We start from the raw sequence: 144,179 nt of genomic DNA on the forward strand, positions 1-144,179 counted from the left end.
GGGTTGAGGTTGGGTGATTGTGGTGGCCAGGTCATCTGATGCAGCACTCCATCACTCCCCTTCTTGGTCAAATAGCCCTTACACAGCATGGAGGTGTGTTGGGTCTTTGTCCTGTTGAAAAACAAATGACAATCCCACTAAGCGCAAACCAGATGGGATGGCATATCGCTGCAGAATGATGCGGTAGCCATGCTGGTTTTGTGTGCCTTGAATTCTAAATATATCATAGACAGTGTCACCAGCAAAGCATCCCCACACAATCACACCTCCTCCTCCATGCTTCATGGTGGGAACCACAAATGCAGAGATTGTCCGTTCACCTACTCTGCGTCTCACAAACACATGGCGGTTGGAACCAAAAATCTTCAATTTGGACTCATCAGACCAAAGGACAGATTTCCACCGGTCTAATGTCCATTGCTCGTGTTTCTTTGCCCAAGCAAGTCTTTTCTTATTATTGGTGTGCTTAAGTAGTGTCTGTTACTTGAACTTTGTGAAACATTTATTTGGGCTGCAATTTCTGATGCTGGTAACTCTAAATAACGTATCCTCTGCAACACAGGTAATGTGGCGGTCCTCATGAGAGCCAACTTCATCATAGCGCTTGATGGTTTTTGTGACTGCACTTGAAAAAATGTTCAAAGTTCTTGACATTTTCTGGATTGATTGACCTTCATGTCTTAAAGTAATGATGGACTGTTGTTTCTCTTTGCCTATTTGAGCTGTTCTTGCCACAATATGGACTTTACCAAATAGGGCTATCTTCTGTATACCAACCCTACCTTGTCACAACACAACTGATTGGCTCAAACACATTAAGAAGCAATTCCACTAATTAACTTTTTGCAAGGCACACCTGTTAATTAAAATTAATTCCAGGTGACTACCTCATGAGCTGGTTGAGAGAATGCCAAGAGTGTGCAAAGTTGTTACCAAGGCAAAGAGTGGCTACATTGAAGAATTTGTTTAACACTTTTTTGGGTTAGTATATGATTCCATATGTGTTATTTCATTGTTCTGATGTTCTTTTTCACCAGGTTTTTATTTTATTTATTTACTTTTATATCCTATTCATTCTCTAAATGTAGAAAATAGTAGAAATAAAGAAAAACCCTTGAATGAGTAGGTGTGTCCAAACTTTTGATTGGCACTGTATATTATCCATGTCCTTGCTCAGCCATAACTCCAAGAAACATAGGATATCACAATTATTCACTTCCCTTTGATAGGGTAGTCTCAAACGGAGCTCGTCCAGTTTGTTCTCCAGTGATTGTATGTTTGCCAATAGAACGGAGGGTAGAAGCGGTTTATGAACTCGCCGACATAGTTTCTTCTGGGTCCCCAGTGCCCATACATCAGCTTCTCTCACGTCGCCATTTTCTTTTCAGAGTCTCTGAGATTAGGGCCTGGCCCGGGGTGAGCAGTATGTCCTGCGCCTCCGATTCTTTGAAGTACAAATCTTCATCCAAATCGAGGTTAGTGATCGCTGTTCTGATGTCAAGAAGGTATTTTCGGTCATAGGAAACGATGGCGGAAACATTATGTAGAAAAAAAGTTAAGATCAGCACAAAAAAAACGCAAAATAAGAGAATTGGTCAGGAGCCCGTAAAAGGTTGACTATTCATTGCAGCACCATTCTCTACCAGTTGTCTGTGTGGTTGGTCCTTCAGCAGATGTAAATGTTTGACAAAATATCAACAGGAAAATGTTATTTATTTAGAGTGCTGGTAGCGTCGTTGAAATTTCTGTCACCTGGCACATGCGAAAAACCATGTAAACACCAGGAAGACTTCAGTTAGTATGCATGCATTGCGTGTATGAACTTTAGCCTTGGGCACGTGCCTTAGCTGATGAGCAAACAAGTATTGATTGCCACGCACAAAGGCCCATGTTTAACTGACGCAAGCAGTAAAATTAGATTTAAAAACAGATTAAAAAAACACCTTATGGAACAGCGGGGACTGTGAAGCAACACAAACATTGGCACAGACACGTACATACACACATACACACACACACACACACACACGATAACATACGCACTATACATACACATGGATTTAGTACTGTAGATATGTGGTAGTGGTGGAGTAGGGGCCTGAGGGCACACAGTGTGTCATGAAATCTGTTAATGTTTTGTAATGTTTTTAAAATTGTTTAAACTGCCTTAATTCTGCTGGACCCAGGAAGAGTGGCAGCAGCTAATGGGGATCCATAATAAATACAAAATACAATACAAAATGTTTTGAAGTCGGTTTAATACTACTCCCAAGAGGCGCGGTGGTCTATGGCACTGCATCTCAGTAATAGAAGCGTCACTACAGACACCCTGGTTTGAATCCAGGCTGTATCACAACCGGCCGTGATTTGGAGTCCCATAGGGCAGCGCACAATTGGCCCAGCGTCATCCGGGTTTGGCCGATGTAGACCGTCATTGTAAATAAAAATGTGTTGTTAACTGACTTGCCTAGTTAAATAAAGGTTAAAAAAAATTACATTCAATATTTTGTCTCAAATTTCGACTTTACTATGAACCAACCACACGAACAATCAGCAGACTATGTTTATTCAACATTCATGACAGACAAGGGAGTTTTAGTTTTTTATTCTATGTAGCCTAAATGTGCGTGGCTATGCCATACGGTCAATGGAAAGCTTCACCACAGTCAGTGGAAAGAATCATCACATTCGGGACTAGCCTAGGCCTAGTCTGATTAATCAGGCTGACATCAGGGCTGTGTGCTGAAATTGTGTAAATGTTCCTTACAAGTCAGAATGTTGAATACAATTACATTTAAACTTACTCTACTGGTTGTCTGTGAGGATTCACCTGCTGCTCGAAAATTGAGACAAAATAGAGTAGTGTTATTACTCCAACTTTCAGTAGCTGGTCTGGATATCGGTTTGTACTTCCGGTTTTTATTTTCAGTACTGATACAATTTGCAAACAAACACTTGCACAATATGGCCGAGCCTAACCAAACCACAGACCAAATGACAAACACGTCCAGCTGACTGCGAGGAAACATGCTTTGGTTGACTACATCACCTGCAATGAGTCAAGAGATTTAATATATTAACATTCTCTCTCTCCCTTGCAGAGACTATTAAAGCGACTCTCCGTAGAGAATATTACAGCCACTTCTTTCACACTGATATCGTGGAGTAACCATGGTAACATCAGATGTTTATTAAGCAAGCCTAGGCCGACCTACTACCTGTTTATAACGCAGTAGGCTACAACCCAACCTAGGCTACCCCAAGTATTTTATTGATTTACTGACCATCTAAATTCTCAACTTTGTGGTGTCTAATGTAAAAATATAGGGTTTTATCGACTTTTGAACTGTAGGCATATTCAATAATCACAGTTTGAATTGATGACTTGAACTTAGCGTAGCCATACATGCAGACAACCCATGCTCTGTGTGCTTTCTCTTTGTTAAAATGACCCAGGGATTTAACTTCGGACAGACCACACAATACTGTACTTTTGTCCGTTTTCTTTACTCATTAATTCGGTCGGACAAAACACCATTGATTCCTCCGGACTTTTCCCTCTAGAACTCTGCGCTTGCCAGTTCACCCGCTCGACTGATTACTGTTACGTCGCAAGGTCCAGTTTTGTCTGTGCATTGCGACCCACATTGGACTGGACTGCTGTATCTCGAAAGTTGCTACTGAGGTCTACAACCTGATAACTTTATTCACCATCATAGTGAAGAGAAATAGCTTGAGATGGGTAAGTGAAATACAATTGTTTTCTTCTGGTTTATAATTTATTGGCGACGTGTTGATGCTACTTCCGAACAATGATAACGGAACGTGGGTTTGGGTGCTGCGGTGATTGACACTTTTTGGATGAACGACTTTAACAGCAGAGCGTTTGAATTGTTGATTCGGGAAACTGTTTAGAAAATTGTTAAAATCATATTGCTAATGCATACATTTTAGAAAGAGGAATGCAATGTCCCCGCATGTGGAATATTTTTTTTTTCATGATCTATTAAATAAACGTCAACATGTTTTGAACCAAATGCTGGGGAGGGATGGGTAGCCTGTGTCCAGCCTTTATCAATCAGAATAAGAATTTGATTTGATACAAGCAACAGTTTCTTTGTCTTGTGGGAGCCTTCTGTAACAGTATCTATTGAGTAGCCTTGGATAAGAATGGATGGTTTGAACTCCGTAGCTTTCCTGGGAAAGGAATGTGTGCACTGTGCATGGAAGGGATATAATTAAAGTGCTTTCAATTGAGTTGCGTTGCCAGACGCCTTCAACTGAGTGATGAAATGGTATTGAACACACACGCAAAAACACGCACACACACACACACACACACACACACACACACACACACACACACACACACACACACACACACACACACACACACACTGCCCCCCCCATACACACACAATTTCCTCAAAACATGTTGTTTTATTTACCATGCTGCTAATATGCTATTAAGTAGTCCAGTAAGAAGCTCAGAATCACATCATGCTGCTTGTCTGTTTGCTAGATATGAGGAAGTGACAGAAGCTACGGTGAGATTTTTAACGCAATTACAACTCACTGGGCACTAGATTTACAGCTACAATCTGGGATCTGGGAATTGGTTCAATGGTATATTCATTATTTTCCCAGCCACATCCCTCAGCTGTATAGCAAAACAAGTGGCAGGGCTGCCATTTTACTGAAAAACGGATTTTACGACTGCTCATAATGACTGGATACATTTTATACTGGTTTATACCACTGTTGTGTGGATGTCTAAGGATGCACAGTCCAATTGAAAACAAAGCAATGTATATCAAGAGCTTTGCCTCTTTTTCAATTGAACGTGAAAAGGAAACGCAAATGAAAGGTAATCATAAAGAATAGCCTTCAAAGTACGTTTGTGTGTCAGATTCTCCATTGTTCCAATGATGTCAACCCAATGTTTAATTTCCCCCCTGAAGGACAGGGCCGGCTGCTATTTTCTTTGGTTCCCCCCTCTCTCTGTCTCTGTCTCTGTCTCTCTCTCTCTCTCTCTCGCTGCCTCTTTCTGTCTTGCACTATCTTTCGGTCCTGCTCTCTCTTTCTGTCTCTCTCTCTCTCTGTCTCTCTCTCTCTCTGTCTCTGTCTCTCTCTCTCTGTCCCTCTCTCTCTGTCTCTCTCTGTCTCTCTCGCTGCCATGTCAATTTGCTACTGGTGGAACACAAACAGATGTGAGGAAAGGAAAGAACATTACAGCTACCAGGAAAAACTAATCTTGAATGAGGGGAAGTGGCCTTGAGCCTCACCTGGCCCCTTGAGGAGAGTGTTTGTCACAGGTTCAAAGTAGTTTCTAATTGGTTTGTTATTGGTTTGTCTTTGTAGGCCTTGGTCAAAGGTGCTCATCAATCTAGAGAATGAAGGAAATAAACAATCTGGATTATGTCATCTGTTGTTGTCTATGGTTGGTCTTTTATAAGGATACCTTTTTTCATGGACATTTGGCACAGATTAATTTTAGTGGGGTATATTGGCAGGGATATGCACCCTGAAAACGACTGCCATTTCATTGTTTGGAGTGTTTATAACCCGAGCAGCCAATTCCCCATTGTGCATTATGTCTGATGAAATCTCATAGAGAACAGACAGACAGACAGACAGACAGACAGACAGACAGACAGACAGACAGACAGACAGACAGACAGACAGACAGACAGACAGACAGACAGACAGACAGACAGACAGACAGACAGACAGACAGACAGACATTGTTACTGTGTAACGGCCATTCATTCTTTCAATCATTCTTTTTTGCATCATCCCTCCATTATGCATCCAGCAAATCACATGGGTGCTAAATGGTGGTATTATGCGGTTGTTCTGTGCCCCCTCCAAGCATTCTCCTCTTTCTGTGGGGCCTTTTGATAATCTTCACAAGCGTTGCAGTGTTTGTGGAACAATTTCACTTCATGTCCTTTGAATCCCTGCTCCAGCTGAGAACCGGGAGGATTTGCTAATGTGAATAGCGCTGTCTGTCTGTCTGTCTGTCTGTCTGTCTGTCTGTCTGTCTGTCTGTCTGTCTGTCTGTCTGTCTGTCTGTCTGTCTGTCTGTCTGTCTGTCTGTCTGTCTGTCTGTCTGTCTGTTGCATTCCAAGCTTTGCTGGGTCTGGATCTGACCCCATGGGTTGGACACAGACACGGAGACACACACAGACACTGACAGAGACACAGACATATGCACGGCTGCACACACACGTGCACACTCCTGGGCTCTATAGGCGGGAACTCTTGCCACTTTTGCAGCCTTAGATCAAGTGTTATCAGATGGCATGAGAGTATGAGGCCCACTAACAGACCCCATCCTGCCATGCCAATAACATGTCTGCCTATCTCATTCCATCTGGCCAATAAGTCACCAATATGCCAATATGCTAAATATGCCAATATGCTCAAACGCCCAGGACGCAGCTGTTCAGCCTCTACGTTGGTGAAACATTAGTCAGATGTTGTACAGACGTTACTGTGTGAAGAGTATGCAGTGACAGAGAGTTGGACACTAATGTTGCATGCACTGAATTAGAATACAGTTGCAGAGTTGAGTGATTTTTCTATTCTACCTGAACCTGAGAAGTTTATCCGCACCCTTATACCCTCAGCGAGGACAGATTACCCAGTGTGTGTGTGTGTGTGTGTGTGTGTGTGTGTGGAGGAGAATGATTTATTATGTTACAACAGCGCTGTCAGCATTATGCTGTATGGTATTGCAATCATTGGCAGAGACCCAGGGCTAGAATCCCCCGTTGTTCCAAACTCCTATCTCCTTAATCGAAGTTCTCTCTATGTGTGTGTGTGTGTGTGTGTGTGTGTGTGTGTGTGTGTGTGTGTTTGAAGAGAGGTCATTTTACTTTCCTGTATGGAATGACTAAAGCTCAAATCTCAATAACAGACAATCTACCCACGGCAGCAGGCGGTGCCGGCCAAGTTTTGATGTGCGGCCCATCCTGGCGCCATCTTCCGTGTTTCTCTTCTTTCTCATCGTCCCGTCGGACTCCACGGTGTTGGATTTCCAAGCAGCAGTAAATAGTGAGCAAGCACTTGTATGTCTTGAGGAGGGGGGGGGGGGGGGTGAGTCATTGAGCCACCCACCTACCCCTGCTCTCCTGTTCTGCATCCCTGCTTTCGATTTGGATGGAGTTACGGGTTGTGAGCTGTTCCTAGATCAGATTTGGCCAGAGAGAGAGAGCCTGAAATACAAAACTCCCTTCCACCGTCACTAACTCACTTCTCCAGATGCTCTGAGACAGAGAGAGACTGAGCGGGTGACATACAGTTCGTACTGAACCAGTGAGAAGTCTCCTCTCTAAGTCACATGGACTATCTAATAGTGTATAACCCCTAGCAAGGTCTAACTGGCTGCTTCCTACTCTCCTTAGATGATCCTTCCCATCATAGGTTCAAATTCTGACCAATTGTCTGTCCTTTCTCTCTTTCTCTATTGTAAAGACCTTTCTGCTGTTGATTCCCTATAGGCCAAATCAAATCAACGTGTGTTGGTTGCGTACACAGTTTGGCAGATGTTATAGCGGTGTAGCGAAATGCTCAAGTTACTAGCTCCTAACAACGCAGTAATATGTCAAACAAGTACCTACACAAAACGTTACCAAATAGCCAGCGCTTGATCCACCATTTTTCCTGGTGAGGCTTTAGCGGAAAGTAGGCTCTTTTCCAACTTACCAGTGGCCAAAGGGGTTTAATCTAAAATCCAGACCCTCTCTATCTCTATCTTTGAGTCACATGGTCCTTCATCGTTGTTGGCTCCACTGTCTTGGTGCTATTACATGGTGAGCTAGGCTGCTATCTGTTCCTGTTTATTCCCTCAGGTGTTACTGTAAAAGAGGAACACATTGTGTTCTTCATATCTGTAGTGCAGCAGTGTACTGTAGTGAACACCTGAGTGTACACTTGTTGAGTGCCCTTGAGTGTAGCAGACCAGCTAAGTGTGTTTAGCACAGTAGCTATGTCCTGCCACCAAAACCGTTGTGGCTCGAGCAAGTGTACTTCACTGTTGCCAAGGCTCTCAGAACTCTCAGTGTCCAAACTCAATCCCCTCTGGAATGGAATTCAGTTCCCTTATGACACAATTGCCCTTTGACCTACCGTTTTCACCACACAATGGGTACTTAAAGAAGAAGAAGAAACATTCTCTGCAGGTTCAGGCGGGCTGTGGCGAAAACTTTATGGCCTCTGTATTGTACATTTCAACAGCCTCGGCCCGCATTTTTTGTGTATTGTGCAAAGTTACAACACACACACACACACACAACTTATGTAGGGGCTTGAGTTGCTCTTTAGATCTGTTAGTCTACTGTAATGAAACCGAGGTACCATGATCCAAGGTTTAGACAGCCTTATCTGTTCTCATCCCTTCAATATTACATGAAGGAAGTGGGCACATTCTGTGTGTATTTGTGCGTGTGTGTGCGTGTACAGTGGTGGGTACAGGTAGAGGGGAACCACGACCTTCAGACCCCCCACAGAGCTTCAACAGGGGGCATTCTGGGTAATCATATCATGCTTACATAACATTTTAGGACTAACCCAAATAAGACATGACGTCCTCATACGGAAAATGGGATGGAAACTGTTGTTATAAGTTAGAATTTCTTCTCCATATATCACAATACATGAAGTACTATGTGTAAAACGTAAAACATTTCTGAGAAGGTAGTGTTTTGTTGTCAGATTAACTGCGCGTCTCTTTCTGCGCGAAGACATAGACAGTAAAACACACAAATTACGCTAATCCTTCTTTTACAGGCTTATGTCCTGTGATTTGATCAAATAAGAATTGGGCAGGAAATGTATTCTTCTGTTTATTCTTCTCTCGTTCGCTCTGTTTTCTATTCCTTCCTTCCATTCGTTCACCTCTTAATGGAGTTGCTCTCAACAGGTCTGTATTGATTCCTGCAGTCTATTGTAGCGTAGCCTTGTGGACTCTCTCTGACTGCCTTGTATGCTTATTATGAGCCTGGTACTTACAGACACATGCAGGGCATGTTCAGTGTGTTCCGCGCCAGGTTACCATAGACCTAACATGGAGATATGCCTGTTTGGGCGTTTCAGAACTATAGAAGTCAGGTAGATTCTAACAGGTGTTTTGTGTGTATTTTTCTTCACCGGCAGACAAATGCATTTCTACCAGAGCACGTTGCCACGGTTACTGAGTACTACCAAGCCGAGAGTCTGTGATCAGCTAATTCCTTTAGTCCTTTTCTTCCTCCTTCTGTTCACCACCATCTAATGACTTGGCAAAGCAGTGTGTGTGTGTGTGTGTGTGTGTGTGTGTGTGTGTGTGTGTGTGTGTGTGTGTGTGTGTGTGTGTGTGCACATTACATCCACATGAGGACACTCACAGTGGTCATAATTCATATCAGAGCTTCCACTAAAGGCACAGAAAGAGCATTCCCCTGTCACTGAGGCATGGTGGCTATATGTGAGGAGAGGAGAGGAGAGGAGAAGAGAGGAGAGGAGAGGAGAGGAGAGGAGAGGAGAGGAGAGGAGAGGAGAGGAGAGGAGAGGAGAGGAGAGGAGAGGAGAGGAGAGGAGAGGAGAGGAGAAGAGAAGAGAAGAGAAGAGAGAGGAGAGGAGAGGATTCCCTCACTGATATAGCCCTGCCCCTTCCCCACTCTCTGTCCTCTCCTCCTATAATATGGCAGTATAACTGTTATCCAGGTCATGGGTGGGGCAGACCGTCAAGTTAATCACAGCCTGCAGCCATAGCGCTCTAATACACATACTACACAAAACACCATCCTTCTCAGATACACCAAATCTACCAACACAGCCCAAACGTCATTTAATATAATCTCATTGAATGTCCCTGAGACTAGAAATGCCAAAGTGACTACCTTGTATGTGTATTAAATGTGGAGGCAAGAGGCAGTGCATCACACATGAGAAGCTTTCTGGAGCGTTGCCTGTATGTATGTCCCAGTCCCAAATGGCACCCGATTCCATTTATAGTGCACTTCTTTTGACCAGGGCCCATAGGGCACTATATAGAGAATAGTATAGGGAATAGTGTGCAATTTGGGCCTGGGTCATAGCCATGACATCAGACTGTGATATGAGCTCCCGTCCCTCCGCCCCTCTTCCGCCGCCATCCCTCCATCCTCCACCTTCGTTGTTTCACTCCTCCATCCCTCCATCCTCACTGTTTCACTCTTTCTTCCTCTTCCACTCCTCTCATGGCTTAGCTGTTGTAGTACCAGGCTCAGGTACTGTATTAAACCCAGACACAGACAATACATATTTAGACATTGGGCTTGCTTCAATCGAAGCAGGTACAATCTTTTATTGTGGCGTGAAAATACAGGACAACAATCTCAACTTAATACAGCACATTACTTCAACATGCTAATTCACATAGCGGGAAATGACATTCACTTCACAGAAACCCCAGTCCCTGGTTTCAATACAATACAGTCATAAATATACATCTTTCCCTCTCATGGTACACAGGCTCACTTAGTCACTCATCAGCTCCCTTTCTGTCTCTGAAAGCGTTAGTGCCTCTCTCACCACCTTGATGGCTATATTTTCACACACATGCGCACGCACAACACACAAACACTCTGCTCTTTCCTTGTGGAAATTGGCCCTTATGTGTTTGAAGCGTCATAATGTCCCCGAGACACATTTCCATCCATTTCCAACATAATAACTTTTCGAACTGCAGGAGGGCCAAACTGCTAGTGCTGCCCGAGGTGTCTCAGTTACTGATCAGCACACAGTCACCTTAGGCTGTTGAAGAATTCCACCAACTTGAGGTCAGAGTTCACCTTCTAAAAGGTTAGCTCATTTCCAATATATAGAGATTTTAAGGAAATAACAGCAGAAGAGGAAGCGCTTAGCCTATATGTCTGGTACATCAGATGCTGAGAGCAAACAGTCACGTGCCGTTGCCTCGGTGATACCAGACCTACAGTGGCCTAGCGATGATGGAGCTGTTACTGAGCAGGTTGGTTTCAAAACAACCCAGATGTTGCTGGCTCACACCTGACGTCAGCGCACTCCACTCTCTTCAGCGTCACAAGGCAAACATTGCTTTGCATAAAAGATGCATGGCCATTTCTCCCAACTCCCCTGATAAGGGGTTTAAAATCGAATAAAAATGGGTAATTATGCTTTAAAGGCACAATCCTGAGTTTAATCAGAGCAGAATCAGGTTCAGGGGAGAAACAGCTTTCAGTAGATACATCATCTAAAGTGGATTGCGTACTGTAGGCTTAAAATAATAGAATAGGGCAGGTGAGACTGAATGATTGATAGGGTCTGTGTAGATATCAATATTGTTTGTGGTTGGGGTTATTACATTATCATAACACAACGTCATTTATTTATTTAATATATTTATTTATTGAAATATGTATTTATGTTGGTCACAGCTATAGTGGGTGGGAGAACCACCCTCTGGATGAATAATACATACATGTTTTACATACACACACACACGCACACACACACGCACGCACACACACACGCACGCACGCACAGACACACACACACACACACACACACGCACACGCACACACACACACATGCACACGCACACACACACGCACACACACACGCACGCACGCACACACACACACATGCACACGCACACACACACGCACACACACACACACACACGCACACACTATGCTGTACATATCCCTATAGATGTCCTTTTCAACAGGGCCGTTTAGAAAACAAGGACGCTACTCAGTCTTTTGTCAGTGTAAAGAGAATGGGAACAGGGAGGTGAAGGGAGGAGGGTTAAATATTTGTGAATTAAGAAAACAAGTGAATACATTTTTAATCCTGTTTTCGGAGAGCTATTTTAAACATCAAGGGAATCCTTGGGCACCGCGATGCATGCATGCTCTGACTGGTCGGGAAAAATAGCACAATGAGGGGGAGATGGAGCGAGGGAGAGGAGGAGAGGAGAAGGAGTGAGAGAGAGAAGAGATACAGAGAAAAGGAGGGGAGGAGAGGAGAAGGAAGGGAGGAGAGGAGGAGAGTCTGTCCACTGTCTCTGGCCTGATTTTTTTTCTATTTCTGTGCAGTCGTCTTAAAAGATGTAATGGAATTATTCCTGGATCCGGAATAAGGGAGGATAAGGAATCTTTTAAGTACTGTACGATGGACAATGAATTATAGCAGCCAAGAGAATGCATCAGACATTGTCAAAATCATATTACTAGACTCATGTTGTCATCGTTATTGTCAATGGCACTTAATGGCAGACTGAGTTTAATTGACCCGTGGGAAGATTTCATTATGTTATATTGACTGGCAGATAAATAGATTACCCCTCTTTGACTATACTGCAAAATCCAGTTTGGTATTGATAGTAGTTTATTACATCTTTACTAACCCAATGGTGGACAACTTGTGGTTCAGAATGAGTTCAATTTCTCCAACTGCCGCTGAGAATATGATGAGATATGAGAGGTGAGTTTGCCTATCTAGAAATCGTCTTTGCATTGGTGTGACAATTTATGACGCATGTACACAGCACAGCAGAGCGATCGTTAGTTTCAAGACGTCCCGTTTTTCACTCACAATTCCCGTGGACAGTTCTCTTTTCAGTCACTGGAAGTCACTGGAAGATAGAGGTTATTCACTTCTCAAACCAGGAAGTGGATCTCACGGTCGCCATGGTCGCCGTCTACCGTGGCGACCGAACTCGAGCCGACCGGCGTGTACACATACCAAGAGAATCTGTCTTGAATTGTTGTTTGATGTTTTGTGTCCCGTGGATGTGACCTCAGGGCTGTGTCTGAGAGCTTTAGAGTGTCGAGGCCATTCACTGACATGACCTTTTATCTCTCCTTCTCTCCTTCTGTCTTTCTCTACCTCTTATCCTCCTTCCTGTCACTTTTTTCCCTCTTGTCTGCTGACTCTCTCTCTCTCTCTCGCTCTCACTCTCTCTTCCTTTCCCACCTCTCTATCTATTCCCTTTTTTCCATCTCTCTTTCTATGCTTCTTTGAAACACCACTTGTCCTCTCTTCTTTCGATGCTGTTTTGAAGCCAGTTGGCGGTCGGTCTGACTTTCAGCTATTCTACTGTACTGAGAAAGATCTGCAGGACGCTGGAAGCACTGGTATACACATGCACGCACGTGTAAACACACACACACGCACGCACGCACGCACACACACACACACACACACACACACACACACACACACACACACACACTTTTAATACATAGGCTACATTGATCGATCTCCTCCTAACCAGGGTTCACAAAGAACATCTCTAGGAGCCCGTACAGTATTCACCGTGCTCTAACAGCATATCGTCTCGATTTCTAAAGAAGCGACTGCAGAGCCAAACTCTCTATGGCCGCCTTAAAACAGATTCCTGTCCAGCTCCTTCTCACGTCCTACTCAAACCGTGATGTAACCACTGTAACCGTTGTCACTGTTAATAATGGTGTGATGACTGACTATCGCAAAATTCTATTCTAGATTCGAGCAGGCACTTTTATCCAGAGTGACTTACAGCAGTGAATGAATAAATTTTTGTACTTGTTCCCATGCTGGTCCCCCGTGGGAATCAAACCCACAACCCTGGCATTGCAAGCACCATGCTCTCCTAACTGAGCCACACGGGGCCATATAAAACATAATTAAACATATTCCATTTAGCAGACGCTTTTATCCAAAGCGACTTACAGATGCGTGCATCTGTTTTGACGTATGGGTGGCCCCGGGAACCGAACCCACAACCCTGCCGGCGTGCTCTTCCACCTGAGCCACACATAGAAGAACTTGACTCTGTAACACTGTGACACGTTATATGACAGCACTGTATGATCAACAACCATCACTAATTATGAACCTACAGTATAACCTCCAGATGGGACATCCATGTGGTAGAACTAACTACAGGGGGATAACCTTGTAGGGCAGCCCCTGCTCAGCAGCCTGGTTGACTGTCACACCAGTGGAACGTGTAAGAGATTGAGGGTACGTTAGAACAATGCTCAGTGTGTTGACTGGTTGATTGACTGATGGCGTTTGTTGTCCTTCTTTTCACAGCGAGACTCCCGTCTAGCCGTTGTGAGATATAGTCATTCACTGCATCGTCCGATGTGAGTCAACTGAAGTCGTCTCTCTTTACTCCGCACATTGTGAAGCCCTTTAGGGGAGCCTGCCTGGGCATGGTCATTTGTCACACTATTGGCTAACATCACTGACTGACAGACAGTAGACAGTTAGTAAATAGTAATCCCACCTACCTACAACTTGGCTTAGAGAGGCTTCACAACCACAATCCCCACTGCTGTAATCTCTTGTAGACAGACTACGTAGACACAAATGGTACAGTTGATCTGTCATGATACAACGGGATGTGTGAGATAACAAGCTGCATTGGTCCCAGTACTTTGGACAATTCACCATTTCGTAGGTGTTTCGGAATTTCGGAAGGGGAGGGGACATTCGGCCGGTAACTTGCAGAGAGAGAGAGGGTGGAGCTCTTCGTTCCGGTTCCCCTCCTTTCTTCTCATAACACATATGGACCCAGAATTTATTCGAGCATCTGACCAATTACGCAAGACTTTAGTGAGCAGTAAGCAGGAAGCCGCGAAAAAAAGCCCTATCACCCCCTCCGTCACTGAGTGAAGCAACACATCACGAGTAGCACACACACACACACACACACACACACACACACACACACACACACTAGTCAATCAGCTGTCTCATCATCTTCTACATCGTCTGCTGACAAAAATAACAGCTCATCTTCTCATCACGTCGGTCACTGGACAGGGATCATATGTAACGCATGACTTGGATGTTTCATCTTCCTCTATATTATTCACTATCAGCCGTGTGTACACACGCACACACGCACGCACGCACGCACGCACACAGGCAAAAACACACACACACACACACAGGCAAAAACACACACACACACACACGCACGCACGCACACACACAGGCAAAAACACACACGCACACACACAGGCAAAAACACACACGCACGCACACGCACACACACACACACAGGCAAAAACACACACGCACACACACACGCACACACACACGATCACGCACACACACAGGCAAAAACACACACGCAGGCAAAAACACACGCGCACGCGCACGCGCACGCGCACACGCACACACACAGGCAAAAACACACACGCACACACACGCACACGCACACACACACGCACACACACACACACACACACAGGCAAAAACACACACGCACACACACACACGCACACACACACACGAACACGCACACACACAGGCAAAAACACACACGCACACGCACACACACACACACGCACACACACACGTAGGTGATATTGGTAATCATTACCTTTACTGGAGAGAGCACCACCCTCCTCATTGAGTGCAGCATTCAGTCTGGTTTAACCAGGCTATCTTGCACACACCAAGCCAGGCTGATTGGTATCCAAGGTAGATTCAGGCGGTGCACAATCCATTGTATGTAGGTCACACAGTATACAGTATATTAGAGAAGAGGAGAATCCCCCATCGGTCCTCCTTTTCTTTAGGCTAGTGCCGATGGGAATACCCAATTCATAGTGGGTGTGAGATACACTTATATATACAGTAGATGAGAGATGCTATTTAAATGCAAATTCCATGTTTTAATTAGTTTGTTTAGGTTAGCATTTATAGTTATTTATTGGGTTGTTTGTGTTAATTCACTTAAACAAATAAGCTATTTGTAGTACCTGTTATACACATACTGTACATATACATGTATGTAAGGTTATACATACTGTACATATACATTTATGTAAGGTTATACATACTGTACATATACATGTATGTAAGGTTATACATACTGTACATATACATTTATGTAAGGTTATACACATACTGTACATATACATTTATGTAAGGTTATACACATACTGTACATATACATTTATGTAAGGTTATACATACTGTACATATGCATTTATGTAAGGTTATACATACTGTGTATATACATTTATGTAAGGTTATACATACTGTACATATACATTTATGTAAGGTTATACATACTGTACATATACATTTATGTAAGGTTATACACATACAGTACATATACATTTATGTAAGGTTATACATACTGTACATATACATTTATGTAAGGTTATACATACTGTACATATACATTTATGTAAGGTTATACATACTGTACATATACATTTATGTAAGGTTATACACATACAGTACATATACATTTATGTAAGGTTATACATACTGTACATATACATTTATGTAAGGTTATACATACTGTACATATACATTTATGTAAGGTTATACATACTGTACATATACATTTATGTAAGGTTATACATACTGTACATATACATGTATGTAAGGTTATACATACTGTACATATACATTTATGTAAGGTTATACATACTGTACATATACATGCATGTAAGGTTATACATACTGTACATATACATTTATGTAAGGTTATACATACTGTACATATACATGTATGTAAGGTTATACATACTGTACATATACATTTATGTAAGGTTATACATACTGTATATATACATTTATGTAAGGTTATACATACTGTGTATATACATTTATGTAAGGTTATACATACTGTATATATACATTTATGTAAGGTTATACATACTGTATATATACATTTATGTAAGGTTATACATACTGTACATATACATTTATGTAAGGTTATACATACTGTACATATACATTTATGTAAGGTTATACATACTGTACATATACATTTATATAAGGTTATACATACTGTACATATACATTTATATAAGGTTATACATACTGTATATATACATTTATGTAAGGTTATACATACTGTACATATACATTTATGTAAGGTTATACATACTGTACATATACATTTATGTAAGGTTATACATACTGTACATATACATTTATATAAGGTTATACATACTGTACATATACATTTATATAAGGTTATACATACTGTACATATACATTTATATAAGGTTATATATACTGTATATATACATTTATGTAAGGTTATACATACTGTACATATGCATATAACCCTACATAATATGTCACTGCTACTGCAGAGGAGGCTGGAATGGAATGCATTTTATGGTATCAAGCAAATCAGACATATGGAAACCACATGTTTGACTTCGTTCCATGGATTCCATTCCAGCCATTACAATGAGCCCGTCCTCCTACAGCTCCTCCCGCCAGCCTCCTATGTGCTGCTGTGAAGACTCAGTAGGAGACAATGTCCACTACCTTTGGCGTCATTCATGCTATCATGTGACATGGCTTTGTCTTGTCTGGGAATAAATCCGTGACTTTGCCCTCACAGACATATTCATTTCACTGCATATACTGTAGTCAGCTATATGTGGCGGCTCGAGCTGGAAAGTGCAACCCCGCACCACTGGAAAAATCTTTCATTTTCAATCTTGAAAGTGAAGTGATGGTTCTTTGAAGAACAGCCCTCTAACTTACTTCTCTGTTAAGTAACAAGTCGTGATACTTCTGACTAAAAATCTAACTGAAAATCGTACAAAATATGCTTTGTTTATTCATTAGGTGAGTTTCTTAGGTTCACAAATGGTTTTGAAGCATCGCCATGATTCTGTGCGTCTTAATATGTCAACATACACACTTCCGTGCTTGTGAATAGCTTGCATATTTGTGTTAATAGCTTCCGCTCTCACGTAAACTAGCGACATTCAAGTTGTTCATTCGGTTGGCTGAAATGTCCAGGACGTTCAAAATAAAATCTTCAGAGTGAAGATAGAAATGGAACGTCTAGAGCTGACTTGATTAGGTACATTGCATTCTATTCTACGTAGACAGTCATTCCTGTTCTACACACAATATCATTTTTATTGGAACACTCCTAAACATTTCACCCCCCCTGAACAGGCCCCATATGCTGTAAGCCTGTGTTTCCCCACACATAAACACATACACAGAATCTACCACCAGTTGTTTACAATGGAAATAGCTTGTGGAATCTAAAATGTCTGTCTCTCTGTTTTCTGTAGGGTGCGAGCTCTAGTCTGTGCACCACTCCAGCACTACAGCCTCTCTATAATGGATAGGCTATGCAGGCCGGCAGTCCCGATTCTGTCACTTCAACACTCCTCTGCTCCCAGCAATCCGTTTGAGCAATGAACAGCCTCTGCTAGGGGAATCCTATGGGGGCTTTGGGTTCTCTCTCTCTCTCTCTCTCTCTCCCTCTCTCTCTCTCTCTCTCTCTCTCTCTCTCTCTGTATGTGGAGGGGAGAGTGCTTAGACGAAGACACATTCTCTATGAAATGTTTAGATACATGAATTCTTGAATATGTCAGAGAGAAAGAGAGACGTGTTTTTTTGTAGCCTGTAATAGATTCAGAAGCTGCCTCAGTCTGGAAAGAGACAGCGTGTTTGAAGTGGTGTGTCTGGGAGATAGGAAGTTGGTAGCAGAGCAAGCAGAGAGATACGCCCACAACAACCATCACACCAACTGGTTGCTTTCAGGATCAGTACAAAGCATCCAAATATACTTGCACTGTTGTGAGACTAGGCTATTTAAAGTGCTGGCTGATTTTGTTAGTCAAATAATGTGGTCATTGACAATATGGTAGACTACTGTCCGTTTTTGATTTTGCCTCAACTTAGATCTCAGTACTGAGTATCAGAAGAACAGAATATACTGCACACACGCACGCACGCACGCACGCACGCACGCACACACACACACACACACACACACACACACACACACACACACACACACACACACACACACACACACAAAGAGCCAGGAAGATCCATAGCCACTTGGTGTGTTATCATGTTACCTACAGGATCATATAGTGGACATAGATGACAGCAGATCCACATGTGGGGTCAAACCCCAGGTCTAATGCAGCCTGTTCTGAATTTCATAGAACCCAAACTAGATGGTTATCTAAGCCTACTGTATATTCTCAGTCAGAGAGACTGATGTAGGGCATACAATGGTCTTCAAAGTTGTTGAACCTTCATTGTATGACAACAAATACACAAAAGGGCTAAAATGAACACAGACACGTATGCATACACACACACACACACACACACACACACACACACACACACACACACACACACCATCTGTTTGATTCCTAGAGTTGGCGGCTGTTGGGACATTATTTTATGATAACAAGGAGGCATACTGTCTAATCTCCTTATACCACCTATCAGCTGCTGACTTACATACTCACAACTATTATTCCTAAAGTACATAGTAACATACATACTCACAACTATTAGTCCTAAAGTACATAGTAACATACATACTCACAACTATTATTCCTAAAGTACATAGCAACATACATACCCACAACTATTAGTCCTAAAGTACATAGCAACATACATACTCACAACTATTATTCCTAAAGTACATAGCAACATACATACTCACAACTATTAGTCCTAAAGTACATAGTAACATACATACTCACAACTATTATTCCTAAAGTACATAGCAACATACATACTCACAACTATTATTCCTAAAGTGCATAGCAACATACATACTCACAACTATTAGTACTAAAGTACATAGTAACATACATACTCACAACTATTATTCCTAAAGTGCATAGCAACATACATACTCACAACTATTAGTACTAAAGTACATAGTAACATACATACTCACAACTATTATTCCTAAAGTACATAGTAACATACATACTCACAACTATTATTCCTAAAGTACATAGTAACATACATACTCACAACTATTATTCCTAAAGTGCATAGCAACATACATACTCACAACTATTATTCATAAAGTACATAGTAACATACATACTCACAACTATTATTCCTAAAGTACATAGTAACATACATACTCACAACTATTATTCCTAAAGTACATAGTAACATACATTCTCACAACTTATAGTCCTAAAGTACATAGTAACATACATACTCACAACTTATAGTCCTAAAGTACATAGTAACATACATTCTCACAACTTATAGTCCTAAAGTACATAGTAACATACATACTCACAACTATTCAACTGTACATAGAAGTCTTCCACCCATGTTAGAGCCAATACAGTCTCTGCATAGTACTGTTTGTCAACCTTCTACAGCCCTCATTTAAAACAACAATTATGCTGCTATTTAATAACCTAGGTCCTAGAGGTAAGCAATGTTTAATAATGTACAATTAACCAAATAATGAATTCATAATTAATCTGTATGGCATATATTCAGAATGATTACATGACATTTTCTAGCCTATCGGTATGTTGAGTCTGCGTCTTGGCTTCAGTAATGTGTCTCTTGAGAAAATGACAACTTGTATAGTAGAGAAGATTTTATCGTTTTGTTGTTGGAACATTGTCTTGTTCTACCAGTGATACAGAAGCAGTTGTGAGGGTGTGCGGGCGCGGGCCTACGTCCAGGCCTGTGGTATGAGTCATCCATCCTGGCCCTAGGTTCTCAGAAACTCAACCTCTCTGCCACTCTAGCCAATCTCAGGTTGTCATGGCGCGGCTCTCCATTGTCTGATTAGTATGCGTGAGAAACAAACCCGTAGCTGAGATTACAGACATTAATCGCATAGTAATGGCCAGATAAGTGGCTGGTTCATAGCATAATTAGCAAAGGAAAAATAACTCAACCGTCTGCACTGTGAGTGTCACACAAAAAAAAACGTTTTTAATCTGTCGTTGTTCATTGGCGCGGTAGGCCTACATTCCTGTCACTTGAATTCTACACAGAAGCACATGGCTTACTTCCAGTATCTGTAGTATCTGAATCAATGTGATTCAGTATTTCATTCAGGGGCGGAAATCCCGGGGGGGACGGGGGGGACACGACCCCCCCATCCTGGGAAAAATATGATTTGTCCCCCCCAATATATCACTGAAACATAACTATGTAATTTAAATAATATTAATAATACGCAATGAAAGCAATTGTGCTGATTATAGACACTTAATAGCGCGTTTTTAAGTTTCAAAAGATTGCAACCCCCCCACCCTTTGCCTCACAATGGTTTGATCCACTGCCAGTTCCTTAGCTTGCTACGTAACTGACGTGAGGTTAATCCAGTCAATCGCGCACACACACTAGCTGAATATGCAGAGCTAGCGCGAATATTAACTATTAAGCTAGCTAGTACCTATTCCATTTATGTGGCGTCGTCAAAGATGGAATCAGCATGCAGATGATGTAAGTTAGTGCTTCAAAGTCCCTGTGATAAGGTTAGCAATAAACTGAAATCCAAACTGAACAGAACTACACTCTCTTCTACCATTGTCTTAAATATATTTAATGGTCTCGTTGCAAAAGCTAAATTGTCGCAAGTGAACTTTTATTTATTTATTTTATTTCACCTTTATTTAACCCGGGTAGCAAAGATTATAGCAAACACCACTGAAACTGAATTGGTGCTCGCTAGCTTTGCAAATTCAGCTATTGTTGGAAGCCAGCCAATATGAAACAAACTATTAAAATTACAAAAGGTTGCAGCATATGTTGTGTAAATGGTGAACTCATACAGCTGTCAACTCTTGTCATTTTAATACGTTTCACATTTGCTAGCTACCTTTTAGATCGAAGCCCAAATAGAATGATTGAAGATGATAGAAGCCCGTCTCCTACTGTAAATAACCTACACACTGTGTGTGTGTGTAGCCAGCCAGCCAGCCAGGTAGAAAAATGGCAGAAAAATAAAAGACGGACATCAGAGTATTTTTCAATACACCAAAACGCATAGTAAGAACCCTAGTAGCCTAATATCTCAAAGATTAGCTGATAAAATGTTCATAAGAAAGAAATGAAATTCTAATGGAAATGTTTCACAATGATGTCATTAGGCAGAGCAGGCAACAGATGGCACACAGACAGCAGAGTTGGGGACAGATATGCAGGGACAGACTGGCAGAGACGGAGTCTCAGGTAAGTTTGTTGAGTCTTTGTTTGGCAACATTATGAAAGGTTCTCCATTTTTTGACTTGTAAAATAGGAACATAATTGGAAAATGCCATGGATACCCCCACTCTCAACTTAAACTGGTGACTGAACTAAGATTTGTTAAAGGCAATGGTATTGCTGTTGTGATTAGTTGTGTAGTTTTGGGTACCGGTAGTTAGGAGTAAGGCAAACACCTTATTTCTTTGGTTCCTCAATATACATTTACCATATTACAATGTAGGCTATGTTTTACAGCACTACTTTTGGTGTCCCCTTCAGGAATTGCTCTTGAGAAAATTTCATGTAATTGTCCCCTCCAATGTTGATATCAGATTTTCGCCAATGATTTCATTCAGTATCGTTCTTCTATCTCTTATCCGTCTAGACTATCTGCCTTGTGCGTCTAGACGATCTGATTCAGTCCTGAGATCTTCTATCAGCTGTCAGCCCAAACGTATCTGATTCCACATCCACTCCGTATTCCTATCTACAGTGTCTTTCATCAACGTGAGCTCTACGCTCCCCTCAGACCATACCTGATGCAGGGTCACACCTCACTCCTCCCCTGCCCAGATCAACTCTGCTCTGGCACTACTTGCACACAATTATTATCAGCTGCGCTGCTTTTCTCTGGAGTCTGCGGCTCAATTTCATTCTGTTATTCCTTGCATTCTATCTCCTCTCTTCCTTCTCATTGTTAATGACCTGGCTGACTGCAGCCAATCATTTTCATCTCGGGCGCGGCCGCCACATCACATCTCACCGCCGTAGCCAGGCGCGCAGCTCGTGCTGGCGTTGCTAGGCTGTCGTACCTGCCGCTGCATGCAGAGCGACACGCGCCGTGGTTACCGCTGCCTCCGTTCAGTTCGTGCAGCCAGAACGTCTCCCACTTGTCTTTATGTGGACGTGCCACTGCTGCTGACGCCATAGAGAACGAACAGGATCAGATTCACACAGCGGTTAAAGACAGCTATGGGTTATTTCATCTGTGTGTGTTTTCATAATGAACTTGATTCATCGTTTGCATTTTCATCATTTTAATCATCATGTGCTTTTTTTTGTTACCATTCTATTGTCATCATTTAACACCAATTGCTAATATTGATTGATTGAGAGATCATTGATTTGGCTGCAGGTCTTATCTCAATGTGCGCGCCTGTGTGTATACGAAGCAGTACCACGCAGCGCTACATTTTTGCGCCAACTCTTCCGCCAGAGCGATTGTGTGTGTGTGTGTGTGTGTGTGTGTGTGTGTTGGCTGTTGGCCAGAACAGTGTGACTGATTAGTGCTGTGTCCAGCCCTGATTGTACTCGCCAACCATAACCAATCAGTGCTTCATTCAGACAGTTGCCCTCGGTAGTACTGGCTGGCGTGCTGGGGAACCAGGCAGAGTGGAGATACACAGCTCAAATCGATCTAGGTGTAACCAGTGATCGATTGTTTTCATTTAACCTTTATACAGGTTCGTCTCATTGAGATACAATCTCTTTTGCAAGAGGGACCTGTCTGATGACTAACCTTCTCTGGGACTAAAGCCTTTAGTTCAGAGGTTTAACATAGTCTTCTGGGGCATCGGGTTCAATCACAATTACTGCCTGCTTCCCTCACCAACCCTGTAACCCTATAGGGATCAACCAGCAGTGACTGTGTCCTGAGGCGCTATGAGAACCTGTCCCAGAGCTTTAAGACCAGCTACATAAGACAACAACCCCTAGGAAACGTTGTCATTCTGTTCTCTTTGTGTATAGGATCTCCCCTGTAAAACCCCTACAGCATCACCTATACTGTAAATCAGTCACTCTATAAACGACGGAGATATGTGTGTGTGTGTGTGCGCGTGCGAGCGTGCGTGTTAGGGCTGGGGATTGCCAAGGACCTCACCATACGGTATTATGACGATATTTAGGTGCCGATACGATAGGTATTACGATTCTCACCATTCTATATGCATTGTGATTTGATACTGTGATTTTCTTGTGATTTGATGTTCCTGAACATATTGCTCACTATTATGTCTGCTGCAGAGACAGGAGAGAGCATGGGTCAGTCAGGGAAATAAAAGTGCTGAAAACATGTTGGCTCACTTTTTCAAAAGAGTTTTGGCGCAGGTACAGCCGACTAGCGCTAGCAACAACAAAAAAGTCTCATCAGTACTTGGAGTCAAAGTATCGATATAATATTGTCCAAAATAATATTGCGATATGTAATTGTATCGATTTTTTTCCCCCTATCACTAGTGTGTGTGTGTGCGCCTGCATGTGTGTGATTGTGCGTGCGGACTCTTTGTCATTGAGAAAGGGGTTCTTTGAGAGCCACAGCACTGTATATCTTTGTGACAACACACAGACATACTGCCATCTAAGCCCAACACCGCAATGAAAAAGCAATGAACCGCAATGAAAAAGGCATAATTCAATATCAGAAGGTATAAACCTATATCCTCTTCCTTTCACTAGTCAGTGCAGCATAACTTAACCACAGGCGGGCTGACTGGCGGGCTCTTCCATTTACGCTAAAAAAAACAGGGGGGTTTGGTGGGGGAGGAGGGTGCGAGGGAGAGTGGCTGTTGGGCTGGTTACACCCCTCCATCTGCTCACAGTGTGCCGGGCTGCTGCTGCTGCTGCTGCTTTCACCATCCTGCTTCTAATACAAACCCTCAATCCCTTGTTTTTATGGCTGAACACCTGCTTATGTCTTTCTCCTTGTAGCGAAGCCCATTCCTCCTTTTCTGCCTTCCCAATTCAGCAGTATTGTTCCCAATTTCCATTTAAATAAAGACACAGGGAAGTAGAGTTTCTCCTTCCATTCCTCCTGGACTTCCCTTTACACTCCTTCCTTCAAAAACAGGGTTATTCATGTTTATGCTTAAGACATTTCAAGGGAAGAGGAGTTTGATTTTTCTCTCCCAGTCCAGTTATGTGCTTCCTGGTGTTGCGGTTTCTAGTAATGGACAGGAGGAATTGATCCTCATCAGAAGAACAGAAGGAATGAGATCAGGGGCTGCCGCGCTCTGAGAGAGAGAGAGAGAGAGAGGGTGGGGGGGGGAGAGAAGAGAGAGGGAGAGACAGAGAGAGAGAGAGAGTGAGAGAGAGAGAGAGAGAGAGAAGGAGAAGGTGGGGGGAGGTAAAGAGTGAGAGAAAGAAGAGAGAGGGAGAGACAGAGAGAGAGAGAGAGAGAGAGAGAGAGAGAGAGAGAGAGTGGGGGGAGGTAAAGAGTGAGAGAGAGAGAAAGGGAGAGAGAAAGAAGAGAGAGGGAGAGAGAGAGAAAGGGAGAGAGAAAGAAGAGAGAGGGAGAGAGAGAGAAAGGGAGAGAGAAAGAAGAGAGAGAAAGGGAGAGAGAGAGATAGGGGTGAAAGAGAGGGAGGCATGTGAGTGCCAGAGAGAGAGAGAGGAGTGAGGGAAGGGTGTGAGTGAGAGTCTGAGAGAGACAGCACAACACTGCTCACTGCTACAACGCCACAACTCACAGCTAGGGGACAAAACACACCCCAACACACACTCACACTGTACACACACCCAGCCGAGAGGAGGCTTTATCCACTTCTGACCGAAAGGCTTTGTGAAATTTCTGTGTTTTGAAATCGAAGTGGACAAAAACCCAGTCACAATGGAAGAGAATATGGAAGAAGGACAGAATTCAAAAGGTACGGTGTAAAATCTTTAAAAACATTTTTAAATATCTCGGAGCTATCCATTTTTCCTTTGTGTTGCTGCTGCTGCAACTGTATGTACTGTATGCCTATGTTACACACTCTCTCTTTGACACAGACATGTTTTTGGATGCTGCCAAGCAAAGAATAAGCTACTGATGCAGGCAAAGAAACACATGGATTGTAATTACTTGAGTGTTTTCGGGAGATTTTTTTCATTATTATTGATTGTCATCATCGTTCAGAGTTCATTGGAATTGCGCTGGTTTTATATTGATTTGAGCAATGCTGTTTTGAAGGGTGGAGGGAGGGGAGGATGGAGGGAGGGAGAGAGAAGGAGGAGGGTGTTTGGGGGTCCCTTGTTTGTTGAGTGGTGGATTGGAGAGGGGGTCCGTGGGAATTGTCTTGTCTTCTGCTTGAACGCTTCTCTTGGCGGCTCACAAGAGACAGCAGAGAAGTGAATTCACTTCCCTCCCTCTATCCCTCCCTCCTTCACTCACTCTCTCCATTTTCCCCGGGTATGGAAACAATGCAGCCATTACAATGCTATCTAAGCTCAAATCATCTCAAATCAGATTAGCACGCCTGTCTGTCCTCCTGTCCCTTTGACCCAGTAACAGTTGTTTGTTTAGTGGCGGGGTGTATGGCAGCTGTACCATTCATCTCATTTAACGGCACTGTGCTGGAGGATGGGCGGGTGTTGTCTTGTCGAGGGGGGATCAACAGAACACGTATGCAGCGCTAGCTAACACTATACACCCATTATGAATGAAAAATGTGAATGCGTTTTCTGTTATGGAGGTGGAATGAATATTTCTGACTGTTTTTATAGATGACGGACACTCTTAGCCAATCAGAGCAAAGCATGGGGACCCATCTTTAGCCCAAGCAGATGCTGCCCTTCCTTCCTTCCTTCCTTCCTTCCTTCCTTCCTTCCTTCCTTCCTTCCTTCCTTCCTTCCTTCCTTCCTTCCTTCCTTCCCCTCCCTCTCCTCCCCTCCTCTTTACCTCCTCGCCCACGCTGCTTTCACATACACAATTTACACATATGAACCACATACCCCCGCCCCTCCACTAAAAACAGGTTACAAAAGGTTACACTTGGGGTTGGAGTGTAGAGAGAGAGACAGAGGGGGAGAGAGACAGCGATATTCTTCCATAACAAAGGCATCACCTACAGAGAGATGAACCTGGAGAAGAGTCCCCTAAGCAGGCTGGTCCTGGGGCTCCGTTCACAAACACAAACAGATCCCACAGAGCCCCAGGACAGCAACACAACTAGACCCAACCAAATCCTGAGAAAACAAAAAGATAATTACTTGGCACATTGGAAAGAATTAACAAAAAAACAGAGCAACTAGAATGGTATTTGGCCCTAAACAGGGAGTACACAGTGGCAGAATACCTGACCACTGTAACTGACCCAAACTTAAGGAAAGCTTTGACTATGTACAGACTCAGTGATCATAGCCTTGCTATTGAGAGAGGCCGCCGTAGGCAGACCTGGCTCTCAAGAGAAGACAGGCTATGTGCACACTGCCCACAAAATGAGGTGGAAACTGAGCTGCACTTCCTAACCTCCTGCCAAATGTATGACCATATTAGAGACACATATTTCCCTCAGATTACACAGACCCACAAAGAATTTGAAAACAAATCCAATTTTGATAAACTCCCATATCTACTGGGTGAAATACCACAGTGTGCCATCACAGCAGCCAGATTTGTGACCTGTTGCCACAAGAAAAGGGCAACCAGTGAAGAACAAACACCACTGTAAATACAACCCATATGTATGTTTATTTATTGTCCCTGTTGTACTTAAACTATTTGCACATCATTACAACACTGTATATAGACATAATATGACATTTTAAATGTCTTTATTCTTTTGGAACTTGTGTGAGTGTAATATTTACTGTTCACTTTTTATTCTTTGTTTCACTTTTGCTTATCCATTTCACTTCCTTTGGCAATGTAAACATGTTTCCCATGCCAATAAATCCCCTTGAATTGAATTGAGAATGAGAAAGAGGGAGTGAGAGAGAGAGGGGGAAGGGGAAGGGAGAGAGAGAGAGAGAGGTTGAATTGAGAATGAGAAAGAGGGAGTGAGAGAGGGGGAAGGGGAAGGGAGAGAGAGAGAGACTATGACTATGAGAGAAAGAGAGGGAGGGAGGGAGAGAGAGAGATGGAAAGAGAGAGAGGGGGGGAGAAAGAAAGATAGGGGGAGAGAGAGAGAGAGAGAGGGAGTGAAGGTTCCCTGCCATGGTCATTGTCCTTCCAGTGGTCCCTGGCGCGTATTTAAGTAACTGTTCTGTTGCTCGCTCATTAGTCCCGACCCACTTCTGAAATAGAGAGAGATGGAGGGAGAGAGAGAAAAAACAGGGCAGCTTAAACATATCATTTTGTTTTTGTAGAACCCAAAACCTTTTCTTTCTTTTTTCTCTCTCTCTCTCTGTCTCTCTCCATCCCTTCTCTCTCTCTGTCTCTGTCTCTGTCTCTCTTCTCTCTGTCTCTCTCCATCCCTTCTCTCTCTCTCTCTGTCTCTCTCCATCCCTTCTCTCTCTCTCTGTCTCTGTCTCTCTCCATCCCTTCTCTCTCTCCATCCCTTCTCTCTCTCTGTCTCTGTCTCTCTCCATCCCTTCTCTCTCTCTGTCTCTGTCTCTCTCCATCCCTTCTCTCTCTCTGTCTCTGTCTCTCTCCATCCCTTCTCTCTCTCTGTCTCTGTCTCTCTCCATCCCTTCTCTCTCTCTGTCTCTGTCTCTCTCCATCCCTTCTCTCTCTCTGTCTCTGTCTCTCTCCATCCCTTCTCTCTCTCTCTCTCAATCTGTCTCTCTCCATCCCTTCTCTCTCTCTCTGTCTCTGTCTCTCTTCTCTCTGTCTCTCTACCTCTCTGTTTCTCTCTCTCAATTCAATTCAATTCAAGGAGCTTTATTTGCATGGGATACATATGTTAACAACTCTGTCTCTGTCTCTTCTCTCTCTCTATCCCTTCTCTCTCTCTCCTTCTCTGTCTCTCTCTCTCCCAATGCCAAAATAACTACAACCATGTGGCGATGGTACTCAATGTGACCAAATCCAAAATGTGCCCCATCACAGTTTGCCAGCAACAGCAACAGAGTCAGTCTATGTTTACCGACAAGGGTTGGTGGGATTTGATGGTTGTTTACTTCTGAGTGAGCACCACCCACCTCTGGGAGAAAATGTGTTAGCTCCGGCCTTTGGAAAATCTTCAACTGCTGGACTCGAACCATTTGAAGTTCCCAGTTCAATTAGTTGTTTCCCTGCGTGTCACCTCTTCATTACCATACTCTCTAGAGTCTAAAGAGTCAGGTGCTGAAAGCAGAGGGTCTGTGAATATTTGTCCAGGCAGTTGTTGCTTTCTTGAGATAATAATAGATGCCTTGGGGTGTTGGATAGCAGAATACTGATAGTCTCTCTCCCTCGTCCTCACTCTTGCTCTCTCTCTCTCCCCTTTTCTCTTTCTCTCTCTCCCATTTTCTCTCTCGCTCCCCTTTTCTCTTTCTCTCTCTCTCTCTCATTTTCTCTCTCTCCCCTTTTTTTCTCTCTCTCTCTCTCTCGCTCTCTCTCTCTCTCTACCTCCCTCTATGCGGCTGCGGGTCTCCTATACTTCGTTGCAGCATGCTTGGCTAACCACAAATATAGCCGAACCCACAGAAAAAAATGATCAATGCAAATCTCTTTAGCAGGCTGAGGGAAGGGACAATTGGAGGGAGAGGGCAAGGGACGACAGAAGGAGAGATGGAGGGAGGGAGGTAGCTGGGTGAGCAGAGATGTGCTGTGGAGAAACAAAACGACAGCGATGGTGGTGACGACGGAGAGATGGGAGGTGCTCTTTCACACTCTCTCTCGCTCTCTCTCTCTCTCTGATGGATGGAGGGATGTTGTTTTGGAGAAAGCAGGAGGGATAGCGGGAGTGGGTTTGAAGAAGGAAGGATGGAGATTAACAAGGTAATGGTTTCGATTTTTGAGAAAGCAAATACCTCCTACCCGTATATCAACGCGGCAACACACGCTTACACAGACATTAATCACTGTACGCACACACACACACACACACACACACACACATAAACACACACACACACATATCTGGTCTCCCCAAAAACTTAGATTTAGAAATACAGAGCATTAGGAAGTACTATGTGGGGGGGATACAATCTTGTTGATTGTATCAGGAAGTACAGCACTGTCATGTCTTTGGCTATGCCGGATTAAGTGATATGACATGCTAACTTATAAAATTATTTCTCTGTAATTAATATTACCTGATTAAGCTAATCATGTAAATGTAATTAACTAGAAAGTCGGGGCACCACAGAAGAACGTTTATAGAGCTGTTATCTTCCGAATAAACTCTTAAAATACTTAGTAATATTTTACATCGATAGCAGTCAATATTAACCCTTATCTTATTTTCAGTCTCATAATGAAAGTTGTAAATTCTTGGTTATCTTCACGAACCCTGGCTAACAAGTTGAATCAGCAATACAAAATTGGGATTAATTATTTATTTACTAAATACCTAACTAATCACACAGAATTACAAATACACAGAATACAAATGATGTCATACAGAAAACGTCCTGGTAGACGGAGCCTGTATCATGGCTGGTTACACAAAGAAAAGGGGGTTGGGCTTGAATGAAATAGCGGGAAGACTTAGGAACAAAGAAACAGCAGCTATGCTATCGTAAATACATTATCTTATGCATTCTAAATTACCGCCCATTTGGAAAAGGAAAATGCAATAAATATTTACTCTGAGCTGCGCTTCGGTAGATTGGTCATAGATGCTGGCCGGGTTGGCCAACAGATCTTCCTGTAGTGGAAGAATGTCAATGGTGGTAACTTGGATACGTGGTGGTATCTTCGTCTGGTTGTTAGACTGGATCCGTCGTCCGTCCTTTCCTAGCCCACGTTAGCAGCGGCTAACTCAACGGCTAGGAAGTATCACTTCTGTAGTGAATAAGCTCAAAGTTCATACCAGTTCATACCATAGCTCACGCCGAGGTTGGCTTAGTTCTGTCCTTGATATGTGTCTGTCCTTCTAACGTAGAGGCTGCAGACCTCCCGTACTGGAACATACTGGTTATCTTTTCGTCAAAGGCTTATATTGTGGAGAGGAGGGAAGGAGGTGTTTCATCGTTTATAACCCCTGTCTCTTCACAGGGTTGGCCACTGATCGGGCAGGGCACTTTCCTTATGAAAACCCAATTCTCTCATTTGGAAGCTAAAATTACATTTAATCTCCTAACAAACAATTTCAATATCAAACATTTCAATTGCATAACAATTCCATGTGACTCTGATAACTAGAGGGTGTATACTTTCTCAGGTACAGTTTATGTCGTCCTGTCATCAATCATAATGTCTCAGATAACAATGAACTGACATACATACTCGTTACGTTATCAAGCATATTTCCAACTGGTTTTATTATCAAAAGATGGTTCCTTTCCCCATTTGTTTGATGTTCCCAGACTCTCTATATTTAACAGGACAGCAGTCCTTCAGTAGGGTCAGTAAGAGAGGGGAAGGGAGAAAGGTATTTATGGGGGGGGTCATAAACCTTACCCACAGGCCAACGTCATGACAGCACTTCCACATTGTAAAGCATTCATAGCTTGGAAAATGGAGGGCTTCTAATATAATTCAATTAGAATCAAGCCGGTCTCTGATGGCAGTTTGAATATTGAAGCACTATTGATTTATCCGGGCGTGATAAGCCGCAGCGGAGTGAAATGAAATACCCAGGCTGCACTCCCCCATCTACAGCTAGCATCATGCTGCTGTTGCTACCAACAGAACTCCATGGTAAGGACGTATGAACATCCATCAGCACTCTCTTGGATTTTTGTAACAGAGCTGTGTGGGATTTTCGCGCCTGATAGATTTATGTTGATCCATTTGAATGACCAATTGACTCTCTTCCTTCACTTTGGGGTAACGTTATTGGATGTTGCTTGTCTTTTAGGACAGTGGAGCTTTTTTCTGTTCGTAAAAACAGTCGAGTTGAGACAATTGTTGTCACATTACTAACTCTGGTACATAAACAATCGACTACTTGCCCACCGTGGATTGCATCAATGATTGAGCCTGAAAATATAGTTAGAGAGTGTACTATGCTGTGAAACGGGGGCTGAAATGACACTGGTCCAAACTGAGGTTCTGTGACAAAAATACTCTCATTATGCGTGTGGATAAAATGTTGAACCAGTGTTTTCAGTGATATAGTCCTATAGAGATCCCTCACACTCTACCGACTACAAACTCACCTTAGGGCTTGTCTAGGCTCTTTCATTACATTCTGGATGGTCTGTGACTCAGACTGTGGGTTCCAAGATAAATATCTGAATCAACTTGATACAGTACCTGTGCAAGCCATAAGGTACAAATCACCGTCCCCTTCACCCACCAGTGGGTATTGGCTAAGAGAAAGTGATCCATAACTCTCAGTATCCAAGAGGCAGAGGGAGTTAGTGGGCCGTGGGGGTCATGCAGAGAAGGAGGCAGGCAGGGAGATAGGCAGGGAGAGAGGGAGGCGGGCAGGGAGATAGGCAGGGAGAGAGGGAGGCGGGCAGGGAGATAGGCAGGGAGAGAGGGAGGCAGGCAGGGAGATAGGCAGGGAGAGAGGGAGGGAGGGAGGCAGGGAGCAAAGGAAAGAAGCATGTAGGCAGGCCTATGAGAGGCAGGGAGAATGGGAGGGAGGCAGAGAAGCAACCCTACCGTGTTTCAGAAAAGGGTACAGGGAGGGGGGGAGGCAGGGCTGGGAGTAGTGTTCCGTTGCTCCAGGGTGATTGCTAGCCTGGCCTTGGCACTGATAGGACTTCAGTCATAAAACGTCCTGCCTGGCTGGTCCTAGTGTAGTCTATTTAGGCCAGAAAGACCCGGCCGGGGCTTCCCTCTCTTACCTTCTGTCTGCTCCACTCCTCTCCGTCCTGCAATTATGCTAACAAGCTTTATTGTTGTTACAGCTTGAGGAGCATGGTGACTAAAGTTCTGAGAGAAAGGTCAAGGTACCAGGGCAACGCCACCGATTACGTCCGATGAGTGTTCTGACTGGGAAAGCGGACTTTGTCTAGCGCTGGACTGGCTATAACTGGACAATAATTCCTCTTACAGTCTTGGAGAATTTTTAATTGTTTGCTTGTATTTCGGAGCAGAATTGTATTGAAGTAAAGCAACTGTTTTGTTGTGCTCTGTTCAGATGGGTACGATTGCTCACCTCAAGGCCTTTGTTGATTAGCCTAATCTACCAGACTGTATGTTCCCCAGGGCGCCACTGTATAACCCCATTGTTAGGCTAAATGAGGTGTGACACCAAGGTCATGGGTTCAACACCCAGCCAGGAATACAGCCATTTGTTGACATTACATCAACACTTACTGTCATTTAGGAAACATCAGCTGATTATGACACATTTAACATGTAGCTTGGAGTAAATTACTCTGTGTGTACTGTCAATCTAGAGCACAGTAGAACATACTAGAACTGCATACTCAATCTAGCTGGACAGGGTTATAGTCATTGGACTTTGATCGTGCACAGTGACAGACAATACAATCTATAGATTGGTGCAATGTCAGTGGTGTTTCAGGCTAATAGCAATTATCTAGCCTGAGATTTGTCATTTCCCATCCCATCGTCCTTGCGACAGGTAGCCTACATGCGACAGGTAGCCTAAATTGCACCACATATTTGTGTTGAGAATCGTTGTTTTACAATGATCGCTTTACGATTAAATTTTCATGCCACTGGCCACTTCTAAAAGGACCATCTTTAAATGTATAATGGAATTTGTCACCGGGTGAAAATGGGATGCTTTGTCCTCTATCGATTTTTGGCGTTCGTCCTTTTGTTTTTGGGGCAGAGTATTATTGAAGTCAAGCAACTCGTTTTGTTATGCTGTGTGCAGACAGCCAGCCAGACAGCAAACTGACACGGCCCACTCATCATCGCTCATTCTGTTCATTGTATTGTCATCATAAAAGGATGTCAGCTAAAGAACAGTCAATTCATTTTCATTTGCAGTTATCAGACGATACTAAGCCCTTATGAGGCGTTCATAGGTACTATAATGCATTATACCTGTTTGCCTTAGATAAAGTGTTAATATTGTACATTGTCAGTCTTTTGCAATGGAACAGGAAAGCATCATAGATGCTAGCTCCCTAGCAAGGCCACGAAATATGTTGTATACAACCAATAAAATGTGATTTGATTTCATTAGCAAAGCCATTAGCTGTGCTGCGGTGTCTCGCAGGATGGACTCCATAAAGAGACACTTTGTTTAATGCCGTTGCCGAGTGTTCCTGGTTTACGATGCTGCCTGTGCCTGTACTAACACAGAGGCTAATGAATGACCTCTAATTACAGTGCAGTTAGTACCAGCACCATCATTTAGCACTTCCTGTTTGTCCCCCCTGTAAGTGAACATGAATCAAACCCAGTTAGTAACACTATAGCAGGACACAGACATGAACACTTCTCATTCCCCAATGTCATGCTGGTGTTAGGAGATGGTTGTGGAATTGGTGGCTTAAAGTGAGACCAGAGGTGATTGAGGATAATGATGGGGAGGAGGATGATGTTGAAGAGGAGGAAGGGAGGGAAAGGAAAGGGGAAAACTAGTCAGTTGCGCAACCGCATGCCTTCAACCAAAATGTGTCTTGTTAGAGGATAGTGGTGTAGCGAGACTCTTCTAATGCAGGTGAGAATAAACGATGAGGTCGCAGTGATACATCGGTCCGAGCTTTAATACTCCCAACGTAACGACTGCAGAGGTAGCGAGTGCACTGTGTACTATGTTGATTCAGAATTTAAGATGAAGTACAGGGCCAGAAGGGAGAGGTCAGGGTTCAAAACTCTGCGTCTGTTGTTGTGACTGCTGCTCTTGAGGGAAGCACCCAGGTACTTAACCCCTGTGTTTTATTACGAGCCCTGGCTGACGCCGTTAAAAAATATTTATTTAATGCCTCTTTTGGTTGATAGCAGCCGCAGACCTCATGTATTATGGATGACATGTGGAAAGGTTGCTGTTGGATTGTTGGACTGGTAAAGGGTTGCCACGGGCACCGATGTCTGTTTCCAGCCATGGGTGTTTCGTCCAAAGACTATTTTCTTTACCACAGTTGCTAGAGAGTCAGCTTTGTTACTGTCAGCTCTCGGGGTGACGTGGTAGTGGAACTATCTATCTAAAAGCCTTTGAGCAATAGAAGGTAGCGTTTCAAAGGGACGAGATACATATGAGTGTGAAAGACGTTCCGCTTGATGAAAGACCGCATTCCTCTTGCTGTGCAGGTATACATTAAAATAGTTTATTGATGTGAAGACTGGAATGCATTGGCATGTCATTGGGAACCAACCTGTGGAAATGAATAGGATGCAGCTATCTTTTCCCCTCTCTCACAGGGATGTGATGACACAACTTACAGTCCCTAATGCCCCTGCTTAGTGAATGTATGGGGTGATTACAGGGTATCTGTTACTGGAGTGCATCACTTACTATGCTCTCACAGAAACACTATACACCGCTATTGATTATAGTAGCATCCTCGACACATAGCCCAAAGTTACATTATTCGTTTTTTGAGCACATTTTATATTTTATTTAGAAATATTTTCACATTTTTATTGCTGGACATAGAAGACTGTAAAAACACCAGGAAATCAGCTCCAAGTGGTTTTAATGTTGGAAATCTGTACCCAAGTATTCCCACGCATAATAGAGAGACACATGTAAGCAAGGTTTGAAACGATTATGCTTTAGTCAAATATTATATATGTTTGGGCTTCTTGCAGTCAATTTGCAGTCTATAATTTATTTGTAATTATGTTCCGGCCCCCAGACCAACCGCTCAAGAAAAAAATCGGCCTGCGGCTATATCTAATTGATCGCTGACAAGCTTTAATACTCCCAGTGACATATAGTATGACACCCGCGTTTATGCATGCTTATAACAAGTGATGATACAATAATAATGCATTAATCCGGTGAGCTTTAAGTAAAGTATTACCCAAAAAGCATACAGGTTTTGATTTATTTCAACGTTTATTTGGCCCATACCATGAGAGGTTAAGGTAATGGATATTAGATTAAGCTGACCCGGAATTAAAGCTAGTGAATGAATAATACATTTACCATGAGTCGTCCTTTGGAAAATGGTGCTATGGAATAATGCATTTGACAACACTTAAAAGAAGACAGAGCTGTTTTTCAGCTCCCCAAAATGGCCACTTTCCCCACACAGCAAGTTAATTGAGCAACACCATGTGGATGAGAGGACAGTGGTGCTTCTAAATTGTAGACAAAGACCCTAATCTGACACAACCCAAAAACAGGATGTGCTTTATACCATGATGCTATTGTTAGCGATAGCTTTAAGTTATTTAAACGTAGGTTAACCTGTTCCTATCCTATTAGCTGTTAGCCCAGATTCTGTTTAGCTACAGATGTAGGCTCTTCATTTGAGCCACTTTGCTACAGCAGGAAAATAATCCTGCAGCAACAGGAAATGTGGATTATGAACATTGGACATTTTTGTAGGGGTTGATAAATTTTTCGTTACGGCAAATCAAATCTGACATTTCAAAAGTGGAAACTTTAGAAGCCTCAAATACACTACACGTTTGCATTTCCTCCATTGCAGGAAGATCCGACATCTGTGCATAAACTGTAGCTAATGGTGCTAATTGACAGACATCCCTGACGCAGGACTTTTCCAGTGAAGTACCCTTCATGTAGAGGGGCTTGTGAGGGATAGCTTCCTGTGAAATGGCAGCTTGCCTGCCAGTACGCTGTGTTGTTGAGTTCTGTCAGGACTTAGCTTGTATAGCAGTTGTGGGATTCAAATCAAATCACATTTGATTTGTCACATGTGCCAAATACAACAGGTGTAGACCTTACAGTGAAATGCTTACTAACCAACAATGCTTTAAGAAGTTAAGAAGAAAAATGTGTTAAGTAAAAAATAGATAAGTAAAAAAATTGGAAATAAAAGTAACAAATAATTAATCAGCAGCAATAAAATAACAATAGCAAGGCTATATACAAGGGGTACCGGTACAGAGTCAATGTGCAGGGGCACCGGTTAGTCGAGGCAATTGAGGTAATATGTACGTGTAGGTAGAGTTAAAGTGACCATGCATAGATAATAAACAGAGAGTTGCAGCAGCGTAAAAGAGGGGTCTGGGTAGCCCTTTGATTAGCTGTTCAGGAGTCTTATGGCTTAGGGGTAGAAGCTGTTAAGAAGCCTCTTGGACCTAGACTTGGCGCTCCGGTACTGCTTGCTGTGCGGTAGCAGAAAGAACAGCCTATGACTAAGGTGGCTGGAGTCTTTGACAATTTTTAGGGCCTTCCTCTGACACCGCCTGGTATAAAGGTCCTGGATGGCGGGAAGCTTGGCCCCAGTGATGTACTGGGCCGTACGCACTACCCTCTGTAGTGCCTTGCGGTCGGAGGCTGAGCAGTTGCCATACCAGGCAGTGATGCAACCAGTCAGGATGCTCTCGATGGTGCAGCTGTAGAACCTTTTCTGAGGACCCATGCCAAATCTTTTCAGTCTCCTGAGGGGGAATAGGCTTTGTCGTGCCCTCTCATGACTGTCTTAAGTGTTTGGACCATGATAGTTTGTTGGTGATGTGGACACCAAGGAACTTGAAGTTCTCAACCTGCTCCACTACAGCCCCGTTGATGAGAATGAGGGCGTGCTCGGTCCTCCTTTTCCTGTAGTCTACAATCATCTCCTTTGTCTTGATCACGTTGAGTTCAGCTATAGGCTGTTGTCCTGGCACCACCCGGCCAGGTCTCTGACCTCCTCCCTATAGGCTGTCTCATCGTTGTTGGTGATCAGGCCTACCACTGTTGTGTCGTCTGCAAACTTGATGCTGGTGTTGAAGTCGTTCCTGGCCATGCAGTCATGGGTGAACAGGGAGTACAGGAGGGGACTGAGCACGCACCCCTGATGGACCCCCGTGTTGGGGATCAGTGTGGCAGATGTGTTGTTGCCTACCCTTAGCCCCTGGGGGCAGCCCGTCAGGAAGTCCAGAATCCAGTTACAGAGGGAGGTGTTTAGTCCCAGTATCCTTAGCTTAGTGATGAGCTTTGAGGGCACTATGGTGTTGAATGCTGAGCTGTAGTCAATGAATAGCATTCTCACGTAGATATTCCTTTTGTCCAGTTGGGAAAGGTTAGTGTGGAGTGCAATAGAGATTGCATCATCTGTGGATCTTTTGTGGCGGTTTGCAAACTGTAGTTGGTCTAGGGTTTCTGGGATGATGGTGTTGATGTGAGCCATGATCAGCCTTTCAAAGCACTTCATGGCTACAGACGTGAGTTCTACGGGATTGGTTGGTCATATAGCCGCAGAGCAATCCAGCTGGGTTGTTGTGGAAACAGCTTGGTGATGCTGTGAGCTTGTACAGTCAGGATGTCTATGTATTTATTTCCATCACTATAGTCTGTCTGTAGGCTACATGAGGATCAAATACTGTATGGCCATGGAGATCCTTTAAAATTCTATATGTAATTCTACGTGAATGGCTAATGGCCGTATTGCAGAGCCAAAATGAAACATCTCTGCAGTCAAACTGTGTACGTCACCGCACGTTCAGAAACGTTTATCGTTCTCCACCAGGCTCAAAGCAGTTAGTTTCTCATCCAAATCTACTCGATTTCAATTTTCTCTGACCGCCAAAAAAATCCCGATGGGTTAAGACGTACATCACCATGGCAGGGCGTTTTAAATGAACCTTTCCTTGGTATGTGAAGCGGCTTTGATATCATCCAGTCCCCCCCCCCCTCTCCTCCACTGTATCCTCTTTGTATTAATCTGAGTCTGTCTCTTAGCAAACGGATGATTGACAGTTGAGGATTGCTTTTAGCGGCGGGGGGAGATGCTATCAGCTAGAATCATACGCTCCCACAACAAAGACAATTATAGTCAAGGTCTTTTCTTTTCATTCCGCCTTGTGTAGATTCAATCCTTTGCTGTTTGACATGGAGGGATGGTCATCGTATTATGTGTTTAAATCAACAGCTTTTTGTTTGCATTCATCGTTTTATTTTAGCAGTGATGTTTGAGATAATTATTGACAAAGGAACTTAGATAATTATGGTTTGATTGTTTGTTTTGTGATTTTGGTTAGTCCTCTGTGTGCGGTGTGAGATGTTTTGATGTGTTGTTTTTACACACACACACACACAAACACACACACGTGCACACGCAAATACACACCCACACACATACACACACGCACACACACACAGTTTTAGTATCCTTGTAGGTACCAGAAAATGTATTCCCTTTCAAAATCGTTTTTTCCTTAACCCCTAAACTTAAACCTTAACCCTAGCCCTTAACCTAGCCCTAACCCTAAACCTAACCTCTAACCCCTAACCTTAATTCTAACCCTAACCCTAATTTTAACCCTAACCTTAAACCTAACCCCTAAGCCTAAAATAGCATTTTTCCTTGTAGGGATCGGCGAAATGTCCCTACTTGGATAGTTAAACAAACACACACACACACAAACACACACCACATATTGCTTTATAAAGTCCTGAGAGCATCAATGTCTCTGGGCTTGGGTTGTGTTTTCAGTCTTACTGTCAGTGGTGGAAAAAGTACTCAATTCTCATACTTGAGTAAAAGTAAAGATAGTAAAAGTAAAAGTACGAATAATTTAAAATTCCTTATATTAAGCAAGCCAGACAGCACAATATTATAATTACATTATTTTTAACAGATAGCCAGGGTCACACTCCAACACTCAGACATCATTTACAAACAAAGCATTTGTGTTTAGTGAGTCCACCAGATCAGAGGCAGTAGGGATGACCCTGGCACTGAATTGGACCATTTTCTGTCCCGCTAAGCATTCAAAATATAACGAGTACTTTTGGGTGTCAGGGAAAATGTAAATAACTTTCTTTAGGAATGTAGTGAAGTAAAAGTAAAAGTTGTCAAAAATATAAATAGTGAAGTAAAGTACAGATACCCCAAAAAACTACTTAAGTAGTACTTTAAAGTATTTTTACTTAAGTACTTTACACCACTGCTCACTGTAGTGGAGATCAGAGGAACTGTAAATAATACAATGGAAAGGTTGAAAAGGAGGAGAGAAAACACCGGACCAGGGCCAGGGCTTGAGTGAAGGCTGGGAGAACTGTTTTAGGGGAGGCTTGTAATGTGGCCAGTGACAGCTGCTATCACATACCATTCCCCAGGCAGTACAGTGCATGACGTCTCTGGAGCATCACTCTGATTATCCTTTTGTAGAAGAGTGATACTGTGTCAGGGACCAAGAACCTGCTACTGCCAGAGGAAGAGGAGTGGCACACTGCTAGTATCTGTGCAAAAGCAAATGAACACTATCTCTCCAACCAAGGTGCATGAATGGAGGAGCCAACAGTAGAGAGGAGAATATACATTTTTCCACCTTGCCTGCACAATTACCCCTTCTGGGATAAAGAATAAAACATTAACATTGAATTCAATTGAAAGAGGTATTACAGAACTATACACTCTTAGTAAAAAGGGTTCCAAAAGGGTTCTTCGGCTGTCCCCATAGTAGAACTCTTAATGGTTACATGTAGAACCCTCTGTATAAAGGGTTCTACATGGAACCCAAAAGGCTTCTACCTGCAACCAAAAAGGGTTCTTCAAAGGGTTCTCCCATGGGGACTGCCAAAAAACTCTTTAAGGTTCTAGATAGCACCTTTTTTTCTAAGAGTGTACCCTCACCTGTCCCCTGTGCCCATCAAATCCCTCTCATGTTATCTCCACCACTCTTCCATCCCTCCTCCATCACTCCTCCATCCCTCCTCCATCCCTCCTCCATCACTCCTCCATCACTCCTCCTCCATCCTTCCTCCATCACTCCTCCATCCCTCCTCCATCAATCCTCCATCACTCCTCCATCACTCCTCCATCACTCCTCCTCCATCACTCCTCCATCCCTCCTCCATCACTCCTCCTCCATCCCTCCTCCATCCCTCCTCCTCCATCCCTCCTCCATTACTCCTCCATCACTCCTCCATCCCTCCTCCATCACTCCTCCTCCATCACTCCTCCTCCATCACTCCTCCTCCATCACTCCTCCTCCATCCCTCCTCCATCACTCCTCCATCACTCCTCCTCCATCCCTCCTCCATCACTCCTCCTCCATCCCTCCTCCATCCCTCCTCCATCCCTCCTCCATCACTCCTCCTCCATCCCTCCTCCATCACTCCTCCTCCATCCCTCTTCCATCACTCCTCCATCACTCCTCCACCCCTCCTCCTCCATCACTCCTCCATCCCTCCTCCTCCACCCATCCTCCTTCATCCCTCCTCCTCCACCCATCCTCCTCCATCCCTCCTCCGCCACCCATCCTCCTCCATCCCTCCTCCATCACTCCTCCATCACTCCTCATCCACCCCTCCCCCTCCATCACTCCTCTATCCCTCCTCCTCCATCCCTCCTCCATCCCTCCTCCTCCATCCCTCCTCATCCCTCCTCCATCCCTCCTCCATCACTCCTCATCACTTCTCACTGTGTCCATGACTCGCTGCTTTATACAACACCATACATTATGGATGAGACACAAACGGATGCCTAAAAGTCTCAATCCGTAGAGCTATCGTTTTAAAATCCACCTCTGGATCTCCTGCCTGCCACAAGACAGTGTTAGCCAAACTGGGCTAAAGCCGATGGGTTGGCTTGGGGAGCTAACACAAGTGTTCAGGTACCAGGCAAAGTTACTCATCACTGTTCCACACTGTAGTTGATCCGAGTCCTAAGAGACGTCACATGTCTTGGATGCAGGACTGTATACCTAGAGAACAAGTCGAACATCTGTAAACCCTGGCATTGATTCCTCCTGCATCTCTCTGCACTGCACAGCGTAGTGCATGTTGATAGATGGACTTTAAATGCTGCAGAAGATTCTGCTGCTGTGGTTTCAACCCTAATGTCGCTTACTAGCTTTGGCTGCCAACACGGTTTTGTAATAAAGCCTAGAACCGCATTGAGCGCTTAGGTTATTTGATACTGACGTAGAGTAACATTGTAAGAACAGACACTTACAATAGGGGTAATTGGGGAAAGAAATCATGATTTATGAACATTCGTAATAGCACAGTATTACCACAAGATAACATTATATTAAACTATGTTCATTCAACCTATAGAAAACCCATGAATTGAAACGGCGGCCATTTTCAAAAAGATAGCCATCTTGGTGTAATAGCCTAGATAATTGGCGTCAAAAGTAACCGGGGGAATTATTGCTGTGAGGTGGGTTTTCCTTTGTGTTCTTTGTTGTTTACATGAATTAGTGATGGTATCATGGTTGCCTCGTCGCTAGCTGTTTTCCATGTCAGAGTTGAGTAAACACACGACAGACACAAAGGGGTCCGTTGTTATTGTGTTTGTACAATCTGAGGCCCACTGCTTTAGATTTAGACCCTCCTCTCTGACCTACAGGCCCGTTGGGCATGTGTGTGTGTTGGGACAGTGCTCTGGTTCTTATCATCAGGAGGGTTTTTGAGATGTTCATTTTCACATGGTATATAAAAAGGCCTTCTCTCTCTCTCTCTGTCTCTCTCTTTTTCCCCCTCTCTCTCTTCCTCTCTCTCTGTCTCGGTCTCTCTGAGGCTGGTAGATGTACATCTAGCTAGCCAGATAGGCCAGCTGGACATGGTGTGAATAAGCCAGCAGGCTATAGCCACCTGACAGCCAGAACCCTCAGGAGTTTGGCCATGAGACTCAACTCTCCCACCTCCCCAAGTGGGCTAACACAGCATCCTCAGAGATCGGGCCCTTCCCATCTCATGTCCTTGTTCAACCCCATCAGCCCAGCCTGTCATCATAGCATGTCCTGTTCTTTATGAACGGCCTATTGAATACAGAAACCTCTGAACATCTTAATTGCCATGACGAGTATTAATATACTGAATTAATTATATTCGCCTTGTTCAGTTTGTCTGCGACAACATACAATTAAGTGACCCATGTGGTTATCAAACCCACAGTGCTGATATTGCCGTCATCATGCTCCAATGCAATCAACTGAGAAATTGGTAACCTCTCTGAACCCCAAACTCCCATTACCTTAACCATAGATGTCACCTAACTCCCATTACCTTAACCATAGAGGTCACCTAACTCCCATTATCTTAACCATAGAGGTCACCTAACTCCCATTACCTTAACCATAGAGGTCACCTAACTCCCATTATCTTAACCATAGAGGTCACCTAACTCCCATTATCTTAACTGGCTACAGTAAGTCCCAGTCCTCACTGCACTGACCTCAGTGACCCCGACCGCCCGGTCTGTCTCTCAGTTTTTCTAGTCAGTCTACCCGTCTACCCATCTCTTCCCCCCCATCCCAGGAACATAACACAAGCCCAATCAGTGGAAGACAAAAGAGCATTCTAACATCCCAAACACAGACCCCTCATTCATTCAGTCTGGCCTGTTGACGTCAGGACCAGACACAGAGTTTCTACAAGGGGCTTCGGGTCAGCTTGTTATTTGTTAGTGAATACCAGTAATCACCATCAGTCCCGACCCACAAAAGACCCTCGAAAAGACACGACCAGAGCAGTGTGCCCCTTCCAAATTGCTTCTACAAATGATACCATAGCGCCTTCATTTTATCCAACCAGTCAAGCTTCAGTCACGAATCAGCTTGGTGTGCCAAACAAGCAAAGAACTTGACAGCCGCTGAAGAGGGTTAGCGTCCGTAGCTACCAAGGCTTACTTAATCAGACTGAATGCAGGCTCAAAAAACTGCTGGCTCAGAACTGTCTGCCGTCAATAATTGCGGCAATGATAAGTCATGAAAGGGGGAAAACTCAGATTGTTATTTCGTGATTGGACACAAAAACGCCATGCAAGGGTTCTCAGTGAATAAACATAGTGTTGCCAAGTTACGGCATTGATAAAAGGGCAAACAAGGAAAAGGACACACTCCATGTCAATGATTGGACCACATTGGACCACTGACACATTGAACCATATCATTTATACACAATAGGCTATCGTTCATGTGTTGTCACAGACTCATCTTTTGAGACCGATATTGAGAATGTTAAAACATTTTGAAGGAATACTGCAGTAGGCTATATTGGAGAACATTGTATTTATTGTCTCTACACCAAATTGTTGTAGGCCTATCAAGCAGCAGGCTGCCTGCTGTATTCTCCCTACTGTGTAGTATAATACTTGACTGGTGGTGGATGAGTGGATCTGTCCTTTAAAGCCGTATTAACCGCATTACACTGCTGATACCCCTCAGAGCAGGTCAACAACACCTCAGGCTCAGGCCAAAGGACTCAGACGCCAAAGCTCTCTGGGTCATCCCTCTCACTGTGTGTATCCCTGTCTGTATCTATCTCTCTCTCTCTCTCCAGTTGAAGTCAGAAGTTTACATACACCTTAGCCAAATACATTTAAACTCAGTTTTTCACAATTCCTGACATTTAATCTTAGTAAAAATTCTCTGTCTTAGGTTAGTTACAGTGAGGGAAAAAAGTATTTGATCCCCTGCTGATTTTGTACGTTTGCCCACTTACAAAGAAATGATCCGTTTATAATTTTAATAGTAGGTTTATTTGAACAGTGAGAGACAGAATAACAACAAAAAAATCCAGAAAAACGCATGTCAAAAATGTTATAAAATGATTTGCATTTTAATGAGGGAAATAAGTATTTGACCCCTCTGCAAAACATGACTTAGTACTTGGTGGCAAAACCCTTGTTGGCAATCACAGAGGTCAGACGTTTCTTGTAGTTGGCCACCAGGTTTGCACACATCTCAGGAGGGATTTTGTCCCACTCCTCTTTGCAGATCTTCTCCAAGTCATTAAGGTTTCGAGGCTGACGTTTGGCAACTCGAACCTTCAGCTCCCTCCACAGATTTTCTATGGGATTAAGGACTGGAGACTGGCTAGGCCACTCCAGGACCTTAATGTGCTTGTTCTTGAGCCACTCCTTTGTTGCCTTGGCCGTGTGTTTTGGGTCATTGTCATGCTGGAATACCCATCCACGACCCATTTTCAATGCCCTGGCTGAGGGAAGGAGGTTTTCACCCAAGATTTGACGGTACATGGCCCCGTCCATCGTCCCTTTGATGCGGTGAAGTTGTCCTGTCCCCTTAGCAGAAAAACACCCCCAAAGCATAATGTTTCCACCTCCATGTTTGACGGTGGAGATGGTGTTCTTGGGGTCATAGGCAGCATTCCTCCTCCTCCAAACACGGCGAGTTGAGTTGATGTCAAAGAGCTCCATTTTGGTCTCATCTGACCACAACACTTTCACCAGTTGTCCTCTGAGTCATTCAGATGTATTCTTGAGCAGGGGGACCTTGCGGGCACTTCACGGCGTAGTGTGTTACCAATTGTTTTCTTGGTGACTATGGTCCCAGCTGCCTTGAGATCATTGACAAGATCCTCCCGTGTAGTTCTGGGCTGATTCCTCACCGTTCTCATGATCATTGCAACTCCACGAGGTGAGATCTTGCATGGAGCCCCAGGCCGAGGGATATTGACAGGTCTTTTGTGTTTCTTCCATTCGCGAATAATCGCACCAAATGTTGTCACCTTCTCACCATGCTGCTTGGCGATGGCCTTGTAGCCCATTCCAGCCTTGTGTAGGTCTACAATCTTGTCCCTGACATCCTTGGAGAGCTCTTTGGTCTTGGCCATGGTTAAGAGTTTGGAATCTGATTGATTGATTGCTTCTGTGGACAGGTGTCTTTTTTACAGGTAACAAGCTGCGGTTAGGAGCACTCCCTTTAAGAGTGTGATCCTAATCTCAGCTCGTTACCTGTATTAAAGACACCTGGGAGCCAGAAATCTTTCTGATTGAGAGGGGGTCAAATACTTATTTCCCTCATTAAAATGCAAATCAATTTATAATATTTTTGACATGCGTTTTTCTGGGTATTTTTGTTGTTATTCTGTCTCTCACTATTCAAATAAACCTACCATTAAAATTATAGACTGATCCTTTCTTTGTCAGTGGGCAAACATACAAAATCAGCAGGGGATCAAATATTTTTTACCCCCCGGTTGGTTCAAAACGTTATTTTAAGAATGTGAAATGTCAGAATAATAGCAGAGATAATGATTTATTTCAGCTTTTATTTCATTCATCACATTCCCAGTGGGTCAAAAGTTTACATACACTCAATTGGTATTTGGTAGCATTGCCTTTAAATTGTTTAACTTGGGTCAAACGTTTCGGGTAGCCTTCCACAAGCTTCCCACAATAATTCGAATTTTGGCCCATTCTTCCTGACAGAGCTGGTGTAACTGAGTCAGGTTTGTAGGTCTCCTTGCTCGCACACACTTTTTCAGTTCTTACCACAAATTTTCTATAAGATTGAGGTCAGGGCTTTGTGATGGCCACACCAATACCTTGACTCTGTTGTCCTTAAACCATTTTGCCACAACTTTGGAAGTATCCTTGGGGTCATTGTCCATTTGGCAGACCCATTTGCGACCAAGCTTTAACTTCCTGACTGATGTCTTGAGATGTTGCTTCAATGTATCCTCAAAAATGTCCATCCTCATGATGCCATCTATTTTGTAAAGTGCACCAGTCCCTCCTGCAGCAAAGCACCCCCGCAACATGATGCTGCTCCTCACATGCTTCACTGTTGGGATGGTGTTCTGCGGCTTGCAAGCCTCCCCTTTTTTTCCTCCAAACATAACGATGGTCATTATGGCCAAAGAGTTCTATTTTTGTTTTATCAGACCAGAGGACATTTCTCCAAAAAGTACGATCTTTGTCCCCATGTGTAGTTGCAGACCGTAGTCTGGCTTTTTTATGGCGGTATTGGAGCAGTGGCTTCTTCCTTGCTGAGTGGCCTTTCAGGTTATGTCGATATAGGACTCGTTTTACTGTGGATATAGATACTTTTGTATCTGTTTCCTCTAGCATCTTCACAAGGTCCTTTGCTGTTGTTCTGGGATTTATTTGCACTTTTCGCACCAAAGTACGTTCATCTCTAGGAGACAGAACGTGTCTCCTTCCTGAGCGCTATGACGGCTGAGTGGTCCCATGGTGTTTATATTTGCGTACTATTGCTTGTACAGATGAACGTGGTACCTTCAGACATTTGAAAATTGCTCCCAAGGATGAACCAGACTTGTGGAGGTCTACACATTTTTTTCTGAGGTCTTGGCTGATTTCTTTTGATTTTCCGATGTCAAGCAAAGGGGCACTGAGTTTGAAGGTAGGCCTTGAAATACATCCACAGGTACACCTCCAATTGACTCAAATGATGTCAATTAGCCTATCAGAAGCTTCTAAAGGCATGACATCATTTTTTGGAATTTTCCAAGCTGTTTATAGGCACAGTCAACTTAGTGTATGTAAACTTCTGACCCACTGGAATTGTGATACAGTGAATTATAAGTGAAATAATCTGTCTGTAAACAATTGTTGGAAAAATGACTTGTGTCATGCACAAAGTAGATGTCCTAACCGACTCACCAAAACTATAGTTTGTTAACAAGACATTTGTGGAGTGGTTGAAAAATACGTTTTAATGACTCCAACCTATGTGTATGTAAACTTTCGACTTCAAATCTGTCTGTCTGTCTGTCTGTCTGTTTATCCGTCCGTCTCTCTCTCCGTCTCTCTGTCTCTTTCTCTAGGATCCTTCCACTCTGAGTCAACTTGTACTCTCTTTTATTTCCTTCCCTGTCCCCAATTTACAGATTTTCAGACTTTGTACTATGAATAATACAGTATTTGAAACTAGACTTTTGAACTGTACAAAGGAGTAAATATAAGCCAGGGAACCAGCGTTTACAGAAACACACACGACTCTGCTCTGCATGTTTATCTTTCAGTCGATTCTGACATCTGTTCCACATCTTAACTATCTCCAAATATGGAGATATGGCATAGTAGGGGATTACTGTGAGTGGCTTTAAACCAAATCTTCCTAGACCTTACTTAATGTGAATTAACCCAGTCATAATATACAACACACACACACACACGTTGTCCTTCCCGGTGTATCTGTTGTGGCATTTTACAGTTAAGTGGGTCACTGACTGCTAGAGCCGAATTTGCCCTGTTCTCCCTCCCTGTCGCCCGTCGACATGGCAACCACGCTGGTCGATTAAACATGCGCACATGATGGAGGAGGAGCCGGAGAGGCCTATACACACCGGCATGAGGAGGAGAGGTTGGTACAGTGTAAAAGCTAACAGCTATAGGGAGCTATTCCTCACATCCGCAACACAAGGGGAAAGAGGAAGCTGTCCTCCCTATGCCTCACTGTTACATAGGTGGGTTGTTCATTCTGAACAATAGAAGGTCACTTATAGCTACGTTGTCAACGAAACCGATTTGCTAATTTACTTTGATTTATATACTACAGTAAATAGTATTTCAAACCCTAACAATAGCTGCTTTGCCTAATGTCTATCACCCTTGTGTGTCTTTGTTCAGGGGTTGTAATTCCCCTTCCGTTGTCTCGTTACCCAGTCCCCTCCCTCACCTCACAGGATTAGCTGGTGTATAGTTATACACAAAAAGGATAGAGTTGCAAAGGGGGCATGCTGCCTTGTATTCCAATTACCCACTATATCCTGGGTTCTATTGAAGACGCCTGTTCTATTCTTTCCCCCACTCAGAGGTAACCATTAGATAATTCTTTGATCCCCGTATGGATTAGGGGGGGGGGGTAATCCCTGGGGTGCCGGTTTGACATGGGCTCTGATAGATGGAAAGACCAAAAAGGTGACGAGAGGCGAGAGGGAGCACGAGGGGGTGGGCAGGAGAGGAGTCTCTTTGTCATGTGGGAGACGGCTTCTGTTGCTTGTACTGTAGCAGTGTGTGTGTCTCCACTAAGCCATCTGAACCTTTTAGAATTGGGTCAGGATGACCACTTAGAGGCCCTATTATATTATATTTATTATACTATATTTATTGCTCAAAATGCAGCATGGATTTACTGTGTGGGATTGAGTATGAACACACCACAGAATGAGGGAGCTTCAATCATTTTTGTGTGTTCTCATAAAAGTCCATTTTATATGCCGTTCTGCCTGATTGTAATTGCATTTCACCTATGTTACTGTCATTGTTGACACAATGTGACATGGTTGATATTGTCTTGTTGTGGCATTGTTATGTTGGTTAAAGGACAAATACTTATTTCACTGACATTACCTAAACACACACACACACACACATGCACACACACCACTCACACATACAGTGGCTTGCGAAAGTAATCACCCCCCTTGGCATTTTTCCTATTTTGTTGCCTTACAACCTGGAATTAAAATGGATTTTTGGGGGGTTTGTATCATTTGATTTACACAACATGCCTACCACTTTGAAGATGCAAAATATGTTTTATTGTGAAACAAACAAGAAATAAGACAAAAAAACTGAAAACTTGAGTGTGCATAACTATTCACCCCCCCAAAGTCAATACTTTGTAGAGCCACCTTTTACAGCAATTACAGCTGAAAGTCTCTTGGAGTATGTCTCTATAAGCTTGGCACATCTAGCCACTGGGATTTTTGTCCATTCTTCAAGGCAAAACTGCTCCAGCTCCTTCAAGTTGGATGGGTTCCGCTGGTGTAGAGCAATCTTTAAGTCATACCACAGATTCTCAATAGAATTGAGGTCTGGGCTTTGACTAGACCATTCCAAGACATTTAAATGTTTCCCCTTAAACCACTCGAGTGTTGCTTTATCAGTATGCTTAGGGTCATTGTCCTGCTGGAAGGTGAACCTCCATCTCAGTCTCAAATCACTAGAAGACTGAAACAGGTGTTCCTCAAGAATTTCCACGTATTCCTTCAATTCTGACCAGTTTCCCAGTCCCTGTCCATGAAAAACATCCCCACAGCATGATGCTGCCACCACCATGCTTCAAGGGTGGGGATGGTGTTCTCGAGGTGATGGGAGGTGTTGGGTTTGCGCCAGACATAGTGTTTTCCTTGATAGCCAAAAAGCTCAATTTTAGTCTCATCTGACCAAAGTACCTTCTTCCATATGTTTGGGGAGTCTCCCAAATACCTTTTGGTGAACACTAAACGTGTTTGCTTACTTTTTTTCAGGCCACTCTTCTGTAAAGCCCAGCTCTGTGGCGTGTACGGCTTAAAGTGGTCCTATGGACAGATACTCCAATCTCCGCTGTGGAGCTTTGCAGCTCCTTCAGAGTTATCTTTGGTCTCTTTGTTGCCTCTCTGATTAATGCCCTCTTTGACTGGGTCCGTGGTGGGCGGCCCTCTCTTGGCAGGTTTGTTGTGGTGCCATATTCTTTCCATTTTTTAATAATAGATTTAATGGTGCTCCGTGGGATGTTCAAAGTTCCTGATATTTTTTTATAACCCAACCCTGATCTGTTCTCCACAACTTTGTCCCTGACCTGTTTGGAGCTCTTTGGTCTTCATAGTGCCGCTTGCTTGGTGGTGCCCCTTGCTTAGTGGTGTTGCAGACTCTGGGGCCTTTCAGAACAAGTGTATATATACTGAGATCATGTGACAGATCATGTGACACTTATATTTCACACAGGTGTACTTTATTTAACTAATTATGTGACTTCTGAAGGTAATTGTTTGCATCAGATCTTATTTAGGGGCTTCACAGCAAAGGGGGTTAATACATATGCCTGCACCACTTTTCAGTTTTCCATTTTTCCCATTTCACTTAACAAATTTGGACTGTTTTGTGTGTGTGCATTACATGAAATCAAAAATAAAAATCAATTTAAATTACAGGTTGATCCTGTAAATTACAGGTTGACTCTGATACTGGTTATGCCTTAATAATAAGTCCTCCCTCAGACCCGGCCTCCTGAATGAACCTCCCCACAGCATCACAACAACAGCAGCAGCAGCACAGAGCAAGGTGGTCCCAGCGCGACGCTAGGCTAGCTACATTATTAATGACCCTGGCAGGCTAGCAGCCCTAAATAATGGAAGAAGCATCCTCTCTGTCTCCCATCCCAAGCTTTCTGCCTCTGCACTCTCCCATTTGTCCAGCCTTCACTAACATATGCCCTGTCAAGGCAACACCATCGCTACAGCTAAACGCTAGCACGCCAGACAGATGCATAGCGCTAAAATCTAACTGCAGGTGATGGAGCAGATCGCTGTAAGGGGACCTAAGGACCTGTACTGACAGAGGAGGACAATGGGGTTGGATTTAGTTGATGTGGTCAATGCATTACGGTATGAAGCGTTCCAAAGGACTAGAGGTGGATAGTTACAGTAGGCCTACTGATGTGTTTTAGAGGGATTTGAGTGGTTTAGGGCAGAGCCATAACCTATAGCCTACGTATATGGCTATGCTTTATGGAAAGCCAATCATGTATTTCCATCTAAAGAAGATAGGACACATGGACAAAGCAAACACGCTTTTCTGAATGGTAGATTGTGTTGAATCGGAGAGGAATTTCAAGTTTGTGGTTCACATCCACATCCTGACCTCACCACACAAGGTTGGAAGGGGTCATCTAAAGACAAGTAGGCAACACCAGACCAGGGTATAACCTTGAATATAACCGCCTATGACCCCAAACACCATAGGTCAAAACCAACTAACCGACTCAGAAAACCTACTAAAGATGACATCACTGAGAACTTCAGAACCGTTTTATCAAAGCTGTTTAAAGAGGGGGAATAGCTGGTTGTGGTTTGCCTAGAGGAAGAGAAGGGAAGAGTCAGGGAAACAAACACACACGCAGTCTGTTTGACGTGACTGTGAGCTCCAGAACTCTGTCAGCTGAAGGGATGCTTGTGACGTGTGACGGCTGTCTGCTAGGGCTATCTGGCCTGTCCCCAGGGGAACGCCTCTGAAGTGGAGTCGAGGGAGGGAGGGAGGGAGGGAGAGAGGGAGGGAGGGAGGGGGAGGTTTGGTGACAACTCTCAACATAGCGTCACCTCAGGGCAGTTGAATTCTGTTTCTCTCTTTTTCTCTATTTTTTCTCTCTCTGTCTCTCTGTCTCTCTCTCTTTCTCTCTGTATCTCTTTCTCTCTATTTTGACTCCTCTGAACGTCATATCAAATTCTGCTATCTGACCTCACCACTCTGTTCTCAGGCAGGAGGAGTTAGACTCAACATGAGGTGCTGCATCTCTCTGTGTGTAGACTAGAAGCTGATGCACCTCTTTCACAGAACATAACACTGTCACAGGACATTGGTTCACAGCATTTTTGGCATTGAACCTTTGGGACGAATTATCACAACCATGCACCAGTATGTTGAGGAGAAAAACAATCAAGCATCACACAAAGCATGGGTTCAACGGCTCCGACCCTCGTCGGATGTGGCATGGCATGCAAACTATTACAGAGTACAAAGGGAAGCACAGCCGCTAGCTGACCAGTGACACAAGCCTATCAGATGAGCTAAATTATACTGCTCAAAAAAATAAAGGGAACACTTAAACAACACATCCTAGATCTGAATGAAAGAAATAATCTTATTAAATACTTTTTTCTTTACATAGTTGAATGTGCTTACAACAAAATCACACAAAAATAATCAATGGAAATCCAATTTATCAACCCATGGAGGTCTGGATTTGGAGTCACACTCAAAATTAAAGTGGAAAACCACACTACAGGCTGATCCAACTTTGATGTAATGTCCTTAAAACAAGTCAAAATGAGGCTCAGTAGTGTGTGTGGCCTCCACGTGCCTGTATGACCTCCCTACAACGCCTGGGCATGCTCCTGATGAGGTGGCGGATGGTCTCCTGAGGGATCTCCTCCAAGATCTGGACTAAAGCATCCGCCAACTCCTGGACAGTCTGTGGTGCAACGTGGCGTTGGTGGATGGAGCGAGACATGATGTCCCAGATGTGCTCAATTGGATTCAGGTCTGGGGAACGGACGGGCCAGTCCATAGCATCAATGCCTTCCTCTTGCAGGAACTGCTGACACACTCCAGCCACATGAGGTCTAGCATTGTCTTGCATTAGGAGGAAGCCAGGGCCAACCGCACCAGCATATGGTCTCACAAGGGGTCTGAGGATCTCATCTCGCTACCTAATGGCAGTCAGGCTACCTCTGCAGAGCACATGGAGGGCTGTGCGGCCCCCCCAAAGAAATGCCACCCCACACCATGACTGACCCACCACCAAACCGGTCATGCTGGAGGATGTTGCAGGCAGCAGAACGTTCTCCACGGCGTCTCCAGACTCTGTCACGTCTGTCACATGTGCTCAGTGTGAACCTGCTTTCATCTGTGAAGAGCACAGGGCGCCAGTGGCGAATTTGCCAATCTTGGTGTTCTCTGGCAAATGCCAAACGTCCTGCACGGTGTTGGGCTGTAAGCACAACCCCCACCTGTGGACGTCAGGCCCTCATACCACCCTCATGGAGTCTGTTTCTGACCGTTTGAGCAGACACATGCACATTTGTGACCTGCTGGAGGTCATTTTGCAGGGCTCTGGCAGTGCTTCTCCTGCTCCTCCTTGCACAAAGGCGGAGGTAGCGGTCCTGCTGCTGGGTTGTTGCCCTCCTACGGCCTCCTCCACGTCTCCTGATGTACTGGCCTGTCTCCAGGTCGCGCCTCCATGCTCTGGACACTACGCTGACAGACACAGCAAACCTTGCCACAGCTCGCATTGATGTGCTATCCTTGATGAGCTGCACTACCTGAGCCACTTGTGTGGGTTGTAGACTCCGTCTCATGCTACCACTAGAGTGAAAGCACCGCCAGCATTCAAAAGTGACCAAAACATCAGCCAGGAAGCATAGGAACTGAGAAGTTGTCTGTGTTCCCTACCTGCAGAACCACTCCTTTATTGAGGGTGTCTTGCTAATTGCCTATAATTTCCACCTGTTGTGTATTCCATTTCCACAACAGCATGTGACATTTATTGTCAATCAGTGTTGCTTCCTAAGTGGACAGTTTGATTTCACAGAAGTGTGATTGACTTGGAGTTACATTGTGTTGTTTAAGTGTTCCCTTTATTTTTTGAGCAGTGTACTTCTATGCTCACTTCGAGGCAAGCAACACTGAAGCATACATGAGAGCATCAGCTGTTCCTGATGACTGTGTGATCACATCACGTAGCCAATGTGAGTAAGACCTTTAAACAGGTCAACATTTACAAGGCCGCAGGGCCAGACGGATTACCAGGACGTGTACTCCGAGCATGCACTGACCAACTGGCAAGTGCCTTCACTGACATTTTCTTTTAACTTTTTTTTACCCACCTTTTTCTCCCTAATTTTGTGGTATCCAATTAGTTACAGTCTTGTCTCATCGCTGCAACTCCCGTACGGACTCGGGAGAGGCGAAGGTCGAGAGCCATTCGTCCTCCGAAACACAACCCAACCTAGCCGCACTGCTTCTTGACACAACGCACATCCAACCCGGAAGCCAGCTGCACCAATGTGTTGGAGGAGAAAACACCGTACACCTGGCGACCTGGTCAGCGTGCACTGCGCCCGGCCCGTCACAGGAGTCGCTAGTGTGCTATAAGACAAGGATATCCCTGCCGGCCAAACCCTCCCTAACCCGGACGACGCTGGACCAATTGTGCGTCGCCCCATGGACCTCCCGGTCGTGGCCGGCTGCGACAGAGCCTGGGCTCGAACCCAGAATCTCTGGTGGCACAGCTAGCACTGCGATGCAGTGCGCCTCCCGGGAGGCCTTCACTGACATTTTCAACCTGTCCCTGACTGAGTCTGAAATACCAACATGTTTCAAACAGACCACCATAGTCCCTGTGCCCAAGAACACTAAGGTAACCTGACTAAAAGACTACCGACCCGTAGCACTCACGTCAAAGCCATGAAGTGCTTTGAAAGGCTGGTCATGGCTCACATCAACACCATCATCCCAGAAACCCTAAACCCACTCCAATTAGCATACCGCACCAACAGATCCACAGATGATGGAATCTCTATTCCACTCCACACTGCCCTTTCATACCGGGACAAAAGGAACACCTGTGTGAGAATGCTATTCATTGACTACAGCTCAGCCTTCAACACCATAGTGCCCTCAAAGCTCATCACTAAGCTAAGGACCCTGGGACTAAACACCTCCCTCTGCAACTGGATCCTGGACTTGGGCCGCAGGTGGTAAGGGTAGGCAACAAGATATCCGCCTCGCTGATCCTCAACACGGGGGCCCCTCAGGGGTGCGTGCTCAGTCCCCTCCTGTACTCCCTGTTCACTCATGACTGCATGGCCAGGCACGACTCCAACACCATCATCAAGTTTGCCGATGACACCTAAGTGGTAGGCCTGATCACCAACAACGATGAGACAGCCTATAGGGAGGAGGTCAGAGACCTGGCTGTGTGGTGCCAGGACAACAGCCTATAGCTGATCTCAATGTGATCAAGACAAAGGAGATGATTGTGGACTACAGGAAAAGGAGGACCGAGCACGCCCCCATTCTCATCAACGGGGCTGCAGAGGAGCAGGTTGAGAACTTCAAGTTCCTTGGTGTCCACATCACCAACAAACTATCATGTTTCCAACACACTTAAGACAGTCGTGAAGAGGGCACGACAAAGCCAATTCCCCCTCAGGAGATTGAAAAGATTTAGCATGGGTCCTCAGATTCTCAAAAGGTTCTACAGCTGCCCCATCGAGAGCATCCTGACTGGTTGCATCACTGCCTGTTATGGCAACTGCTCAGCCTCCGACCGCAAGGCACTACAGAGGGTAGTGCGTACGGCCCAGTACATCACTGGGGCCAAGCTTCCCGCCATCCAGGACCTCTATATCAGGCATTATCAGAGGAAGGCCCTAAAAATTGTCAAAGACTCCAGCCACCCTAGTCATAGACTGTTCTCTCTACTACACATTTTTCTTCTTAACTTCTTAAAGCATTGTTGGTTAAGGGCTTCGAAGTAAGCATTTCACTGTATGGTCTACACCTGTTGAATTTGGCGCATGTGACAAATACAATTTGATTTGATTTGATTCACACATTTTATTGAGTGCTTTGCCACTTTTATTGAGTGCACCACTTACAATCAGAGAAAGTGTTGTTGGACTATCTTTCAAGTGGCTTCATACTAGACCACTGATTTCTCCAATTAACCCATTTCACCCAAACAACAAAAAACACATCAATAAAACATAACATTGATTTGCTGTGTATCTGTCTGTCTCCCTGTGTAAGGAAACATCCCATCACAGAGCCAAAGTAGACCACTTTGAGAGGCGCCGGAGAAAACGGCACCTCGCGGTCACAGTAGGGGTTCTGGGACCCTGTTACTGCTGTTACTGCTACTTCTCTAGACTGATATGCAAATGATGCATATGAATTATTCACCAGGCTGCTTTCATATCTCCTGTAGTGTTAGAGGCTTGAACAGCTTATTTTCTTTTGTTGCTTGGCGTTGTACTGAAGGATCCTCCCCGGTTCCATTTCTCCCAATCTCTCCTAGTCTCTCTAAATGTTGTCTGGGCTGAGCCATATTACATTTGAATATTCATTTTAATACTCCGACGATGGACAGATAGAATGCGTGTTATCCTTCTTAACAGAATTTCAAAAAAAAATGTTTTTTTACCTCGTCCCACCCCCCGACCCAAATCTCCTACCATCCTTTGAACTTTGGAAATGGAGAGAGGGAAGGCCGTTTCAACGGAGCATCTATTAATAATGACTTTAAATCCTATTAGTGGAAATGTACACCTGCTAGACCCAGACTTGTTTTTTCTATGCCACACACACACACACACACACACACACACACACACACACACTTTTTTCCTCATCATTTTTACGCTTTCTTTCCGTCTGTCTGTCTATCCTGTATTTTGAATACCGGCATGTGTGTGTGTGTGTGTGTGTGTGTGTGTGTGTGTGTGTGTGGGTGGGTGTGTGGTTAAAGTGGGGGTTATCGTGTTATAGCCCTGAGGAAAGTAGAGTGTTATTGTTGTGATCTTGTCTTGCTCTGAGGGCGTTGCTTCCCTAACCGTCCCTGACAGTCACACTGTATGCTTCTGTGGTAACACTACCACAATACTACCACACTACATCCTCAGTCACACCCAGGGATTTCGAATCACTTGCGATACGTTCTTTATTAAAACCTGTTGAGGCCAGGGGGCAGGATCTAATCCCGGTATTGGGATTCATTGTCATGTGACCATGGCGGGGAATTCAAAACTGCAAGAGTAATCATTTCAAATAATCAAATAATCAACTATTTTCCTCCATTTGAAAGATATATCTCCTAAATCTAACCACGCTGTCCGATTTTCAGAGGCATTACGGAGAATGCATAAAGTTAGGTTATGTGAGGAGAGTACATTGACAATATCTGCGTGTAATGTTTAGCCAATTCAAAGAAGGGCATCAACAGACAGAAAACTAGCTAGAATTATGCACTTACCTTTGACAATCTGCATCAGATGACACTCATAGGACATTATGTTATACAATACATGCATTTTTAGTTCCATCAAGTTCATATTTATATCCAAAAACAGCATTTACAGTCGCGGTGAAATTCAGAATTTTTTTCGGCTCGAATGCACCCAGTGAATCCAGCATTACAAATCACGGAATTACTATTCGAAAACATTGGTAAATTATAATATTGTCATTCAAAGAATAATATATTATCATCTCGTAATTGCTACCGAATGGCCAGATCTCAAAATAACTTTACTGGGAAATCACATTTTGCATAAACTGGGTACTATGCTAACAACAATAAGCTATATGCTAAGCTAAGCTAAGCTATACCGTTAGCATTAGCATCATCTAATATCGATAATAACATTCTAAATATCCCCTTACCTTTGATTATCTCCATCAGAAGGCGCTGCCAGAGATCCCAGGTCCAGAACAAATGTGGTTTCTTTTGACAAAGTTCATAATTTATGTCCAAATAGTTAGCGTTCAGTAGGCTCCCACAAAATGAGGTGGGCAGTGTAAAGTCACGTCGAAAAGCTAAAGAAAACCTAGTAAATAATCTATTTACGTTTGTTTAAACATGTCAAACGTTGTTTAGCATTAATCTTTTGGTCCATTTTTAACGTGAAACATCAGTAAACATCGGTAATATTTTCACACAACCTATCAAGTGTCTAGAATAAACGATAATGACAAAGACACTCTTCTCAGATTCATGCGCAGGCGCAAAAAATGAAGTGATGACGTGTCAACTTGTAAGCTTTCTAATTCGGTCTGTATTCATGACAGATGCTTCCAACAACTTTCTAAAGATCGTTGACATCTAGTGGAAGCCGTAGGAGTTGCGAACTGAATCCTTTCTCACTGTGGTATCTTTAAAACAATGACACTAAATAGTACAGTCACAAAATTCTCATTTTTTTAAATCTATTTTTCACAGGTTTTTGCCTGCAATATGAGTTTTGTTATACTTACAGACACCATTCAAACTGTTTTAGAAAATTCAGAGTGTTTTCTATCCAAACCTAAACAATAATATGCATATTCTAGCTTCTGAGTTGGTGTAGGAGGCAGTTAAAAATGCGCACATATTTTTTTCCAAAATTCTCAATACTGCCCCCTAGCCCGTAGAGGTTAAAGATAGATACACATTTAAGCCTGCCAGAAGAATAGAACATTTACATGCCATTGAATTGCGCCGAGTTTGATTTGAGTCACACATTGGTCTGAAACATTTACAATTCATAAAGGAATGTCAAAACAAATGTGAGTTCTGTGTCTTCTTTACTGTATTTCATTTTGGATAATGATGTCTGTCTATCGGTCTCACGTGCCGAGAAACTGTACTAATAACAATAACGATGATGAATACGCAACAAGATTAACAGATAGAATGCTGAGAGGAAAAAAAAGGGGCCAATCGTCACCTCCTGTGGAGCCGAGCAGCATGGGAGATATTACCCAGGATGTAGCCTGTCGGTGGAGCATGAGTTGCAATGAGACAAAAGGTTTACTTGAGACACAAAGGGAATATTATCTGCTCAGTGCCAAGATCCACACTAGCATACCCACACTAGCATACCCACACTAGCATACCCACACTAGCATACCCACACTAGCATACCCACACTAGCATACCACTTCAACTAAAGCAATATATTGGGACATACATTTTAAGTGCTATGCTCATGTGGATAATGGAATACATCGTATTCTATGTGGTTACTGTAAGCAATATTCTCCCATCTCTTCCTATTGTGACATAGAAAGTAGGTAGATACTGTATCGTTGGCTTATGATATCGTCTTCCATCCCAACACTGTGTACAGTGCCTGTCTCTCCCTACTCTGTGGCAGTAGATGGTACTCCAGGTAGATACTGCGTCTGTATCGACTGTCTGCTATTGACTTAGCCTTCCAACAGACATCTCAGTGCTGCTTGATTCAATTATGAAGGGACAATGGAGTAGAATGAAGTGGCCTGTGACATTGGCACATTGGTGACTGCCCTATGAGACCTGGTGACTAGACTAAATGGGGTGTCTGGTTTCTATTGGTCTAGACTGCGAAAGGGTGAGCTGGACTGGAAGGGTGTGGTGTTAGTCAAGGATAGTTGATCTGATCATATTGGGATCAAGGTTTTGGATCTCTATGTAGTGTGTGTGTGTGTGTGTGTGTGTGTGTGTGTGTGTGTGTGTGTGTGTGTGTGTGTGTGTGTGTGTGTGTGTGTGTGTGTGTGTGTGTGTGTGTACATTATTGACACCAACCATACCGATCACTTATCACGGGCATTTTGCTGATATCGTTCATTACAATAAGTAGCCTATACTAGAGAAGTATAAGTTTGAAATGAAATAAGTTTTCTCACATGGGTGTAACCAACGTTAATATTATAAACTTATCCTTCTATTTATCATTATCGCATAAATTCAGGCATTTGTCCATTATCGCCCAGCTCTAGCGTGCGTGCATGTGTGCCTGTAGCCACACTGCCGTTGTATTAAGTACCTGGAGTAAGAATTCTAGTCAAAGGAAATTCAGGTTAATTTCACATTGTCTGGCCTCAGCTCCATAACTCCTATAATTGATGGGATGCCGTACTGTCTGCCAAGGCAGCTGGGATATCTCCTTCTGTATAGATTAAGCATGGCTCCTCTTTATACACATGCAAGGGCTCTAGTCCCTTTCTGTAATCTATCAATACCTGCCATGCTATTCTACTGGACTCCGGTCAACATTAACAATGCACTGGACAAACAGATATACCTCTCATCCCTCTTATCACACACACAAACACACAGGCTCTGGGTTGTAGGTAGTTCACCTGAGTCTTAATGGATGTGTAGGCCTAGTGTGTGGTTCACTATGTCCTATAATAGTAATAACCTAATTCCCCTCATCCACCGCTAATGAGTAACACTCACCTGGCTGATTCACGCCAAGGCAGCCATTTTGGCACCCGAGCTCCTCTCATCACGCATCACACTGGTGTTCACACTGAAATGGCGGGCGTGAAACATCAACTAGACTGGCAAGGTGAAATAAAGACTGCGTCCTAAATGGCCCCTGTATCCTTTTTAGTCTGCATATATAGGGAATAGGGGGCCATTTCAGACGGAGTCACAGTCAGTCCTAGAAACATGGAGGTGTGAAACATGGACTGTACTGAAAATGTCAACGAGAGAGTCAGTCTCAGTGTGAGAAACAGCTGTGGTATATATCGGCTAGTGGCTAACCCACGGACGGTTAGGTCATTACCCATTTGCCTTTGGGCCAGTCGGCCTGTTTGCTATTCCAGTCAGGAGTCCAGTTGAGGATGAAGCCAGCAGAGCTTATCTCAGTACTGCCTCTGAGTCACACACGCCGGCTGGCTGAGAGATGGGTAATAGCGTCGACCGCTAGCTGTCTGTATGTCCGTCTGAGGAAAGGGAGGGAGGCGGCGGTGGTGAAAACATGCTAGCAAGGCTAATGATTGATCATCTCATCTCACTATGGTTCGGCTGTCCATTACAAATGAGATTTGAATCGTGCAAAAGGTTCATGCCTTAAGGAGTAGGACTCGATGCTGTGAGAAGTAGCTGTGACAGTAATTTGATCATGAACTTCTTCTCACAGGTGCTTCGGATTTTTTTTTACGGTTACACACAAGGTTTTGTGTACGTTGATGTTTGATGTGAGGTCTCAAGGCGGTCTTTAAAAAGTCCCAGTTTAATTAGCGAATTATCTCAGTATAGCTCCGAGTTCAGTTATAGACAATGCAGCATATTTAGATGTAAGACCCATGCTCTCTGCCTTATGCATCAGGCTTTGGATAAATGAAGTCGTCAGTGCAGAAATGGACATCGACATGTCCCCTATGCCCAAGGCTGCACAGCCTATATCGACGACAGGATGGAATCAGTGGTAAACTGAATTGGCTCATTTAACAGTTGGATGAGCTAAAACAAAGAGCCTGAACAGACAGGGAAGCCAAACAGAAATCATTTGGGGGATTGACAAGTATATAGACAATTATTGTGTAAGGAAGCTCACAAACCTGCTGATTTGTATCTCACCCTCACTATTGCCAATCAGAAGGCATGCATTCAAAATAGAATAATATTTTAGGAAAATAAGTGGTTTATAGTGAAATGAATGTGTCTCTGTGTATTTTTTCTATCTCTAAGAGTGTCTGAACAGCTCTCTTCCACATCTGTCAAAGTCAATGACTGATTGGCTGCATTCCTAATGAGGCTGATGAGTGACTGTTAGTAGTATGAGCTGATTGGCTATTATCCCACTGAAGTCGATGAGTGACTGTTAGTAGTATGAGCTGATTGGCTGTGATCCCAATGAGGTCGATGAGTAACAGCAGTATGAGCTGATTGGCTGCATTCCCAATGAGGTCAATGACTGACAGTAAGAGCAGGGCGGGCACAACCCCAACTCTAAATCTCTAATACCCTTCAAAGGAGTGGGCACAGAGGTGGGTCAATGTGCCAGCTGGAATGGAATATCACACAGCTTTTCAAATAATTTAATAACAATCCAACTGCCGCCAATTCTCCCCTCTGTCTCTCATTTTATTGCCTCACTTTAACGTTTGTTAAATGTCTGTGCGGCTGCTTCGTAATGACAGCCATTCTGGAAGAGGCCTATGCACCTGCAGGGGATAATAGTGTACAAAGCCAATCAATGCTTATGCCACAGCCAATGCTCTTTTGTATTAGCAACTTCTATGTCATTAGCACTTGAGGTATAGCCTAGGCTAAAATCCATTCTGCTCACTATTTCTGTAAGGGCTGGTTTCAAATCAAGTCACATTGTATTTGTCACACGAGCCGAATACAACAGGTATTCGGCTCAACCTTACAGTGAAATGCTTACTTACAAGCCCTTAACCAACAATGCAGTTTTAAGAAAATACCAACAAAAAAAGTAAGAGATAAGAAAAACGAATAATTAAAGAGCAGCAGTAATAACAATAGCGGGGCTATATACAGGGGGTACCGGTACAGAGTTAATGTGGAGGCTATATACAGGGGGTACCGGTACAGAGTCAATGTGGAGGCTATATACAGGGTATTACGGTACAGAGTCAATGTGGAGGCTATATACAGGGGGTACCGGTACAGAGTTAATGTGGAGGCTATATACAGGGGGTACCGGTACAGAGTTAATGTGGAGGCTATATACAGGGGGTACCGGTACAGAGTTAATGTGGAGGCTATATACAGGTGGTACCGGTACAGAGTTAATGTGGAGGCTATATACAGGTGGTACCGGTACAGAGGCAATGTGTCAATGTGCGGGGACACTGGTGTCGAGGTAATTAAGGTAATTATGTACATGCAGGTAGGGTTATTAAAGTGACTATATATAGATAATAACAGAGAGTAGCAGCAGCGTAGGGGGTGGGGGGGGGGGTGTGCAAATAGTCTGGGTAGCCATTTGATTAGCTGTTCAGGAGTCTTATGGCTTGTGGGTAGAAGCTGTTTAGAAGCCTCTAGGACCTAGACTTGGTGCCCCAGTACCGCTTGCCGTGCGGTAGCAGAGAGAACAGTCTATGACTAGGGTGGCTGGAGTCTTTGGTTTCCCAGACACAGATTAAGCCTAGTCCTGGACTGAAAAGCAAACTCAATGGAGAGTATCTAGTCTCGGCTTAATCTGTGTCCTGGAGCCGGCCCTAAGAGTATAAAGCAGGGAATTGTGGGGTATTGTTCCTGCCTATCAAGCTTCATAACCAGACATGGTATCTAACCCTATATAAATAGCCTGTCTTAAACACGGGATTTTAAAAAAGAAGTAGGCTTTCTTAATTAAAATTCACAAGCGGGGGTTGCCTTGAAACGTCTTATTTTAAGTAAAGGGAACTTTTCCTCCGCAGGGCACAGGGAGGAGGCGAGAAGAGATTACCATTTTAATAAGTAGTGTAGAAGGTTGAGCAGACCAGATAGACAGACTAGGCCCTCACTGGGTGATTAGGCATCCAAGCCAAAGCTTCCTGGGAAATGGAGTTGATAGTGCTGACAGAGAACTATTGAGCCAAGCGAGCATCTCTATCCATCACCATTCAATGTGAGTGTTTGTGTGTGTCACCATCCATCTAGATGAAAAAAACAACCACTTAAGACCCGCACAGCACTACAGTAAATTTCCCCTAGCCTCCCCATTTAAGAGACTCGCATCCCCTTTAAGATACCTTTAAGAGGCCATTCATCTACTGTTACCTCATCGATCAACAGGACATCCCACTGGGCACAGACTGCATTTCTAATTTTGATTTAATATTTGGTTGAGTTTTTGACTAACATGAACTGAAAGTGAAATCTACAAAACATGCCACTGGATTTAGGTGAAAACAAAGACAATTCAATCAGTTTTCCACTTTGATTCAATGTCATCACATTGAATTTCTTTGTTGAAATGACGTGGAAACAACGTTGATTCAACCAGTTTTTGCCCACTGGGAGGTCTCTAACTACTCTGTGTCTGTTGGTTTACTGGGCCTTACAGACAGTTATTAATCATCTATGTAGCACTATTCATGTTCATAGGGTGGACATAGAGAGATAGATCATGGATCTGTGTTATAATTTGAGTCCTTAGAGGACTGTCATCAGATAGATCCCATATCAGGTGCCATTAGTTGTAGAGACGATGTGTGGTGTGTTATCCACTTGGAAAGTAATTATTGATTAGTTATCAATCAAAAGTCAGCTATCTATCAATTCTGTATCCTATCATAGATTAGACTAGATGAATACATGGATTTATCCCAATCATGAAAAGACTAGATGAATAAGACAATATGTTCCTTCCCAGATCTCAAACATGCCATAAGTTCTCTCTCTCTGTTGGCGAAATCCTCCTTTTCCTAACATGCCTGTGGCGTCTATGACATTTCGCTAAGATTGATGATCTTACATAGCCCTCCCCCTGCTGGCTGTTCACCAGACAACTGTGTTGAGTGTTGGACATTGCTAGACGTGTATTTGAACAGAGGGGTCTGAACCAGGCAGTCAGTAGGGTGTTAGATCATCTCTGATGACATCTTATTGGCTGTGTGTGGAGGGAGGGAGTGAGGGAGGCTGGGTTAGGGCTGGTGCCATTGGTGTAAATTGCTTAAGTAAAAATACTTGAAAGTACTACTTAAGTCGTTTTGGGGGGCTTTCTGTACTGTACTATTTATATTTTGGACAACTTATACTTCACTATATTCCGAAAGAAAATTATGTACTTTTTACTCCATACATTTTCGCTGACACCCAGGGAAATGGTAATGGGGTGGCCTAGTGGTTAGAGTGTTGGACTAGTAAGTGAAAAGTTGCAAGATCGAATCCCTGAGCTGACGAGATAAAAATCTGTTGTTCTGCCCCTGAACAAGGCAGTTAACCCACTGTTCCTAGGCCGTCATTGAAAATAAGAAATTGTTCTTAACTGACTTGCCTAGTAAAATAAAAAAGTTCTTGTTACATTTTGAATGCTTAGCAGGACAGGAAAATGGACCAATTCATGCACTTATCAAGAGAACATCCCTGGTCATCCCTACTGCCTTGGATCTGGCGGACTCAATAAACACAAATGCTTCATTTGTAAATTATGTCTGAGTGTTGGAGTGTGCCCCTGGCTATCCATAAATTATTATTATATATTTTTTTAAATGGTTATGTCTGATTTGCTTAATATAAGGAATTTGAAATAATGTATACTTTTACTTTCGACACTTAAGTATATTTAAACCACATACTTTTAGACTTTTACTGAAGTAGTATTTTAATGGGTGACGTTCACTTTTACAATTTTCTATTAAGGTATCTTTACTTTTACTCATGTATGACAATTGGGTAGTTTCTCCACCACTGGCGCTGGCTCTGGGTGTCCATGCCTATCTGCCGGCCTGTGTGCGTGTACATGTGAGTGTGCATATATGCAGGTTTAGGGAAAGAGGGATACCTAGTCAGTTGTCCAACTGAATGTATTCAATTGAAATGTGTCTTCCGCATTTGACCCAATAACCTCTGAATCAGAGAGGTGCAGGAGGCTGCCTTAATCGACATCCACTGCCTTGCTCAGGGGCAGAACGACAGATTTCTACCTTGTCAGCTCGGGGATTCAATCCAGCAACCTTCCGGTTACTGGGCCAGCGCTCTAACCACTAGGCTACCTGCCGTATCCCCCATAGGCATGTTGCCATACAGACAACTACTACACTCCCCCACAGTGGGTAACAGCATGGCAGAAGAAGAGGATGGCACAGCGTCTAGCCTGACATATTGTATAGAGGAGGACAATGTAATTACAACCTGCCACCACCCTATTTAGTAATGTCTCTGCTGGGCTGAGGGTAACGGAAAACATACGTTGTCTTATTCCGTTTGCAGGCCTTCGCTGTGTTCGGGCGTACTGTGAACACATACGCACACGCACGTACACACACACGCACACACGCACGCACGCGCGCGCACGCGCGCACGCACGTACACACGCACGCACGCACGCACGCACACACACACACACACACACACACACACACATCAGCTAATAGATTTGTAGAATGAAGGATTTTTCCCCCTGGGAAAGATAGTGAACTGAGCTGCTCGTTCCCACTTTGTGCTGACAATGGCTTTCCCAGATTCAGTCCTGGGGGCATCCGGCCGACCGTTTCCAATGAATATCCATGGACTCTTTCCAATGTTTCTCAACTGAGAGAGCACAGTTCATGTTAGTATTCTGAGCTGGGCATTGGGGCAAGACGGAAAGGCGTACTCCAGTGAAAACAGTGGAGGTGCAATCGTGTCATCTTTGCAATTCATTGCACCAGTTCTAGAATTAATAAGATGAAATAGTGAAGTTATAGCTATAGTATTTACAACTGACTCTAGTAAATGCAGTACGATTTTTCAAGAAATGTGATCAACCCAGTATCACTTGAAATGGGAAAATACCTTGGTCTGTTAATCTAAGCTTGCTTGAATCATTCCCCAAGTCCTCACCCACATGACCTATCAGCTTTGTAAATAATTGATCAGCTGCCATCATACAGATACTTATGACTACATCGTTTGGACGATTTATCGGGTGTGTTTGTAGATTAATGAAGGTGTCCACTGCCCATATTGTGCTTTGATCCCTGTGGACTGGGCTCAGAAATCAATACCCCACTGTGTCTAGTCTGCCATAGGAACACACACACTCCCTCTCTCTCTCTCTCACACACACACACGCACACACACACGCACACGCACACACACACCAGAGCCGATAACCTAGTGAAAGTCTACACACCCCTCTTTTTTACATTTTTTTACATTTTTCTTTCACTTTGAAAATGTGGAGTAGGTTGTGTAGATCGGTAGGATTTTTTTTTAATGTAATCCCTTTTTTAAATTGAATTTTAAGGGAGAAAATGTTGAAGACTGTGGAAGGGGTGTGTAGACATTCACTAGCGACCGTATATAGGCATGCCCATTCAGTCCAACACCAAGGAACCAAAGTTACTAATATGACTAGGATTGGGGCAATTACAAACAGGTGACCCTGTACTGTTAATCAATGTTATTAATATGACTAGGATTGGGGCAATTACAAACAGGTGACCCTGTACTGTTAATCAATGTTATTAATATGACTAGGATTGGGGCAATTACAAACAGGTGACCCTGTACTGTTAATCAATGTTATTAATATGACTAGGATTGGGGCAATTAGAAACAGGTGATCCTGTACTGTTAATCAATGTTATTAATGTGACTAGGATTGGGGCAATTAGAAACAGGTGACGCTGTACTGTTAATCAATGTTATTAATATGACTAGGATTGGGGCAATTAGAAACAGGTGACCCTGTACTGTTAATCAATGTTATTAATATGACTAGGATTGGGGCAATTAGAAACAGGTGATCCTGTACTGTTAATCAATGTTATTAATGTGACTAGGATTGGGGCAATTAGAAACAGGTGACGCTGTACTGTTAATCAATGTTATTAATATGACTAGGATTGGGGCAATTAGAAACAGGTGACGCTGTACTGTTAATCAATGTTACTAATATGACTAGGATTGGGGCGATTAGAAACAGGTGACCCTGTACTTTTTTGACACAGAGATTGGTTTTATCTTGCTGCATACCCCTGCATGATACAGTAATCTTCCCTCAATGCACAAAGAGGAGGGTACCGTAAAAGGATCATATATCCTTTGCTTACTATTATCACTGTAATTTGTTCACCATTATTTATTCATCATGAATATATATTAAAATCAGTATACCACATGGCCTGATGGGATGATGGTGATATGAAACAGTATAGATTCAGATTATTTTGTCAGTTTCTCCTCTCCCTGTGTCAGTCTTGGCTCTCTGAAGACATGGGGAGTGAGTTGACGGTCTTTCCTGTCTCTCGCCTGACTGCACAGACACATACACAGACACGCGTGCACACACACACACACACACACACTCCTCTGTGCCTTAAGGGGATAATAAGCATGATTGACAGTGAAAGAGACGTGCAGAGGATTCTGAACTAAGTCTGATTTCCTATTGGCTGAAGTCTGGTCCTGTGCTCACGGTAGACTCCATACCACCTGACATCAACTGACTAACACACACACACACACACACACACACACACACACACACACACACACACACACACACACACACACACACACACACACACACACACACACATTCTCCAGGCTGTAGCAGTGGTGGTCTCCAGAGCATCCTGTGTGCGCAGAGAGGGGTATAACAGTAATAGACAGGAGTGCTTTCAGGTGAAGTCAAGTTGAAGTGTAGGTGTGAGGGTTATTCATTCACAACACAGCTGGGACCCTGCAGTTTAAATGCCTTCCAAGTGTTCTAACTAAAGCAAGTCCAGAGGCACTAATGTACAGTAGAGGCAGAACAGAACTGGGATTTGTGCTGTAGTCACCAACTGCACAATAGTAATACAACAAGGAAAACCTAGCCTGAGTGCCAGTCTGTTTGAGCTATCATGCCAGCTCCTTTTCATTCACTGTCATGCCAAACAGCAATGTTGTTGGCATTGGCAAGAGCACGAATGGATCTGGGACCAGGCTATGGAAAATAGGAGTTCAATATTGCAATTGGACATTTGCCGATTCGTTTGATAAGCGATATCTGAACCTCGCCTATCCAGTCCAGTTGAAGAGAGATGGGAGCGTTACACTCAAGTATAACAAACGCGCTTTTTCTTCATCGGAGACTGTCAGATAGATACTTCCTGTAGTCTGAGATAATTAAACATAACCCCTCTCACAGACACAGTATTATCCATTACACTGCATCTCTCCATCTATCCCTCTCTCACTGTGTCTTCTCCTTCTAGCTATCAGAGTTCTGTTTTGTAGCTCTCTCTCTCACTCTCACTCACTCTCTCACTCCCTGACTCACCGTGTTTACGACTGGTCATAAATCCAGCAGCTGCTCTACCCTGGGTGAAGAGAGGGATTCCATTTGCAGGGCCGCAATCCACAGATCAATACTGTTTGCGCTCTTTGTATTAAACCCATAAATCTGTCCGAGGAGCGATTATGATTGGCTGGAGTGACAGTAAACTTCCTTCCCGAGATGGCAACAGGCAATTTATTGGCTCTGGGTCAACTGGAGAAATGTGGTTAGAGTGTTTGTTGTTATCGGATGGTTTTAAATTAGATGCGGTGGGATTTGGTGTAGTAAAATAGATTAAATAAAATAAAAGGTTGAATGAAAAACGCTGATTTAATGATCTTCTGAATCAACGATTCCCTTGCTGTTAGAGTGCTTTTATTTCCTTTGGTTCTGGTGTCAAACGTATTTCAATTCCTGTCAAGCCATGAATAGAGTGTGACATGTACAGTATTTCATGACTAGAGCATCTGTGAATATCTAAGATATTCTACCGTCGTCTTTAGTCTAAACGTTCTCCTCTTCTCTCTGTCTCTGTCCAGGATGCTTTGAGTGCTGCGTTAAATGCCTGGGCGTCCTCCCGTACGCCTCTCTCTTCGCGACCATCCTTCTGTACGCTGGGGTGGCGCTGTTCTGTGGCTGCGGGCACGAGGCCCTCTCTGGCACCGTCACCATCCTGCAGAACTACTTCGAGGTGGTCCGAGCAGAAACCTTGGACGTCTTAACCATGTGAGTGTGGGTGTGTTTGCGTGGGAGGGGTGTCACAGTGGGTTTTTTTCACCCTTTTCTAAATGACTCATGGTCTGGTTAGTCGAAACACCTACATGCAGCCTGGAGATGTGTTGAAATTCAATGAGAAGAAGTTGCCGTTGAATTTTCACTTCTTCCTACTCCTTGTCTGTTTCGACCCCTGGAGAAACTAGCTTTTTTAGTGTGGTTAAAACAGCAGTCTGTGTGTCCTCACAAAAAAAAACACTACCCTATTTTGAAAGCTTCAGTACCTGTAAAGGGAATGGTTCGGATCTCACCTGTGCTATGACTGGCACACCTAGTTAACACCTTATCGAGACGCCGTATCCTCGGTCGCCCTAGATAGTAAAATGTACATGTCCCCCAAGCAGTCCCTCCAAGCACTCCCTCCAAGCAGTCCCTCCAAGCAGTCCCTCCAAGCACTCCCTCCAAGCAGTCCCTCCAAGCAGTCCCTCCAAGCACTCCCTCCAAGCAGTCCCTCCAAGCAGTCCCTTCAAGCACTCCCTCCAAGCAGTCCCTCCAAGCAGTCCCTTCAAGCACTCCCTCCAAGCAGTCCCTCCAAGCAGTCCCTCCAAGCAGTCCCTCCAAGCAGTCCCTTCAAGCAGTCCCTCCAAGCAGTCCCTCCAAGCAGTCCCTCCAAGCAGTCCCTCCAAGCACTCCCTCCAAGCAGTCCCTCCAAGCAGTCCCTCCAAGCAGTCCCTCCAAGCAGTCCCTCCAAGCAGTCCCTGGTGATTGGTACTGGAAGTGAGTCACAGTTACTTAGCGGAACATTTTCTTCTCTTTTCTTTCTTCTGAAGTGATTAACCATTAGCGGTGAGCAGCTGCCTCGTAAGTGTAGATTGAGGTTCGGTAAATCTCCCTTCCACCTACATTATTACTCACTATCTATACATATACCCAACAAGATGAGTATTTCAAATGTGATCAAGTAAAACTATCCTTACTCTCCCCTCCCTTAGCTCAATACACAACAGTATAGTACTGAACTGTTGAAGCGATGGTGAGTCTCACTATACAGTGTCTGAAATGACTGCTTTTAACTCTTTGTTAAGTGTCCGTTTCAGAGTGGGGGGCAAGGAATAAGTTAGCCCTAAATATTTCTAAAACTAAAAGCATTGTATTTGGGACAAATCATTCGCTAAACCCTAAACTTCAACTTAATCTTGTAATCGATCATGTGGAAATTGAGCAAGTTGAGATGAGACTGTCATGGTCAAAACATATTGGTACAACAGTAGCTAAGATGGGGAGAAGTCTGTCCATAGTAAAGCGATGTTCTGCCTTCTTAACAACACTATCAACAAGGCAGGTCCTACAGGCCCTAGTTTTGTCGCACCTTGACTACTGTTCAGTCGTGTGGTCAGGTGCCACAAAAAAGGACTTAGGAAAATTGCAATTGGCTCAGAACAGGGCAGCATGGCTGGCTCAGAACAAGGCAGCACGGCTGGCTCAGAACAGGGCAGCATGGCTGGCCCTTGGATGTACACAGAGAGCTAATATTAATAATATGCATGTCAATCTCACATGGCTCAAAGTGGAGGAGAGACTGACTTCATCACTACTTTTATTTATGAGAGGTATTGACATGTTGAATGCACCGAGCTGTCTGTTTCAACTACTGGCACACAGCTCGGACACCCATGCATACCCCACAAAACATGCCACAAGAGGTCTCAGTCCCCAAGTCCAGAACAGACTATGGGAGGCGCACAGTACTACATAGAGCCATGACTACATGGAACTCTATTCCACATCAGGTAACTGATGCAGCAGTAGAATCAGATTTACAAAACAGATAAAAAAACACCTTATGGAACAACGAGGACTGTGAAGAGACACAAACATAGGCACAGACACATGCATACACACACACACACACACGATAACATACGCACTATACACACACATGGATTTTGTACTATAGATATGTGGTAGTGGCGAAGTAGGGGCCTGAGGGAACACAGTGTGTTGGGAAATCTGTGAATGTATTGTAATGTTTTTAAATTGTATGAACTGCCTTCATTTTGCTGGACCCCAGGAAGAGTGGCAGCAGCTAATGGGGACCCATAATAAATACAAATAGAAATCCACACATTCGTGCATTTTTAAGCTTCAATTCAAATCTAAAAATATATTCAGGATGGCTGTCTGGTGAAGAGAGGTGTATTTATCAGGTGTTTGATCATGAATATGTGTGTGAGTGGGAGGGAGGGAGACTTTTCCCTGACGCAGCACACTGACGGAGATCGATTTTTCCACTCCTGTGTGGGTGTGTGTGTATGCTTGTGTTTCTACGTCTGCGTGATGTCTTGGCACGGGGCCGTTGGGGGATTTAAGCCCTCTGAAATCACTCTGGGTTGTCCCGGGCGCACCTGCTCACCGGAACTCCGCCTGCCGAGAGGGAGGGAGAGAGGGGGGAGGGAGGGAGGGGGTGTGTGCTAGTGACTGCAAGTGTGTGTGTGCTTCTACTAGATGTTGGAAATGGCGGGAGATTGTGGCATGAGCAGTAGACCTGGCCTAACTGATGTAACTGGGCTTTCTGTACTGATGTAACTGAGCTTTCTATACTGATGTAACTGGGCTTTCTATACTGATGTACCTGGGCTTTCTATACTGATGTAACTGGGCATTTTATACTGATGTAACTGGGCTTTCTATACTGATGTAACTGGGCTTTCTATACTGATGTAACTGGGCTTTCTATACTGATGTAACTGGGCTTTCTATACTGATGTAACTGGGCTTTTTATACTGATGTAACTGCGCTTTTTATACTGATGTAACTGGGCTTTCTATACTGATGTAACTGGGCTTTCTATACTGATGTAACTGGGCTTTCTATACTGATGTAACTGGGCTTTCTGTACTGATGTAACTGAGCTTTCTATACTGATGTAACTGGGCTTCCTATACTGATGTAACTGGGCTTTTTATACTGATGTAACTGGGCATTTTATACTGATGTAACTAGGCTTTCTATACTGATGTAACTAGGCATTTTATACTGATGTAACTGGGCTTGTTATACTGATGTAACTGGGCTTTCTATACTGATGTAATTGGGCATTTTATACTGATGTAACTAGGCTTTCTATACTGATGTAATTGGGCATTTTATACTGATGTAACTAGGCTTTATATACTGATGTAACTGGGCTTGTTATACTGATGTAACTGGGCTTTCTATACTGATGTAATTGAGCATTTTATACTGATGTAACTAGGCTTTCTATACTGATGTAACTGGGCTTGTTATACTGATGTAACTGGGCTTTCTATACTGATGTAATTGGGCATTTTATACTGATGTAACTAGGCTTTCTATACTGATGTAACTGGGCTTGTTATACTGATGTAACTGGGCTTTCTATACTGATGTAATTGGGCATTTTATACTGATGTAACTAGGCTTTCTATACTGATGTAATTGGTCATTTTATACTGATGTAACTAGGCTTTATATACTGATGTAACTGGGCTTGTTATACTGATGTAACGAGGCTTTCTATACTGATGTAACTGGGCTTGTTATACTGATGTAACTGGGCTTTCTATACTGATGTAATTGGGCATTTTATACTGATGTAACTAGGCTTTCTATACTGATGTAATTGGGCATTTTATACTGATGTAACTAGGCTTTCTATACTGATGTAATTGGGCATTTTATACTGATGTAACTGGGCTTTCTATACTGATGTAATTGGGCATTTTATACTGATGTAACTGGGCTTTCTATACTGATGTAACTGGGCTTTCTATACTGATGTAACTAGGCTTTCTATACTGATGTAATTGGGCATTTTATACTGATGTAACTAGGCTTTCCTAACTTTCCTACCCAGGTTCTTTCTGGGACATTAGAGCTTTTTACATAACCCCACAGAATTAAACACACACTCATTAGCTAAATGAGAGCTAATCCACTAGTCATTTACATTACATTTACATTTAAGTCATTTAGCAGACGCTCTTATCCAGAGCGACTTACAAATTGGTGCATTCACCTATAATATCCAGTAGAACAACCACTTTACAATAGTGCATCTAAATCTTTTAAAGGGGGGGGGGGGGGTTAGAAGGATTACTTTATCCTATCCCAGGTATTCCTTAAAGAGGTGGGGTTTCAGGTGTCTCCGGAAGGTGGTGATTGACTCCGCTGTCCTGGCATCGTGAGGGAGATTGTTCCACCATTGGGGTGCCAGAGCGGCGAACAGTTTTGACTGGGCTGAGCGGGAACTGTGCTTCCTCAGAGGTAGGGAGGCGAGCAGGCCAGAGGTGGATGAACGCAGTGCCCTTGTTTGGGTGTAGGGCCTGATCAGAGCCTGAAGGTACGGAGGTGCCGTTCCCCTCACAGCTCCGTAGGCAAGCACCATGGTCTTGTAGCGGATGCGAGCTTCAACTGGAAGCCAGTGGAGAGAGCGGAGGAGCGGGGTGACGTGAGAGAACTTGGGAAGGTTGAACACCAGACGGGCTGCGGCGTTCTGGATGAGTTGTAGGGGTTTGATGGCACAGGCAGGGAGCCCAGCCAACAGCGAGTTGCAGTAATCCAGACGGGAGATGACAAGTGCCTGGATTAGGACCTGCGCCGCTTCCTGTGTGAGGCAGGGTCGTACTCTGCGAATGTTGTAGAGCATGAACTTACAGGATCGGGTCACCGCCTTGATGTTAGTGGAGAACGACAGGGTGTTGTCCAGGATCACGCCAAGGTTCTTAGCACTCTGGGAGGAGGACACAAGGGAGTTGTCAACCGTGATGGCGAGATCATGGAACGGGCAGTCCTTCCCCGGGAGGAAGAGCAGCTCCGTCTTGCCGAGGTTCAGCTTGAGGTGGTGATCCGTCATCCACACTGATATGTCTGCCAGACATGCAGAGATGCGATTCGCCACCTGGTTGTCAGACGGGGGAAAGGAGAAGATTAATTGTGTGTCGTCTGCATAGCAATGATAGGAGAGACCGTGTGAGGATATGACAGAGCCAAGTGACTTGGTGTATAGCGAGAATAGGAGAGGGCCTAGAACAGAGCCCTGGGGGACACCAGTGGTGAGAGCACGTGGTGCGGAGACAGATTCTCGCCACGCCACCTGGTAGGAGCGACCTGTCAGGTAGGACGCAATCCAAGCGTGGGCCGCGCCGGAGATGCCCAGCTCGGAGAGGGTGGAGAGGAGGATCTGATGGTTCACAGTATCAAAGGCAGCAGATAGGTCTAGAAGGATGAGAGCAGAGGAGAGAGAGTTAGCTTTAGCAGTGCGGAGAGCCTCCGTGGCACAGAGAAGAGCAGTCTCAGTTGAATGCCCAGTCTTGAAACCTGACTGATTAGGATCAAGAAGGTCGTTCTGAGAGAGATAGCAGGAGAGCTGGCCAAGGACGGCACGTTCAAGAGTTTTGGAGAGAAAAGAAAGAAGGGATACTGGTCTGTAGTTGTTGACATCGGAGGGATCGAGTGTAGGTTTTTTCAGAAGGGGTGCAACTCTCGCTCTCTTGAAGACGGAAGGGACGTAGCCAGCGGTCAAGGATGAGTTGATGAGCGAGGTGAGGTAGGGGAGAAGGTCTCCGGAAATGGTCTGGAGAAGAGAGGAGGGGATAGGGTCAAGTGGGCAGGTTGTTGGGCGGCCGGCCGTCACAAGACGCGAGATTTCATCTGGAGAGAGAGGGGAGAAAGAGGTCAAAGTACAGGGTAGGGCAGTGTGAGCAGGACCAGCGGTGTCGCTTGACTTAGCAAACGAGGATCGGATGTCGTCAACCTTCTTTTCAAAATGGTTGACGAAGTCATCCGCAGTGAGGGAGGAGGGGGGGGAGGGGGAGGAGGATTCAGGAGGGAGGAGAAGGTAGCAAAAAGCATCCTAGGGTTAGAGGCAGATGCTTGGAATTTAGAGTGGTAGAAAGTGGCTTTAGCAGCAGAGACAGAAGAGGAAAATGTAGAGAGGAGGGAGTGAAAGGATGCGAGGTCCGCAGGGAGGCGAGTTTTCCTCCATTTCCGCTCGGCTGCCCGGAGCCCTGTTCTGTGAGCTCGCAGTGAGTCGTCGAGCCACGGAGCAGGAGGGGAGGACCGAGCCGGCCTGGAGGATAGGGGACAGAGAAAATCAAAGGATGCAGAGAGGGAGGAGAGGAGGGTTGAGGAGGCAAAAGCAGGAGATAGGTTGGAGAAGGTTTGAGCAGAGGGAAGAGATGATAGGATGGAAGAGGAGAGAGTAGCAGGAGAGAGAGAGCGAAGGTTGGGACGGCGCAATACCATCCGAGTAGGGGCAGAGTGAGAAGTTTTTGATGAGAGCGAGAGGGAAAAGGATACAAGGTAGTGGTCGGAGACTTGGAGAGGAGTTGCAATGAGATTAGTGGAAGAGCAGCATCTAGTAAAGATGAGGTCAAGCGTATTGCCTGCCTTGTGAGTAGGGGGGGAAGGTGAGAGGGTGAGGTCAAAAGAGGAGAGGAGTGGAAAGAAGGAGGCAGAGAGGAATGAGTCGAAGGTAGACGTGGGGAGGTTAAAGTCACCCAGAACTGTGAGAGGTGAGCCATCCTCAGGGAAGGAACTTATCAAGGCGTCAAGCTCATTGATGAACTCTCCAAGGGAACCTGGAGGGCGATAAATGATGAGGATGTTAAGCTTGAAAGGGCTGGTAACTGTGACAGCATGGAATTGAAATGAGGAGATAGACAGATGGGTCAGGGGAGAAAGAGAGAATGTCCACTTGGGAGAGATGAGGATTCCAGTGCCACCACCCCGCTGGCTCGATGCTCTAGGGGTATGCGAGAACACGTGGGCAGACGAGGAGAGAGCAGTAGGAGTAGCAGTGTTATCTGTGGTGATCCATGTTTCCGTCAGCGCCAGGAAGTCTAGGGACTGGAGGGCAGCATAGGCTGAGATGAACTCAGCCTTGTTGGCCGCAGACCGGCAGTTCCAGAGGCTGCCGGAGACCTGGAACTCCACGTGGGTCGTGCGCGCTGGGACCACCAGGTTAGAGTGGCAGCGGCCACGCGGTGTGAAGCGTTTGTATGGCCTGTGCAGAGGGGAGAGAACAGGGATAGACAGACACATAGTTGACAAGCTACAGAAGAGGCTACGCTAATGCAAAGGAGATTGGAATGACAAGTGGACTACACGTCTCGAATGTTCAGAAAGTTAAGCTTACGTTGCAAAAAATCTTATTGACTAAAATGACGAAAATGATACAGTACTGCTGGCTGGTGGAGTAGGCTAGCTAGCAGTGGCTGCGTTGTTGACTTTGTTTGACCGTGTAGCTGGCTAGGTGTAGCTGGCTAGGTGACCTCGATAGTTTCAGTACTACACCTTGTCATGATACAAAAGCAACTTTGTAGCTAGCTAACATAACACTAATCAAGACGTTCCTTTGTAATGTAGTTAGTTTCTACAGTGTTACTAGTTGGCTGGGTTTGGAAAAATGGCGTCGCGGGGGACGGCAATAGCTGGCTAGCTAACCTCGGTAATTACTAAACTACACAATTATCAAGCTATGACAAAGACAACTATGTAGCTAGCTAGCCAACACTGCACTAGTCAAATCGTTCCGTTGTAAAGTATTGGTATCTACAGCGCTGCTAGTCGGTAACGGTTGGCTAGCTGTTGGCTAGCTAGCTAGCAGTGGGTTAATGATGACTAGGTGTGTTGACTACGTCTGGCGTCGCGGCTGGCTAGTTACCAATAATTACTCTAAACTACACAATTATCTTAGATGCAAAGACAGCAAAGACAACTATGTAGCTGGCTCACTAACACTACACTAATCAAGTCGTTCCGTTGTAAAGTATTAGTGTCTAGAGCGCTGCTAGTCGGTAACGGTTGGCTAGCTAGCTAGCAGTGGGTTAATGAAGACTAGGTGTGTTGACTAAGTCTGGCGTCGCGGCTGGCTAGTTACTAATAATTACTCTAAACTACACAATTATCTTAGATGCAAAGACAACTATGTAGCTGGCTCACTAACACTACACTAGTCAAGTCGTTCCGTTGTAATGTAATAGATTCTACAGTGCTGCTAGTCGGTGGAAGTTGGCTGGTTGGCTAGCTAGCAGTGTTGACTAGCTAGCTAGCAGTGATGACTACGTTAGGAGGACGAAGATAGCTAACTTCGATAATTACTCTAAGCTACACGATTATCTTTGATACAAAGACGGCTATGTAGCTAGCTAAGAAAAGAATTGCTCGGATCAAACAAATCAAACCGTTGTAATGTAGTGAAGTGTAATATTACCTGTGGAGTGAAGCGTAGTGCGACTGCTCGCTCCAAACCGTAAAAACGGTTTGGAGCAAGGACAAAAATTCAGAATGACTGTGGAAGCAAACTGACTGCAGTATACAGTCAGAATACTGTCTGTCACTGCTGGAAGAAATATCATTTGTAGTCCAATGCACTTGGACTACAAATGGGGCTGCTGGGCCTAAAAAAACGTGTAATAGTGAAGTACTGTACTAAATGGCCCGCACACTCAATGCACACATCTGTATTGTTTAGCAATGTTTTGATTCCAAAAACGGATCTTTGTAAGTTCCTGCCCAGATCCTATTAAATTAATATTTAATTAGTATTCTAATTGCTAATTCTATGGTTCCTGGGCATGAAACCGCTAGTCTTGGTGTGCTAGCTACACCAACTGAGTGATCCCATCGCTCTGCTCCTGTCTCTCTTTCTTCCTCCGCAGGATTGATATCTTGAAGTATGTCATCTACGGCGTGGCGGCGGCATTCTTCGTCTACGGCATCCTGCTCATGGTGGAGGGCTTCTTCACTACCGGCGCCATCAGGGACCTGTACGGAGACTTCAAGATCACCGCCTGCGGACGGTGCGTCTCCGCCTGGGTAAGAAACACACTTAAATCAACCCCTATCCTCTGCGCCCTATCCGCTCCCTGTATTTCTGAAGGCGTTGGATGGGTATAAGCATTAGGGTAGACAATTAGGACACGTCTTTCTGGAGGAAGTACCCGAGAGACGGGATTAGAGATCTGGTGATGGAGAAATTACAGTTTAAGATGTCTCTTCTTTGAATTATGGCCCATTGCTAATGACAGCCGATGAGTCAGTCAGCCTTCTACCGACTTCTAACTGTCATCTTCTCTCTCTCTCTAATGGGCCCATCCCTCACTTTCTTCTCCTCCTTCCTTCCTCTCTTCCCCTCCCTCTCTCTTTCTAATGGACCGTCCTTCACTTCCTTCTCCTCCTTCCTCCCTCTCTTCCCCTCCCTCTCTCTTTCTAATGGACCGTCCTTCACTTCCTTCTCCTCCTTCCTTCCTCTCTTCCCCTCCCTCTCTCTTTCTAATTGACCGTCCTTCACTTCCTTCTCCTCCTTCCTCCCTCTCTTCCCCTCCCTCTCTCTTTCTAATTGACCGTCCTTCACTTCCTTCTCCTCCTTCCTCCCTCTCTTCCCCTCCCTCTCTCTTTCTAATTGACCGTCCTTCACTTCCTTCTCCTCCTTCCTCCCTCTCTTCCCCTCCCTCTCTCTTTCTAATGGACTGTCCGTCACTTCCTTCTCCTCCTTCCTCCCTCTCTTCCCCTCCCTCTCTCTTTCTAATGAATTGTCCTTCTCTTCCTTCTCCTCCTTCCTCCCTCTCTTCTCTTCCCTCTCTTTGTTCTCCTCCCTCATTTCCTTCTGTGCTCTTCTCTAACACTCTCTCTAATGAACCATTCTCTCTTGTGTCCTCCGTTTCTTCCTGCAGTTCATTATGTTGACCTATATCTTCTTCCTGGCCTGGTTGGGTGTGACAGCCTTCACCTCGCTGCCCGTCTTCATGTACTTCAACATCTGGACCATCTGTCAGAACACCACTGTGGTGGAGGGGGCCAACCTCTGCCTGGACCTGCGCCAGTTTGGTAAGGGCGGGCCCGGGTGGCGCCGCCACTGTTGCCATTTACAGTATACGTACACAGTCACTGACACTGGCAGTGGTTAACCAGGGCTTTGGGGGTTTATTTCCATTGTTTATTTTATTGTTTGTTTGTTTGTGTTCTATCATGAATGTGGATAAGATGTCTGACAAGACAATGACCTATAGAGCATACTGTACTGAATAGTGTGTCGTTTAGTCTTCTCACTTCGCGGACACACAATTCAATCAATATTTTTTACATTTCATTGCCGTTATTTAATGCTCCTGAAGGAGATCTATTTTACAGCCCTTTAACAAGAGTGTTTGTTGTCACTCGCTGCAGTAGCTGTTGTTAGGTCTCTGGGGATCGAAGCGCTTGCCAAGCTAAGTCACTGAAATGTAAATGTGAAATTGAATGTTGTTTTTTCGCAGGCATGGTAACTATCGGGGAGGAGAGGAAGGTGTGCACGGGTTCCGAGAAGTTCTTTAAGATGTGTGAGTCTAACGAGGTAAGGGTGTGTGTGTGTGGCTGGGGAGCGATGAAGGGCGGAGGCGAGGTTCTGTTGGCTGTAACCTTTAGTGATCGCCGCACCTCAGGGGTTAGGCTCGTCTCTCACATTGAAGGCTGTCTGTCCATAGAGGTGGAATATGTTTCTCAAATCATAAATGCTTTAGGGAAGTGTTTCCCGATCCTGCCTCTGGGGACCAAAATGCACTTTTTGTTTTTTGCCCTAACGCTCACACACTTGATTCAACCAATCAACTCATCGTCAAGCCTTTGATTTGAATTAGGTGTGTCAGTGTTAGGTCAAAAACACAAAATGTGCACCCCTTTGGGACCCCAGGACTAGGATTGGGAACACTGCTATAGGAACACTGCTGTCATTTTAAATTGTGATTTGTGAGTGTGATGAGTGTACCAGATTTCTAGGGGTTTGAACTTTAACCTCTTGTGGAAAGGGAACAAAAAACATAGCTTAATAAAGATTAGTCTGTCTTTTTGTTTAACCTTTAGCCTCCTTTATCCTTTTGTCTTACCTCCGTTTAATTCCCTTTGAAAAAGTGAGCTAATATTGCACTGGGACAAATCTTAATAAATCTTGCCCTATCTCACACTCAAAGCAACCACTCTGTGATTTAGTTTTTTAATCTCAACACGACCTGGCAATATTGTAAACACAGACATTACAGGTCGGAACGATGCTTTGTGTCCCATTTTGAATACCAACAAAGCAAGCGCTGATGTTGTATATTGTCTTTATTTCCTGGTGACTAATAAAGCTGTGTTGTGTTTGATTGTCTTTCAGCTGGACATGACGTTCCACCTGTTCGTCTGTGCCCTGGCCGGGGCTGGGGCTGCAGTTATCGCCATGGTGAGACAATGACAGCTCTACTTTATGTCTGAGGGTTGTGTGACCTGCCTATTGGTCCTTAAATGTCTGTTGATAGCATCGCCACTCTGTTCCCTCCCCTCTGTCTGAACACATAAAGATAGGCAGGCAGGGTAAACCTTAGTGAGAGAGGATTGTCTTGTTGTGTGGAGACATACCAAAGGTTATACGACTAGGGATTCAAGAGATTGGTAATCGGGAGGAAAAACGGACTGTTTTTTATGCTGCTGACTTTGAAAGAGGTCCTCCCAGTGTTAAGAGCGAGGTAGATCGAGAAAGTGCAAAACAGAGGCAGAGTGATCGAGTGATAGACACAGAGAGAGAGAGAGACAGAGACATTGAGTGATTGAGAGAGAGAGCGAGAGAGAGAGAGACACAGAGAGAGACACAGAGAGAGACACACAGAGTAACACATAGCGATAGAGAGAGAGAGAGAAAGAGAGCGCGAGAGGGGGAGAGAGAGAGCTGTTGATTAGAGGGGAGGTGTTAACCTAGCGATGGAGAAGCACAGGGCGCAGTTACCATGGAAACTGGGGAAGAAGAAAGGAGCTTGTTGAGAGCAGCTAAGTGATGGTGAGGACTGGAGCAACCATATTCACTGGAGAAGACTGCTGCGTCTGTAGCCAGGGTGGAAGGATACACATTTAATGAAGGCTGTTATTTGGTATCTAGTTCCTTTTTAAACAAAAACATATGTTCACAGTGAAAATAACAGAGAAATGTTTTGTCAAAACATCAATGACACTAGTTTCTTATGGTTTGGTTGTCATCAAATAGATATGCCCATAACAGCTTCCTGTTACCACAAAATATAAACAACGTCATACATTTCCAGTCCTTAGACCATGACGTAATGTTTTAAATCTACAAATAGGACATTGTTGCTGCGTTGTCTGAAGACTATAAAAGACGAGAGAAAATGAAATGGTAATCAATTTGGGCGGGAGCGGCTCTTCGCAACACAAAGTCTGTATCTGTGGCCCAACTGTGTGCTCTTTGGCCACCCGGTGGATGTCTATGGTAATACACAATGGGATGACTCACCCAAGCGTGTTTGTGTTAGTTCTGGGGTAAGGAATCAATTTGCGTAGACAATATTGATGTACCATCTTCTCGTCTAATATTTTCCATGATAAATGATCTTAGATCACTGTGAGATTGTATGAAGGAAGTACTGTCTGTATCTCCAACTTGGATCTATCTAGGCAAATCTGTTTATTCATGATGAGTTTGAGTCATGCCATTATATAACAAAAGAAGAGAATAACTTCATTATCCCAAGCTCAGGGAATTCGTTAGGCATGTTAATCTTCACATCGTCATTACAACACAATATCATCAATAGATAAATGCCATACACTTGGCCAATGGCCATAAATCCTCGAACTGGACCAGAGGAGTGCAGGTGTTTTTCTTTATTTAATTACCTCATAACTACTTCTTCAGAACCTCTGCACCAGATGCTCTGGTTGGCTGATCACTGACACCTCACTGCCACTCAGTGGAGGAAAGAGTTACTGCAGAAACACTTCAGGGATATGTTCCTTAGGTAGGGCACTCAACGTAGTCGCTACCTGTTTCAGTCCTTCTTCTTCCATTTGGAGCCTAATGAACGCGACCCAGAGTCCAATAACTGCTTCTCTCCTTTTCTCTTTCTCTCTGGTCTGATGCGGACAGGCGTCAGCTGCCACGGTCCTTATCCGTAACAATGTCCTCCTGACGTCTCAGAGTCTGGGCAAATACTGCACCCGCTTCTGACGGGGGCCCATCGGTTGGCCCATCACCTTTACCCCTGACCTCAGTGGTCTCAGTGACATCACTGTACGCCGTCAGGAGCTGAGAGGAGCCGACCGCCTCGATATCAACATGGCCGAACTGAACTCTGAACCTAGGAGCTTAGGGGTCGCCCCCAAAGCATCGCCAGCTCTGTCATCGGTCACGTCACATTATTCTGTTGTTATTCACTAAAATATGCTTTGCTGGCACCACTGATTATAATAACCAAGCCCCTCTGGTTGCTATCGATAGGTATGTTGATAACCGAGCTCTCCTGTCACGCCCCGTGCACCTGACGAGCACAAATGCTGACACAGCCGTAACAGACACAGAGCTCACTAAAGAATAAGGTTGATCAACTAATCCATCCCTTCAATTTTGGTTGGTTTATTTTGGTTTTAAACCAGTGAAGGCGCAGCGCCACTAAAAGATCTGCTTTGGGTTTTTGGTTATAGCTTTGTCTAATTATCTAACTAATTCTGTTTCAGCCTAATTCATTAATCAATAAACTCTCCCCTGAGGTACAGGCTTGGTCGAGGGGTTAACAATCCTCCCACTAACATCCCTGTAACCCATGTGTCCCTCTAATACAGGTCCACTACCTAATGGTACTGTCCGCTAACTGGGCCTACGTGAAGGACGCGTGCCGGATGCAGAAGTACGAGGACATCAAGTCCAAGGAGGAGCAGGAGCTCCACGACATCCACTCCACTCGCTCTAAAGAGCGTCTCAATGCCTACACCTAAAGCACACGCCCCCCCCCCCCGTCCCCCCGTCCCGTCCCCCTATCCTTCCCTCCCTCTCCAACACACACACACACGTCCATGACACACGCAGCAGAACACACACACAGAAACCACACAAGCTATTCAATGTCTGGTGTTTATGTTCGTAGGGGCACAAGTGTAAGGGGGGGGGTTTGTGGTGTGGTGTTGTGGGTGGTTTCGACTTCACTAAGCTTACGGGTGTGATGAGACAAGTCGTTCCTACGGGATATCGTGTGTCTCCTCTGACGAACCCTTCTTTCCTGTATTGAGATTTCCTTTCTATTTCTCCCCCTCTTTACTCCTCCCTTTCCTCGACCCTTTCTTCATCTTATACCCTACCTTTTCCCTCTTTCTCCTCTTCTACCTCTCCCCCTCTTTTTTCCATTTGCATTTTGTATGTTAGTAGTAGCACATCGTTTTACAATGTGTCATTGCTTTTTACCATGTTGTTCTATATCTCGACGTCGAGTACTTCCATTTGTTTATGTTTGGTTTTAGGAGGGGTCAGGCTGGGGGCTGTTGAGTTTTTATCGCTTTTTAATTCACATTTCCGTGTAATATATTTATACGTTCCTAAACACTCGTCATCCAACGGACCTCCAATCATACACAGGTCTTAACAACAATTTTATTTCAACATATCCACTTAACAAGACCAAAATGTGACCAAACTTGTATAATTTACAGGTAAATTACAGCATAATAAGCTTCCGAAACAGTAAGCATCACCGGTATAAAAACTATGTACAGAATCTTTTTTCAGAAAATTCTTTATTGGTTTGGGAGTGCCAGGGATTTTCAAACAAAAAAAAGTACCTTAAAGTGACTTTTTACATATTGCTATAACTGTAGCTTGGCCTAACTGTCAGAAATGTATGCTAGCTTTGTTGAGTAGCCGAGTCATTCAAAGTGAAGAACACTGATTGTCTGTCAATAATAATAGTGTTCTGAAACTGGGAAAAGAAAACAGTTGTTTGAGTGGCAAGTCAGCGGAGTGATGAAGATGATGATGATATGTAGTATAAGGAGAAAGAAGAAGAGGGTAGTGGGAATGACATGACGTAGAAATACATCTGATAGAATGGCCTTTCAGGATTTCGCCGTGGGGGAAACTCTGTAGAAAACTACTTTTCTCATCCATCGCAAGCCATAACTCACATGCAAATAACATTTTACAGGTTTAATTTTTATATGTTTTAATCTTCAACTTTTTAAATACAAGTTATCAGAAGAGAAAATATGAGATGTTTTTTTGTCAGTATTCTGCTCTATATATATATCTACGGTATATAAATATATACATATATGTGATACACTTCAATTTCAGGTCATTCATTTCATTGGTCAAAGTTTGGTGATATTCTTGTGAACGTCCATTTCAGAGATACCAGTGAAATAAATATGGTAACCAAATCTAGACGGCAAGCGGATAAACAAGCTTTAGGCCTGAAACGGTCGTATTGCTACACGTGGAAAAAGTTGAATATCACATTGAGAGATAACTTAACCGTCTGCAGGGTTGGGTTCAATTGCATTCAAGTCCAGTCAATTCTGGAAATAAACTGAAATTCTTGCTGAATTTACTGAATTGAAATAAAACTGACCCAAACCCTGACTGTCTGTGAAGCTATACTAAAAAACATGAAATGTCAATAAAACAATTAAAATTATATTACTCTTGAGTATGGACCAAACTCTGTCTTAACTCTTTCTACTACTCTAGTTTTGCAGTACAGCGTTTCATCATTCCGTTGCTATCAAAAAAGAACAACTATTTTTTTGGTGCACTAATTCAACCATGGTGAGGTCTTTCTAGATGTTACGTGCGTTTGGATTTGAAGCTGAATCTCTGTACTGTAGCCATGCAGCGTTTGGTTATTAACCAATAAAAAAATGACTTGTATTATCTAGGTAAAAAGAACCGTGAATCTAGTTGTTATTTGTGGCATGGTTATGCATTCAGTGGTAATAGTTTTTAACTGATTCAAAAAGTCAAAATATCCTCTCTCTTTATAATTTTCATTTCTCATTTTTACGCTTGGACTGTCTGAGTCAACTGATTTCTTATACGCTTCAGTGTTGCGGATCCTACGCTAACAGTGTTATGCTAAGTAAACAAATAGCCTATTAGGTTGTAGTGAATGATTTTGTTTCCCTTCCTCCTTTCGTTTGTCATATTCATTTTTTGAAAACCATGTCTTATAAAACAGATACTACTTGTTATGATGTTGCGTATTCACTTCTTCAGTATTAACCTGACAATGCTTTCTGCTTTCTCCTCCCATATTAGTCTTTTGTACTTTCACTAAGAATGCTTTGTAGCAGGCTGTACGATTCTTCATAATCTGTTTTGTACATACATGTGCCAACGGCTTAAACAGTGGCTTTTTTTTTATTGTAGGAACAAACTTGCTTGCGTTAAATAAAATACACTTGTGTACTTGTTAATAATTAAACCCAGAGTCCATTTCTTTATTTATGTATTTATGTCAGAGCTGTATATGTATATACCTGTATACCCACTGGGCACAGACGTCATTACAACGTCTAGTTTTGATTTACATCACTAACGGGAATTCGATGTGAAATCAACAACAAAAAACTCACCATGTCATTGGATTTAGGTTCAAAGTTGGGTGAAAAAAGAGTAAATTCCCTTACCTTGATGACTTTTTGCGAATCCAATCAGTTTTCCACGTTGATTCAACATCATCACATTATTTCTTTTTATTACGTGGAAACAACATTGATTCAACCAGATGTTGCCCAGTGGGTACGTACATGCCTACAAGGATTCCGTTTATACACACCTCTGGTACTGTGCATGGAATTGAAATGGATTTACGTTATCAGCAGAAAAAACTAAGTTCCCATCTATCCACACAAATAGAATGGCTTTACTATACCCGACTGTACCAGATAGCTTGGCTTGAAGAAGAGTGCATGATATCATGTCACAAACATTCGCCGTCCTGGGGAAACATTATGCATGTTCTATCTACACTGGCTAACCTTTACCCGTGGCATTTAAATAGCATATTACATTTGTGGATACGGTGTACCAAATGAAAACGTGTTCAGCAAACTCTCGCTAACCCCGGTGAACTTCTCATCCTTAGCAGAGAGACTGAAGCCCTTGGGCCAATCAAAGACAGCCAGAGTCTGACCTTAAGGTAGTGTGAGAAGAGAAACAAGCCTCGATCAGATATAGACTAGAGCAGCTTAGATGACATTCCCCATATCACAGAAAGGCTAGACCGAGGGTGCGTCTGAAATGGCACCCTATTTCCTATACAGTGCAGTACTTTTGACTAGGGCTCTAGTCAAAAATAGTGCACTAGGGAATAGGTGTGCCGTTTTTGGGATCATTACAGTGTATACTAGAGGATAACATCCTTTGAATCAGGCAGACATATGTGACATGTAACGTACATGTGTGTATCTTATCCCCTCATTTGCACACATGACTTCAGCACATTTAACAGTTTGCCGGATTGGTTTAGGTGAAGGTACTCGAGTTTAATAGGTCTTAAAGGGGAGTGAAGGTATCCGTGTTTAATAGGTCTTAAAGGGGAGTGAAGGTATCCATGTTGAATAGGCCTTAAAGGGGAGTGAAGGTATCCATGTTGAATAGGCCTTAAAGGGGAGTGAAGGTATCCATGTTGAATAGGCCTTAAAGGGGAGTGAAGGTATCCATGTTTAATAGGCCTTAAAGAGGAGTGAAGGTATCCATGTTTAATAGGTCTTAAAGAGGAGTGAAGGTATCCATGTTTAATAGGTCTTAAAGGGGGTGAAGGTATCCATGTTTAATAGGTCTTAAAGAGGAGTGAAGGTATCCATGTTTAATAGGTCTTAAAGGGGAGTGAAGGTATCCGTGCTTAATAGGTCTAAAATGCTGCTGGGTTTTTCACGCTCAGCTGTTTCCTGTGTGTATCAAGAACGGTCCACCACCCAAAGGACTTCCAGCCAACTTCACACAACTGTGTGAAGCATTGGAGTCAACATGGGCCAGCATCCCTGTGGAACGCTCTCGACACATTGTAGAGGCCATGCCCCGACGAATTGAGGCTGTTCTGAGGGCAACTTTGTGTGGTTGCCAGTTTGAGTCTTGGGTCTGACAGTTTGCTGAATTGAGCTAGCAACTGATATCAAATCCTAGATGCCTGCAGTTGTGCTCTTGAGCAAAGCACCCCCCACAACAACTGCTCTTCTCTCATTGATCGAGACAGGTATCTGTCATCATGACATGCAGCACTTTGGGGTGGACCCACCTGTCTCAGTCAATTAGAGAAGATTTGAAAAAGACAAGATGGCAGCATACACATTGTTGAGTTGCTTCATGTAGGGAAAAAATATATTTATTTTAATAACGGAGCATTTTCTAAATTCAAACGGACCCCGGCAACTGGACACGGACATTTTGAGACTCTAGTTTCCACAAATCGAGGACAAAGATAGCATCGCCAATACCAGCTTAGTTGAAAAATCGCTGCTGACGTTTTGTATAGGCAAACATGTAACTCCCAGTATAATGGTTTCCTCAATAAAATGTTAAATCACATTTTCTGGTGTTACAATATGTAGCTAGCAGGTGAGGAAACTAATATGAACTGGCAGCTGGATACAACCCAGACCTGCCAGCCCTTCTACCGAACAATACGTTGGGGAACCAAGGGACTAGATCACAGACTGAAGACGGCAGAGACTCAAGTTAGTTCCCCCAGTTTATAATGTATAACTTTTATTGTTGTCCTTCTTTGGAAAGTTGGTTTTCAGTGTTGTCTTATGTTTGTGAGTAAGAATAACAACATCTAGTTGATGCTGACAGTTGTTCTGCAGATGACAGAAAGTGTATGTAATACTGGTTCTAGCCAGTTGGTGGCAGTGACAGCCTGTGTAAGACTTCACTTCTCTGAACAGTGAAAGCTCATCTCAACTGTCGATGAACAATTGATCTGGGCGGCTCTGGCGAAGCACCAAAAGACATGCTTCCAAACTCACTCTATCACTACTGACAGTGATGCATTGAAACTTAACAAAACTATTACGGAAATAAATGGAAGACTAAGCCCTCCGTTTATTGCATGAATTATGAGCGTGAGCTTTCATTGGCCGGTTTTGGAGCAGGAGCTTGTGGGATAAATGGATGTTTTAAGAGATGTGACTGTGAATGGTAATGTGTGTGTGTGTGTGTGTGTGTGTGTGTTCATGTGTGTGTGTGTGTTCATGTGTGTGTGTGTGTGTGTTCATGTGTGTCTGTGTGTGTTCAGTGCTACTGTTCTCTACCCGCTCATCATTAGACAGCAGGGAATGGAGAGATGGACAGGAAGGCAGGTAGAAGAGCACAGTAGGTGTACCACAGTGTACTGCCCCAATGTATTACTAAATTCACTCTGAGTCAAGGCATACTGGGGCCCAATGTGAAAAGTATCGATGTGAAAAGTAACACAAAGGTGCCATAGGTCAAACATCCCAAAAGTTCAGCTTCATTCCTGATTAAGAATAGCACCCGGCCTCAACATGTATACTATTCTGCCCCATGCAGCGCCGCTGACCTTAGTAACAATCCTAACCAGCCCCAGAAACGTAGGTAGGAAGGTAAAAGAGTAGAACATAGGATGCTTTTCTTCTTCATCTTCAGTTGATCCATAGTCATCGTTTGTGCTGCTGTTGAATGTAAAGTAGCTTCCACAGCTGGCTGGTTGCATGTACAGGTTAGGCTTTTGACTGCATTACCGTGCTGAGTTTGTTGTGTTTTGACAGGTGTGCCATCTTGTTTCACACTAGAGTGATGAAATTATAGAGAGCTCCATAATGACTGGAGTTTGATGTCAAAGGGTGGTTTAAGGACAAGCATAGTACCGCTATGCTTTTCTCCCCCGCGGTGTATGGCTATGTGTTGGGTCACTTTGAAAACTAAAGGGTGGGTAAAGTGCTTACTAGTGTTCATGTTCAATACACTGGAGAGGGAGTGTGGGCACTTACGTTGACATTTGCGGGGGCACAGATCTATGTTCAGACGGAAAGCATCGTGAACATAGCTGAAGATGTTGCTGCCTCTAGTCTGATGGGCTGTCACCTACCAATAACGGGCTGAACTGGCAATCATAACAAAGAAGAAAATGTGAAGGAATGTAGAAGGCAAAATGTATCCTCGAAGGTCATCAACAGCGACAAGAAGGCTCAGAGACATCAAACCTTTCGAATGGCCTGAGACAGACATCCCTATGTGTCAATGAAGCATTTTATAGTGCACAGTATGTCTCTATGGCCTCAATAGCCTCTACCTTTGCCTAAGGGTGCCATTCACATGCCAGTCAGTGTGACAGAACAGTGTCTCTGCTGAGGGCCAGAAGAAGAAAAAAATAAGTAAGTATTGTATTGTGTTTGCTGCCGAGTAAAGACACGACCTTGAGGAAGTGTAGGGAGAGAAAAACAACATTGATTTCGTCACGTGCGCTTTCTTCCAGCAGCCGATGTCGACTTAACACCGGAGCTTAATACAAAGCGTGTCCCTATGGTAATGTGTGTCTCGGTGAAGCAGGGGAGCGGCAATACCCAGGCAGAGCAGATATAATCCACTCTGATGATGACTCTGCTGTCAACTCCAATCGCCAATTCCCTTCTGTATATGCAGGCATAAACACAAAGGCAACACACACACTCTTACAGACACCAACACACACACACACACACACACGACACAGACCCACCGCCAAGTCGTCAGCATGCACTTGGTCTGTTATGATAAAAGCATCACACGGGACTGGTTCGCATGCCTAATCCCCTTATCTCGCTCCCCGTGTCATGAATTATGCGGAGGTGACTTTATCTCCATAATATCGTAAACAGATTCTAAAGCCTCTCTCTACGCCTCTCCTCTCCGCTCCCTCCCTCCACTGAGATTCACTTCTCCATTTGGAGTGGATGAGAGGATGATTACATTGGAATAAAGATGCAGTCGTACACACACGTAATAAAGATGCAGTCGTACACACACATACACACTTGTGTGTGCATACACATGCAGTAAAACACACACACATACAATCACACAGCAGACACACACGTGTAGCAAACAGAAAGCACACATATACTCTTGACGAACACAAGCAGCCGTGAGAGTTTCCCTTGGCTTCGCTGCCGGCTCCAGAATTCGAAATGAAACTTGCAGAGTTGCAGGAGAATTCTATAGCTACCTTCCTTCTATGTACAGGAGGATAATAGAGCCCGGTGACAGAGAAGAACTGAGTCTGAGAGAGAGAGTTGATCGTCACTGTAGACACCAATTAGTTACCTCACTGGCAAGCATCGGTAGTTACCTCACATGGCAAGCATCGGTAATGCTTGCCATGGGTAGCAGAGGGAACAGTCTATGACTTGGGTGGCTGGAGTCTTGGACAAATTTTAGGGCCTTCCTCTGACACCGCCTGGTATGAAGATCCTGGATGGCGTGAAGCTCGGCCCTCCTGATGTGCTGGGCCGTACGCATTATCCTCTGTAGCGTCTTGCGGTCGGAATGCCAAGCAGTTGCCATAGCAAGCGGTGATGCAGCCTGTCAAGATGCTCTCATTGGTGCAGCTGTAGAAATGTTTGAGGATCTGAGGGCCCAAGTCAAATCTTTTCAGCCTCCTGAGGGGTAAGAGGCATTGTCGTGCCCTCTTTACAACTGTGTTGATGTGTGTGGACCATGATTAATCCTTAGTGACGTGGACACCGAGGAACTCAAAGCTTTCGACCCATTCCACTACAGCCCTGTTGATGTGAATGGGGGAGTGCTCCATTTCTTGCAGTATGTGATCAGCTCCTTTGTCTTGCTGAAGTTGAGGGAGAGGTTGTTGTCCTGGCAACACACTGCCAGGTCTCTGACCTCCTCCCTATAGACTGTCTCATCCTCGTCTGTGATCAGGCCTACCACCGTTGTGTCGTCAGAGTCGTGCGAGGCCACGCAGTCGTGGGTGTACAGGAGGGGACTAAGCACGCACCCCTGAGGGTCCCCCATTTTGAGGGTCAGCATGGCATATGTGTTTTTGCCTTCCCTTACCACCTGGGGGAGGCCCATCAGGATGTCCAGGATACAGTTGCAGAGGGAGGTGATCAATCCCAGGGTCCTTAACTTAGTGATGAATGCTGAGCTGTAGTCAATTAACAATATTATCTCATAGGTGTTCCTCTTGTCCAGGTGGGAAAGGGCAGTGTGGAGTGCAATAGAGATTGTGTCATCTGTGGATCTGTTGGGGCGGTATGTGAATTGGAGTGGGTCCAGTGTGGCTGGGTGATGGTGTGAGCCATGACCAGCCTTTCAAAGCATTTCATTGCTACAGATGTGAGTGCTACGGGGTAATATTCATTTAGACAGGTTACTTTGACGTTCTTGGGCACAGGGACTATGGTGGTCTGCTTGAAACATGTAGGTATTACTGACTGGGTCAGGGAGAGGTTGAAAATGTTGGTTAAGACACTTGCCAGCTGGTCAGTACATGCCCTGGTAATCCATCTGGCCCTGCAGCCTTGTGAATGTTAACCTGTTTAAAGGCCTTACTCTTGTTGGCTACAGAGAGAATTATCACACAGTCATCTGGAACAGCTGGTGCTCTCATGCATGATTCAGTTTTGCTTTCTTCAAAGTGAGAATAGAATGCATTTAGCTCACCTGGTAGGGTCGTGTCACTGGGCAGCTCGCAGCGGGGTTTCCCTTTGTAATCCATGATAGCTTGCCAGAGCACTGTAGCACCATTAGGTGCAAAAACTCGACTTACCCAGTTGCAGCCCACTTTTTGGGAGAAACCCACTCGATTTTGTCTCTACGTTATATTGGCATCGAACATGTCACCCTCCCTAGGAGAGGGTGTGACCTCGACAATGTATTGTTAAAACAAGAGGCTGCATGGATCTTTAATTTAAAGACCCTTGCTCCCTTCGGTCTCAACGTAGATTATTGGGATTTTGCTATTGTAAATGTTTGTAGGCTTATGTAGCCAAGTTGTATCTATGATCGTATGCTATCCATTTATGTTTTTTGTATGCTATTTAAATATATGATAATTAACCAATGATATCAGGCCACAACTGGCCATGATTACAGACACCTGTGTGTGTTTTTTGACACTATATAAATTAGTCATCTCACAGTGTTTGTCATTATACCCTGATGAAGACAGCTTGTCTGTCGAAACGTTGGACATAAATATTTTTTCATCTGAGCTTCTAGAGTGTGCGGCTCTCCTTTATTTTTTAAGTTTGCCAGCCCTGCCACATCCGACGAGCTTCAGAGCTGGTGCAGTAGGATTTGATCTTAGTCCTGTGTTGACGCTTTGTCGGTTTGATGGTTCGTCGGAAAGCATAGGGTGATTTCTTATAAGCACCCGGATTAGTGTCCCGCTCCTTAAATGCGGCAGCTCTAGCATTTATCTCAGCACAGATGTTGCCTGTAATCCATGGCTTCTGGTTGGGATATGTACGTACGGCCACTGAGGATGATGTCATCGATGCACGTATTAATGAAGCTGGTGACTGATGTGGTAAACTCCTCAATGCCATTGGATGAATCCCAGAACATATTCCAGTCTGTGCTAGCGAACCTGTAGCTTAGTAGCCACTTCATCGGACCACTTCCGTGTTGAGAGTGTCACTGGTACTTCCTGTTTGAGTTTTTGCTTGTAAGCAGGAATCAAGTGGATATACTTATGGTCAGATTTGCCAAATGAGGGCAAGGGAGAGTAAAGGTGATGTATAGCTTTTTCGACTGTAGTTATTAGGGTAAGATGGATTTCAGTTTCCCTGCGTTAAAATCACTGGTCACTAGGAGTGCCGCCTCTGGATGAGCATTGTCTTGTCCAGTCTTTGTGCCAGCATTGGTTTCTGGTGGTAAATAGACGGCTACGAAAAATATAGATTAAAACTCTCTTGGTAAATAGGATGGTCTAAAGCTTATCATGAGGTGTTCTAACTCAGGCGAGCAGCTGTTGTTAACAAAGAAACACTCACCTCCCCCTTGAATTTACCCATCTCTGCCGTTCTGTACTGCTGATGCATAGAAAATCTAGCGAGATGTATATTATGTCCTTGTTCAGCCACGACTCCGAGTAACATAGGATACGTTACAGTTCTTCAGGTCCTGTTGATAGGATAGTCTCGAACAGAGCTTGTCCAGTTTGTTATCCAGTGATTGTACATTTGCAAATAGAACGGAGGGTAGAAGCCGTTTATGAACTCGTCAGGGTGCCAGCACGTTGGCCTCTCTTAAGCCACCTTTTTCTTTTCCGACTCTCGGGGATTAGGGCACGGCGGTCCGGGGTGAGCATTATGTCCTGCGCATCCAACTTGATGAAGTAGAAATGTTCTTCAAAAACCAGGTTAGTTATCTCTCTTTTTGGTAGTAGGAAGATGGCGGAAACATGATGTAATAAAAAATATCTAAAATAACCCACAAAATAATTCTGAATTGGCTATCCAGTGCAGGTATGACCCCAAACACACCAGAAAAGGCTACTATCCTTGATGTTATCCTCATAAATAATCCTGATTGCTATTAGTCTGGTGTTTTCTGTAATGACCTTAGTGATCACTGTTTAAAGGCCTGTGTTTGTAATGCTCAGTTAAACAACCTGTCCTTATTTATTATAGACGGTTGATAAAAACTTTTAATGAGCAAACCTTCCTTCATGACCTGCAAATAGTCTGGGTAGCCATTTGATTAGCTGTTCAGGAGTCTTATGGCTTGGGGGTAGAAGCTGTTAAGAAGCCTTTTGGACCTAGACTAATCACCACTTCATTAAGTCAAGAATCCTATTTGACTTAGCCATGCCTCCTTGCCCGTCCAACACTTCTTCATCTCCCAGCCCTTCTAATTCGACTAGCCCTGATGCTCCTCCCTCTATTTTCCCTGCTGGCCTACACAGCTTCTCCCTGCAGTCTGAGGTGCTAAAGGAGCTCCTTAAGCTTGACCCCAAAAAAACATCTGGGTCAGATGGTTTAGATCCTTTCTTCTTCTGTTATCATCGCCGAGCCTCTGTCTCACCTTTTTAACCTGTCTATCCTCTCTGGGGAGATTCCCAGTGCTTGGAAGGCAGCCACGGTACATCGTTTATTTAAAGGATGCGATCAAGCTAATGCTATCTGTTATAGGCCAATTTCTATCTTGCCCTGCTTATGAAAAGTGTTGGGAAACCTTGTCAATAATCAACTGACTGGCATTCTTGATGTCTATAGTATTCTCTCTGGTACGCAATCTGGTTTCCGCTTTGGTTATGGATGTGTCACTACAACCTTAAAGGTCCTAAATTATGTTACCTCTGCCATTGACTCTAAGCAGTGCTGTACTGTTATTTTTATTGACTTTTGATACGGGTAGACCATTCCATTCTTCTGGGTCGGCTAAGGACTATTGGTGTCTCTGAGGGTCTTTGGCCTGGTTTGCTAACTACCTCGCTCAAAGAGGGCAATGTGTAAAGTCAGAACACCTGCTGTCTCAGCCATTGCCTGTCACCAAGGAAGTACCCCAAGGCTCAATCCTAGGCCCCACGCTCTTCTCAATTTACATCAACAACAAAGTTCAGGCTCTAGGAATCACTCTCATCCACTAATATGCATATGATACAGTCATACTTGTGTGTTGAACGCTCTACAACAAAGCTTTTTTAGTGCCCAGCAAGCGTTCTGTGCCCTCAAACTTGTTCTGAACACTTCCAAAACAAAGGTCATGTGATTCGGTGTGATGACTACCTCTGAGGGTTTAGAGCTTGAGTCTCCTCATACAAGTACTTGGGAGTATGGATAGACAGTACACTGTCCTTCTCTCAGAACATATCCAAGCTGCAGGCAAAGGTTAAATCTAGACTTGGTTTCCTCTATCGTTATCGCTGCTCTTTCACTCTGATTCAGAGGACCATCCTACCCATACTAGATTACGGAGACGTAATTTATACATTAGTAGGTAAGGGGGCTCTCGAGAGGCAGATTTGCCACCAATGCTCCTTATAGGACACATCACCGCACTCTATACTCCTCTGTAAACTGGCCATCTCTGTATACCCGGCGCAAGACCCACTGGTTGATGCTTATTTATAAAACCCTCTTAGGCCTCACTCCCCCCTATCTGAGATACCCACTACAACCCTCATGCTCCACATACAGCACCCGTTCTGCCAGTCACATTCTGTTAAAAATCCCCAAAGCACCCACTTCCCTTGGTCACTCCTCTTTTCAGTTCACTGCAGCTAGCAACTGGAACAAGCTGCAAAAATAAAACACTCAGACTGGACAGTTTTATTTCCGTCTCTAAACTCAAAGACTCAATCATGAACACTTAATGACAGGTGTGGCTGGTTTGTGTGATGCGTTTTTTGTGCAATGTTTTCCTTTGTGCTGTTGTCTGTGCCTAACAATGTTTTTGCTGCTGCCATGTTGTGGTGTTGTCATGTTGTGTTGCTACCATGATGTGTTGTTGTCATGTAGTGTTGCTACCACGATGTGTTGTTGTCATGTTGTGATGCTACCATGATGTGTTGTTTTCATGTAGTGTTGCTACCATGTTGTGGTGTTGTCATGTTGTGATGCTACCATGATGTGTTGTTGTCATGTTGTGTTGCTACCATGATGTGTTGTTGTCATGTTGTGTTGCTACCATGTTGTGGTGTTGTCGTGTAGTGTTGCTACCATGATGTGTTGTTGTCATGTTGTGTTGCTACCATGTTGTGGTGTTGTCATGTTGTGTTGCTACCATGTTGTGGTGTTGTCATGTTGTGTTGCTACCATGATGTGTTGTTGTCATGTAGTGTTGCTACCATGATGTGTTGTTGTCATGTTGTGTTGCTACCATGTTACATTTTATTCATTAGGATACCCATTAGCTGATGCCAATGGCGACAGCTAGTCTTACTGGGGTCCGACATATAACGAAAAATACATTACAGACAAAATACTTTACAATTTACATACATTTAAAAACATTCACAAGTAGTTTGTGTGTGCATCTGTCAGTTACACATTCATGTCAGTTCATACACACAACAAGTAGCTCACATGGGGGAGAGGCGTTGTGCTGTGAGGTGTTGCTTTATTTGTGTTTTGAAACCAGGTAAAGCTGTTCACTTATGCTATATAAGATGGAAGGGAGTTCCATGCACTTATGGCTCTGTATAATACTGTACGTTTCCTTGAATTTCTTCTGGACCTGGGGACTGTAAAAGACCCCGGTGGCATGTCTGGTGGGGCAAGTGTGTGTCAGTGCTGTGTATAAGTTGACTGTGCAAACAATTAGGAATTCCAACACATTGTTTCTTATAAAACAAGAAGTGACGCAGTCAGTCTTTCCTCAACTGAAGAGCAAGACATGGCGCTCTGTTCTGGGCCAGCTGCAGCTTAACTAGGTCTTTTTTGCAGCACTTGACCATATGACTGGACAATCATCAAGATAAGATAACACTAGGGCCTGCAGTACTTACTTTGTGGACTCATGTTGTGTTGCTATCATGTTGTGCTGTTGTCATGTTGTGCTACTACCATGTTGTGTTGTCATGTTGTGTTGTTGTCATGTTGTGTTGCTACCATGTTGTGTTGTTGTCACGTTGTGCTACTAGAATGTTGTGTTGTTGTCATGTTGCTGCCATGTTGTGTTGTTGTCATGTTGTGCTACTAGCATGTTGTGTTGGTGTCATGTTGTGTTGCTACCATGTTGTGTTGTTGTCATGTTGTGCTACTAGAATGTTGTGTTGTTGTCATGTTGTGCTACTAGCATGTTGTGTTGCTGTCATGTTGTGTTGCTGTCTTAGGTCTCTATGTAGTGTTGTGGTGTCTCTTTTGTGTTATGTGTGTTTTGTCCTGTTTTTTATTTATTTTAATCCCAGCCCACGTACCCACAGGAGGCTTTTTGCCTCTTGCTAGGCCATCATTATAAATAAGAATGTGTTCATAATTGACTTGCCTGGTTAAATAAAGGTTAAATAAAGGTTAAATAAAATAAAGAACGATACTGTGCGGGGCAAATAATAAGCCACATTTTCCATAGTTTAAGTCAATATGTGCTACAGCATGTCCCTTTGTAGTAAATAACATAACTTTTGTGGCTGTATGACTTTGTAGTGTGACTCGCATAACACATTTTTAAGAAGAAGAGGTAGCACATTGTAACAATGCAACATTAACGAATCTAAACGGACCAGTCGGGTTGAAAAGTGCGTAGCCGCATTCATTACGGACTATCACCTCTCGCTAAACGAGCGCACTAGCGTTGACATCCTCATTAGCGTGTCCACGTGGCCCGTTTAGATAACTGCCACAGTTCACTACATGTTTACGCCGTTACCAAGCCTGTGTCCCAAACGGCACCCTAGTCCCTACATAGTGCACTACTTTGGGTCAAAAGTAGTGCGCTATGTAGGGAATTGGGTGCCATTTGAGACGCACACCAAGTTACAACCTAATGGGTTGCTACTGATGCCTCCAGCCAATTCCAAGACAATCAGTGTCTGAATGTGGGTAATATGATGCTCTGGGTTTTTAGATGAGCGTCCATCCACTCTGAAGTCTTCTTGGGTTAAGGATTATTCTTTTTTTTCCGGATGGTGCTTTGAATAACTTATGAAATGGTGCGGAATAGTCAATAAGTGGGTTATTGGTTTTGCTTCTGACCATATACGTACATGGGATGGAGATTTGTACCCGCCTTAGGGTCATTTCTATTGTAGCTTCTACATTGAGTTTGATATTGAATACAAACTATGAAATGCTTTAGTAACATTTTAGATGGACTGTTTTGTATTTTACGACCAATTTGGATCCAGGAATGGGAATTGTTCTGATCTCTTTTTGAAACAACAGACATAGTATGTATGTGTGCGAAGGGATCCTCCAGGGCTCTCATTACAAACTCATACACCCATACGGCCCCTTCCCACCCCCAGAGACATGTCCATACTTGAGTTGCCTGCCATGTGGTCAGCCCAGATGGACCGTTCCATCTCCAGCCACGGGTGATGAGTGGAGGTCCCATCTCACGGACCTGGGGCCTCAGTGGTGACGGTGGATGGGATGAGAGAGGGAGCAGGTGAGAGTAGAGGAGGAGGAGAGGTGGAGGTGTAGTAGGATGAGAGGGAGCAAAGGTGGACTTGAGGACAGCACAAGGGGGGAAATGGAGGGGGTGGAGGACGATGAGGACAAGAGGAGCTCTCAAGCAAAACTCTCCTGGGAATAAGGCTTCTGTCCAACCCGGGGAACCTTTACCGAACCATACAATAGGCCACCTTTCCATGGAAAAATCACAAAACTCGTGCAAATGACCTGGCATTCAAAGTTTCCACAAAGTTATTCTATTATTAGATACCAGGAATTTTGTGGGAGAAGACGGAGAGACAATGTTCTGGAGGGAGAATGTTCTGGAGAGAGAATGTTTTGGAGAGGGAATGTTCTGGAGAGAGAATGTTCTGGAGAGGGAATGTTCTGTGAAGACAGTAAATAGTCTTCCTGGACTGAATGTTCACTGCTTGACTTCGCACGAATGGTGCATCCAAATTGTTCATGATATCATCATTCCATATTTAGAAATATCTCATAAAACAATATTGTCTATCAGCACTAACGGCTGTTTATGCCTTCATAAATATGAAACTATGATAAACAAAATTGCTGTCAGGCAAGCCCCATATAAATTCTGGAATTCGATACATATTTGCTCCATTGGCCCCAGGTTTATCATACATAAAACATAACAGAATATGAATCCAGTTTTTCATTTTGTAGGATAATTGTCTTTCGTAGGGGAAAATATCATCTACCATATTTCCTTGTACTGCATGGCAATATGTTATCTAAGGCAAGCTGTGTGTGTGCACGTGCATGCGTGCACTGGAAACCGTGCCTGGCACAAAAAGTTAATTACGAGAGCTGACCACTCTCCAGGTTCACTCACTTCGGTGGCAGAGTTCGCTCGTTTGGTATCGTATTCCCATTTCGACGGTTGCAAAGGAAACAACTTGTCTTTCATTCAGGCGGATGAGAACAGGGACTCCTATGGAAAATGCCTTTTATTATTGAAGTTACACGTTGTTCTTAGAATATGCGTTGCTATGCGGGATGGGCATGTGTTGCTAGGGTGTTTTGCTTGATTTACCGACATGGTTAATTGAGAAGAACGTGTCCTCTGTAAATGCTAATGACTCTAGTCACACAGAGCGATGGGGGGGAGAAAGGAAGGAGAGAGAACTGAAGGGACAGACTGGTGGAGGGAGGGAGAGAGAAGGAGAGAGAGAATAAGCAAGAGAAAATGAAGACAGAGGAAGAGAGAGAGAGAGAGAGAGAGAGAGAGAGAGAGAGAGAGAGAGGACGCAGAGAGGTAGAATGAAACAGTGTACATACGCACAGACTACTGCACTCTGGTATCTCACTTCACTCAAAGCGCTTGTACACAAACAAACATAAAAGGCCTGACAGTTGAAATCAACATCACATTCAAGCTTGATTAGTCACTATAAACAGCATGACATTCAGACTGTGGGAGCAACTCGGCCGTGTCCTTCCAAGCCCCCCCTCCCCCCAACAGCAAGACCCTGATTATAATGAGCTGAATCAAACTACCTCCCTGATTTCTCCATCTTGAATGTGAAAGGTTATTCACTAACTAAGACACGCGCTGTGCTTGAGACATCTGCGGTACGTGTATCTGGAGATGCTAGGATATTGCAAACAGCTTCGGGTTAATTTGCTGGCAATAATCACACACTATAAGTGCATCTGAAATGGTGCCCTATTCCCTGGGCACTACATTGGGAATAGGGTGCCTTTCAGACACCCCTAGGCCTATGGATATTATAATGGGATAATGAGTCAAATTATGGAATGTGATGCCATTCTACTGACATTCTACTGACACAAATGAATGATGCTGTTATGTGCCATAGAAAAAGGTCTCACAAGCCTTGAACATATAACCAGATTCATTTCATATATGCTCCCTATATAAAGCCATATCTACACCCCAGGATACTTTCATAGCTAGTGTAGTATCACTGTACACGTGAATACCTTGTTCATTCATATCAGTCGGTGATGCACTAGTCACACATAATCAGTTTGAGACTATACGGTAAACATTAACTCAGGTCGACAACGTGAGTTGGGCATCTTCTCTCCTGCTCTTCGCCCAGAGTGCTAGAGAACTCGAGACACCTGCGTCACAGGGTGTGTGTGTCACAGGAAATGTGTTCGGACAGGAGCGAAGGCGGGTGGCGTCACGGACACACTGCAGGTACCTGCCACTGCCCGAGAAAAACGCCGCCAGAGCAACTGCGGTACGGCCTGATGGGAAGGCAGGGGGAATGGGGTCGACACAGAGCGTGGGTGGTCCTCGGAACACCTAGCCCTGTCAGTGACTAGCGATGTGCAGCTCCTGAGAGAAGGGCATTGAATGCATAGAGGACACGCTGTGTTTATTTCTAATGATAACTTGTTTGTTGGGTCCACTTTTATGATGTAAGAATGTCAGTGGGGTTCTGTCTGGCCCTGTCAGTAATTGGCTACAGCTGCTGAGAGTAGGAATTGAGTATGTAGTGGTTGCTGCAGTATGTCCACTTCTTTGACTGCAGTTCACTTATTCTTTGACGGACGTGACGCAAGATGCCAGTGGTGCTCAGTGCCGCTTCGCTAACCTGTTGGGATTGCTGGAAGGTGTGTGTTCAGTGGCAGTGCTTAGGGGTTGAAGGTGACCGTCAGGGTGTTGAGGGGAGGGGGCCTGATCGTTCTCAGGGCCTGATGAAGTAGGTTATTGGTTGAGGTGGGGAGGGGAGGGAGAGTGGCGGATCGTTCAGGAAGGAAGGGTTATTGAAAGGGTGGAGCAGAATGGATGAGGTAGTACTATTGATGGGGGGGAGCTGAGGCAGATGGCTTTTACTGTCCTCATTTCTGTTGATAGCATGGTGTTTGGCCTTGAGTTAGGGAGGGGGGAACCTCTGTCTGTGCTCAGCTTCACTTTACCTCTCCATTAACCCCCCACCCACTCCTCCACCCTCTCACCCCCTCTCCCCTGCTCAGCAACGGCTCTGCTTTCCGCGGTGAGGGAGGGAGAGAGGGGAGACAGTTTATTCCATGCGACAGGATAGTTTTAGTGCATTCTGGGTATCAGGGCTCCATGACGTGATATAAAGATGAACAGCGTGGCATTGCACGTCTCATTACAGAGATTTAACCTCTAAGCACTGGCAGTGAGAGGGGGGCTATAATTGTGCTGTCTGCCGGCAAGGGTGCTTAGTAAACAGTTAATAGACCCATACATTAACAACTGTGAGGATGAGACTAGAGCACGGGAAAGAGTATAGGAAAGACACTGTTTAAGGAAAAGACTGTTAAAGGAAAGACTGTTTAAGAAAATACTGTTTAAGGAAAAGACACTGTTTAAAAAATCCTTGAGTTAATTAACGCACCCATGCATAAGTCTAAGTAACGTAATAAAATACCCATCAAAATCCATCAGTTTAAGCTAGAGGTATCATGGGCATAGACTACAAATGGAAGTATGGAGGTAATTTTGTGCCAACATAAATAAGGGGTTAAATATGTGTCCAAAAAAAACTAATATATTTCTTAAGCTTTCTTATATCTCGTAGATATTGGACAGACACTTCAAAACCTAATTTCTTATTTCTTTCTTTCCATTTCTGAATGTGTTATTCAATGTGTTTCTATGGGCTATAATAGTAAAAGTCAAATTCAATATTTTATCAAATCATTTTTAAATATGTTTTTATACCTAAAGGGGTCCTAAAATTCAGACCATATTAAAACAATTCCATATGTTAGCTTAGAAGCTAACCTAGGATATAAGAAAGCTCAGGATATAAGAAATACCTAGGATATAAGAAATATAGATATATTTTTTACACATATTAAACCGCTTATTATTTTTGTTTGCACAAAACTATCTCCATAATGCCATTAATTTGTATTGGTTACCTTCAGATGAGTCTTGTGACACTTGTTGGGATCGTTGAGCAAAGAACAACATCGGAGAACACCATCGTGTTCGTGAGTCTCCCCTTTACACAGTGGGGTCATGTTAGTTTGCAGGCCAAACCGTTCGGACGCGACAGACTTATTCGTGAGAAGACCGATTTTCGGGACGTCTCATGGTCTAACAAACACTGCTGTAGCTTAGCCACCTTCCACCGCAGATGCAGAAGGCCGACATAAGCGGATGCGGTGGATTGAGACGCAGCCCATGATTTCTCTAGCCTGAACTGACAGCATTTGATGGGGATTTTTTTAATTTGCTACTTAGATTGCCGCATGGGTGCGTCAATAGACTCTTAAGGATTTTAAGGAAAATAAAATCTTAATGTAAAATAAAGAAAGAGAAGAAGAAACAGTATGCATTGGGAGTTCATGATTTATAACAGTATTCAATGGGAGTTAGTGATTTAAAACAGTATGCAATGTGAGTTAGTGATTTAAAACAGTATGCAATAGGAGTTAGGGATTTAAAACAGTATGAAATGGGAGCTAGTGATTTAAAACAGTATGCAATGGGAGTTAGTGATTTAAAACAGTATGCATTGGGAGTTAGGGATATAAAACAGTATGAAATGGGAGTTAGTGATTTAAAACAGTATGCAATGGGAGTTAGTGATTTAAAACAGCATGCATTGGGAGTTAGTGATTTAAAACAGTATGCAATGGGAGTTTGTGATTTAAAACAGTATGCAATGGGAGTTAGTGATTTAAAACAGTATGCAATAGGAGTTAGTGATTTAAAACAGTATTCAATGGAAGTTAGTGATTTAAAACAGTATGCAATGGGAGTTAGTGATTTAAAACAGTATGCAATAGGAGTTAGTGATTTAAAACAGTATTCAATGGGAGTTAGTGATTTAAAACAGTATGCAATGGGAGTTAGTGATTTAAAACAGTATGCAATGGGAGTTAGTGATTTAAAAGGACATATTAATTTTGTGTGGCTGTGAGAGTCTCATCTTTCCATAGAGGGGTCAGAGTACTTTGTAGGCCAAACCGTTCGGACGCTGCAAACGATTTAGTGAGAAGACCGATTTTCAGGATGTCTCATGGTCTGACAAACACCGCTCCAGCTCTGTCACCTTTCACCACAGATGCGGAAGTGCGACATCGACGGATGCGATGTATTGAGACGCATCCAATGCAAAAAACAGATATCTCTAGCTTAAACTGACGTTTTTTTAATGGTTTTATATTATTATTATCCTAATAAAATGTTTGAGGGGCCGCGGTAAATCGACTGTAGAGGGTTAAAAGGACATATTCATTTTAAGTGGCAGATACAGCATGTACAGAGGTGGTAAATTTGTGACGACTGTACTCAACATATTGTAGCATAATATGTCAACATTGGATATTTAATAAAGGTTGATCTATGAGCAAGCTGTGTAATGTAATCTTGAGAACAAATGGGGGAAAAGGCATCACAACATTGCCCCCCCCCCAGCAGTTTTGCTGATAAATCCATATGAAACACTGTTTATTAGCTCCTAACAGCCTATTAACAAATCAGCTCACAGCCATGTCGTCTTTAATATATCAAGTTTTGTATGATGTTCGTAATATTTTCCACTTCGCTTTGCATCAGGAGAATACCATTTTGTTGTTGCATTCTCCTAGGATGTAGGAGGAAGACCTGGGGGCATGTGTGTGTGTGTGTGTGTGTGTGTGTGTGTGTGTGTGTGTGTGTGTGTGTGTGTGTGTGTGTGTGTGTGTGTGTTCAACAACTCTTTCTCTGATTTGTTATTAATGTGGTAACGTTGGGGTTCCGTCCCTCTAACTCTCATTTACCAGCATGTGCACACATCACTGGTTTATTAATTAGAATAAATGAACCAGTGCTGGGAAGCTAAGATAGGACACACACACACACACACACACACACACACACACACCAGGATATCCGAATGCGCCGTCACCTTTGTTACCGCCCCAGCGACTCGAACTCAGACAATAAAATGAAATCCAGCTTACCACTGACTCTAAGTAAAGGCCCCACAGACCTCACAGCACCTGAGCCATTCCCTGTAGACAATCACGTGGAGGCTTCAGTTATACACATCCCATAATAGCTATTATGCTAAACATGTACAACTCAATAGTCAAGACACACCTAAGCTTCACACCTGAGCCTTTTTCCAATAGACAAGCACACTGAGGCTTCACAGAACCCAACTGTCTACGACTGTACCCTACCCTTCCATACAAAAGTAGTACACATTTTTTATTTATTTTTTATTTATTTATTTCACCTTTATTTAACCAGGTAGGCTAGTTAAGAACAAGTTCTCATTTGCAACTACAACCTGGCCAAGATAAAGCATAGCAATTCGACACATATAACAACACAGAGTTACACATGGAATAAACAAACATACAGTCAATAATACAGTAGAGCAAAAGAAAAGAAAAAGTCTATATACAGTGAGTGCAAATTAGGTAAAATAATGGAATTAAAGCAATAAATAGGCCATGGTGGCGAAGTAATTACAATATAGCAATTAAACACTGGAATGGTTGATGTGCAGAAGATGAATGTGCAAGTAGAGATACTGGGGTGCAAAGGAGCAAGATAAATAAATACAGTATGGGAATGAGGTAGATGGGCTGTTTACAGGTGGGCTATGTACAGGTGCAGTGATCTGTGAGCTGCTCTGACAGCTGGTGCTTAAAACTAGTGAGGGAGATATGAGTCTCCAGCTTCAGAGATTTTTGCAGTTCCTTCCAGTCATTGGCAGCAGAGAACTGGAAGGAAAGACGACCAAAGTAGGAATTGGCTTTGGGGGTGACCAGTGATCTATCTCTGCTGGAACGCGTGCTACGAGAGGGTGCTGCTATGGTGACCAGTGAGCTGAGATAAGGACATCTTATAACTGCTATGATTGACATGCTGAACATGTACAACACAAGTCAAGACACATAAGCCTATACGGCTGAGCCCATTCCCTGTAGAGTCCCACATTCAGACTTCATGGAGAGGACCCACACACCGACACCCTGTGATTGACATGCTAAACGTGTACTTACTACAACACGATTCAGACATGCAAATGTGAGAAGGTAAAGAGGGCATCATCAGCATTCATCGTACAGTGCCTTCAGAAAGTATTCAGACCCCTTGACTTTTCCACGTTTTGTTACGTTTTATACATTTTTGCACATTTATAAAAAACAGAAATACCTTATTTACATACGTATTCAGACCCTTTGCTATGAGACTCAAAATTGACTTCAGGTGCATCCTGTTTCCATTGATCATCCTTGAGATGTTTCTACAACTTGATTAGAGTCCACCTGTGGTAAATTCAATTGATTGGACTCCAGCAGGTATATCTCTCTCGTCACCCCCAAAGCCAATTCCTCCTTTGGCTGTCTCTCCTTCCAGTTCTCTGCTGCCAATGACTGGAACGTACTACAAAAATCTCTGAAACTGGAAACACATATCTCCCTCACTAGCTTTAAGCACCAGCTGTCAGAGGAGCTGCACCTGTACATAGCCCATCTATAATTTAGCCTAAACAACTACCTCTTCTCCTACTATATTTATTTATGTATTTATTTTGCTCCTTTGCACCCCATTATTTCTATTTCTACTTTGCACTTTCTTCCACTACATATCTACCATTCCAGTGTTTTACTTGCTATATTGTATTTACTTTGCCACCATGGCCTTTTTTTGCCTTTACCTCCCTTATCTCACCTCATTTGCTCACATTGTAAATAGACTTATTTTTCTACTGTATTATTGACTGTATGTTTGTTTTACTCCATGTGTAACTCTGTGTTGTTGTATGTGTCGAACTGCTTTGCTTTATCTTGGCCAGGTCGCAATTGTAAATGAGAACTTGTTCTCAACTTGCCTACCTGGTTAAATAAAGGTGAAATAAAAATAAATAAATAAAAATTTGGAAAGGCACACACATGTCTATATAAGGTCCCACAGTTGACAGTGCATGTCAGAGCAAAAATCAAGCCATGAGGTTGAAGGAATTGTCCGTAGAGCTCCGAGACAGGATTGTGTCGAGGCACAGATCTGGGCAAGGGGACCAAAACATTTCTGCAGCATTGAAGGTCCACAAGAACACAGTGGCCTCCATCATTCTTAAATGGAAGAAGTTTGGAACCGCCAAGACTCTTCCTAAAGCTGGCCGCCCGGCCAAACTGAACAATCGGGGGAGAAGGGCCTTGGTCAGGGAGGTGATCAAAAACCCGATGGTCACTCTGACAGAGCTCTAGAGTTACTCTGTGGAGATGGAAGAACCTTCCAGAAGGACAACTATCTCTACAGCACTCCACCAATCAGGCCTTTATAGTAGAGTGGCCAGACGGAAGCCACACCTCAGTAAAAGGCACATGACAGCCCGCTTGGAGTTTGCCAGTTTGCCAAAAGGACCCTGATGAAACTATTTTGCCTGAATGCCAAGCGTCATGTCTGGAGGAAACCTGACACCATCCCTACAGTGAAGCATGGTAGTGGTAGCAACATGCTGTGGGGATGTTTTTCAGTGACATGGACTGGGAGACTAGTCAGGATCGAGGGAAACATTTACGGAGTAAAGTACGGAAAGATCCTTGATGAAAACCTGCTCCACAGCGCTCAGGACCTCAGACTGGGGGCGAAGGTTCACCTTGCAACAGGACAACTGTCACGGTTGTCGTCGGTTAAGGAGGACCAAAACGCAGCAGGTATGTGCAGGCTCATCTTGACTTTTATTAACTATCAAAAATGAACGTACAAAAAATAACAAAAAAACACGAACGATCAACAAAAACAGTCTGGTAAGGCACAAGGCGAAACACAGAACAATCACCCACGAATCACAAACACAAACACACCCCAATATATGGGACTCTCAATCAAAGGCAAAGAGAAAACACCTGCCTTCAATTGAGAGTCCCAACCCCAATTAATCACCCATAGACATACACTCACTAGATTCCACATAGACATACATAAACCTAGACCATAAACCAAAACCCCGGAAATACTAAATCAAACACCCTTTAAACAAACACCCCACCCTGAACCACATAAAACAAATACCCCCTGCCACGTCCTGACCAAACTACAATACTAATTAACCCTTATACTGGCCAGGACGTGACAACAACAACTCTAAGCACACAGCCAAGACAATGCAGAAGTGGCTTCGGGACAGGTCTCTGAATGTCCTTGAGTGGCTCAGCCAGAACCCGGACTTGAACCGGATCTAACATCTCTGGAGAGACCTGAAATTAGCTGTGGAGTGAAGCTCCCCATCCAACCTGACAGAGCTTGAGAGGATCTGCAGAGAAGAATGGGAGAAACTCCCCAAATACAGGCGTGCCAAGCTTGTAACGTCATAGCCAAGAAGACTTGAGGCTGTAATCTCTGCCAAAGTTGCTTCAACAAAGTACTGTGTAAAGGGTCTGAATACTTATGATAATCTGATATTTCCATTTTTTGTATGTAATAAATTTGCAGTAATTTCTTAAAACCTGTTTTTGCTTTGTCATTGTGGGGTATTGCGTATAGATTGTGAGGGGAAAAAACTATTTAATACATTTTAGAATAAGGCTGTAATGTAACAAAATGTGGAAAAATTCAAGGGGTCTGAATACTTTCCGAAGGCACCATTTAAGCTTTGTGTTTTGTTTGTTTGTTTGTTTGTTTGTTTGTTGGAGGCATCGCCATCTTAATACACAAGCCTGTTTGAATTCCTCGAGGCAAATTGGAACAACCCTGTCATATGGATCAGTCTTTTCTTTTTCTAAACATCTATTTGACTGAATTAAATACATTTTACATTGTATTTTCCTGAATTAAATACATCATGAAATGTATTAGTATGGGAGATGTAGTTGTTAATGTGATAATGTATCAGTATGGGAGATGTAGTTGTTAATGTGATAATGTATTAGTTTGGGAGATGTAGTTGTTAATGTGATAATGTATTAATATGGGAGATGTAGTTGTTAATGTGATAATGTATCAGTATGGGAGATGTAGTTGTTAATGTGATAATGTATTAGTATCAGAGATGTAGTTTTAATGTGATAGATGTATTAGTATGGGAGATGTAGTTGTTAATGTGATAATGTATTAGTATGGGAGATGTAGTTTTAATGTGATAGATGTATTAGTATGGGAGATGTAGTTGTTAATGTGATAATGTATTAATATGGGAGATGTAGTGTTAATGTGATAGATGTATTAGTATGGGAGATGTAGTTGTTAATGTGATAATGTATTAGTATCAGAGATGTAGTTTTAATGTGATAGATGTATTAGTATGGGAGATGTAGTTGTTAATGTGATAATGTATTAGTATGGGAGATGTAGTTTTAATGTGATAGATGTATTAGTATGGGAGATGTAGTTGTTAATGTGATAATGTATTAGTATGGGAGATGTAGTTGTTAATGTGATAATGTATTAGTATGGGAGATGTAGTTGTTAATGTGATAATGTATTAGTATGGGTGATGTAGTTGTTAATGTGATAGATGTATTAGTATGGGAGATGTAGTTTTAATGTGATAGATGTATTAGTATGGGATATGTAGTTGTTAATGTGATAATGTATTAATTAGTATGGGAGATGTAGATGTTAATGTGATAGATGTATTAGTATGGGAGATGTAGTTGTTAATGTAATAATGTATTAGTATGGGAGATGTAGTTGTTAATGTGATAATGTATTAATTAGTATGGGAGATGTAGTTGTTAATGTGATAGATGTATTAGTATGGGAGATATAGTTGATAATGTATTTGTAATGAACACGAGGGGAGACAGAGAGCTGGTTTCAAGCGCAGGGTGCAGCACGTGTTTAATGTAAAGGACCACAGGAGGAGGCAGGTAGCTGGGTCCAGGGACAGGCAGAAGGTCATACAGAGTGGGTCCAAAAGGGCAACAGTACAGGCAGGGAAAAGGCTAGTAATGTAGTCCGGGAGATCAGGCAATAGATAGGTAACAGGAAATCCGATAGACAGGCAGGGAATAGTCAAAAGGCGCCGTTAGTGAGGCAGGCAAAAACTATCATACACGGGAGGAGTAAATCACAGGATAAACAGAGTTCCAAAAGACATGTGTCAAAAAACAAACAATACCTCACAATGATAGGGTGCAAAGAACTGAACTAAATAGTGTGTGATAGTGACATACAGGTGTGTGAACAGGTGATCAGAATTCAGGTGATTGGGATCTGGAGAGTGAGCTGCATTCAGGGGATCTAGGTGTTTGAGAGTGTGAGCTGGAAGCAGACGTTACAGTACTAGTATCGGAGATGTAGTCGTTAATGTGATAGTGTATACTAATAGTTGTACTTAACCTGCTGTGTACTATCATAATGGATTTACAACAATGTCATATCAGTGAGATAATGCTAAGACATACTACGACTGCTTAACACTGTCGGGATACATGTCGCTCGCCAAAATTACTTAATATATCCTATAACAGCTATCTACATCATGTCTCCTATACAGATGTAGGATCATAACCTGAGCCAGCTTGCTACAACAAGAAAATAATCCTGCAGCAACAAGAAACGTGAATTATTATGTGGATTATAACTAATGGACATTTTTGTAGGGGTTGATATATTTTTCGTAATGGAAAATCAAGTCTGAAATTTCTAAGTGGAAATTACAAACTTCAGAAGCCTTTTTAAACCTCAAATACATTACAAGTTTTACATTTCCTGCATTGTAGAAAAGTTGTCCTGGAACAGGGTGATCAATTTAAGATTCTACATATGCAGTGTTATGTCAGCTGTCATAAGCAAAAGATTTGTTGTCATTAACAGTTGCATCATGTTAAGCTAGGCTTATTACCTTTCTACAACTATGTTATAAGGCATTGTAAGACAATGTTGGTCAGTTGACACTGACAGAGCATCAGTTCTCATTTTAAAAGAGTTTTGAGAAGCTGACACCACTTAGCAGTCAGCAGAAACAGACTTGAGACAGAGATCCAGCAGAAGACAGCGCTAGCTTTAGGATTGACAGGGAGGGACTTGACAAGGATGACCCTTGTCACCCATTTCTATTTACAAGTTTCCGCAGTCAAGCACAATTAGCCTTAATGTCACACAAATTGCTCTGCAGTGTTCTTCTGTCAGTGAAAGCTGCACTCAGCTAGCTACAGTGTATTCCTATAGGCAAAACAACGCTGCAAAGTAAAATGTCAGTGAATGTACACATTTATGGGTGAAGCTGGCAAGAAACGTTAGTGCAAATCCGCCCCCAAAGTTGACAAGGTCAGTATTACTTCCACGCCTGTGATCAGCTCAAGGTATTTTAATGAAAATGTTAATAATTTTGACATAATTCAGGGTTTTCCTTTGTCTCTGGAAGGGAGAGAGCAGAGCGAACATATTTACATACTGTAAAACACGCCACCTTATCCTGCACTGTAACATGCGTGACCCAGGAGAGAGCAGGAGGGCCTCAGCATGACAATGTAGAAAAGGGACTCTGAATTTGTGTGTGTGTGTGTCTGTGTGCGTGTACAGTATTTCCGCCCGGCGCACAGGGAGACTCCCGCTGTGCTTTTCTATGTTGAATGAGCGTCTATCTAGAAGGAGGCACATCTGTGGGTGGCGAGGAGGATGAGGAGTGTGCTGACTCTCCGAGTTGACAGTTTCTCCCTTACCCCCAGGGAACTGGGAGTGACTCAAATAAAGAGAGGGAAACAAAAAAAATTGAAACGGAAAGCTAATAGATGCAGTGTGTTTAACTTCACTGCCTCGGAAGGTCAGCCATACAAGAGGAAGCAGCTATGATGTAAGATCCTGCCGCGTGGCAAAACAATGTCTTTTTCTACTCAACTTCTTCACAGGTATTGATGCACAGAGAAAGGTCCAGGGACCAAAGAGGCATATTTGTGGTTATTTATAGGTATTTCTGAGTTTCATGTAATGGTTATATGTGCAGTTGTGTTTAAAAAAATAATTACATTGTTGGATTCCATAACTGATTCTGGAAATAGAGGTATTGATGCACAGGGGAAAGTTCAGGAACAAAACAGGGAAAAGGCATATTTGTAGATACTGGGGAAGTCTAGCAGTGTAGTAGTTAAAGACATGAAGCTATAGGCTACTTCACTTAAGAGGATATCACGTTTATATTTTATATTGTTGGATTCCCAAGTGTTCTTGTTTGGCAAAGCACCTAGCGTGTATTGGTCCCATTAACATAGCGAGCTGTATGAATGCCAAATATGACCAGTAAGCTAGGAGGAGGTAAACAGGTTGTACTGGATATGGAAGGAAAGGCAAAGTCATAATAGAAGAGTTTGAGGGTTAAACTAATGGATATACAATGCTACCCTCGAAATCATTCAGTCATTAATGTAGAAAACTGGTGATGCAGGATATAAGGTCACTGATATGGAAATGTCCATTGGGTCACAGCTAGGTTAGGCTTCATCTGCATAGATCAGCATTACTATAGTAATGTATGCCATTTAGCAGACACTTTCAACCAAAGTGACTTATTGTCATGCATGCATACATTTTACGTATGATTGGCCCTGAGAATCAAATCCACAACCTTAGTGGTGCCAGTGCCATGCTCTACCAACTGAGCCATACATACTCATATAGATATTGGATTACATTCCATGTCCACTCAGCCAGCACCTTAGACAGCAATCCTTTGTATAAACAAACTAAACCTAACTGCTATTTGTGCATTGATTGAATAAATGATTTCCTATCACTTTCAAGCGTTACTTTTCATATGTTATCATTCTAGGACACAAAGGCTCATTCTGTATCTAAATGTATTCGCAATCATCACAAATGTTCATCCATGATTTGGTGCAGTCACCAGCATATGGTAAAACATGGAATGTGTGAGTTTGTTTGACTGACTAGACCTCTCACCCAACAAAGTTACCCAACAGAGTGGGGTGGCAGGTAGTGTAGTGGTTAGAGAGTTGGGCCAGTATTCAAAAGGTTGCTTGTACAAATACCCAAGAAATCTGATTATGTGCCCTTGAGCAAGGCACTTAACCTTAATTTACTCCAGGGGCTGGTGTTGGTACACATCAACTCAATCATCCCAGACACCCTAGACCCACTCCAATTTGCATACCGCCCCAACAGATCTACAGACAATGCAATCTCAATTGCACCCCACACTGTCCTCTCCCACCTGGACAAGAGGAATACCTAAGTGAGAATGCTGTTCATCAACTACATCTCGGCCTTCAACACCATAGTGCCCTCCAAGCTCTGAACTCGGGAACTGAACACCTCCCTCGTTAACTGGATCCTGGACTGCCTGACAGGTCGGCCCCAGGTGGTGAAAGTAGGCAACAACACCTCTCCCACGCTGACCCTCAATGTGTGTGCCCCTCAGGGGTGTGTGCTTAGCCCCCTGCTGTACTCCCTGTTTACCCACAACTGTGTGGCCACAAACGACTCCAACTCCATCATCAAGCTTGTTGACGACACAACGGTGGTAGGCCTGATCACCAAAGGCGATGAGACAGCCTATAGGTTGGATGTCAGAGAACTGGCAGTGTGTTGCCAGGAAAACAACCTCTCCCCCAACGTCAGTAAGACAAAGGAGCTGATTGTGGACTACAGGAAACCAGAGGAGTGCACACCCTCATCCACATCTATGGGGCCGCAGCGGAGTGGGTCAAGAGCTTCAAGTTCCTGGGTGTCCACATCACTGAGGACTTAACATGGTCACACCAGAACAGTCGTGAAGAAGGCACGGCAAAGCCTCTTCTCCCTCAGGAGGCTGAAATTATTTGCCATGACCCCTCAGATTCTCAGGAACTTTTACAGCTGCGCCATTCAGAGCATCCTGACTGGTTGTATCACCGTCTGGTATGGCAACTGCACCAACCTCGACCAGAAGGCTTCACAGAGGGTGGTGCAGACGGCCCAGCTCATCACTGGGGGCGAGTGCCCAGCCATCCAGAACGCACATGCCAGGCGGTGTTTGAGAAAGGCTGAAACATTTCCAAAGACTTCAACCACCCTAGACATGGACTGCTCTCCATGTTCCCATCTGGCGATATCGGTGCTTCAAGGTTCAGACTAACAGACTCCGAAACAGCTTCTATCCCCTGGCCATAAGACTGTTAAATGGCTAACAACTACTTCTCTCCCTCTCCCACAGACTATCCACACTGACTCTATGCCCATCCACAGGTCTCTACTCACTCAGACACCTACGCTGCTGCTAAAATCATTATTGATTAGATGTTACTCCATTATGCTGCTGTCTATTGATTACCAGTACCATTCATCTATTTATCCTGCTAATGGTCACTATTACTCCTGTTTACATGTGTTTATATAGTACAAGTATTTATATATTCCTACTACCAGACACTTTTCAGCCCTGTTTACATGTATATCCTACTACCAGTCACTTTTTATGTATAAACCACTTTAGTATCCCTGCACATTGAATAAGGTACTGGCAATGACCGGTATATACAGTGCCTTGCAAAAGTATTCATCTCCCTTGGTGTTTTTCCAATTTTGTTGCATTACAACCTGTAATTGAAATGGATTTTTATTTGAATTTCATTTAATGGACATACACAAAATAGTCCAAATTGGTGAAAAAAAGTACTTGTTTCCAAAAATTCAAAACAATGAAAAACAGAGAAGTGGTGCATGCATACAGTGAGGGAAAAAGTATTTGATCCCCTGCTGATTCTGTACGTTTGCCCACTGACAAAGAAATGATCAGTCTATAATTTTAATAGTAGGTTTATTTGAACAGTGAGAGACAGAAATTCTAACTTTTTGGCCATCAAGTAAAACGCTATGTCTGGTGCAAACCCAACACCTCTCATCATCAGGAGAACACCATGTTTTTCATCGGCAGGGACTGGGAAACTGGTCAGAATTGAAGGAATGATGGATGGCATTAAATACAGAGAAATTCTTGAGGGAAACCTGTTTCAGTCTTCCAGAGATTTCAGACTGGGATGAAGGTTCACCTTCCAGCAGGACAATGACCCTAAGCATACTGATAAAGCAACACTCGAGTGGTTTAAGGGGAAACATTTAAATGTATTGGAATGGCCTAGTCAAAGCCCAGACCTCAATCCAATTGAGAGTCTATGGTATGACTTAAAGATTGCTGTACACCAACGGAACCCATCCAACTTGAAGGAGCTGGAGCAGTTTTTCCTTGAAGAATGGGCAAAAATCCCAGTGGCTAGATGTGCCAAGCTTACAGAGACATACCCCAAGAGACTTGCAGCTGTAATTGCTACAAAAGGTGGCTCTACAAAGTATTCACTTTTGGGGGGTGAATAGTTATGCACGCTCAAGTTTTCAGTTTGTTTGTCTTATTTCTTGTTTGTTTCACAATAAAAAATATTTTGCATCTTCAAAGTGGTAGGCATGTTGTGTAAATCAAATGATACAACACCCAAAAAATCAATTTTAATTCCAGGTTGTAAGGCAACAAAATAGGAAAAATGCCAAGGGGGGTGAATACTTTCCACTGTACAGTACTTGGATTCTCTTTGTAGTTCTTGTGTGGTTTTTATTCTTATTTAAATGTTTTATTATATCTTCTATCATTATCACTGCATTGTTTGGTAAGACCTCTCAAGGTAAGAATGTCACTGTACTGTTTTACACCTGTTTTGTCCTGTGCACGTGGTGAATAACGTTTGAAAGTTTGAAACTTGAAACGTTGTTAAGTCTAGTCTGTTATCTCTAGCCTGTTTCGTTTTTCACTGCAGAGAAAGGAAAGTATTTTAATCTTGCCTGGTTTATCTAGGCTGGTTTCTCACTGAGGAGAATGGAGGTTTTTTTTTGTGGTAATTTGAGAGATCACACGCCGGGCTGTCAGGTTAAATCCTGCAGTGCAGAACATCACAGGAAATGTTTGAGAAGCTGTGACTTAAAAGGCCAAAACAATGCCAGAGGGCAATGAGACTACCAGAAAGAAAAAAGATGTTACCTGTCTTGAGCAAAGATATGCACCAGTAAGTGAAATGGAAGTGCCTGGAACTGCCTGAAGGATTTTCTGAGTGTACTGTGTCTTAGTCAAAATCCAAAATCTACACATTTTGTAAGAAGAAATAGAGAACAAACATGCATGCGCATACACACACACTCAGGTACACACACACACACACACACACACATACACACACTCACATAGACACACAAACACACGCGACCGCAGTCAAGCCTAATACACGTTCAAATCAATTTGGCGGCTATATGAAAAGGCTAAGTATGAAAGTACAATTAACATTTCCAAAATGTCACCCTGTTGATGGTAATACATCACGTCGACAGATTACAACCAAGTCTAAATTGAAGAGGTGTAGAGGGCAATGATCAGCCACCATAGGCAATGCTAATATGGAGGGAACCAGCTCAGTCTGCATGTTTTTTACAATCACTTTGGTACTAATTTCAGATCCTTGATGTCATTTTTCAAAACTCTAGACACAAAACTCACAACCGATGATCAAAATGCAAATTTTTCAAAACTCTTAACACTTTTTCCAATTGGTTGGATACAATACACATAAAACTAAGATAATTTGTTCATTGAACTAAAATCACCTGTTCAAAATGACTTAACATCAAAGTATTACCATTTCAAAATGCAATTCACACATTACGTCTGAGATGACTGTCTATTAATTTCATTACAATGATCTAACTATCAATTGATACAACTGCTCAAAATGAGAAGTAACTGTTGCATTACTCTTAATGCATAGTTTTATGGAAACTGACAAACAATACTCCATGTTTAGATCATGAAAGTTTCAGGATAACGAGATCCATTGACACCAATTACCGTGGAACATGAACCAATTGGACTACATTATCTATTAATATTTCATCATCATTCTTTATCAGACACTGTTTCCATGGTCCCATGTACCACTTTTCCAGACCATGTTTTCAGATTTGACATTACTGTACACTCACCGGCCACTTTATTAGGTGAGTGCCTCTTTGCCTCCACAACAGCCTGAATTATTAATGGTGTTGTACGTTAAGAGATGCCCTTCTGCACACCTCTGTTTTAAATGGCTGTTATTTGAGCATTTGTGGCCTTTCTGTTAGCTTGAATGAGTCTGGAAATTCTCCTCTGACCTCTCTCATTAACAAGGTGTTTTTGCCCACAGAAATGCCGCTCACTGAATGTGTTTTGTTTATCGCACCATTCTCTGTAAACTCTAGAGACTGTAGTGCGTAAAAATTCCAGGAGGGCAGTGGTTTCTGAGGTGCTGGAACCACCATGTGTGGCACCAACAATCATACCACGGTCAAAGTTACTTAGATTACGCATCTTGCCCGTTCTAATGTTTGGTCGAACAACAACTAAAGCTCTTTACTCTATATACTCTATATATTGAGTTGCAGGCAGCCACATGATTCGCTGTTCGAAGGAACAGACTATTTGCCTTAACACGCAGGTGTACCTAATAAAGTGGCCGAGGAGTGTATGTATTCAGGTCCTTGTCATTGCTTTTCCAATACTGCCAACTCGTTACTGATGATTGATTTCACATTGTGGTACGAGTATATAGTGAAATGAGTGGTATCCACCTACAACAACATAGCGATAATATGGAGCCGGCCGGTGATCCAGGTCACAATGGAGGTCAAGCAGTGGGAGGAGGAAGATGAAGAAGATGTGGTGGTCAAAGGAATGGCAGGGGACAAGCACCCCTTCTGAGAGGTCGTCGCGGGTCTCGTTTGAGAGGTATGGGGGACCGTGGTGATAGAGGACAAGGCCACGGATCAAGACAACGGCAGCAACAGCAAAGAGTGTCCAATGAAATCCGAGCAATAGTTGTAGACCATGTCGTAAATCATGGCATGACAATGACTGAGGCAGCTACAATGATTCAACCAAACCTCAGATGATAAACCATGGCCTCATCAGAACTTTCTGTAATGAGAACCGGTAAGTCTTCAGCATGCATTAAACATTAGGCTACTCTCAATTGTCAAATGATTGTATACTGCATGCTAATGTGTACCACAGAGTTGGTGATGTGACTGAATGTGTTGTTACTGTCATTTCCCCTGCAGAATTGAGACTAGGCCACATAGAGGAGGCAGAGGCAAAATTCTGACTGACCTACAAGAGCGGGCTGTGGTCAATTTGGTTCAGGCCAGAAATGATGTTCGCCTTACAGAAATTCGGCAGCACATCTTGGACAATGACGGCATGTTCAACAATGTGGAAGCCATAAGTTTGCCGACTATTGCATGCATGCTGAAAAGGCACCAGGTCTCTCTAAAACAGCTATACCGTGTGCCTTTTGAAAGAAATACAGACAGAGTGAAGCAACTGAAGACTGAGTATGTACTGGTATGTGCAGTTTCAAGATGCCTGTTGTGAAATATTCCCCCAAAATCCTACATCATTGTAATCAGTAATTCTCTTTCCAAAATGTATTTTTAGAGGGTGATGGAGCTGGATGCTGACGAAAACCATCACAAATGCCAATTACTGGATGGCAGGCTTCAACCTGGCCAAGACAAGGAGGAGAGGTCGGAATTTAATTGGTGGAAGGTATATGACAGGCGCCCTCACGAACAAGCCACCCTTCTCCAGGCCATGGATGACGCATGCAATGACATCACGGCAGACCAGTATCAGGCCTGGATTCGCCATGCCCGAAGATTCTTCCCAAGATGTTTGGCTAATGAAAACATCCATTGTGATGTGGATGAGAACCTGTGGCCAAATCCACAAGACAGGGTTGATGGAAATATAGAAGTACAGTAATCTATCCTTTGTTTTGCTTTTTACAGTAAGCCAGGCGAGGAACACGCAGTTGATGTTTACTGCAGTTTTTTTCTTTTTTGTAGCTAATTATTTTTTGCTATGATTCAAAGAAACCTAATGTTGTGATTTTATTATTTTTCATCAATATGTTTTGGATTTTGTTCAATGATTCCACTGTGTCTGTAGTATTCTCTCTACTAGTCCTTTTACAGTGATGTATTTACGTGTAGTACCATAATGAAACATGTATCACATATTTTGAACTACAATATTTAATGATTGTATGAACAACTACACAATGAAACTATCGGTATATTGTCTGTGGGTGATCTAAATGAACGTTCCTATGGTATTTCATGATAAATGAGTTATTTGAAACAATGATTCTGCAAGTGCAAGGTTTCTTTAAAGATATGAATGCACAATGCAATGTTTTGAACGTTGGACAGCCTGTGTTACAAGTGATGACCGTTATGAGTTTTGTGTCTTGAGTTTTGAAAAATGACCACAAGGTTCTGAAATTTGTGCCGAAGGGATTGTAAAAAACTCTATAGAGAGAACCCCTCCCTGCCCCGACTGGAGATGGTACAGTAAACTATAGAGAGAACCCTTCCCTGCCCCGACTGGAGACTGTACAGTAAACTATAGAGAGAACCCCTCCCTGCCCCGACTGGAGACGGTACAGTAAACTATAGAGAGAACCCCTCCCTGCCCCGACTGGAGACGGTACAGTAAACTATAGAGAGAACCCTTCCCTGCCCCGACTGGAGACTGTACAGTAAACTATAGAGAGAACCCCTCCCTGCCCCGACTGGAGACGGTACAGTAAACTATAGAGAGAACCCCTCCCTGCCCCGACTGGAGACGGTACAGTAAACTATAGAGAGAACCCTTCCCTGCCCCGACTGGAGACGGTACAGTAAACTATATAGAGAACCCCTCCCTGCCCCGACTGGAGACGGTACAGTAAACTATAGAGAGAACCCCTCCCTGCCCCGACTGGAGATGGTACAGTAAACTATAGAGAGAACCCCTCCCTGCCCCGACTGGAGACGGTACAGTTAACTATAGAGAGAACCCCTCCCTGCCCCGACTGGAGACAGTACAGTAAACTAGAGAGAGAACCCTTCCCTGCCCCGACTGGAGACGGTACAGTACACTATAGAGAGAACCCCTCCCTGCCCCGACTGGAGACGGTACAGTAAACTATAGAGAGAACCCCTCCCTGCCCCGACTGGAGACGGTACAGTAAACTATAGAGAGAACCCTCCCTGCCCCGACTGGAGACGGTACCGTAAACTAGAGAGAGAACCCCTCCCTGCCCCGACTGGAGACGGTACAGTAAACTATAGAGAGAACCCCTCCCTGCCCCGACTGGAGACGGTACAGTAAACTATAGAGAGAACCCCTCCCTGCCCCGACTGGAGACGGTACAGTAAACTATAGAGAGAACCCCTCCCTGCCCCGACTGGAGATGGTACAGTAAACTATAGAGAGAACCCCTCCCTGCCCCGACTGGAGACGGTACAGTAAACTATAGAGAGAACCCCTTCCCTGCCCCGACTGGAGACGGTACAGTAAACTATAGAGAGAACCCCTTCCCTGCCCCGACTGGAGACGGTACAGTAAACTATAGAGAGAACCCCTCCCTGCCCCGACTGGAGATGGTACAGTAAACTATAGAGAGAACCCTCCCTGCCCCGACTGGAGACGGTACAGTAAACTATAGAGAGAACCCTCCCTGCCCCGACTGGAGACGGTACAGTAAACTAGAGAGAGAACCCTTCCCTGCCCCGACTGGAGACGGTACCGTAAACTATAGAGAGAACCCCTCCCTGCCCCGACTGGAGACGGTACAGTAAACTATAGAGAGAACCCTCCCTGCCCCGACTGGAGACGGTACAGTAAACTATATAGAGAACCCTTCCTGCCCCGACTGGAGACGGTACAGTAAACTAGAGAGAGAACCCCTCCCTGTCCCGACTGGAGACGGTACAGTAAACTATAGAGAGAACCCCTCCCTGCCCCGACTGGAGACGGTACAGTAAACTATAGAGAGAACCCCTTCCCTGCCCCGACTGGAGACGGTACAGTAAACTATAGAGAGAACCCCTCCCTGCCCCGACTGGAGATGGTACAGTAAACTATAGAGAGAACCCTCCCTGCCCCGACTGGAGACGGTACAGTAAACTATAGAGAGAACCCTCTCTGCCCCGACTGGAGACGGTACAGTAAACTAGAGAGAGAACCCTTCCCTGCCCCGACTGGAGACGGTACCGTAAACTATAGAGAGAACCCCTCCCTGCCCCGACTGGAGACGGTACAGTAAACTATAGAGAGAACCCTCCCTGCCCCGACTGGAGACGGTACAGTAAACTATATAGAGAACCCTTCCTGCCCCGACTGGAGACGGTACAGTAAACTATAGAGAGAACCCCTCCCTGTCCCGACTGGAGACGGTACAGTAAACTATAGAGAGAACCCCTCCCTGCCCCGACTGGAGACGGTACAGTAAACTATAGAGAGAACCCCTCCCTGCCCCGACTGGAGACGGTACCGTAAACTAGAGAGAGAACCCTCCCTGCCCCGACTGGAGACGGTACAGTAAACTATAGAGAGAACCCCTCCCTGCCCCGACTGGAGATGGTACAGTAAACTATAGAGAGAACCCCTCCCTGCCCCGACTGGAGACGGTACAGTAAACTATAGAGAGAACCCTCCCTGCCCCGACTGGAGACGGTACCGTAAACTAGAGAGAGAACCCCTCCCTGCCCCGACTGGAGACGGTACAGTAAACTATAGAGAGAACCCCTCCCTGCCCCGACTGGAGACGGTACAGTAAACTATAGAGAGAACCCCTCCCTGCCCCGACTGGAGACGGTACAGTAAACTATAGAGAGAACCCCTCCCTGCTCCGACTGGAGATGGTACAGTAAACTATAGAGAGAACCCCTCCCTGCCCCGACTGGAGACGGTACAGTAAACTATAGAGAGAACCCCTTCCCTGCCCCGACTGGAGACGGTACAGTAAACTATAGAGAGAACCCCTTCCCTGCCCCGACTGGAGACGGTACAGTAAACTATAGAGAGAACCCCTCCCTGCCCCGACTGGAGATGGTACAGTAAACTATAGAGAGAACCCTCCCTGCCCCGACTGGAGACGGTACAGTAAACTATAGAGAGAACCCTCCCTGCCCCGACTGGAGACGGTACAGTAAACTAGAGAGAGAACCCTTCCCTGCCCCGACTGGAGACGGTACCGTAAACTATAGAGAGAACCCCTCCCTGCCCCGACTGGAGACGGTACAGTAAACTATAGAGAGAACCCTCCCTGCCCCGACTGGAGACGGTACAGTAAACTATATAGAGAACCCTTCCTGCCCCGACTGGAGACGGTACAGTAAACTAGAGAGAGAACCCCTCCCTGTCCCGACTGGAGACGGTACAGTAAACTATAGAGAGAACCCCTCCCTGCCCCGACTGGAGACGGTACAGTAAACTATAGAGAGAACCCCTTCCCTGCCCCGACTGGAGACGGTACAGTAAACTATAGAGAGAACCCCTCCCTGCCCCGACTGGAGATGGTACAGTAAACTATAGAGAGAACCCTCCCTGCCCCGACTGGAGACGGTACAGTAAACTATAGAGAGAACCCTCTCTGCCCCGACTGGAGACGGTACAGTAAACTAGAGAGAGAACCCTTCCCTGCCCCGACTGGAGACGGTACCGTAAACTATAGAGAGAACCCCTCCCTGCCCCGACTGGAGACGGTACAGTAAACTATAGAGAGAACCCTCCCTGCCCCGACTGGAGACGGTACAGTAAACTATATAGAGAACCCTTCCTGCCCCGACTGGAGACGGTACAGTAAACTAGAGAGAGAACCCCTCCCTGTCCCGACTGGAGACGGTACAGTAAACTATAGAGAGAACCCCTCCCTGCCCCGACTGGAGACGGTACAGTAAACTATAGAGAGAACCCCTCCCTGCCCCGACTGGAGACGGTACCGTAAACTAGAGAGAGAACCCTCCCTGCCCCGACTGGAGACGGTACAGTAAACTATAGAGAGAACCCCTCCCTGCCCCGACTGGAGATGGTACAGTAAACTATAGAGAGAACCCCTCCCTGCCCCGACTGGAGACGGTACAGTAAACTACAGAGAGAACCCCTCCCTGCCCCGACTGGAGACGGTACAGTAAACTAGAGAGAGAACCCCTCCCTGCCCCGACTGGAGACGGTACCGTAAACTATAGAGAGAACCCTTCCTGTCCCAACCAGAGATGGTACAGTAGGATAGAGATGGATAGGAAATAAGATGGAGGCTGAGATGGTATCACTGGTTAGTGACATAACTATCGGTCACCTTGGATGATGTGTAACTACTATGGTTAATATGTTAACATTCTGTGGATTTTCTAATGACATGTCTACCTTTGATTATATCTCCTACTGTACTGTAGACCTGTTCCTGACTATCATACACACACTGAGGTACCCCGCTGCTGTATTTTTTTACAGAAATGTCTCTTTCAATTGGGTAGAAGAACACCAGGAGTCAAGCATGTTGAGCACAGAAAAGATAGAGATTGAGAAGAAGAAAACAAAATCACAAAGATGGACAGAAGAAGAAATGAAAGACTAGGGTTGTTGGGAAACTTTACAACATCGCAAGATTAGAGGGAGCTAACTCTTCAGACACACAACCCACTGGGCACAGACGTCAATTCAGCGTCTATTCCATGTTGTTTCTACCAGTGTGTGCCCAGTGGGAAGTGTGTGATTTCCTTTATTGATGTGCTGTGAAGGTCTAGAAGTGAGCGCACGGGGACATGTTCTTTTTGTCTGTGAGCGACGCAGCTGGCGGTTTGGCTGTGTGCATATCTCTAGCCCTGCATGTGCGAAAATGTGTGTATGAAAACGCGGGTAATGTTTTCAGACACAAAATCATGACCAACATTTCCGCAGCAACTGGACTGCAGAACGCCTGGACGTCACTGCGAGGATGAAAAATAGACCCCGGCCCTAAAAAAGAAACAATCAGATGGAGTGCTTCCGTCGTCGGAAAGAAAAGAAGTACAAGGCCCATTAGGCTGATATCATGACTCTTTTGAACTCAGAAAGTGTGTGTGTGTGCGCGCGCGTGTGTGTGTGTCTGTGCGCGCTGAGCGAAAGGCACAGAGAGATAGAAGTCTAGCAGTTAGCAGTACATTGTTATGTCATCACCCCCCTGGGGGGAGAGTGGATGAATTCGCTGTTGTAACAGCATGCATTATTTAGTATGTGCACCACAGAGTGACACCAAGCAAGAGTTCTGCTTCACTGGAGCACAGAGGTCTGGTCAGTCCCAGACTTTAGACACGTTTCTTTCCCACTGATGTTAACAGTCAAACAAACTGGAGCGTCTGTTTAGTGGTGGAATTACTGCAGCAGTAGCAAACACTAGTTCTGCTCTTTGACGATAACAGAAAACTGTTAAAGAGACAGTGTTAATAAAACAGTAAATGCTAATGCAGCTCACCGGGGTGATTGTATAGCTTTGTCTCTCTTCCTCATAGGTCTCTCACTAGAAAACACATCATTCTCCTCAGCTTTATCAGTTCTGTTTTCCTTCTCCATCTCTTACAGAACTGTCAACAAGTATTCAGTATGTGGCCCATGACACTGTTTAAATTACTGTACAAGGAACCATAATAGGAAGCTAGCTGGTGGATGTGTCACATGCTTTTATCACCAGAGGGTTTCCCTCTGGTGGGGGACACAACCCAAACGGGATGGGGTTATTGTGGGGTTACAAGGAAGTTCTCACATTTTAAAAACCCTTTTTACCAGGGAGGAATGGGATCGAACGTGACAGCTAAGTGTGGGGGAGGGGAGGATTCTCATTCCGCTCACTTCAGTACCCAAATGCACTTTTTTCTTTTCACTCCCCTGAAAAAATAGTTTTTTGCTCTTTGTTCAGGCTGCGAATGTCTCCTCACATAACTTGTAGTATATTTATGTTTAAAAAGGCTTCTAAAGTTTGTCACAGTCTGCGGAAGCTAGGGAGGGATGACAGGTAAAGCCCCCAAAATATGGAGCCTACTGTCACGTCCTGACCAGTAAAAGGGGTTATTTGTTATTGTAGCTTGGTCAGGGCGTGGCAGGGGGTGTTTTTCTGTGTGTTTTGGGCATTCTATGTCCTTTTTTCTATGTGTTTGTATTTCTTTGTTTTGGCCTGTTATGGCTCTCAATCAGGGACAGCTGTACATCGTTGTCGCTGATTGGGAGCCATACTTAGGTAGCCTGTTTTCCTTTGGGTTTGTGGGTAGTTAATTTCTGTTTAGTGTGTTAGGATACCTGACAGGACTGTTTGGCTGTTGTTTGTTTTTTCTTTGTGAAGTGCCTTTTTTCATCCAAAATAAAAGATGAACAAATTCCACGCTGCACCTTGGTCCTCTTCTTCCAAAGACAGCCGTTACATCTACACAATGCCTGCTCAATTATGTAATGTCAGTCATAGGGGTTCCGGTAGATTATCGTAAGCAAAATATTATGAAATGTGACAGCTGGGACCTTTTGTGAGGTTCACCATTACGGGGGTGATAATACATTTGTCTGTTCTATTAGCTGCAGCGATTTTGAAACGACTATTGTAATCATGCATGCAAAAAGGCTACTACCAAAGGTTCAAACACTACTAAACTGCTACGACCTTTAGTCCTTCATAATGAGCCAAGATGGATATTTGCCCTGTGTCCCCAATGTTTCTGCTAGTTATCATATTGTTGAAAACCATTTGTTTAAATGTCCTACATAAGTTTATCTTTCTTTAGTAAAACTGACAGTTTTGGCCAGACCATGTGCCAAAACCCATGTGCCAACCCATTTTCCTAATGTAATTTCCACAGCAATTACATTTGTGGACTGGAAATGTTATGGGTTGAAATCTACCCATACTAAAATAAGTGTGCTTATCTATGTTCATTATGTGAGGAAACTAGCAGTTCTACTTCAATTATCCCACCATGCCGCAGGCTGAGAAGAGATCATCTCGTTTAAAAATATTATTTCAAATGAATCTTTTTAAACTGTTAGGAGCTCATTAAGGAAAGCAATTTCACTAAAATACCTTTTCTAACTCGCCTAACATTTCACATCTGCACACAATCAATCTAAGTGCAATTTCCAAAACCGTTAATTATTTATAAACTTTATCCATATTTAATGTTGTACCATGGGAACGAGGGGAGTGAGAGTTGAAAATAAGTCCAATAACTCCAGGTTTTTAAAGCCAGCCTGCTCTATGAACAATGTATTAAATTAAAAGTAAAGGGGGCATGCCACTCTCCTTCAGGTTTCAATATACTTTATTTAACCTTTATTTAACTAGGCAAGTCAGTTAAGAACAAATTCTTATTTACAATGACGGCCTACCCCAGCCAAACCCGGGCCAATTGTGCGCCTCCCTGCAGGGCTCCCAATAACGGCCAGATGTGATTCATCCTGGATTCGAACCAGGGACTGTAGTGACACCTCCTTCACTGAGATGCAGTGCCTTAGACTGTTGCGCCACTCCATTTTCAGGCAACAATTTGTTTTTTCTCCATCTACACTTTCTTTTACTTTAAAAGCATATCAACAATAAATGGACATTACTCACTTTGAACTGCTGGTGTACTAGAGCTAATGTAGTAGTACTAGATGAACCAGAGCCTGCTCTGTTTGAGGACATTCCTTTGGGTGAAGTAGTATCTCATATAATACCTTCAATATTGTTTTGAATATGGGGTCACTTGATGTTTTTTTTAACCTTACATTACTGACTATATGATCTACTGACTATGACATATGCAGTCTGTTATGTCACGCTAATGACGGCTATAGTTATACGTTGACTGAATACCATCGTTGACTGACTACCAATATACAGTGCCTTCAGAAAGTATTCACACCCCTTACATTTTTCAAAATATTGTTGTGTTACAAAGTTTTTGTCAACACAAAATACTCTAATGCCAAAGTTCAATAAAATGTCAAAAACTGTATGGAAAGCAAAACACTAGTATAACTATTCAACCCCCTGAGTCAATACATGTTAGAATCACCTTTTGCAGTGATTACAGCTGTGAGTCTTTCTGGGTAAGTTCCTAAGAGCTTTCAGCACCTGGATTGTACAATATTGGCCCATTAAACATTACAATAATTCTTCAAGATCTGTCAAGTTGGTTGTTGATCATTGCTAGACAGCCATTTTCAAGTCTTGCCATATGTTTTCAAGCCGAATTAAGTCAAAACTGGAGCTAGGCCAATCAGAAATATTCTATGTTCATATCACCATCAAACTGAGCAGCAGCAGTTTATTTTTTAACATTTTTATTTCACCTTTATTTAACCAGGTAGGCCAGTTTTGAACAAGTTCTCATTTACAACTGCGACCTGGCCAAGATAGAACAAAGCAATGTGACACAAACAACACAGAGTTACACATGGGATAAACAAAAGTCTATATACAGTGTGTGCAAATGTTGTAAGATTAGGGAGGTAAGGCAATAAATATGCCATAGTGGCGAAATAACAATTTAGCAATTCACCACTGGAGTGATAGATGTGCAGAAGGTGAATGTGCAAGTAGAGATACTAGGGTGCAAAGGAGCAAAAAAATAAATAACAATATGTGGATGAGGTAGTTGGGTGGGCTATTTACAGATGGGCTATGTACAGGTGCAATGATCGGTAAGCTGCTCTGACAGCTGATGCTTAAAGTTAGTTAGGGAGATATAAGTCTCCAGCTTCAGTGATTTTTGCAATTTGTTCCAGTCATTGGCAGCAGAGAACTGGAAGGAAAGGTGGCCAAAGGAGGAGTTGGCTTTGGGGGTGACAAGTGAAATATACCTGCTGGAGCCCGTGCTACGGGTGGGTGCTGCTATGGTGACCAGTGAGCTGAGATAAGGCGGGGCTTTACCTAGCAAAGACTTTTAGATGACCTGGAGCCAGTGGGGTTGGCAACGAGTATGAAGCGAGGGCCAGCCAAAGAGAGCATGCAGGTCGCAGTGGTGGATAGTATATGGGGCTTTGGTGACAAAACGGATGGCACTGTGATAGACTACATCCAATTTGCTGAGTAGAGTGTTGGAGATTATTTTGTAAATGACATCGCCGAAGTCAAGGATCGGTAGGATAGTCAGTTTTACGAGGGTATGTTTGGCAGCATGAGTGAAGGAGGCGAAATAGGAAGCCGATTCTAGATTTAATTTTGGATTAGAGATGCTTAATGTGAGTGTGGAAGGAGAATTTACAGTCTAACCAGACATCTAGGTATTTGTAGTTGTCCACATATTCTAAGTAAGAACCGTCCAGAGTAATGATGCTGGACGGGCGTGCGGGTGCAGGCAGTGATCGGTTGAAGAGCATGCATTTAGTTTTACTTGCATTTAAGAGCAGTTGGAGGCCACGGAAGGAGTGTTGTATGGCATTGAAGCTCGTCAGGAGGTTTGTTAACACAGTGTCCAAAGAAGGGCCAGAAGTATACAGAATGGTGTCGTCTGCGTAGAGGTGGATCAGAGAATCACCAGCAGTAAAAGCGACATCATTGATGTATACAAAGAAGAGTCAGCCCGAGAATTGAACCCTGTGGTACCCCCATAGAGACTGCCAGAGGTCCGGACAACAGACCGTCCGATTTGACACACTCAACTCTATCTGAGAAGTAGTTGGTGAACCAGGTGAGGCAGTCATTTGAGAAACCAAGGCTGTTGAGGCTGCCGATAAGAATGCGGTGATTGACAAAGTCGAAAGGCTTGGCCAGGTCGATGAATATGGCTGCACAGTATTGTCTTTTATCGATGGCGGTTATGATATTGTTTAGGACCTTGAGCATGGCTGAGGTGCACCCATGACCAGCTTGGAAACCAAATTGCATAGCGGAGAAGGTGCGGTGGGATTCGAAATGGTTGGTGATCTGTTTCTTAACTTGGCTTTTGAAGACTTTAGAAAGGGTAGGATAGATATAGGTCTTTAACGGTTTTGGTTTAGAGTGTCTCCCCTTTTGAAGAGGGGGATGACTGCGCCAGCTTTCCAATATTTTGGGATCTCAGACGATACAAAAGAGAGTTTAAACAGGCTAGTAATAGGGGTTGCAACAACTGCGGCGGACAATTTTAGAAAGAGAGGGTCCAGATTGTCTAGCCCTTTTGTAGGGGTCCAGATTTTGCAGCTCTTTCAGAACATCAGCTATCTGGATTTGGGTGAAGGAGAAATGGGGGAGGCTTGGGAAAGTTGCTGTGGGAGGTGCAGAGCTGTTGGCCGTAGAAAAATGCTTATTGAAATTCTCGATTATAGTGGATTTATTGGTGGTGACAGTGTTTCCTAGCCTCAGTGCAGTGGGCAGCTGGGAGGAGGTGCTCTTATTCTCCATGGACTTTACAGTGTCCCAGAAGTTTTTGGAGTTTTTGCTACAGGATGCAAATTTCTGCTTGAAAAAGCTAGCCTTTGCCTTCCTAACTGCCAGTGTATATTGGTTCCTAACTTCCCTGAAAAGTTGCATATCACAGGGGCTATTCAATGTTAATGTAGTACGCCACAGGATGTTTTTGTGCTGGTCAAGGGCAGTCAGGTCTGGAGTGAACCAAGGGCTATATCTGTTCTTAGTTCTAAATGTTTTGAATGGGGCATGCTTATTTAAGATGGTGAGGAAAGCACTTTTAAAGAATAACCAGGCATCCTCTACTGACGGAATGAGGTCAATATCCTTCCAGGATACTGAGGTCGATTAGAAAGGCCTGCTCGCTAAAGTGTTTTAGGGAGCGTTTGACAGTGATGAGGGGTGGTCGTTTGACCGCGAACCCATTACGGATGCAGGCAATGAGGCAGTGATTGCTGACATCCTGGTTGAAGACAGCAGAGTTGTATTTTGAGGGCAGTTTGGTCAGGATGATATCTGTGAGGGTGCCCGTATTTACATATTTATGGTTGTACCTGGTAGATTCCATGATAATTTCTGTGAGATTGAGGGCATCTAGCTTAGATTGTAGGATGTCCGGGGTGTTAAGCATATCCCAGTTTAGGTCACCTAACAATACAAACTCTGAAGATAAATGGGGGGCAATTAATTCACATATGGTGTTCAGGGCACAGCTGGGGGCTGAGGGGGGTCTATAACAAGCGGCAACAGTGAGAGACTTATTTCTGAAAGGTGGATTTTTAAAAGTAGAAGCTCAAACTGTTTGAGCACCGACCTGGATAGCACGACAGAACTCTGCAGGCTATCTCTGCAGTAGATTGCAACTCCACCCCCTTTGGCAGTTCTATCTTGGCGGAAAATGTTGAAGTTGGGGATGGAAATTGCCTTCCTAAGCCAGGATTCAGACACGGCTAGGACATCAAGGTTGGCGGAGTGTGCTAAAGCAGTGAATAAAGCAAACTTAGGGAGGAGGCTTCTGATGTTAACGTGCATGAAACCACAGCTTTTACAGTTACAGAACATTTACATTTACATTTACGTCATTTAGCAGACGCTCTTATCCAGAGCGACTTACAAATTGGTGCATTCACCTTAAGATATCCAGTGGAACAACCACTTTACAGAAGTCAACAAATGATAGCTTCTGGGGAATAGGAGTGGAGCTTGGAGCTGCAGGGCCTGGGTTAACCTCTACATCAACAGAGGAACAGAGGAGGAGAAGGATAAGGGTATGGCTAAAGGCTATAAGAACTGGTTGTCTAGTGCATTGTGGACAGAGAATAAAAGGAGCAGATTTCTTTGCGTGGTAGAATAGATTCAAGGCATAATGTACATACCAGGGTATGGTGGGATGTGAGTACAGTGGAGGTAAACCTAGACGTTGAGTGACGTTGAGAGAGGTTTTGTCTCTGGAGGCACAAGTTAAGCCAGGTGAAGTCTCCGCATGTGTGTGGGGTGGGACAAAAGAGTTATCTAAGGCATTTTGAACGGGACTGATGGCTTTACAGTGAAATAAAACAGTAAAAACTAGCCAAAACAGCAGTAGACAATGCATATTGACATTAGAGAGAGGCATAAAGCAATTACAGGGGTTGATCAGGAGCGCTAAGACAACAACGGGTAAATGGCGATGAATGGGCAGAGCAGGTCAGTTAGGTACATACAGTACCTGAGTTCGAGGCTGGGGCCGACAGGTAAACAAAATTAGGTACTGTGCCATTGAAACAGTCCAGGGGGCATCAGCTGTGTAGCCGAATGATCATAGGGTCAAAAGAGCAGCAATAGGTGAGTCAGGATGCTGTTCGGTTGTCACTACAACGCTAGGCGAGCAGGAGACACAGCGTTCAGAAAAGCTAGCGGGCCGGGGTTAGTAGATGGTTCTTCGGCAACCTCGTAACAGAATAGCCTGTTGAGACCACATCGGGCGATCACATCGGCAGTCCAGTCGTGATGGATCGGCAGGGCTCCGTGTCGACAATAAAGGGTCCAGGCCAATTGGCAAAGGAGGTATTGTAGCCCTAGAATTAGCTGGTATATGGGCCTAGCTCGAGGCTTGCTCAAGGCTAGCTGGTGCTTGCTTCGGGACAGAGGCGTTAGCTCTGCAGCTAGCTAGCTAGCGATGATCTGGAGTAATGATCCGGTGTAATGATCCAGAGCGGCAGGAATCCGGTGATATGGTAGAGAGAAGCAGTCTGATATGCTCTGGGTTGATATCGCACTGTGCAGACTGGCAGGTGTTGTCCGAGTTAAGGCTAGGAGAGATCCTCCTAAAATGTGAATATTATTATTATTTTTTTAAATAAAATAATTAGTGAACAGTTTGGTTGTTTCAATGCAGTGCTGTGTTCTCCACATCTGGAGATATCAGTAGATTATTTTCCTTTGATAAGATAGTGGATAAAATAGAGAATAAAACCACCAGAAAAGGATTTGATTTGGAGGATTTCTGGAGGAAAGACAGTACAAGGCATTGGAAAGGAAACAAACAAACAAAAAAGCACATAAATGTGAGGTAGGATTGTTCTGGACATCGTAATTGATGTGTACAGTGTTAATCACTCTAAATTACATATTGAATAGCTTTTATATTTTCATTATAAAAAGAGTGCTTTATTAAAAAAATTATGGCAGAAGTATCAAGAGCTTGCCCCCCCCCCCCCCCCCCCCCCCCCATGTAGGTACTTTGGCTATGTCAGAAAGAGAGGAATCACTAATGGTCGACAGATCTTGGTATTTGATGAACAGGAGCCTGATAATGGACTCTTCACCATTCACACCTACAACAATGGCACCGTAATGATTCAAGGCCCTTTCCTCTATATACACGAGTTTACATCACTGAAAGAGCTAGCAGACACCTTGAAAGATAACTGCTACACTTCAATCTGAAAAGACAGATTGGATGAGTCTCCCCACCCTCATCTAACCAAGCCACCCTAGCAGACATGAAGAGAGACAACCTGTCACTGGCCTTTGGGAGTATCTCCCTGAGCTTGGTGGTGAGGGACAGTTCTGAGGCAGGATAAGGAGGAGCTGAGAGAGAAACAGGCAACGGTCGAGAGCATCATGTGGAGAGAGGTGGCAGACATCAGGGAGGAGCTACAAGGGGAGTTGTCAGCAGTCATAGAACGGCTAGAACACAGAGACACCACCATCCCCACTCTAAGAGAACAACTGGAGCCTACCACAACCCTCACCACCACACCCTCACATCCCCTCATCGGCAATACCACTTCTCCTCATAGTGAACCTTGTTAGGACCCTCAGGAGAGAGGAAGACAAGGAAAGGCTACCTGTGGTCCCCAGCCAAAGAACATCGCTCCAGACACCACAGCCCACAACACCAGCACACAGGCTGAGTACCCTATAGCCTTCATTTTATGTGACTCCAAAGGGACATTTCTCAGCAAGAAACTGCTATTCCCTGGCATGTCAGTGTGAAAGCTATGGAGCCCAATAACAGCAAGTGCCTTGAAAAGTCTGTCAAGCAACAAATTAAACGGGGCCAAACATATTATAATCCACACAGGTACTAATGATTTGATGGCAATGAGAGGACATGTACTGTAGCCTCTGCAATGCAGCAAGTGGCAGCCAGAGACGCTGAGAGGTTTCCTAACATCAAAATCACTATGTCCACCCTGTTGCCATATGGAGATGTGCCCTTCCACATTATTCAGAGCAACAACACTGAGCTGTCTAGAGGCTGTGCTCTCTTGGACAATGTTTACCTATCGAACCACTGTGACATTCACCCCCGGCTGATGTACGACCTAGTACACTTGAACAAACAGGGTGTCAAGGTGTTTTCTAGGAAACTGAAAGAAACCGCTCTGGGACAAAGCAATAACCAAAATAAGAGGAACTCTGCCATGCATCCTTCAATATCATGATTCAGCCACCAATATATGCTTCAAAATATGGAGAGTAGTACTCAGTAATGTGTTGTATTGGATTTGCACTAAGTATAACACTTTGTATTCAGGGAAAAAAGTTAATTTGCCTTGCCACATTTTTTGCAGTATTAATTTAGTGTGTTGTTGCAAACAGGATGCATATTTTGGAATATTCTGTACAGACGTCCTTCACTCTGTCAATTAGGTTAGTATTGTGGAGTAACTACAATGTTGTTGATCCATCCTTCGTTTTCTCCTATCACAGCCCTTAAACTCAGTAACTGTTTTAAAATCTCCATTGGTGAAATACTGAGCGATTTCCTTCCTCTTCGGTAACTGAGTTAGGAAAGATGCCTTTATCTTTGTAGTGACTGGATGTATTGATACTGTACACCATCCAAAGTGTAATTAATAACTTCACCATGCTCAAAGGAATATTCAATTATTATTATTTATTTTTTACCCATCTACTAATAGGTGCCCATCTTTACAATGAAAACCTCCCTGATTTTTGTGGTTGAATCTGTGTTTGAAATTCACTGTTTGACTGAGGAACCTTACAATTATCTGTATGTGTGGGAAAGATGAGGTGGTCATTCAAAAATGACGTTAAACACTATTATTGCACACAGAGTGATTCAATGCAACTTATTATGTGGCTTCTTTAGCAAATGTTTACTACTGAACTTATTTAGGCTTGCCATAACAAAGTGGTTGAATACTTATTGACTCAAGACATTTCAGCTTTACATTTTCTATTCATATCCCAACATTTCTACAACCTAATTCCGCTTTGACATTATGGGCTATTGTGTATTGATCAGCGACACAAAATCCATTATAAATTTGGGCTGTAACACAAAAAAAAATGGAAAAAGTCAAGTGGTCTGAATACTTTCTGAAGGCACTGCTCTTTTGTGCCTATAATCCTAGGAATTGCTTGCCTGACTGACAGCTGAGTGGAATCCATGTAGGAGAAGACTGGGGATTTCTTGTGTATTGCATATCCATATTTGAGTTAGATCTACATGGATTGGAAGCCTGTTCCTCCTTGATTGTGGCTCCTGGGACAACTGTAACATAATGCAACTCATGTAGCATCCAATTACTCCCAGGTGAAAGCAGTTGCGTAACTCTTCAACATTCTGAAACTCTCCAAGATTTCGTTCCAAATTTATTTCCCGCTGCCATTCATATGAGTCACTAGCGACACGAGTGATTAAAAATTGATGCAGAGTGGATTTTCATTCTTTAACTCGCTGGGTAACACTGGGGCTGATACATTTCCCTGCCTCCTAGATATTGATATTGTCTGACAGTTCGAGTTACTGTCAGCCCAGTTGGTTTTTCTGAGGGAAACCAGCCCACATTAGCCCTTCAGTGTGAAGATGTTCTTATGAAAATGTAAAGTGTATGAATGTAGAGCATGGAGATTTGACTCTTTATCTTTCTGTCTCTGCCTCTGTCTCTGTGTGTGTATTTTCCACTGGAAGTGTACTTGAGTGTACATTCCACAGTGAGTTGTATTTGTATCTTTATAGGCAGATACAGTACACACTGAAGATAGAGGCACATTTGGGAAAAGTTGTAAAGATGTCTCTTGACGTGTAAGGGTCAGGTTGGTTACCGGTTGTAGTAACACTTTATTTCACTTCATAACACTTTCATAACCCTTCATAACACCTAAGCAGTACATAAGCATTTCATAAAGACGCCTTCATCTGGTTGTTGTCTGGTTATCTGATGCCCCCCCCCCCCCAAAAAAAAAGAAGTATATTACATTTTGACGTCTCATGCCAGGCCTCTGATGTGTGCATTGTATCCTCTACAAACCATGGATAGCTCACAACATTATATACAGGGGATTGTTCCCATCCATTGTCTAGATGTCTGCTAAATGGAATGAAAAAATCCAGGGATCCTTAAAAAGGTCTCACTGATAGACATTCGCTAGAGGACAAGAACGTCCATTCATCTCCCTCTTCATCTTGTCTTCTCTACATGACCTAGTGAAAAGGCATTTCCTGTCTTTTGATTTCCCGTCCAATCAGTTCCATAGAGCAGAAGCAGACCGTATTGGACTTAACCGACTCAGCCACTTGCCTGAGGTGAGCGCATCTAGTCGTCCACCTTGATATCAGTGACCAAAACCTATTGTTGCGCTTGTTCGAAACCTTGTTTGTTTCTTGTTTCCGTGGTAACCCGTCTGTTTTCATTTGTCCATCGAACTTGACCTCGCGTCTTCCGCCACTTTGCGTTTGTTGTATTGACTGGGAATGCCCTTGGTGAATAGAATCCAAACCAACTGACAAATCGGCAGTGACATGATCACCTAGCGTTGGATGCTAATAAGTTCACTCTTCGCCCAGAGAGCTTGTTTCCATTCGAGCAAGCGTTAGCATGCAGTGAGTCCAGGTTAGCAAAGCGTCTAGGCCTCAGGGAGTTGCATTGGACCCTGATAATCATGAATCATGTCCAATAAATGTCCAGCTTGCCATCTCCTGTGTGCGAGTCGCAAGACTCCACCAAACAGGCTATTAAATTCAACAGGCATTTAGGGAATCCATTTTTTGATGTAGAAGTAAATGTTGAGATAGATCTAGTAGCAGTAAATCTGCTTGACATGAAGTCAATGTTGAGATACGTGAAACAGAACATACATTTTACATAAAGTTTTTATTAAGCTATAGATTAACGAATGGGGGTAATGGCTGGTCTCTGGGACATGTCACTTGGCTGGCACTACAGTCATAACTGTTAGGGGGGTTGTCCTCCATCAGCGCAGTTTGGCAGTTTAACACACCCCAGGGGTGACCCCATCAATTAGACTCCTTTTACACTTAGGAAATAGAAAACTACATGAGGTTAAAATGATACATCAATTGTAAATACAATGAAATTAAATATAATACAATAGTTATACATAATAAATGCCACTTTAACAATGTTTACATATCTTGCATTACTCATCTCATATGTTCAGTTGAAGTCGGAAGTTTACATACACTTAGGTTGGAGTCATTAAAACTTGTTTTTCAACCACTCCACAAATTTCTTGTTAACAAACAATAGTTTTGGCAAGTCGGTTAGGACACATACTTTGTGCATGACACAAGTACTTTTTCCAACAATTGTTTACAAACAGATTATTTCACTTATAATTCTCTGTATCACAATTCCAGTGGGTCAGAAGTTTACATACACTAAATTGACTGTGCCTTTAAACAGCTTGGAAAATCCCAGAAAATTATATCATGACTTTAGAAGCTTCTGATTGGCTAAATGACATCATTTGAGTCAATTGGAGGTGTACCTGGGGATGTATTTCAAAGCCTACCTTCAAATTCAGTGCCTCTTTGCTTGACATCATGGGAAAATCAAAAGAAATCAGCCAAGACCTCAGAAAATAAATTGTAGACCTTCACAAGTGTGGTTCATCCTTGGGAGCAATTTCCAAACGCCTGAAAATACCACATTCATCTGTACAAACAATAGTACGCAAATATAAACACCATGGGACCACGCAGCCTTCATACCGCTCAGGAAGGAGACGCGTTCTGTCTCCTAGAGATGAACGTACTTTGGTGCAAAAAGTGCAAATCAATCCCAAAACAACAGCAAAGGACCTTGTGAAGATGCTGGAGGAAACAGGTACAAAAGTATAGTAAAACGAGTCCTATATCGACATAACCTGAAAGGCCTCTCAGCAAGGAAGAAGCCACTGCTCCAAAACAGCCAAAAAAATCCAGACTACAGATTGCAACTGCACATGGGGACAAAGATTGTACTTTTTGGAGAAATGTCCTCTGGTCTGATAAAACAAAAATAGAACTCTTTGGCCATAATGACCATCATTATGTTTGGAGGAAAAAGGGGGAGACTTGCAAGCCGAAGAACACCATCCCAAATGTGAAGCACAGGGGTGGCAGCATGATGTTGTGGGGGTGCTTCACTGCAGGAGGGACTGGTGCACTTCACAAAATAGATGGCATAATGAGGTAGGAAAATTACGTGGATATATTGAAGCAACACCTCAAGACATCAGTCAGGAAGTTAAAGCTTGGTTGCAAATGAGACTTCCAAATGGACAATGACCCCAACCATACTTCCAAAGTTGTGGCAAAATGGCTTAAGGACAACAAAGTCAAGGTATTGGAGTGGCCATCACAGAGCCCTGACCTCAGTCCTATAGAACATTTGTGGGCAGAACTGAAAAAGTGTGTGCGAGCAAGGAGGCTTACAAACCTGACTCAGTTCACTAGCTTTGTCAGGAGGAATGGGACAAAATTCATCCAACTTATTGTGGGAAGCTTGTGGAAGGCTACCCGAAACGTTTGACCCAAGTTAAATAATTGAATGGCAATGCTACCAAATACTAATTGAGTGTATGTAAACTTCTGACCCACTGGGAATAAATCATTCTCTACAATTATTCTGGCATTTCACATTCTTAAAATAAAGTGGTGATCCTAACTGACCTAAGACAGGGAATTTTTACTAGGATTAAATGTCAGGAATTGTGAAAAACTGAGTTTAAATTTATTTGGCTAAGGTGTATGTAAACTTCCGACTTCAAATGTATATACTGTATTTTATACCATCTATTGCGTCTTGCCTATTCCGCTCGGTCATTGCTCATCCAAATATTTATATGTATATACTCTTATTCCATTCCTTTACTTAGATTTGTGTGTATTAGGTAGTTGTTGTGGAATTGTTAGATTACTTGTTAGATGTTGCTGCACTGTCGGAACTTGTCACGTCCTGACCATAGTAAGATGTTATTTTCTATGGTAGAGTAGGTCAGGGCGTGACAGGGGGTGTTTCGTGTTTTTCTACGTATAGTATATCTATGTTTAGGATCTAGTTTTCTATTTCTATGTTTTTTTGGGGGGGGGATGATCTCCAATTAGAGGCAGTTGGTCCTCGTTGTCTCTAATTGGAGATCATACTACAGTAGGGGTTTTTCCACCTGTGTTTTGTGGGTAGTTGTATTCTGTTTAGTCTATGTACCTGACAGAACTGTGAGCTGATCGTTTTCACATTTGTTATTTTCTTTAGTGTTCTGTGTTACAAGAAATTTCATCATGAGCACTCAATACGCTGCGCTTTGGTGCCCTCTCTACGACAGTCGTTACAGAACTAGAAGCACAAGCATTTCGCTACACTCGCAATAACATCTGCTAAGCATATCTATGTGACCAATAATATTTGATTTGATTTAAATTAAGTAAAAGGCTAAATAAGGTAATTCTGGCCTGGTTAAAAAAATAAACTAAAAAAACAAGTAGACATTTTAAATGTTAATGCTGTACAGAGACTGAGAATAAACCTTTATGAATCATTAACTAAAAGGTTGGGAGTACCAAGCGCAATTTATATAATTTATCATTATCATCAGACCTAGGGATGAAGTTACTTTTCATTCCATTAGTTGTTTTTTGTCCACAAATGTTATTTTCATTAGTGGGGTATATACTGTATTACTGCAGTTTTCAGCCTCCGAAGATTCTCAATCAACAGGGCCGTTGAGATCAATATCGTTTTTTTGTTTGTAAAAATAATTAAAATAAAAAATAAATTATTTAACTAGGCAGTTCAGTTAAGAATAGATTCTTATTTACAATGACGGCCTACAATGGCCAAACCCGGACGACGCTGTGTCACGGGCGGTTAGAACAGTTTAAGGGTGAGTCAAGCGCAGGAGACTGAGGTCCGTTGGAACAAACATGATTTAATAAATCCAAGGGCAAAATCCATATACGGCTGGGAGCACAACAGTCAAAAGACTAGAGGAAGCTCCGCTCGAAAAGGCAGACGGGGCGCAGCCCGGCAACCCTAATGCCTAGACAATAAGTAGTAAACCACCTCTACCACACGTAACAAAGAACAATCCCGCACGAATCCTAACTTAACACAGACAGACTAAATACCCCCCCACTAATGACAAACACGAAACAGGTGCAATCAAAAAACAGACATAACTAACAGACACTGAAACACAGATCGGTGGCAGCTAGTAGGCCGTCGACGACGACTGCCGAGCACAGCCCGACCGAGGAGAGGCGCCACCTTCTGTGGACGTTGTGACACGCTGGGCCAATTGTGCGCCGCCCTATGGGTCTCCCAATCACGGCCAGTTGTGATACAGCCTGGAATCGAACCAGGGTGTCTGTAGTGACGGCTTTAGCACTGAGATGCAGTGCCATAGACCGATGTCTCCACCCACCTCCCTGTCTCCTTCACCTTCATTTCCTCTCCATTCCTCCATCCTCCCTCCCGTCATCCAGTTGTGGAAAAAGTACCCAATTGTCACACTTAAGTAAAAGTAAAGATACCTTAATAGAAAATGACTCAAGTAAAAGTGAAAGTCACCCAGTAAAATACTACTTGAGTAAAAGTCTAAAAGTATTTGGTTTTAAATATACTTACCGTAAATTCCGGACTATAAGCCGCAACTTTTTTCCCAGGCTTTGAACCTCGCGGCTTAAACAATGACGCGGCTAATATATGGATTTTTCCCGCTTTCAATTTTTTTTTTTCCAAAAAAACACATTCTGTGACGTGCTCAGTTTTTTGGCGGCATGAAGCTTTCCTTAGACCAATGAATTTGCCGAACGGGTTAAGGTCAAACAACTTTTTTGTTTACTGTTTAGATTAAATCGAGTGCTCTCAAACTTCCCATCATTCTGATTACGGTAGTCATTTTGTCACCCTCATCATGGCAAAGACACGGAGAAATGCATATGATGCAGCTTTCAAGTTGAAGGCGATTGATCTGGCTGTTGGAAAAGGAAATAGACCTGCTGCACGGGAGCTTGGTCTTAATGAGTCGATGATAAGACGTTGGAAACAGCAGCGTGAGGAATTGACTCAGTGCAAAAAGTCAACTAAAGCTTACTGCTAATTTTTTATTTTTTGTTACAAGCCGTGTTTCGTTAAAGCCTATTTATTTTTGTTACAAGCCGTGTTTCGTTAAAGCCTATTTATTTTTGTTACAAGCCGTGTTTCGTTAAAGCCTATTTATTTTTGTTACAAGCCGTGTTTCGTTAAAGCCTATTTATTTTTGTTACAAGCCGTGTTTCGTTAAAGCCTATTTATTTTTGTTACAAGCCGTGTTTCGTTAAAGCCTGTGTAAAGTTAATTTGCTTCAATGTACCCGTAGGCACCTGCGGCTTATAGACATGTGCGGCTTATTTATGTTCAAAATAATATATCTTTTTAAATTCAGTGGGTGCGGCTTATATTCAGGTGCGCTTAATAGTCCGGAAATTACGGTAAGTATAAAAAGTAAGTGTAATTGCTAAAATATACTTAAATATGAAAAGTAAAAGTATAAATCTTTTCAAATTCCTAATATGAAGCAAACCAGGCGGCACCATATCTTTTATTTTTAAATGTACCGATAGCCAGGGGCATGCTCCAACATTCAGACATAATTTAGTCCGCCAGATCAGAGACTTATAGGGATGACCAGAGATTTTCTATCCGGCTAACCATTCAAAATGTAACGAGTACATTTGAGTGTCAGGGAAAATGTATGGAGTAAAACCTACATAATTATGTAGTGAAGTAAAATCTAGTGAAGTAAATGTTGTAAAAAATATTAATAGTAAAGTAAAATACAGATACCCCAAAAAATGACTTAGTAGTATTTTCAAGTACACCCCTGGTTTCATACTCTTCCTCACATCCACTCTGCCGTGTCTTTCAAGCCACATTCCCCTCTGAGCTCAACCTCCCTTATGATATAACCAACGTCCTCTTCTTTATCTTTTTCATTACTATACTTTTTGATTACTATGCTCTCCATCCAATGCTCTACTATCCCCTTTGCGTGACTCCGATCCGGAGAGAGGAGAGCAGTTTGACTTCACTGAAAAGCAAGCGTGTCCCCGTGAATCAGAGACTCGGCAGAGCAAGCTCCGTGTAGCGGCATTTGCATGACTCAGATGCTTTTCTGTTTTGAGAGCGGAGTCACGGGAGCCGGTGAACAAACGGTTACCCCGTTGTCTTTCCACCCTCCAGAGTCTCTCAGAGTGACTCGCTGCCAGTCGCAGTTTGTTCCTCGCTCAGCTCAGCAGGACTGTTCCTGCCAGAAGATAGAGAGGACAGATGGGAGAGACTAGGCCGGAAAATGGCCGGCTCAGAGGCAGATGGTACAGCGTAGAGCAGTGGTTCTCAAGCTTTTTTGGTCACTATACACCCTGCTTGAAGTCCCCGCTCATATGCAACCGATCATTAGGCTTATGCACTTCTGGGGTTTTCCAAGTACCCCTTGTGGCAAGGCAAGGCACCCAAGGATAAGAAACAAAGTCCTCTTCATAAACAAAGAAGTTATGTTTGTTTGTTTTTGTCTTTACACTCCATTCCTCTAACAGTCTTGTTATCTTGGATGCACTGGGAAAAAGCTGGCTGCATAATTGGCTTCCCAATTGACTTTGTTTGTCTTACACAGCTCTACCTCCACTACACTGCTCTTATCTTCATGTGTTTAAAGAAGTGAGGTGCGTGTGCTTGTTTTGAAGAAACCTCATCCTCTGCAAATGCAAGAGCCATGTTACAAAGGGCTGCATGTTAAATTACTAATGGGCCAGGGATATACTTGACAAGCGTAAAAGATACACAGTGAACGGGGTGAACTGACACAGTGAACGGGGTGAACTGACACAGTGAACGGGGTGAACTGACACAGTGAACGGGGTGAACTGACACTGTGAACGGGGTGAACTGACACAGTGAACGGGGTGAACTGACACAGTGAACGGGGTGAACTGACACAGTGAACGGGGTGAACTGACACAGTGAACGGGGTGAACTGACACAGTGAACGGGGTGAACTGACACAGTGAACGGGGTGAACTGACACAGTGAACGGGGTGAACTGACACAGTGAACGGGGTGAACTGACACTGTGAACGGGGTGAACTGACACTGTGAACGGGGTGAACTGACACAGTGAACGGGGTGAACTGACACAGTGAACGGGGTGAACTGACACAGTGAACGGGGTGAACTGACACAGTGAACGGGGTGAACTGACACAGTGAACGGGGTGAACTGACACAGTGAACGGGGTGAACTGACACAGTGAACGGGGTGAACTGACACAGTGAACGGGGTGAACTGACACAGTGAACGGGGTGAACTGACACAGTGAACGGGGTGAACTGACACAGTGAACGGGGTGAACTGACACAGTGAACGGGGTGAACTGACACAGTGAACGGGGTGAACTGACACAGTGAACGAGGTGAACTGACACAGTGAACGGGGTGAACTGACACAGTGAACGGGGTGAACTGACACAGTGAACGGGGTGAACTGACACAGTGAACGGGGTGAACTGACACAGTGAACGGGGTGAACTGACACAGTGAACGGGGTGAACTGACACAGTGAACGGGGTGAACTGACACAGTGAACGGGGTGAACTGACACTGTGAACGAGGTGAACTGACACAGTGAACGGGGTGAACTGACACAGTGAACGGGGTGAACTGACACAGTGAACGGGGTGAACTGACACAGTGAACGGGGTGAACTGACACAGTGAACGGGGTGAACTGACACAGTGAACGGGGTGAACTGACACAGTGAACGGGGTGAACTGACACAGTGAACGGGGTGAACTGACACAGTGAACGGGGTGAACTGACACAGTGAACGGGGTGAACTGACACAGTGAACGAGGTGAACTTACACAGTGAATGAGGTGAACTGACCCTGTAAATGGGTTAAACTGACACAGTAAATTGCCAAATAATCATAATTTGTGAACTCACTTAGAAGAGGGAGAGAGGGAGAGAGGGAGAGAGAGACCTGGTCTTCTTTCTGCTTGATAGCGCATGAATTACTTTTCATAAACTCATCAAACATGATGCAATTTGTGTATTAATGAGTTTTGACCCTACACTTTGTTTATAATTATTTACTCAAATTTGATTGAGGCATAGAACCCTTTTCTACGAATTTATTGAGTATCAGTGTTGCTTTTACACAACTATTGCTTTCTTTCTAAAATACTTTCACTCTGGTTCTGACGTTGATGGCCTTGTTAAAACACAGAGAACATTATTATCATGTAGTTAAACACGTAAGATCCCCCTTGGCCCTTTGCTCACGGATGTACCGTGCTGTACCGTACAGTATGCGATTTACTTGGCAGAAATATCCCTGAGGATCTCTGGAGACCTAATAGCTTCCTGTGTGTGTTTTAATGTGGCCAGATCTGTCCTTACTTTTACACAACTCTGAGACTCATCCATCATGAAAATCACAGGGTATGGCACACACACACACACACATACTGTACACACACTTGCATACACACACTAGCATACACACACGCACACTCATTGGCACGGATGCACACATACACACCTCTTCTTAAGCATGGCATCTGCATATACAGTGCCTTCACACCCCTTGACTTTTTCCACATTTTGTTGTGTTACAGCCTGAATTTAAAATGGATTCAATTGTCACTGGCCCACACACAATACCGCATAATGTTAAAGTGGGATTATGTTTTTTGAAATTTGTGCTAATTAATACAAAAATGAAAAGCTGAAATGTCTTGAGTCAAAGTACTCAATGACTACTTATTCTCTGTACCCCACACATACCATTTATTTGTAAGGTCCCTCAGTTGAGCAGTACATTTCAAACACAGATTTAACCACAAAGACCAGGGAGGTTTTCCAATGCCTCGCAAAGAAGGACACCTATTGGTAGATGGGTAAAAAAAAAGCAGACATTGAATATCCCTGGATGGGGTATCAATACACCGAGTCGCAATGAAGATACAAGGGTCCTTCCTAACTCGGTTCCCGGAGAGGAAGGAAACCGCTCAGGGACTTCACTTATGAGGCCAATGGTGACTTGAAAAGAGTTGAATGGTTGTGATAGGAGAAAACTGAAGATGGATCAATAACATTGTATTTTCTCCACAGTACTAACCTAAATGATGGAGTGAAAAGAAGGAAACCTGTACAGAATAAAAATATTTCAAAACATGTATCCTGTTTGCAATGAGGCACTACAGTAAAACTGCAAAAAATGTGGCAAAGAAATGAACTTTATGCTCTGAATAAAAAGTGTTATGTTATGTTTGGGGCAAATCCAAAACAACACATCACTGAGTACCACTCTTCATATTGTCAAGCATGGTGGTGGCTGCTTCATGTCATGGGTACAGTATGTTTGTATTTTTTTTTGGGGGGGGGGGGTAAAAAGAAATGGAATAGAGATAAGAACAGGCAAACTCCTAAAGGAAACCCTGGTTCAGTCTGCTTTCCAACAGACACTGGGGGACAAATTCATCTTCCAGCAGGACAATAACCTAAAACACAAGGCAATGGAGTTGCTAACCTAGACGAAATTGAATGTTCCTGAGTGACCTAGTTAAAATTTGGACTTAAATCGAGTTTAAAATCTATAGCACAGACTTGAAAATATTTGTCTAGAAATGATCAACAACCAACGACAGAGCTTGAAGAATAAACAAATAATACTGTGCAAATATTGTACAAGTGTTCAGGTGTGCAAAGGTCTTAGAGACTTACCCAGAAATATTTACATCTGTAATCGCTGCCAAAGGTGATTCAAATTCAGGGGTGTGAATACTTACAGTACCAGTCAAAAGTTTGGACACACCTACTCATTCAAGGGTTTTTCTTTATTTGTACAATTTTCTACATTGTAGAATAATAGTGAAGACATCAAAACTATGAAATAACACATATGGAATCAAGTAGTAACCAAAAAAGTGTTTAACAAATCAAAATATATTTTATATTTGAGATTCTTCAAAGTAGCCACTCTTTGCACACTCTTGGCATTCTCTCAACCAGTTTCATGAGGTACTGTAGTCACCTGGAAGGCATTTCAATTAACAGGTGTGCCTTGTTAAAAGTTAATTTGTGGAATTTCTTTCCTTCTTAATGCATTCGAGCCAATCAGTTGTGTTGTGACTAGGTAGGGGTGGTATACAGAAGATAGCCCTATTTGGTAAAAGTCCATATTATGGCAAGAACGGCTCAAATAAGCAAAGAGAAACGACTGTTCATCAAAAAGCCCTGGATGATTTGGTGTGTCCAAAGTTTTGACTGGTACTGTTTGTAAATGAGATATTTCTATATTTCATTGCCAATAAATTTGCAAACACTTCTAAAAACATATTTTCAC

At 43.6% G+C, this 144,179-nt stretch overlaps 1 protein-coding gene across 3 annotated transcripts; it reads left to right on the top strand.

Moving 5' to 3' along the window:
• The first annotated feature begins 3,311 nt into the window (after positions 1–3,311).
• On the top strand, positions 3,312–82,912 carry LOC115202203 (neuronal membrane glycoprotein M6-a-like). Of its 3 annotated transcripts, none has more exons than XM_029766178.1 (7): positions 3,312–3,742; positions 68,957–69,143; positions 77,817–77,973; positions 78,831–78,984; positions 79,413–79,489; positions 80,288–80,353; positions 82,741–82,912. In XM_029766178.1, the coding sequence occupies exons 1-7, from the start codon at positions 3,739–3,741 to the stop codon at positions 82,891–82,893; spliced, it is 798 nt and encodes a 265-aa protein (XP_029622038.1). In that variant the 5' UTR covers positions 3,312–3,738; the 3' UTR covers positions 82,894–82,912. The 3 variants fall into 3 exon arrangements, with proteins under 3 accessions (XP_029622038.1, XP_029622040.1, XP_029622037.1); XM_029766180.1 differs by lacking the exons at positions 3,312–3,742; positions 82,741–82,912 and adding exons at positions 25,363–25,619; positions 82,049–82,734; XM_029766177.1 differs by lacking the exon at positions 3,312–3,742 and adding an exon at positions 25,366–25,619.
• Positions 82,913–144,179: the final 61,267 nt, after the last annotated feature.

The sequence above is a fragment of the Salmo trutta genome, chromosome 11 (genome assembly GCF_901001165.1).
Source record: "Salmo trutta chromosome 11, fSalTru1.1, whole genome shotgun sequence".
NCBI classification, from domain to species: Eukaryota; Metazoa; Chordata; class Actinopteri; order Salmoniformes; family Salmonidae; genus Salmo; species Salmo trutta.

Coding starts and splice junctions, on each gene's coding strand:
- LOC115202203 (XM_029766177.1), top strand. CDS start 25,583: ATGGAAGAGAATATGGAAGAAGGACAGAATTCAAAAG. Junction 77,974..78,830: donor GACGGTGCGTCTCCGCCTGG/GTAAGAAACACA, acceptor TTCTTCCTGCAG/TTCATTATGTTGACCTATAT. Junction 80,354..82,740: donor GGGCTGCAGTTATCGCCATG/GTGAGACAATGA, acceptor CCTCTAATACAG/GTCCACTACCTAATGGTACT.